Source organism: Podarcis tiliguerta (assembly GCF_965153285.1).
Source record: "Podarcis tiliguerta genome assembly, chromosome: 1".
NCBI classification, from domain to species: domain Eukaryota; kingdom Metazoa; phylum Chordata; class Lepidosauria; order Squamata; family Lacertidae; genus Podarcis; species Podarcis tiliguerta.
Window position 1 is genome coordinate 55,435,063 of NC_139534.1, and position 138,966 is coordinate 55,574,028.

Genomic DNA, 138,966 nt, shown 5'->3' on the forward strand with positions numbered 1-138,966 from the left:
AAGAATCTGTCAATTTCAGTTTCTCTCTGTTTCTCATTTTTCCAATCTTAAATTCAGTTTTCCACATTTCCACATCATCTGAATGTTTTGAAAAAAAGTCTTTATGAAAATTCAGCACCATTTTAGTGTGAATTTCTTCTAATATAAACATTTTGCAAGCAATTTTGCCTAATATGATGCATTTTCTGTATGCTGTTTTCTGTAATATATGTATTTTTATACACATTCCTTGGCTGGAGAACTGCATTGCAATATTCAGTGAAGCATGAATTCTAAAGGATGACTAGGTATAAGTTTGCATAGCAATTCACAAAGTGTGAATTACGCAGCTTCAACTTCAAATATCAACTGAAATAAAATTTCCCCCATCCCTTATTCAAATCCTCACTTGAAGCAACCATGATCCCTATGTGATACACACAAGAACTAAACTGTAGCAAAGACAGTCCTGGAACGCAAAGAAGCACTCATATTACCAATAGAAAAGTGATGTTTATTTTTCAGTGCATCCTACCTATTCAGTTACTAACAACATGTTGAAAATATCTAGGCATCCAGCACAGTGTCCTTGAAAAACACGGGGAGTATTCTAAGATAGAAAACTATTCTAATGAATTGGGGAAAGAGAGCTTGTACGCATGTGTGAGATTCAGCAGGCTAGCAAAATGGGGGCAGCCAAGTTTGCCTGTGCATGGTACTCCTGCCAATCAAAAGCGCAAATGTGTAATGCACAACTATATGATATTCACCACCATCACACCTCTTTGGGTGGCATGTGGGCATTGCTGCTGGCACAGTCCCTGTTCAGTGGGCTTTGAGAGGAGGGTGTGGTTGTTGCTCTCCTCTAGTGTGTATCTCCCTTATCTGACACAATTATTGACTAGGATTGGTTTGCCTGGGTACAAACATATACACATTTACCTTGGAGTAAATCCAAGTGGAACTTACTTCTGAATAGGCATGCATAGGATTGCACAGTAAATAACACATATCAGTGGAATATGTTTTGTGTAGATGGATATTTTTTTCAATGAGTAAATAAAATACTTGCTATTGCCAGCAGGAAAGGATACAGGATGAAGAGCCAATATTACTTAGAGGCTACTGTTTCTGATAAACTACTGTAAGCTGGCAAAAGTTGTTTGAAATGCAGTGGAGTAGAGCGATTGCCTCGCAGTTGAGGATCTGGGTGTGTTGAAGCTGTTAGGTGCATTGATGGATATTGCTGCAGAAGCATATTTCCATCGCTGCATTTCTTACAGCTTAATCCTATGCTTCTTTACCCAGGAGTCAGTCCTATTATGTTCAGTGGAACTCCCTCTCAAGTAAGAGGGCACAGGATTGCAGCCTTTGTCCCTTCAAAATCGTTTTTCCCCTTGCCCGTTTCTCATGCAAAGGCCTGAGAGAAGAAATATGCTCCCTGCGGCTTCCGGTCAGACAAAGAGTTTGTTAAAGCAGGTGTGGCAGTAGGTCTTGCCATTCTGCTCCTGGAAGATGCCATTGTGCAACTGGGTGAGGCAAAAGGCACAGACAAAGTGCTCCGGGTGGAACTTGTGCCCCATGGCACTGACACAGCGCCCAACAATGGGCTTCCCACAACCAAAGCACACTGTTCCCTGGTGGTGGTGGTAGTGAAGCTCACAATAGGGACGTCCGTTTAATTCAAAGAAGGAACCATCTTGAAAGCTGCAAAAACAGTCCTGAAAGCAGAGGAAGCCTGTGTTAGGGCATCAGAAAATAACTATTTCCGGGATTTACATAAGAACAAGCCAGTCAGCATACTGTACAGAGTCTGGATAGAGTTATCATGACCATAACCAGTCAGCTACTGTTTTGAAATAAGTTCTTCACGTTTGCGTTTTGGTTCTTGCTTTAAATCAAATTTTCAGCTTTGTAGTTCATACTTAGTGCTTTATAGAGTCCACATTTGTCAGCATTTGCAGTTTCCCCGTCAAAAATAATTCTGCTCTTTATTATTATTTTTGAAAAATGAAAATTTGAGTTTTAAAATAGAAACATTCTGTTTCCTTTTGATCTGAAACCAGATCCCCCTTCACATATGAATTGTGATAAGCAGGGAGTGGGCGTGCACTGCAGGTCCTGCTCCTGGCAATGGAGCCTAGTGGTGGCCCCACTTATGGGCATCCACAGATGCCTGCACTGAAGAAGCCTTCACATGAGCCTTCACACAAAGAAGCAGCTGCTCAGGCACAGGTTTCTGTAGTGAGGATGTCTGCACCAACACATGGAAGTCTGTGGGTGGGGCTAGAGACATGGACCAGGAATCACTTGAAGGATGCTTAGGAATCTGGCAGTTCAGGGGGTGTGTGTGGTACAGTATGCAACTAGTATTTAAATTCTGCAAATCAATTTTTTTGTTTTCACGATTTGGTTTTTAAAATCTGAACTTTGCTTTTCTTTTAGAATGTTTTTCTGTTTCTTTTGTCTTTTTTATTTTACTCTTCTCTCTTTTTCTTTCTTTCTGTTGTCCCTTTCTTCCTTTTTTTCTGTTTCTCCTTTGTTTTTCTTCTTTTTCTTCTCTCTTTAGAGAGGGCCTTTATTAAGGTCCAGAGATTGTATACTCATGGGGGTGATATACGGGTTGATGGAGGACCCTGGATGAGAGACAGGAAATGTTGGTCTCCCAGGGTGGGAGTATAGGAGGAGGAGAAAGGAAATATTCCAGGTGAGGGTGGGAATAAGCTACTGTCCTCTGTGTATGGTAAGGGGCAAGAATTACTTTTAAGAGAGAACTCTGTCTTTTACTTATTTGATTTGTATTTTCTGCAGTTGTAATTTCACTGTCTTAATCTTGAGAAAATCTTATTAAGAAAATCTTAATAAAAATTTCATGAAGAATAAAACCTGAACTTTGCGGTTCAAAGAGCTTTGACAGTTTTCTATTTGGGAAAGGGCTGTCATCCTGCACAGCAACTCTTTAAATCCATTAAAGTCATTGCTTATTTGTTTTTATTTTGTAGATTCATTGTTTTATTGATATTTTAATTTTGTTTCCTGCCCTGGAATCAAATTCAGTGAGGAGCAATATACATTTTTTCAAACAAAGGAATGAATCAAGTTTTGGGGATTTAAGCAACCTACCATAACTGCATGCAGGATTGCAGCTAAATCCTATCTGAACTCTGTCTGGACTTCATAATTCTTGGTTCTGTTAGCAACCTCCTCAATACAAGTTTCGTGGCGCATATAAGTTTTCCGCCCAGCAACCCAGAATGATCTCTAACTGGAGCAGGCTATTCTGCATTTACTTACCCCACACACAAAGCACTCAGAGTGCCAGACAGCATTCAGTGCTGACAGATACTGATTCATCACAGGCTTGTCACAGCCTTTGCACTTGGAAGAAAAAAGAGCCATGAAATCCTTTTGGCAATATGGCTTCCCATCCTTCTCTTGGAAACCTGTAGAGTAAGTATGGGGAGATAGAGCTTTTAGAGAAGAGGAACCGCATACCATGGTTTGTATTCAACGTAGCAATAAGATTATTCCATCAGCACAATCAAATCTTCTTGTCCCACTTACTGTTCTGGGGGTCTCCCATCCCACCGGTGAAGATTTGACATCACCCAACCAATGTTTATCTATGATTATCTCCTCTCTCTTTAGCAGATAAGTGTCCCTTCTCAGAACCCCTCGAGAAAATAAGCGTCCTTCCTTCACTGCAAAAAGGTGGTCAGCTGCTCTTTGATTCCCTCAGCCTTTCTCTGCCTGTCTTCTCAGTGGTCAGAATCAGCCTTGTAGGTGGCTTCCTTTCGCATGAAGAGTACAATGTGGAGCCAAGGGAGTGGAATTCAGTGTCACACTATTACAAACAATCCATCTGTGCAAGTATATCACCCTATCAGATGGAACAATCTTCCTCCCTCTGGTGCTGTTCTGGGGGTTCCCCAAGCCAATTTCAGGGGGCTGGGACAGAAGGAGAAGCCCCACTGCGCAAGTGGAAGCCCTTCCGCAAATGGGTCTGTTACATGAATTCTGCCCATGATCTTATTCTTGCCTTCGTTGGGATTTTGACCCACTACCTTCCAGTCAAATCAACATCAAAAGGCTGAATGTGATCAGCTTCTGCCGAATGGTTTTTCTGCATGGGCCCAGTAAGCAATGTCTAGTTTACCTTGGGTGTTTTACTCCCCGGGGTGCCTCCCTTGGAAACATTAAGTACTCAACAGGTCCTTGTGATCAAGATTCCTTCAACTGATCTGCCTGGTTCATGGTTTGTCTTGGGAACATATTGTTTATTTACTTAATAGACCACTCCACATTTCAGCAGAAAACTCTAAGCGGTCCACCAGGGCTCAAATATATTTTTCACAACTAAAGCATGTTAATTATTGGGAAATTAGAGTACTCAGGTTCTAGGCAGGCTGCTCTTTTCCTCCCAAAAAACAAAATACAACAACTCATCCAAGCAGATCGTGCTGTTCGTGCTGCTGGCCAGCTAAACTGCACTAATCCATACTGATTCTAAGAATAATCTGGTACAGTCATAGGCCAGTCGCAACAATAGGATCACACAGTGCTTTGCTAAACTCTTGCAGTGACAGTTCCCCTAAAATGCTTACAGCTCATCAATCCATAATTGCTCAAAGCAAGCAACGGAAGCTGAGCCATCGTCACACCAAGGATTAAGAAACTGTTGCAACGCTAGCACATTTCTCAAAGTTGCTTCTAAGAGCGTGAAGCAATAACATTGGGGTGTTTTCAGGAGAAGCCACTCCAATGGCAAAGAATGGTTGCCATGAGCTGGCAAAAGGAACCAATCCACAGAGTTCAGGGATGAGTCAGACTCTAAATTCACCCACAAAACTTTCTGCGCTCTAGTTATAATTAGCAGTCTGGGGACTTGAGCGCACCACTATGTGCTCAGTTAACCCACTTGGGGGCCAATTACTGGAGCTGGGCTCCTGGGAGCACATCAGAGCCAGTCTGTGATCAAAAGTCCCACAGTGAGCACAAGTGTGTTTACGCTATTCTGATGGTTATTCAGAGAAGGAAATAATAAGTCACAATGCACTGACTTCCTCCTAGGACACAGACACAAGCTTTCAATGAGAACTGTGATGCTGGAGTTCTTTGCTAGAATGCTGATACCATAGTGACTCCGAGTCACTATAGAATTCCCAAAACAGTCTCTTACAGATCACAACTTAGAAAGAGTGATGTGTGTTTTAGCAAACAAGTTGTCACTCAAGAATCCTGGCTGGTTCTCATGTCAGGTCAAGTTGAGCACATTATGGGTGACTTCTATGTACTGCATTGGATCCAGACTTACTTCTGACTCATTTGTCCCACTGATTTCAATAGTCTCCTCTAAGCATGCCCACGTCTTGAACCAACACAGTGTTTTTACAGCTTCAGGTCTTTTTGAAAGAGTTACAATAATTCCATAAACACTCTGGTCATCTCAACGTATTAGTTTAACACCCCTGAAGAGGTGACTGAGTTGCTTCTGCTTTTAGCCAGGCTTCCGGGGTCACACCAAGAGGCTTTAGTACTTATACTAAATACCAGGGGGATGATTCAATCAAAATTAAGCACTTAACTTGCCTCATTGGTTTCAATGGGACAGTAAAGCATACCTCTCCCATTGAGATCAATGTGAATGAAAATGTTTTAGAGTGGGGACAAACAAATCTGCCAATTTTGATTTCTCTGTTTCCCATCTTAAGTTAATTTCATCGATATTTTAGTGTGTGTTTCTTCCAATATACACATTTTTAATACAATTCTGTCAAACAAACACATTCTTCCAAGCAATTTCCCCAAATATAACATACTTTTGAATGTATGCATTGGTATGACAGGCAGCTGCAGGATGTCTTAGAATCGTCTTGGCAGCTCTGTGGAAAGAGTACTCCGGCCTCCCTGATACCAAAATGCGACACAATTCAATCCTAAGCATGTTTACTCAGAAACAAGTCCCACTGAGCTCAACGAGAATTGCTCCCTGGTGAAGAATAGTTAGGATTTTGCAGAAAACAATTGTGATTTAGCAGATTTTAGTCTGGCTGAAAGAGAAGGTGGGGTGGGAAAGGGAGGTTTCAAATGGCAGGGAGCAGCAAGTGAAGATTGAAAGGGCACAAATTGTATGGATTTTTACTGTGCAAGCAAGCACAGAATAGCTGAGGGAAGGGGCAGGGGCTGAAGGAGATGAAGAAGACATACCATCATTGCCAAACACTTTCCCACAGTGAGCGCAGAAGAAATGCTCTGGGTGCCAGGTGCGATCCATGGCTGTGAGGATTTTCTGCAAAGAAAAGGAGAAGAAAGGGTCGTGGGTTTTCAATACTGGGAAGCCCTGGTGGTTAAAAGGGCAAAAGTAGGTGGGGGCAGGGAGAGTAAGGCAGATTGGATAAACTCTCAACTTGCTCTTGATCTGAATCAGAACCTTCTCTCAAAGCAGCTGGAGGAGGAGAGAGAGGGTGAAGAAAGAGATGTGAGTGGAGGGCCCCCTATTACTACTACTACTACTACTACTACTACTACTAAAATTTTCATACTATTCTTCATCTGAGGATTCACAGTATTATAGTTTACAGTATTAAAACACAAATATGCCTAGCATAGTAGCAAACGAAAACAATAACCCCAACTCCACACACCTTTGGGGGCCATTGGGTGGTATAGAACTCTACAACTCCCCAAATCCTGTTCACTTGATCATTAAGTCCCTATTTGTATGTTCTTCATTGATGAAAGAAATCACCCCCTGGAAACTCAACAAACCTGCTGCACACCCGGAACTGGGTGTGGAAGCCTGAGGAAGTACCATCCACCTTGGGCCTGCCCAAAGAAACAAGTCTAGAGTGAGAGACTAGGGCGATGTCTGCTGTTTCCAGGAACTCTTCTTGATGTGAGACTTTTGTAGGTGGACCAAGAGTTTGTTTGGACCCTGGGTGTGGACCCAGAGGCTGAGAGGGAGGGTGTGCCAGTAGGAAAGAGAGAGAGAGAATGGTGTGTGTGCGTGTGTGTTGATGTAAAAATTTTATATGTAACTCTGTATTTTTGCAATATTTTGTTTGAGTTGTCTGTTGGTGCTTCAGTTTTTTTGTACACTGCTTAGAGATATTCTTTAATACATTAAGTGATACAGAAAGTCAATAATCGAGTCAAATCAAAGGGAGCAATAGCAGTCAGAAGGTGAGGCTAACATGACATACCTCCTTGATTGGTGCAGCACAGTAAGCGCAGTGAGGAGAGAAGAGATCGTGGTAGTCCTCGGGGCAGTAGGCTTTGCTGTCCCGCTCGTAGAAGGGGATAGAGCTCACTTCCTTTCCACAATGGGCACAGGTGAAGTGTTCAGGGTGCCACGTCTTTCCCAGCGCTGTAATTACCTAGAAACCAGCAGGAGAGTTTAGAGGCACACATCCCTTTCCAACAGGATGTCTCTCAGACGTTTGTCACGGGTCCATGTTTCTAATCAACAAGCCCCACATTGCTCAGTGCACCACAGGACCACTTTGGGTTGAGAGGGCAGGACCCTCAGCAATATGTGGCAGACATTAAATGGCCAATCTGCAGGAGAAGAAATCCCTTCCTTCTATCTGAGGCAAACCAAACACTTCACAAAGCAGATATGTGACAAACCATTGGTTGTTCATAACACACCTCTAACCCAGTGGGACTGAAAACTACCGGAGAGGTCAATTCTCTCTCTGTCTCTCTCCCTCTCCTACCTTTCCAACGATGAGTTTGTGGCAGGAAGCACAGTGGCCCTTGGCCACAGTGGCAACACCAAGGTCCTGCATATCATGTGTCAGGCCCTGCAACATGCTGTCTAGGTTGTCAATGGTATTCTGTTTGGCTGGTGATGGCTTCTCAGGACCTTCCTTCCCATCTGAGATCTGCAGAAAAGCAAATGATTTGGGCTTTCACTTTTTCATTCATTTATTTCTATTTACGTTTTTATTTAAAAAAAAACAACCCTCCACTTTTCTTATCAATAACTCAAAAGTGGTTAACAATGGAAAAAAATAAAGTGATAACACATCAAGCACAGTAAAACAAGCAAATAATACATAACAGCAAAAGAGGAGATAGATAGATATACTCAACATGGTGAACTTTAACAGTGCCCAGTGGCATAGCGTGGGGGTGCAGGGGGGGGCGGCCGCACCGGGCGCAACATCTGGGGGGGCGCGCTCGCACTCACAGCTCTCTGCCCCAACCTGGCTCACTCACTCTCTCTCACTGCAGTGCTGGCTGTGCGAATCCGATCCAAGCCGCCGGGTCGCCGCCCACTGTGGAAGGGAGGGTGCCAGGCGTGTGGTGCAGAGAGAGAGTGAGGGACTATCTGGGGGAGGGACAGTGCAGGGGGGGGCGCAAATTACTTGCCTTGCCCCAGGTTAGGGGGCGCAAATTACTTGCCTTGCCCCGGGTGCTGACAACCCACGCTACGCCACTGACAGTGCCACAAATCTTCCTCCCTATACATAAAAAATACTCTCATCTTCTGTATTACTCAAGTTTCCTCTCCCTCTTCACTTAAAACTCCTAAATCTCACTTATTCTACAAAGCTTTTCCTGGATCACCATGCATGAACCTTTTCTATCTTGTCCCACAGAAGTGTCCCCTCTCCCCGCACAACCTACACCTTCTGTTAATTTTTATTGCACCCTTAGTTTTTCTTCTGCCTAAGCTGGAGATGGGAATGTAACTTCTGCTCTTAATTTGCTATGGCTAATACAATAACCACAAAAAACATTAAGCATTCCTTAGGAACAGTCTTGGCGCTTCACTATCATTTCCCAGAAACTGCTGTTGTTTCTCCTGCAGAGGGTCAGCCGGGTCTGTGACTCACCTTGTCCTGGATTGTTCCCAAGCAAGCCAAAAGTTCATCCAACTGTTGAGCAGGTGTGGTGAATGAAGATGAAGAGAGCACTGGCTGTGGAGTTTGCACTTTGCTAGAGGGAATAGAAAGCCAAATTTATGACTGAAGGAAAGGAGGAAGGAAATTCTAAAAATTCTAAAATGAACCATGTTCCCTTTGTCCATCATGCATGTTCACACATCGGCCCCAATCCTGGCTACTCCTTAAATGCTCCCCATTCTGAAAAATAATGCTATGCTTAAATGAATCAACCTGTCCTTATTAACGTTCAAGAGTTCCCGAATAGGGACAATAGGGACATTTAAAGCTCTGGAATAAGAGTGATAAAAGGACTATATAAACAGACAGGCCTCTCTGTTTGGTTTCCCCTTTTTGTGTTAAGAACGTATATGAGATGCACAAGCTTCTGCTCAGACCCAACACAATGGGCGGAGCCAAAGTGTGCTTTCCTTCAGCTCTCAGCCCCAGGGCAACCAACAGACAGATTGTTCTTTCTGGCAGATAGTGGGGAAGCAAGCTCCTTGAAGCCATTCAACAGTTATTTTTGTATTATAAAGCTTACTTCTGGGGTTGTGGTATGGTATAGATGCATATGTATGCATATGAATGGAGATAAGCTTGCCTTTTACCAGTGACCATTTCTGGTAGCCTTTGATGCAATGCTAACTAAGCATTAAGAGAGCGAAAGTTTACATGCCATACAGTTTTGATCCATTATCTGTGGAAGGCTTCTCTCAAAAACAACAACAACAACAACAACAACAAAAAACATGCAGCACAAGTGAGCCGTGTAACCTGCCTTCCTGATTCAGTGTTCATTTACCTGTAAATATGGTCTGCATCTTCTTCATGGCGTTGAACATCATGTGCTGGTGGCACCTGGGAATATACACAAGAGAAGATATACAAAAAGGACACTGTCTCCCCTCAAATCCGCCCAATCATATGCTCCTCTCCAATACTGGCTGTTATCCTGTATCAACTAGTTCTGAAAAGCAAAGAACCAACAGAAATTGTTACTCTCCTCTGTTTCTCTTGAGCTGTTTTATAGTTAAGTTGTCATCTCCCAGTGTGAAGCCAGCTCCTATTTTAGAAGACTTTGGACCAGATCTTAAATATATTTTCTCCCATACCTATTGACTGCCCTTATCTCCTGTTACTGCTGCAAAGCATTCAATTATATTCAAAACACAGAGGAGAGAAAAGCAGACAACTGGATCATCACAGCATAGGATCGGGGCAGCCATGCTATGCAACAGTCTCCAGATTGGGAAGTCTCATGTGTAAAAGGATATATGCAGGTTGAGGAGCTGCTGTAAACTGAATCAAGCCAAAGGCTTCTCAAGACCACTATAGCTCAGTGAGCAGGTCTCCAGAACTAGGGGCAGAAGTCTTTCCCAGGCTTCTACCTGTGGTCCTTAAACCCCAGGTTGTGGAAAATGTGGCTTTCCTGATGTTGTTAGACTCCAACTCCCAACAGCCCAAGCCAGCATGGCCCATGGTCAGGGGTGATGGAGTTGTCATCCAAAAACATCTGGAAGGCCATAGGTTCCCTACCCCTGCTCTAACCAGAGTTGAAACTTGGGGACTTATATAATATATGCAAACCATGTCTAGTAGCTTTATGACTCTACCAATGTATAGTTATGTGTAGTTTCATTTCCTTTTTGACTGAAATGACCAGGATGGTTGCACCAAGAAATAAACTTTGACTTTGACTCTACAAATGTAGCTGATTTGCTGAAAGGGGTTCAGTTTTCTGAGGTCGTCAAGCAGGTCTTTAGTCTGTGTTTTGCAACTTAATGGACTTTTTATGGGTTAGCCACATTTTGCGAGGTTCTTTCTCCAACCATATATAAGACAAAGTGCTTTTACCCAAACTCTGGACTAGGTGAAAAATGGCGGCAATGTGGTGGATTAAGCCAAGAACTGGAATGGATTGTCTGCTGGGGACACAAGCTGTCATGTGGTTCCCCTGTGACCTGCAAGCCATATCCAGCCTGTTAAGCTGTGTGTGTGTGTGTGCCTCCCCAAGACTCCCTGTACTCTGGGAGTGCAGGGAAAACAAACAAACAAACAAACTGCTGAACTGATTCTCTGATGCTCCTTATGAAGTGTCATAGCCCTTCCTAGATGATTCATACAGATCACTCCCTCTCCTCCACTCACCACAATCAGATCAATTATCTGGTAAGCAGAGTGAAGGAGGATATGCATCCTCACTCTGGCCCTGGGATGAGCAGAGAAACTGAAACCTCTCCACCCATCCCAGCGCCAGGATCAGGACGGAGATTGCTCCTTCACCCTGCTGACCAGAGGATCAATCTGGTGAGGTGGGAGAGGGAGCGATCTGCATCCTTTGCACGCATCTGGGTGTGTAGGTGTGTGCATGCATCTGGATCTGGGTGTTTCTGAGTGTGTTGCTGACTGTGTGTGCTCTGGTGTGTGTGTGGTGTGCATGTCTGTTGTGGGGTGGCCATGCCTATCACTGGCATTTGGCAATTGGAGGGCTTGGAAGCTGGGGATGTCTCCCAAAGCCCCCCAAAGTGTAGTCACCCCAGTGTAATTCATCTTGAAAAGCTGATTTAACCTGCAACTTGCTAAGAAGGTAAACAGCTTAAGGAGAATACCTTCTTGGCTGGAGCAACTGGTTTCTTCTTCTGGATGACACTGGCCTCTGCTGCCGCCGCAGCTGGTTTCTCCTTGTTGTCACGTTCCAGAAGAAAGTAGCCCTTTGACGTTACTGGATCACTCACAGTTAAACTTGCGGAGGTTTGTTCCAGTTCTGCCAACAAAGCATCTGAACAAAACGATTATAGTTTAAATTTTGTCATTCCCATCGTTCATCCTCTCTTCCTGCCCCTATCATGCCCACTGCCAACATCCACACCATACATTTAAAGCATTGGTGCAGTGGTACCTTGATTCTCAAACACCTTGGTACTCAAACAACTTGGAACCCAAACACTGCAAACCCAGAAGTAAATGTTCCATTTTGCAAACCTTTTTTGGAAGCCAAATGGGCTCCATTTTGAGCGCTAAGCTTCTGATTTGAGTGTTAGGCTGAGGTCTGTCTGGTTTTGCTATTTATTTTGCATTTTTGCTTTTGTGGCTTTTTCGTTTTGTTTTTGTGACTATGTGGAACCCAGTTCAGCTATTGATTGATTGATTGATTGATTGAGTGGCTGCAGTACATTGTTTTATGGACCAATAGTCTTGTTAGATAGTAAAATCCATGTTAAATTGCTGTTTTAGAGGTTGTTTTTAAAAGTCTGGAATGGATTAATCCATTTTGCATTACTTTCTATGGGAAAGCGCGCCTTGGTTTTGGAACGCTTTGGTTTTGGAATGGATTTCCGGAACGGATTAAGTTTGAGAGCCATGGTACCACTATACAGTATAGCTTTTCAACTCATGCCTTCCCCCAAAGCATCCTGGGAGCTGTAGCTGAGTGTGCCGAGAGGAGAATGGGGGCCTTCTAACAACTTTCAGAATCCTTAATGAACTACAGTTTCCAGGATTCTTTGGGGGAAGCAATGACTGTTAATATGGTATAATAGTGCTTTAAATGTAAGGTGTGGATTTGGCCCTGGATGCCTCTTGTCTTGAACTTGTGGAACAGCTTGAAACAGAAGTTTGATAAATCAATATATGTGTTCTCTTTCTTTTTCTTGCATCTCTCTTGTGCTGACTCGCATACAGTTGTCTCACAGACACTCTTGGGCTATGCAAGTCACCTATTTATATGGTGCCCAGCCCAATTCAGTGCATCTTCTGTCCTAGGTGCACCTTCAAAGAGAGCTCTTAATACTTGCTGGCTTCCTCTACCACATACCTTTCTCTCGGGAAGCACAATTGTCTCACCTGTGGGAGGAGCTTTAAATAGCCTTTCTCCTTGCCCTAATTTCTGCTTCCTCCGTTGACCTTTAGTGTGTTGTACATGACACATAATTTCACCTTTAAAAGATGTAGTTATAATATCCGGTGGCTTTTCTCTCTCATGAAACGAAGTGTCCAAAATCAGAAAAGTGAGAGCCACAAGGTTGTTATTCAGATACCTCCTCTCGCGGAAAAGAAAAGATAGTTGTCATAATGGCCTAACAAAGACCTCAAACTTACATCCAGTTAGATTCAAATAACACAAAGGAATGTCAAATAAAGGACAAAAGTTGCCACCTTTTAAAGGCATGAACCATATTTCACAAGTTCAACAGGCAATGTATTATTGCAGAAGCCTGAATGGTTCAATTATCTCATTTTTAAGTGCATATTTTTCATTATGGCCAACTTCAGTGCAAACTGAAATTAAAAATTGTTATGATGGAAAATCAAACCTAGACAAATTACAGGCTGAGCTAAACTTGGTAGTTATGCCATTTTAAGGGTCAACAACCAAGTTTATTAAGTAACTTGTAATTGGTTGTGCTTAATTCTGTTTTATTCTTCATTACATTATGATACATCTCTCTGACCCACCACATTGATTTGTGGCTTTTATTGTATGTGCACGCACACACGCACACACACACAGGATTACCCATTTATGGCAGTAGCTCTGATGCAAAAAAGGAAGTGAGGTAGGGAAGGGAAGGGTGATAGAATTAAATGTGAGACCACAGTGAAAGAGAAAGATATCCTTTCTGCATGTATCCAGCACAATCTAGAATATTCTAGAATATTTTAGAATTTAAAACTGCTAATAATTTCTTTAAAATGTTCTCCCCTGTTTTCCATATAAATTGGTTCAGATGTCATTTGCAACCACAGGTTTCTCTAACCATTCCTCTTCTTTCTACTGCCTTACCAATCATTATCTTTCTAATGTATCACCTTTTGTAAATGCCATATATTGGAAACTAACAAGGACAAGCTTCTTCCATCTCTGTGGATAAAGTTTTCCCCTCACAGAGCTACAACTCCCAGCACCCTTAATGAACTACAGTTCCCAGGATTCTTGGGAGAAATCGTGGGTTTTAAATGTGCTTTGAATGAGATTTAAAGGTATGGTGTGGATCTTTGGATCACCTCCATTCCTCAAATTTACTCAAGTTCCTCTGTCCTAACTTGAGCTCTTCCTTCTGGAACACCAGTGACCCCAATAAGGCTGGTGCTTTTCTGTAAAAAAAGTCTTTGTGCTTTTAACAGCTGTCCGAGAGGTAGAAATTCAACATCTGCAGCTCTTTTTACTTCACCTTCTTTTTTCTTGTTATAGAAAAAGCTGTACCTGCTGAATTCTTGCCTGTCATGCAGCTGTGAATGTTAAAGGCACAAAGCCTCTCCCAGATGGAACTGTGTCATCTCAACAGTCGGTGTTCAATCTCTTCACATCTTCAATTCTCCCTGCTCTCTCGCCCCCCCCCCCCATAAAAGAAAAGTTGAAATATTGTGCAATCTTCTTGTGCTTTCTGCACCATGTCAGTCCTTACTGTTTTGGTATAATGTGAAAGAGTTACTTACCGAAATCATCCATTGCCTATATTCGCATACAGGGTCTTCTCTCTGCAAGTCAGCTCAAAGGATCCCCAACACAGAGACAGGTTTGTTGGGTCTTGGAACTGAAGGGGAAATGAACAAGATGGTGAGTGAGCGGGACTGTAATTCGTGCAGACTTTTTCAGTTCCTCTCTCTAGCTGTACTTCCTTTCTTTAGAAGCTGAACGGTTCTTTCCCCCCCTGCGAGTCACATTTTGCGCAGCTAAAAAATGTACTCAACATAGCTGAACAGGAAGAGACAGCAATCCAAGCTTATGCAAATCTGACGTGGCTGTTTTGTGAGATCTTTCCTGTAGATTTGGTGTGTGCCCTGTTGCATCAGGCAGATTGTAACATACCCCATGAATCTCTTCAGAATAGGATAATGACCAGCCTTGGAATAAGTTAATAACTGAGGTTAACACTTAACAGGTGCTGAAAAGTAGAAGGCATCAGTTATACCCTGACATTTTTCACCACATCTTTGGAAAATGCAGGGCTTGGCTGCACCTTTAAAAAGGTAAAGGACCCCTGACAGTTAAGTCCAGTCACAGACGACTCTGGGGTTGTGGCGCTCATCTTGCTTTACAGGCCGAAGGAGCCGGCGTTTGTCCACAGACAGTTTTTCCGGGTCATGCGGCCAACATGACTAAGCTGCTTCTGGCACAATGGAACACCGAAACCAGAGCAGCGCATGGAAACGCCATTTACCTTTCCACCGGAGTGGTACCTATTTATCTACTTGCACTTTTTGGCGTGCTTTCAAACTGCTAGGTTGGCAGGAACTGGGACAGAGCAACTGGAGCTCACCCCAGTGGGGATTCAAACCACCAACCTTCTGATCGGCAAGCCCAAGAGGCTCCATGATTTAGACCACAGCACCACCCGTGTCCCCGGCTGCACCTTTAGGTAGAATGAAATGGCCATCCCAAGGCAGTGGGCGCTGTTTTTCTGTTTTTATGATATTGTTTTATTGTTTTTATGTAATCTTATATATTGGCCTGAATAGATGATGCACTTTTTTCCAGATTCCGACCATGAAAATTAAAGTGCAGCTTAAATTCATGACCTTACAAAAATTGGCTTTTACGATATCTCTGCTGAAACAGACATACGGTAAAACGGAACAAAAAGTTTTATTGCTGATTTGCAAGCTTGAGACTGTTCATTTGCCATTTATGGGTGTGAGTGCCTGTGGAATTGTAGCAATTTTCAGCCTGTAACGCAATTTTAAGGGAGCAGCTTATATTTGGGTATTGTCTTTTTTTCATGCCCCCCCCTTGAATTTTAGAGGTGCGGCTTATTTGCAGGTGTGGCTTATATTTGGGCCAATACAGTAGTAAGCTGTTTAGAAATGCTTTACAATGAATGAATGAATGAATGAATGAATGAATGAATGCTGTGTGTGTGTTTGTTTAACAGTATCCCCTGCCCACTCCTCCAGAGGAACCCCACCTTCCCATCCTTCTAAGCTGGCACTCCACTGGTTTTAACGCTGGCCTGCTGCTTGTCTGTGCTAGTTGGCTGTGCTAACTAGTTGCCTTCTCCCAAAGCATCACAGACAGTGCCAGAAGGAATGACTTCTGACCAAGCAAGGTGGCAGAAAGGCAGCCAGTATAGGCCATGCATTCCAGTAGGGATTGAACGTGCTCATGCATTGTGCTGTTCACATGACACACAGTGGCACATCCAGGGATGGAGAAGGAAATTCGATTCAGTTTGTACTTCAAGCCAGTTTCATCTAATTTGCACTTTCCAAAACTAAATGAGAAAGAGTTCTCCTCTCCTTCAAAATCCAGACTTACCCAGCAGCGCTTTAAAAATGCACATTATAAAGGGGAATCTGTGCATACGAATGCATATATTAATTAAAAGAGCATACAAAAATGCATTGTGTTAAGAGAAAATGCTTGCAAAAATTTGGTGTTTGTTAGTCAAAACTGCATGCAAAAATGTGTTTACTAGGAGAGATTCGCATTAAAATGCTGGTTTTTAAAAATGTGGAAATTACTGCAGAAATGTGAAAAACTAAATTTATGGTTGGAAAAATTAGAAATAGAGAGGAATGGAATTGATGGATCTTTTGATCTCTTGTGGCACAGCTGCCACCACAGATTCATGGCAGCTTTTGTTTGTGCAGGCAGTGAGTGGGTAAAAGGGACAGTAAGGGACAAAATGAGATCCAGTGGAAACACTGCTGAACTGGAAGCACATTTACATGTGCCCAAGCATGTTCGAAAGCACCCTCAAGTGCAAGTAGATAAATAGGTACCGCTTTATAGCGGGAAGGCAAACGGCGTTTCCGTGTGCTGCGCTGGTGCCGGCTCGCCAGAGCAGCTTCGTCACGCTGGCCACGTGACCCGCAAGTGTCTCCGGACAGCGCTGGCCCCCGGCCTCTTAAGTGAGATGGGTGCACAACCCTAGAGTCGGACACGACTGGCCCGTACGGGCAGGGGTACCTTTACCTTTACTAAGCATTATGGCAGTCTTCCCCAACATGTTGCCTTCCAGATGTTGTTGGGCTAGAGCTGCCATCATCTACAACCACCAACCATGCTGGCTGGGGCTGTTGGGACTTGGCGTCCAAAAAGTACGGAAGGCATCAATCTGATCTATGGGGCTAGTGTTTGGAGGCCCTGGCACCAAATCTAACGTTGGGGGGGGGGGACTGTCCTCTGGTACACTAATTGCCAACAAATACAATAAATGACTATGCTTTGGAATGGTCAAGGAACTGTTTAGATGGGCTATCAAATTTAGCATGTATATAAGTGCAAGTTGGCCAGAGAATCCAACAAGGCCACATTTAATTTCAAAAGAGGAAACATTGCAAAACTGCAGGGATTAGTTGCAAGGAAATCGAAAAGGGTGAGTCTAGGGAGTCAAATCTCTTCAGAGTGCTTATTGAAAACCACAACAGCTGAAACTCAGCTAGAATGTATACCACAGATTTGAAAATGTTAAGTCCAAGTAGAGCAGGGGTGCCCAAACTTTTTTCAAAGAGGGCCAGATTTGATGACGTGAACATGCGTGAGGGCCGACCAAGGTGGTTGAGCTTTTTTTAAGGACATGCCTGAAGTAGAGGCTAGCATACTTGTGGAAAGAGTCGAGAAAACTAGGAAAGGCAAGAAGGCTTCTTTTAAATAAACAAGGCTTGCTCAAATGAGAACAAATAAGAACATAAATTCTAACAGTACAAATGTGTCAAATAGACAAGTTGTTTTTTTTAAAGAAGTGCTTAGCAGTATTAATATGAAAACAAATGTTTAAAAGTATATTAAAAACAGGTAATCAAAGCAGGAAAACTGGCTGGATGCTAGAAACAGACCAGTTTTCAACCTATAGGAAACAAAACCTTCATGCTTTTCTCAAAACTCAAATCACGCACACATTTATGACATCAGAAGGGAGAAAACAATCCTACAGTTTTAATAATACACAAGTGTTGAAAGCTGCAACACGGAGAAGTCACCCACCATTTCTCCTACCAGTCCTCTTTACCATTCACAAAAAGAAATACAGGCAACTCCCAACGTGGGGGTTATGTTCTGCACCTCCATGCATATAACTGAAACTGTGTATATTGGGAGCACCCTAGAGAGTCCTCCTGGCTCACGAGGGGACCCTCCCCAGGGCAAAGAGGACATCTCCAGGGTGCTCCCCATTTCTGGGATCAGCTTCTGGGATCCCACACCATGCATGTTCACAGTTGCATGCAGGGGGGGCGCACCGCGGGGCCTGCAGAGTCTGCCTTCCTCTTCCCACTCAGCCACCCTACAGCTGGGGGGGGGGGAGGCAGCAGGCAGACCGTTTGGGCAGCGCAGAGCCTGCGCGCTCACAAGCCACCATCTCTCTTTTTATTATTATTAAATAATTTTTATTAACTGACCAATCAAATCAAATCACATAAATTCCGAATTACAAAGCCAAATTTTAAATTTTTGTTGAGGGGACCCATATTTCAAGATCCGAAGGGGGATTCCGATCATCTTCTTGCTACTGCGTTCATATCCAAATCAGTCCAAATAAAGTTCATAATTCCATCCAGTCTTATCTTGCTGTTTCCACATCTCATCTTGTTCATATATTTTTTCTTTTTTCTTTAAGATCTCTTCTGATAATCTCCTTAAGCAGAAAAACACCAATTATATCCTGTGTGGATTTTTCCGTTCGTCCAATCCTCATATCGAGATGGTTTCCATATATCATCACTTTCATAAATAACATCGCTCTTTCCATCGTTAATCTCAGGATCTGTCGTTCTTAAGTCCCACTGAGGAGTCTCACCCACAATATAATAACAGCTCTTTTCCTCCTCCCAGACTCAAGTCCTCCAACAGAGCTTGCCAATATGGCTACAGTATTTTTAACTGCGTCATTCCAGAGCTCTTAAACCTTCTACGCTCTTCTTAAAACATGCTTTGGTTAGAAAATTTATCTCCACACAGTTGTAAATCCACAGCTTAAGTCATTAAAACGGCATTTCTGACTTGTGAGGGGGGGGGGGGATTCTTGTTTAATCACATAGAAGAAAGAAAGGAAAGTTTTCCCCCCTCTTGGCATATCTTCTCATGATTGATTCTTGTTCCTCCGACTCGTCTTGTTTATCAGAGAACTCTTCAGTTAGCAGTCTTTACTCCCCCTCCTTCCTTGAAATATGTGCATTCGCTTCTTCCTAATTGTTCCTTTTGAAGTTCTTGCAGCTAGCAGCGCGGATCAGAGACAGTGTCCAGGAGCACTAAGATCCACAGGAGGGCATTCTGCCTAGTGGTATAGGGCACAGCAGGCAAGGGCAGCCCCCCCCCCACAATCTTGGGGGGGGGTGTAGGGAGGCTATTTACTCCCATCACAGCCTCCTAATTACCTCCTGTGGGTCGGAGAGATGTTATTGTCAGCCATCTTCCAATGTGCCCCTAGTGGCCCCTCCACAAGCCACCATGTCTCTCCCATGGCTTGGGTGCGCTGCAGGCCCCGCAGTGAGTGCTGCTCAGCATTTTGTCACCCCCCTCAGTGGTGACACCCAAGGCGAACCGCACACCTTGCACCCCCCTTCCTCCGCCCCTGGTTGCACCTGAACAGAGCACTTGTAAATGGTGTGTTGCCTGTACACTTAAGGAAGAATAAATACTGTACTAGCCCGAATATAAGTTGTACTTTTCTTTCCAAATTCCGACCATGAAAAGTTAAAATGAGGCTTAAATTTGCTACCTTACAAAAAATGGCTTTTACAATATCACTGCTGAAGTGGTAAAATGGAACAAAAAAATGTTTTATTGCTGATTTGCAAGCTTGAGACTGTTGTGCAATTAATTCTAATGTCATTCATTGCTTTCCCCATATTTTACAGTGCAGTATTGATTTTTTTATTTGCATTTACAGTGCTACAAATGGGTGTTTAACCCACTTGGGGGTCCTCTCCAGTACCTGTAGGATTTTCTTCTACACTTGCCAGTTTCTGGTGGGAGTGCCTGCAGAATTTTAAGGGAGCGGCTTATATTCGGGTATTGTCTTTTTTTCTCCCCCCCACCCCGAATTTTAAAGGTGTGACTTATATTCAGGTGCAGCTTATATTTGGGCCAATACGGTATTTATTAGCAAAGGACACATTGTGTCCACCATCTCTCTCTCTTGATAAATATTAATTCAAAAACAAAATGCTCAAAATAACAACCATACCCTCCTCATACATACAAAAATGTGCTTTGAGCTGTTTGGAGGTGTGGCCTTCAAGGAAACATTTCCGAGCATCCTCAGCAGGCAAGGAGGTCTGCTCTTCTTCTACCTTGTCCTATACAGAAGCTGGAGCTGCTCTCATAACAGCAGGAGGGGGAACCTTCACAACAGGGGCTGAAACACTGGCAATCCTAATACTCAAATTTCACATGTGTGTGTTTTTTCTGCCCAGAGACACATGTAAGGAATCTCTTTGCCATAGCTTCACCTTTTGATTAGGACTAGCTGAGTGCTGCAGAGACCTGGTTGGCCAGAGAATAGATTGGCAGAAATGCCTCCGCAAGCCTCTGTAAGTTCATAAAAGTATAAAATGTGTGTGGGACTGAAAGTAGTGGTAGTAGTAGTAGAAGAAGGAGGAGGAGGAGGAGTTTGGGTTTGATATCCCGCTTTATCACTACCCAAAGGAGTCTCAAAGCGGCTAACATTCTCCTTTCCCTTCCTCCCCCACAACAAACACTCTGTGAGGTGAGTGGGGCTGAGAGATTTCAGAGAAGTGTGACTAGCCCAAGATCACCCAGCAGCTGCATGTGGAGGAGCGGAGATGCGAACCCGGTTCACCAGATTACGAGACTACTGCTCTTAACCACTACACTACACTGGCTCCCAATGAAATGTCACCACACATGTGACAAACAGCCCACTGAAGGTAATGTGCTAACAGCAGCGACTGCAGGTGCACAATTGGTTATTTTTACTTAATGGCTTTTCAGTGATGAGGGGAAACCCAGAATAAATGGAAAAAGAAAAAGGAAGATCTGGTGTTATGGTGGCATAAAGTGGATGCAGAACTGACTCTACAATGAACTCCCATCTGGAAACACCCTTGGTATGTAAGCATACCAGTATCTTTCAGCTTTTAGGCGCTGAGTGGACAAAACAACCTGCATTACTTGAACTGATCACTAGGTGTCAGAGACACTCCACAGGAGAGAAAAAAACATGTGGGGAGAGGGGAATGCTCCTGTATAAATCCTGACATACCCTCCAACATTTCTCCAATGAAAATAGGGACGTCCTATTCCATAATGATAATTTTACTATTTATACCCCACGCATCTTACTGGGTTGCCTCAGCCACTCTGGACAGCTTCCAACAAATATAAAATCATAATAAAACATTAAATATTAAAAAACCTCTTCCTTATACAGGATTGCTTTCAGACAGTTCAAGGGTTGGATAATTTCATAGCCTCCAACATTTCTCCAGTGAAAACAGAGACATCCTAAGGAAAAGTGAGACATTCTGGGATCTAATAAAAAACCAAGGTGGCTTCTCTAAAGCAGGGATGTCCCTGGAAATCTTGGAAATTAGGGAGACCTGGAGAACCTTTCCCGATGGAATTGTATGCTAATTTACATATAGCCCTGGAAGTATCTGTTCAAACCAAGTATCTTTCTGAATAGAATTGTTGTCTGTAAATATACATATTACCGGTGCTTTTCCCCCCTTAAAAATGTTTAGGGATACTCTCATTTGTACTCAAGAAAATCACCATTTTATAGTTCAAATCGGGGAAAATAAATACAGTAAATGGACAAAAGTACAAAGATTCACAGAACGTTTAGGGGTATGCATCCTCCTGCGTCCCCCCAGGAAAAGCACTGCATATTACTCAACACAAGTATAATCCTTCAATTCTGTCAACATTTAAAAAACAAGTCAGGTTGTACCTTAAAGACTTAGGGCCGAATTCAACCATATAGTTGTGCTAGCGCAAGAGGGTTTCACCCCCCTCCTTTTCCTGCACCCCTCCAACTCAGCCCTGGGGAGTCAGGTGAAATCCCAGAACAACTTGGGAGGCAGGTGGAGGGAGATCTGAGAAGCAGAAATGCTTGTGCTGGCAAAAGGATCGCCTCAGTGCAATGTTTAATTCCACCCTAATAACTTTGTTGCTGTTACAGACTGCCATGACTTCTCCTCTGTAACATTTTGAAAATATGATTACATTTAGCAAAAAGTATCTTATAATTGTTAATATGTAACATTTTATATAATATCTAACCATGTTTGGTGTGCTGTCTTGTGTTTCGTACCATACAGAAGTTAAAGCAGCTCAAGGTGTATACCTGAAGGCCATAGCCTGTAGAGAGTTTTCGTAACCTGGCTTTAAACTAGTCTCAGCTTCTCTCCTCTCTAACCCAATTTTAATGCCGCTTGGCTGGTTCCTTAACAGTACACTCTCACACATACACAATGTGTAGCAAGAGATTATTTTAAAATTGCATGCATATATGGAAAGTGATACAAAGGTTTTTTAAATATATCTTGGGAACAGTTGCACCATCATGTATACAACTCAAGCATGAGACTGTGTTCTTTCACAATGACAGCCTCTAGGTCAGAGTTTAGTCCTAACAGCATCATAATGCTTTGCAATAAAATTATTGTTCTTTTTGCTCATCTGAGGGGGCTCTGCTTACTTTTGTTACTGAACTGAACTCTGGATTGGATGTGTGTTAAGGCTGTTACAAAATATGAAAATGAAGGAAGCAGGCAGAAAACTCTGAGATAGGTATTCAGACTAAGAGTTTAATTTGGTTTACAATTAAAAGTTACAAAGTGTTTTGTAAATTCAATGTTACAATAAGTTACAAGAAAGCAGATTCCAACTAAACATCAGGAAGAGCTGTTTGACAGAGGAATGCACTTCTTCAAGGTGCAGATATGCATGTTGGTCGTTTGGGAGTGGTCAATGAATTATCCCAAGAGAAGCATGCATTCTGGCCCTATAATGCATTCCAGTGCAACCTTATTTAGAAATAGGTTCCATTAAATGTACTGGGTCCTGCTCCCTAGGTAAGAGAATGTGGGATTTCAGACATACAGCCCAGCTCTATGCATGTCTACTAGGAGTAAATCCTGCTGTGGCCAATGGGACTCACTCTTCCTCGGCTTGTACGCGTAACTATGTATATACTATAAACTACAATTCCCATAATGCCGGCTCGGCCGGCAGCTGCGCAGTTCTAGCCTCGAGAGCGGAAATGCGCGCGTCCTCCGCAAGTCCCGCCTCTCTTCATTGGACGCCATTTTGTCACCGACTTTCACCCGCCACACGACGGTGCTTTTTTTTTCTTAAAGGAGAAGCTACAATGTTTTTTTTTTCCCTTTTAAATCCTTCCCGAACGTGAAGCACCGAGAAACGCGGACGGCGTGAAGCTCAGGGAAACAGGTTTTCGGAAGGTACCGAATCTCTTTTCGTTTCGTTCGTCAAAACAAGAGACTGTGGGATACCAGACCGGCCCAAACTGCGGAGCGGACGGGGGGGAGGGGGCGACAACGGCAGGACTGAGGGCTTCGCGAAAACAGCGTCACTGCGCGGCACTGAGAGAGCGGCAGCTCGAGAGAGAGAGAGAGCGCGAGCGCCAAGCCTCCGCAACGATGCCCCTTCCTCAGGGTAACGAAGGACATTTGGCGCGCGAGAGATAACTGTTAAACGGCTCCGCTCTACGACGCGCGCGCCACGGTCAGGATTCCGACAGCGCGCGCGCGCCCCCGACGAATCTCGCCCGTTGATTGGAGCGTCCTGAGCCAGCCGGCCTTGGCGACGCCGATTGGTGGAGTCGGGAGAGCGGTGGGTGGGGTGTGTCCGGCACCTTCCCTTCTGACTGGCTGGCGCAGAGCGAGGGGGGAGACCTTGCGTCCGGCCTGAACTCCGAACTCGCTCTTGATTGGCCTCGCTCGGCGCGGGAGGGCGGGGGCCCGCTGTACAGAGGCGGGGGGAGCGCTTGGCGCTGCTGTCACGAGCAGGAGGGGCAGCCGCTGCCGCCGCTTGGGCCGCCCTTTGAGCCGCCGCCGCCGCCAGCTGCTCTGATGCCGGGGGCGCCCGAGCAGGCGGAGACCCAGGAGGAAGAGCCGCAGCAGGAGCCACGAGAGAGCGAAGAGGCGAGCGCTCCGCCTCCCAGCGGCCGCCGGCGTCCCCCGCCCACTCCCGCAGCCGCTGCTGGACAGGGGGAGGAGTCCGGCGGCAGTCGGGTGCTCCGAGGAGGCCGAGACCGGGGACGGGCGGCCGCCGCCGCCGCTGCTGCTGCCGCCGCTGCCGCCTCACGCCGAAGGAAGGCCGAATATCCCCGCCGGCGCCGCAGTAGCCCTGGCGCCCGGCAGAACCAGGGGCCCGAGACGCCGTCGGTGCCCGACTCCGAGGCTGAGCCGCAACCAACCGCCGCTCCGCCTGGCGCTGCCGGCAGGAAGGAGAGCCCGCGCGCCGCGTGAGTATTGGCGCTGCTCGCTGGTGAAAGAGAAAGGGGTTGCTTCTCTCTCCCCCCCCCCCCCCCGCGCTTCCCTGTCGCATCCCCACTTTGCCGCTAATGGCATTGAGAAAACGTCCATGCAGGAACTTGGCCGCGTTGCCTCACTTTGAGCGCCTCTTTGCGTTATGGCAACGACCCCATGCGAGAATGCTTCATGCGCTGTGTAATCCTGAGCATGTTTACTCTGAAGTCAGCCCCACAGAGTTCAAGTCGGCTTTCTTCTAGGTAAATATCCCCAGAATTATTTCAGGCAGTGCAAGTCTGCACTGGGAAGCACACATCATCTGTGCGTGTTCATGTTAATTAGGGACGGTTACATTACTAATTGGGGATTAAGACACACGCCCCTGACTGTTGTAGGGCCAGTTTCTATACAGGGTCAGCTTAACTTCATAGGAGAAGTGGCTAGTTAGTGGTAATAAATGCTTCCAGGGGTGGGGGCCCTGAAGTGGGGTAGCGTTGTGTGGTCCTTGCTGAAGAAATCTGGCTTACGCTCAGTACTTTTATAAGCATTGTCCAGTTTCCCCCTCCCTCTTTTTTGGTGGGGAAAAGTGTTGGGAGAAAGTATATGCTGCTTTCTGAGGACTTGGCCCTGAAAATAATGAAGAACTGTACTAAAATAAATTAAATAGCTTAGCACTTGAATGAAGTGGTTGTGTGAGAGAACTGGAAAACGAAGACTGACATATAGACATTTCTCAACATTTGTGGCAAAAAATAATAATTTCCTGGAATTTTTCCTAAACATATAGTATTAGCACTTGTGAGCACAGCTATGTACCTTTTCCTTAGTTACAAAAGGTTATCTCCTCTCTTAAGGAGCTCAAAGCAATGTATGTGATGCTTTCTCTCCCAACTTTCTCCTCACAACAGTCCTATGAAGTTGGCTAGACTAAAAGATAGTGTTTGAGTGGAATTTTGAACATGTATTTCCTAGTTCCTAGTGCAATGCTTTAACCCCTACAATCATCCTTAATGATGAAACTTCCTGAGAAGGAACATATATTTTGTTGAAGCAGATATAATGCTTAGAATAAATCTTACTTTTCATGCCGTTGTGTTAGTGGTTTCAGCAGAAATTCACCATGTATTTCATTTCGTTTCAGATGCCTGGATAAAACTGTGGTGAAAGGTAAGATTTGAATGTATCACATATAATACAATTACTCTCCTCAATTGTATTTAGCCTGGCAGTTCATTCCCAACTTGTAAACATCTGGATATCCTTGAGAGGTTCACATGAATAGTAGAAATTGTTTGTTACCAACTGTAGAATCACGGAGATGTATTGCTTCGGTCCATTGTTTTATTTTTAGCTATTATGGGTAATAACAGTTGGTTGATAGATTCTTTTCTGAACTTGACTAAACCTTTTTAAAAATGATCTTAATTCTAATGGTTATCAAAACATCTCATGTAAATGAATTCCATGAGTTGATTTCACATTGTCTGCACTACTTCAGTCTGTCCTAAACTACAGTACTGTCAAATTCACAGGCTAGAAGAGTCCCATCTGGATGTGCTGTCTTGTCACTTTTTTGCAATTATAACTTAAATTTTAATGTGATCGCTTTTATTGGTCATATGTACGTATATACATTGGTCATATATCTTGTCAATCAGGTGTGGCTGTGTCTGATGCACCTTCAGTTAAAACTTGATACCGATCATTCATTTGCCTGCTTTACACCTTTAATTACTTCAAAACCCTGTTTAATTTTTGCCATCCAACAGTTTTACAGTCTTTCTATCTGTAGCTGACATGTTTAAAGAAAATATCTCTATTTAGATATCTTTAGTATATATTTCCTCTTGGGTTTCCTGTTAATATAATTAATTAAAATGTGGGAGACCTACTTCCAGGATAGCTACATTTCATTAATAATCAAATAGTACATTATTTAATTATTTGAAACTGGCATGTCTGAAGCAGGGTATGGTAACTGCATCCTGTGTCTTCTAATATGAGTTGCAGGTCCTATTTTCTCTTTTCTACTAGCTAAGATTATGAGGGGTTGATCAGCCTTTTCTTGGAACTTGAAGGAGCTGTTTCTGCCAAATAAATGTCATTAGACATAGACATATAAACTCTCTTTCAACTCGCTGAGGACCCTCTGTCAAAGACTCAACTACTCTGTAGTAGTTTTTTCTTTCAGAAGGTTTTGGGTCCTTTGTAAAGACTCATTTGCTGTTGTTTGTACCAGTGAGAAATCCCTGTCCACTGAATTAGCAGTCTTGTTTCTTCTTAAAAGCCCAATCTTATTTTTCTCCTTCTTTAAATGTAAAAAATTAAGAGTTTACCCAGAGAGCAAAATATTGCAGGGTAGGAAAAATTGTTTCCTATTGGAGAGCTTTGTGTGCAGGTGTCTTTCTCCTTATCGCTGCTGGAGCTTTCCTATAGTCAGATTTAAATTGCCTTACATTAGATAATCGCACAGCAAGTGTCCTGCATGTCAGCATTTATTGATTTATTCTCTAATTGTTCACACAGATTCATAGGTTAGGTTGTGGAAGGTAAGAAGTATTGGGATTGTTAGAGCAAACATTTTTAGACAGTGTATAGAGTTATTGGTAGCTTCAGACAAGTGTTGATAGTTATCTTGGAAAAATGTGTCCATTTTTGGTCAACTATTTTTAAGAAATGCATTTGATCCGGAATAGGTGCAATGAACAGTATCAAAAGCAATAATTGAAAGAAAGAATGTATAAGAAGAGGTTATTTGTTTTGTGTAAAAGTGATTGCACAGAGCAGCCTATTATAAAGAGATTTGCCAATTTACTTATTACAGTTTATATTCCTCTTTGAAACTAGAAGTTGCCAAAGTAGTGTACAACTTAGGTCAGTCCATTAAAAATCAAGCACATTGACCACCTTTAGAGTATAAAAATTATATCTATATCTAAGAGAAAGTAAAACTGGTCTAACATATCAAAGGCCCAGGTGAACAGGTTCATATTTACTATTGGTGCTGACTAAATATCGAAGGGAGACCATTTCACAGGGTGGGTAGTATCACAGCAAAAGCAATATTTATAAACAAGGTTTACATAAATGTTGTGCAACTTCTCTTGAGCTATTTACTCTAAGAGTGCCCTTCTCTAGCGCTGCACCTCCCAGCTTGTGATTCTTTGTGGTCTGGAGAATGCATTGCTTTTTGTTCCATTCCAGGTATATGATTCTAAAAGCAAAGGTGTTGTTGTTGTTTTTATTCTTGATTCAGATAAACTGACCTGGTCTCTGAGTACATCATTTGAGGCCCTTCTCTGTGGGCCCTGGGAAGTCTGTAGGATTGTAACAGGAGAGCAGGCCTTTTCACTTGGTGATTTCCTGCACGTTGAATGCTCTCACCCAGGCATAGGCAAACTCGGCCCTCCAGATGTTTTGGGACTACAGCTCCCATCATCCCTGACCACTGGTCCTGTTAGCTAGGGATGGTGGGAGTTGTAGTCCCAAAACAGCTGGAGGGCCAGGTTTGCCTATGCCTGCTCTCACCCAAGAGTCTTGCCTGGTGCCATCTATATTTTTAGGCACAGGGGGGAAACTTCCCTTTTTACCTGGGCTTTTTGCCCTTGGAAGCCTTTAAAATACATCTATATTTAAAATAAGTGAGGCAAGATCTGTAATACAGGCAACTCCTCATTTGCGTGGCAGTTGCATACCAGGTTATTGCATGTGTCAGCGGTTGGGCGTCAGCCCTCCCTGCTTATTCCGGGGCCAAAAGTGGTGTGATTGTCGGTGGTCATACATCAGTTGGACACACGCAAAATGGTCGCTGCTTGTATCTTTTATTTGTAAAATTTGGGGGTTTTAAAGGTTTTTATTGATCATGTTTATTGTAATTGGTTATATTATTTCTGTTGTGTCTGTAAGTCCCTTTGCATCATTTCCATGAGTAAAGCAACTAATAAATAATAATCACCATCTGATATTTATATCACAGATCCCAAAGAAGAGACAGAAGAGGAAGAAGTCTCAAATATTCTTGCTGCTGGAACCCCAGTCGGTATAGCCAGGCCCAGTCGGGGCTGGCGTAGCAACAGGGCAGCAGCTGCTGTTCGTCAGTGTGATACAGATAATTCACGGAGCTCTAGATCCAAGACTGGGTCTTTGCAGCTCATCTGCAAATCAGAGCCAAACACAGACCAGTTAGAATTCGGTATGTGCTGCTTTCAGTCCTTGAAAAATGCAAAGCAGGACCAGTAAGGAGTGTGGCCTAGGGTATGATGTGAAGAGAGTCCTAAGCACCAGATGGAGAGGCTTGGAAGACTGCATTTGAAGTTCCCCAACCTTATTGTAAAGCATAAAATTTATAGGATTTGAAAGCCACAAATTAGTATTGTGCCTTAACGTTGACAGTTACTAAAAATAGTTTTTGCCCATGTAGTCACGTGCAACACAGACCAGGTGCAAATATAGCTTAATTGTTAAAATGCAAGCTATTAGCATTTCACACAACACATTTCATTACTATTGATGCCTGCGTGGCTTGGGTTGTAATTTTCTTACATATTATGTACTGTCCTTTTTGTGCAAAATTGGAAACAATATCTCCATACGTAACCATGATACGGATATTTGACATGTTGCATCATTTTGATGCAGCACTACAGTGATATATACAGTGGTACCTCAGGTTACATACGCTTCAGCTTACAGACTCCACTAACCCAGAAATAGTGCTTCAAGTTAAGAACTTTGCTTCAGGATAAGAACAGAAATCTGGCTCCGGCGGCGTGGCGGCAGCAGGAGGCCCCATTAGCTAAAGTGGTGCTTCAGGTTAAGAACAGTTTCAGGTTAAGAACGGACCTCAGGAACGAATTAAGTACTTAACCTGAGGTACCACTGTACATATAAGTTCTCAGATGCTGATGATTACTGCCCATACTTATTAAGATAAAAATATGCTTTTGTTTCTAACTTTTAGAGGTCACAGAAGAGCATTCATCTCCAGCTGGAATCAGGTAAGTTTTGATTACCATGTTCTTCCATAATTAGTGTATTTAGAATATTGGTTTGTGCATAAGAAACTGATTCAAACAGGGTGGTGTCAGGCTAAAATATCGCTCAAAGATGCTTGGATTATACAAATATAACAGATGTCTGGTGTCTTGAATTAATTCAGAGGCTGACTTGCTTAGATGATGACCTAAAGTTAGGGAAAGCTAACCTGTGGCCCTAATATGTTACCTGATAGAAATATAGCCAGTAGCCGGGGTTGGAGGTTTGAAGCATTGGGGATTAACTGTCTACCATATAAATAAATGCTCAGCCAGTTTTAGAACTGATGAGGGCTAAGTTTTTAACCATTGAAATTGATAGGAAAATAGAAGATATATCTAAAGAGATTGTTACAAAGAGAGAGAATGATTTAGATAATGTTAGTTCTACTTGCATTCCCACTACCCTGCAATATGATTCCTGTTATTGGATTATTTGAACTATTGCTGATGCAGCCTCCTAGCAAGTGAACAGATAGCTTGCTGTCTCTGTTGCATGTTCCAGAAAAAGTGCCTTTTGTCTAGTGTGTACTCTGTGCATAATATTGTAAGGCCCAGAAAAAGTGTATGAAGTTTATACTGTTCTCTTCTGTGTTCAGGAATATGTTGATATAAAAATTCTGTTCATCCTTTCACTTTCTTTTCTCCTCTTCACTGCATCAACAGTGATGAAGAAGAAATGCTTATCAGTGAAGAAGAGGTTCCTTTCAAAGATGATCCCAGAGATGAAACCTATAAACCACATTTAGACAGGTGTGTTCCATTTTCCAAGCAAAAAGGAATTTTATGTCGTTAATCTGATGGGCTAATGGAATAGCTGCCAGTTCCGACCCATAGTTAGAAACACACACTTAAATATTAAGTTTCCACTTTTGTGAGCAACTGGACTCTTTAAAAATTGGCAGAGACCAAGGCATGTTTACTAATTACAGGGATAGCAAACATGAAAACTTGGAAGTGCCTCAAAATCCATGTTGAAGAATTGTCTAAAAGATTCAGGTTGTTGCCAAACTGCAGATGAAAGGTTTCCTGAAGTAGAGAATATGTGATGTCTGTTTCTGCAGGGAAGCTCCAAAGCAGAAGAAAAAAACAGGGAAGGGAAAAGAAGAAAAAGAGAAACAGAAAGAGATTAAAGTGGAGGTGGAAGTCAAAGAAGAAAGTGAGTTCCGAGAAGATGAGGAACCACCTAGGAAGTGAGTAAAATTCTGTGGCTTTGTGTACAAGCCATGTAATGTGATCAAAATTAAAGGCCACGTATGTGCTTTGTACTGGATCTGGAATATTTATTTCACCCATGCTATGAAGTCTACAGTTGAGTGGTTGTGTAGATTTTTAAAGCCAAGAAGAATGTCTGGTTCATTACTTTCTGCTAGTCTACCAGCATCGAAGTTATCTGCTGACTTTGCATGGCATTACACTGAGCACAAATAAGTTATTGAGTTGAATCTAGCAAAGTCATCGCATAAGCAGAACAACTTTCATTCACCCAATGGAACTTCACTTCTCTCTCTTCTTCTTCTTCCTGCACCCTCACCCCAAATATTCTCTGGAGGGTTGAGGAGGAAATCCAGAACAGATTTAGGATGGGGAGTGTTTCATTGTACAAGCATATTAGATTCATTTGTTTTTGAAGAACCTGTGACATCTGATCATTTATAGGAGATTACCTGCACTCATGGTTTTGGGTCTTTGTTTACTAGATAAGATGTAGAAATTTGCAGCATTTCTCTTTTTGAGGGGAAGGAGTACTAGATCCTGCAGTTGTGTTGTGTACACAAATTAAATTTCATAATTTTAAGGTGTATGAAAGCATTGTGCTCTTCTAACATCCATGCTGTATTGGTGGTACTGAGGGTAGGGGCAAATGATGGTCCTGGAGTTGGCTAATTGTTTCCCTCCTAAATAGATGCTCTTGGCCAAATTTAGGACTGCATGCTAGGGCTTAGTGGGAAGGGAAAGACACCTCACTCTTCTCTTTGAGAACCTTTGTAGAGGTAATGATCAGGGATTTCTCACCCTTCCCACGGGAGTGTTCAAAGAAACAGCAACAGTGGCAAGGATGTTGCTTGCATTTTCTGTAAAAACCTATCTATATTTATTGTTATAAGTCACTAAGTTTTTGTAAGTAAATAAAAAACTAATAAGTTTAATAAATAACAATAATCTTGTGAGAGAGAGAGACTACCTTTTCTTCCCTTCACAGAGAAGGGGGGAGGGATTATATCTCTTCCCTCTGCTTTTGAAGTAGAAGGCAGCAGTGTACTTTTCACAAAACCCCATTGCAAAGATTTTACTTTGCCTGCACACATATACCTCAAGACTAGAAGGGAGGAGTTGATAAGACCTCAAGGAATTGGTTTGATTAGGAAGCCAAGCGAAAATTTTAGGTCTCTGGAGAGATCCCTTAATGAAAAGAAGTTCCTATTAGAAAAAAACATGTTGCAATACTAGAATTTATATCTTCTGAAAGTTGTACATTGGGACGCAGGTGACACTGTGGTCTAAACCACTGAGCCTCTTGGGCCTGCCCATTGGAAGGTTGGCAGTTCGAATCTGCATTGTGGGGTGAGCTCCCGTTGCTCTGTCCCAGCTTCTGAAAACCTAGCAGTTTGAAAGCATAGCACTGCAAATAGATAAATAGGTACTGCTGCTGTAGGAAGGTAAAAGGCGTTTGTGCTCTGGCACTCATCACAGTCCTCCATGCACCAGTAGTGGTTTAGTTATGCTGGCCACATGACCCCAGAAAGCTGTGGGTGAACACCGGCTCCCTTGGCCTGAAAAGCAAGATGAGTGCCCCACCTCAGTCGCCTTTGACTGGACTTAACTGTCCAGGGGTCCTTTACCTTTACCTTACATCTGCTTGCTTGGGGGTTGGTTGTGTTAGAATGAGTTCTGTGGCAGCCGGATAACAGAAATATATGTAAATAAGTTACATTTTATTGTGAATAAGCTACTTGTTCTGTTCTGTACTTGTTTTATTTTAGTGGTAGATTTTTGTCATTAATCAACTTGCCATCTGAAGAATAGTTCCCTTTGCATGTACATCAGTAAATGTGCTTTCTTTTTCTCTTTGTTTTCGCTTTTGTCCTTGTGGTCTTGTTCTAGAAGAGGAAGGAGGAGAAAAGATGACAAGAGTCCACGACTTCCCAAAAGGAGGTGAGCTTCTTTTACTTTTTCTATCTTAATATAGTGATGCAATATAAACTTGGCTAACTGGATATTGGTTATCTAAAGTTCTGCTGAGGCAGATCCTCCCCATGCATTTAGTTTTGCATATAAAAAATGAAAGACTCTTCTATGTATCATAGCAGGTTTCCCTTCTCTACAGTCTGCATGGGAACAAACTAGTACCTTCTGTGGGCTTATTTAAAGGCTTGCTTACACTAGTCTCTTTTTGAATAACCTAATCCCATTTGATACAGTATGTTTACAGGAGTGATTAAATTTTTATTCTTGATTCAGGTCCATTCTGTGCTGCTTTTTCTATACTGTATTTCATTTGCCTGCTCAGTTCTTGCATACTTTGTAAAGTGGGTTGTTTTGAAATGTTTATTATGTAACTCTAATGGAACCATTTATAATATTCATGGTTAAACAAAAGCAAGAAAACCTAAACGAAGCTTCGTAGTCCCAACTGCAAACCATCCTGTTAAGAGGATAATGACGCAGCTTGTATACATTTCTAACTTCCAAATACATTGTGATCCAAATAGTTGCTTCTGGGGATGGCTGACTTCAGTGATAAATTGTCCCTCTAAGAGTCACGCCCTAAAGGAAGGGGGTGCAGAAGTTGTGTTGAACACAACAGTGCAGATGTTTTTCTGCAAAGGATTTCAGAAACCACAATTACTCTAGAAAAATCAGTTTTTTTTAAAGTAACATTTTTATTGAGGTTTTTCAAAGAATTTTCCATGTCAAAAGACTAATTTGGCTTCTTTTACTGCTTGCAGTCCACCTCTCTGTGTTCATTAGAAAAGTATATTGTCTATAATTGTAATAGTACTCCATGTCATTCTGTCCCCATCTTCTCTCCTGTTTTTTCCTTAGGAAAAAGCCCCCAATACAATACGTACGTTGTGAGATGGAAGGATGTGGCACAGTTCTTGCACATCCTCGCTATTTGCAGGTGAGAATAATTTATTACTATATGTTTGCATCTATTTATTTTTAGTTATAAATATTTCCAAGGCCTGTGTAATCTGTGCTGTTTTCCTTAGCCCTCATACTACCATGAGTTGGTAGAAAATCCTTTAGGAGGAAAGGCAGGATGTAAACTTAATAAAGAAAATAAATGTTGCATTATTGCCCTTTATATGCATGTACTAAAGTGTCACAAATGCTGGGCTTGACTTTACCAGTGAACCTTTCTTCTGTTACTATTTTTAATATTTGTGAACCTTCTAAGTTTCGCTTGTTTTCAGCATCACATCAAATATCAGCATCTGCTGAAAAAAAAATATGTATGTCCTCATCCGTCTTGTGGGAGACTATTTCGGCTCCAGAAGCAACTTTTGCGGCATGCCAAACACCATACAGGTAATATAGGCTATAAGACAAAATTGCCACACTTTGCTAAAGAATATAGGACGAAAGCAGTAGCGGCCAGCAGGGTGGTGTGGTGTTGTTTACTTGGATTCCCAATGTGAAGGTTGTTACCGCTAATGGGGGCGGGGGGGAGGGGCCGGGAGAGCAGTGCAGTGCAGGCACAGTGACAGAGCCAGTCTGCCCCTCCCAACACTGCCCCTCCCAACACTCCATGCCACCTCTCAGTTCCTGGTGGCAACCTCTGCATTGGGAAGCTAGGTAAGCAACACGACTCCACCAGCTGCTGCTGGAGGAAAATGAATAGTTTTTCTTTTTGGGTGTGTGAAACCTCAATCCAGGTGTGACGTGCACAACAAATAGAAATTGTAGCAATTTCAGTGTTTAATAAAATGCAGAAATAAAACGTTCAGTGCAAAGGTAGAGGAGTTCTCTTTGTGTATTTGGGCCTTAAAATGCCCATTAGGTTTTTGGTCACAGCTTAAACTAGCTTTGAAAATAATCACCTGCAGGTTATGCTATATCACAAAGTTTTTATCACAAACCAGCATCAAACCAACCCAAAAATATGAACTTGATAGGGAGGGGAGGAGGTTAATCTGTATACCTAATCCTGGTGGCTTGTTCATCAGTTTCTTCCATATAGTGGATGTTGACATCCTTTTCCATATGAAAGGAGCTGCAATTACACTTCTGGCAAAGGTTAATATTAAGCTTTTACTATTTACTTATTATTACACTAATAGCCCACCTTTTCTCCAACGAGCACACTTCTCCCCCCTCTCCATTTAATTTTTGGTGCCTGAAACTTTTCAAGTGTGCCAGTGTTTAGATCTGAACAAATCCTGAAGAAATTTTGTCTGCATACATATATTCTGACATTCACAAAAAGTAAACTGAAATGTCAGTATTCAGATAAGAAAGTAGACCATCTGCTACACGTATATACTCAAAATGTTGACGATGACTAGTACAGAAGAAAGCAGTAGGCAAAATACTAGGTCCAACCTCCTCAAGTTAGTTGGGTTCTCTTGTTGTATTCTCCTCACACTGAACCTGATCTGTAGGGCAGGAGTGGGGAACCACTTTTGAAAAGTTCAGAAGGATCTGAACCCACCAGAGAGCTGTGGTGCTTGCATTCAGCAGTCAGTTTGAACAGTGGCAAATGGAAGCCCTGCTGCAAAGGAACAATCGTGAGAACAATCTAAGCTGCATGCTTCCTGTTTTCCCTTGGCAGTAGGGCTTGTATTCTGCGTTGTTTAAATTTGCCAACTTTGCCAGGTGAATGATAGATGACCATGGCTGGCCACAAAGAGCTGTGATGGCCACATTGGCTGGCCTCATTTAGCATGGTTTGGAGGTTCTCCAACTGATGTGAGGAAGAGGGGGAAACAAGTGAAATACTAGTTATTTATATATAAAAAAGAAATGACCAGCAACTGTTACTCAGATGCAAATTAAGTATTTTACATTATATCTATCAAGCTGTTTTATGTCCTTATAGAGAAATCTGGCCCTACCTCCTATTTCTGGCTACTTCCCTATGGCTCTTGTTTGTTCTTGCATGTGTTTTGATCTAACCCAGACTATTTCTTCCAAGGACAGTGTCTGTTATGGGTGAAGTTACGAAAGGGCTTTGTGCAAGTATGCACATTTATTCACTTGTATGTATTTGTATGGAAGTTGTGGCGTACAGGCACCTTAAATTGGGTAATGTGTAACTTTAATAGTCTTCAAAGAGAAATACTATTTACCTGTGATTGGCCCAGGAAAAAAAATAGTCTGGCCTGGATTCAGCTAATCCAGCACAGTAGCCAGCACAAAGGTTCCCACTAGTTCAGTGGGGCTTCACCTCCCACTCCTCCCTTAAATACACTGGGTTCAGAAGAGCTCCCAGAACAGCATGGGGGCGGGGCGGGGATTGGTCCATTGGGCAAACAGAAATGCTTGCACTGATGGAGCAACTAGAAGAGTACCTTGCAAGTCTAGTGTGGAGGTTTTCCATACCTTCCCTCTTCATTGGAGTCTTTTTGGAAAAGAAAAAGTAGGAATGCATGAAAGTAACATCTAGGAATGGCTTGGTAGTGATATACAAATGCATTTTCAGCTGAGAAATATATCCCTGCTACTTTTAGTAAAGTAATTTCGTTGTCCCCGAAGGGGGCAATGACAATAAAGATATTATTATTATTATTATTATTATTATTATTATTATTATTATTATTTATTTAAACAGTCCCCCGCACTCTTACAAGGAAAACATTTTAAAACATGAGTATTATGATTGGAGCATTAAGGTAATTTCCAGATGTACAAATAGGAATCTGATTAGGAACAAGACTTGATTATTGAATACTGTGTGCTGCTTTACAGATCAAAGGGATTATATTTGTGAATACTGTGCCCGTGCTTTCAAGAGTTCTCACAATCTGGCAGTTCACCGAATGATCCACACAGGCGAGAAGCCATTACAGTAAGTAATGTTTTATCCTGTGTCATGAGGGATTAGACCAGCTATATCTTTGGGTGCCTTTCTTAGGCTACCCTTCTGTATTCCACTCTTATTTCTTAACTTATTTCAAATTCTTCTGTCCAACTTGATAGGCCAGAGGTGCTCTAAAATATTTGTATAAAGAATCACATTCCTGTAGTATCAGCAGCAGAAATAACATCTGCATTGTGCCAGAATTCTTCAGGCAGACTTTCTCTGCCCTCACACTGGTGACACCTTTCAGCTACTTGCCTAACAGGGAACAGGTCTACTAAGGACCTCTGGGGCAAGGAAGGAGTAAGGCGGAGCAACTCATTTGGCCAATGACTGAGGCTAGGTTTCCCTTGTGTTGTAAATTACAATACTTTATTCTTGCAGCCTTATTTCATATTTCTTTTCCCACCCCACTTTTTTCTTTAGATGTGAGATCTGTGGATTCACCTGCCGACAGAAGGCCTCATTGAACTGGCACATGAAAAAGCATGACGCAGATACATTTTACCAGTTTTCATGCAATATCTGTGGAAAGAAGTTTGAGAAAAAAGACAGCGTTGTAGCACATAAGGCTAAGAGTCACCCAGAGGTGCTTATTGCTGAAGCCCTGGCAGCCAATGCAGGCGCCCTCATCACCAGCACTGAGATCCTGGGTACCAATCCAGAGTCGGTTGTCCCGCCCACTGATGGCCAGGGCCTCCCCCTTCTTCCAGATCCCCTTGGAAACACCACTCCTGGAGAATGTCTACTGCTGAACCCTGACGGGATGCCCAAGGCATATTGCAGTGGGGGTGATCGGGTCAATCTGATGGCCGACGGGAAGATCTTTGTTGGCACTGCTAGTGGCGAGAGTACGGAAGGGCTGGTCATGAACACCGAGATCCTTGGAGCGACCACTGAAGTTCTAATTGAAGATTCTGATTCTACAGGACCTTAGTAGGGAAAAGGAGCACATGGGTGTTGGGACAACTTGAACTTGTATTTAAAAAAATAAATAAATGGGAAAAGCTTATTCAGTATAGAGAAACTAAAACATTTAAATTACTAGTCAAATAACTAAAGGGCCTGCTCCCCCTCTGCCCCACCTCTCCTCCCTCCCAGAGTGGATCACTACACATTCTTTCGCAGTTCCCTTCTTGGAGAGGAATGTTGCCTTTACACAGAGACTGACAAAGCAAGGAATTCTTGTAATGCAGTGAAGGGAAGCAGCCAGAGCCTATCCCTCTCCCTGCCCTTCCACCGTAAGCAAACTTCCTGCTTCTTGACCAATGTTGCAAGATTGAAGGTGTTTGTATTCTGGATCACTATCTCATTTTCAAAACCCTACTTTGCACCTCCCAGTCACGTCATCCTTTTCTATGCATTATTAAATTCTGACCCTTTGCAGGCTCCTACTTCTCCTAGGGCTTGGGAATATAGCTTGGCACTTTAGGACCCTTCAGCAGGATGAGCTGTAAAACAGCATATATTCCCCCTTTCTCTCATCCTTCCTTCTGCCTCAGTAAGGAGAGAGAAGGGGATTCTGGCACTCGGGTGCTCACTTTTTCATAAGGGGTGCCATCCTTTTCTACAGTTGCTCTGGCTGCAAAAGCCCTGTGTAGGAGAGGCAACAAGAATGGGTGCTAGACTGGTAAAAGAAAATTTGCACTTTGAACGTGTCTTGTTTTTAAGTTGTGATAACAAATTCCTTATTTATTTTATTTTTTAAAAAAAGATCTCTTAGCTGCTGTCTAGGGAGGATTTTCTTTCAAAACCAATTCTTCTTAAGGGGTATAAAATGGAAGCAGCCTCTTCAGCAAACCATGTTAAGGAATTGTCCATCTCCCTGCTTGAAGGAAGTGCTAGTGTAGCAGAATAGGTCTTTGTGCCCTTTCTAGTGAACAGGGAGATTTCAGCATGTCTTGTTGTTTGGAGGAGGAGGATTTCTTTGTGAAGAAGTAATACCCACTTCAAAGCTTTGTCCTGCCATTAATCTCTCCCCCAGCTTTCCCAACGCTTTGCTCACTTAGGTTGCATTATTAGTTTTGCATTTCTCTAGTTTTGGTAAGATAATGCCATTAAGAAAAAGCCTGTTTATAGACTGCTGAATAGATTGACTATCCAAAGACGCTTGGACCCAGTCTTTAAAAACCTATTTAGATGTAACACTGACATTGAGTGGTGGCGGCTCCAGACCTCCTTGGCCATATATCCAGCATTTTCACATAGGTGCATATCCTCTTGTTTCTGTCATAGTTGGTGACTGGGGTATCACTAAGGAGTGCAATAGTTAGCATTTTGTGGAGAGCTTAGAAAAGCAACTGACACCTCAAAAATTTACTTGGATATAATTTGCATGAGCTTTTGACCGTTACCCGACAGCTTGTGGTGACAAAGTATTCCAGCGAACCTACTTTTCTATTTTACTGGCCTAGTGTATTCATATTCACAGGAACCGAGAATGAGGAATTATTTTAGGCATGATCCTGATTTTTTTTGTTTGGTAATGTTGCCGCCCTCTTTTAAATCAGTGGTTATAGAAATAGGTTTTTCAGTCTATACTGTAGTTCTACCTCATGTAGTTCCAAATTACTCTGGATAGCACTAGCTAGCATCATTCCCAGCCACAGTTTTAATTTATCTGGAGAGATGTGTAAATGGAGCTCCTTTATTGAGTTGGAAGCTAAGCATCAACTGGGTATTTCCATGGGGCACTAAAATGATGCAAACTGTTGCTGTCTGCCAGGGTTTTATTTACCAACTTGTGTTCCTCCCGTTTCTGCAGACTGGTTGGAGGTTTGTCAACAACCTGCTAGGCTGCAGTGTGTAGCTGGGGTGCTGCATGTGGCTTTAGGCTGTGTGTTTTACAGGCTTGACATGAAGCTACGTATCCTGTGATTAGGGTTAACACCAGAAAGGTATTTGCAGTTGAGAGCTGCTTCTGTATACTGCTGAAGGGGCTGTCCTCTTTTCTACAGTATAAGGAATTTCACTGCTGTACCAGCAAGAACACATCATAGGCTCTTTTTCTGTGTTGTTGGGGCTGTTAACTTTTGCTGTAGGTAGGTAGTTGCCAAGCTACTTGAAGTTCTTTCTCAGCTTGAGTTGCCCATCAGCTTATTACTTACCTTTCCTAGACAGCTCTGTTGATCTTTTTTCCCCTCTGTTGGTGTGTGTGTATGTGTGTCTGTGTATAATTTTGTCAAAGAAACATTGTCTTGTGTTTAACCAGGTCAGCTCCTTGCACTCTGGGGTGAATAACTTCTGGTCTAGATTTATGAACTGAAACCATTTGCCTTGACATAAACTGTTCCTGCTGCTTCCCCTTAATGTGTCTCCCACCATACGCATGCAGTTTTGCTTCAATCAATTATTATAATACTTGCAATAAACTATTTATATTTTCTTCTTATAAGCTTTTTCCCATGGGAAGGAAGCATGGTGCTGGGAGCTGAAGCTATATAATCTCCTTTCCTCTGTAATATGGGATAGTTTACAGTAACTAATTTGATACTGACCCACTCTGGAAGCAGTTTGTAGTTTTGTCCAATCTGTAAACTCACCTTGGCTGTGTAAGCATTGGATCCTCTTCCTGTCAGTGTGAGAGATGGTGTGCATCCTGCACCCCACCACCACAAAAAAAAAGAGCTAACATAAGCCTATTTCCTAATCTGATATGTATGAATTCTCTCTTTGGCATTTATATGAACGCCAATAGAAGTGATGTCAACAGGAAGCTCAGGGGTTTTTCAATGGTGGGTGAGCTTAGTATGTTAGAAATGGTCCATTTACTTCAAATAGTTTCTGAACAATGGCAATATGGTGGAGTCTTTGTAGGGTGGGGGAGAACTGCTAAATCCCTGGAGCAGCTTTCCAGGATGATAGTGAAGAACTAGAGGCAAACTGCACTAGCATTGTAAATTCCTACCAGAGAGGGAGCAGAATTTGCGATACTTAGCAGAACTACCTGAAGTAGTAGCCACTGGGTGGCAACAGAGCTGTGTTGCATTGTGGCACACCCCTATTTTTTAGTGTTAAAGGAAGGGATGGTTGAATTGACAAGTCTTTGATTGCTTAAAAGCCTTGTTTCATATAAAAATTTCCACCAAGTGATGGAGATTTGGGGCAGGGTGTCGGGGGAGGGCAGTGATAAATCCATGTTGATTAAGGGTTATGTAAACAAAAATAAATAAAACAATAAAAAGGGATACTGTTTTTCATCTCTTGTGTTTAAGATGGGTAAGCCATAACCAAAATAAATACTTAAAGGGGAAAAATAAAATATTTCATGTCTCATTGCATGCTGTCTATATGGAGAAGACAAAGGAGGCGGCTTTCCATGCACCTGCATCAGTGCAGGAGCAATCCCATGCCACTGAAATGTCTACGAATGAAGCAATTTTGATATGAATTACAGTAAGCTCTCCACCTGGTGCCAGGTTGTTTCCAACTGATGGGACGCACGCCAATCTATGTGGTTGGGTTCTACCTAAATGGTTGATTCATTCACATTCCTGAGAGATTATGGGCAGAATCCAATGAAGTAATTCAGTTAGCGCAAGGATTTCTGGTTGTGCAGTGAAACTTTCCCTCATGTGCCCTCCCCAAATCTACTTGGGAGATCTGCAGACCACAGGGGGGCATGGAGAGAGAGGGGGTACGGTAATTTCTGTTACACAACCAGCAGTCTTTAGATATAACCTTACATTATTTACACTGAAAAGATACTGGAAGAATAGATATGGTTCATTTAAAGTGTAACAATTCTGTCTGGGAGACCTTATTGTTTACTTCCACAGTAAAGTATAAGTCTGTGGGTGGGTCACCCTTAATAGAAAACAGAAAAATGAATTAATTAGCACCCATTTCAAGATTTTCTGGAAGCAATTGTGTGGGATGCAACAGATTGATGAAGGAAAAAAGTTATTGGCCTCATTTGCATTATCAGGCAAGTGCTAAGCAGGTTAGGTCGCTGAACAGAAGCAAGCCCTGTTGTATGGGGTAGATATAACCAGATTAGGATATATAGTGTCTTTAGGAAAGTTTCACAGGAGAGGAGTGGGCTAGAAGTAAATGTCAAACGAGAGGGCTGTAATCATTTCAAGCCAAGTTCCTTAGGCAGCATAATACTGATTGGTGACTTCTTCACTTTGGAATTGCTACTGTTTGTATAGCACTAGTATTAACAACAAACAGTTGAAATAAATTGTACCAATTGTATGCCATCTGAGATAGTGTGTGTGTATATAAAGGCACAGAAGGGAAGCATCCTGCCAGGCCCCAAAGCAAGCTGCTAAACAGATTTAAAAAGAAAAAAAAGAAAAACATTCAAACTCTTCCTAAAACAATGAACTGAGAAATACCATTAGAACCACATAGGAATTTTAGCTGGACCCCCTTTTGTCAATCCGTGCTGAAAGTGGTGGAAGTAATGAGAATGGAGGTACTGTAATTCCCACTGAATTTGTGGATGAAGTTCCAAGTGTCTATAAATCTCAGATTGAGGGGGGGGGGGGGCTGTCCCCATACCTTTGAAAGGAGTTAAACTGGCTTTGCAGAGACTCAAGTTGTCAAAATGCTGTGTGACAGATGGTTAGATTTATTTTTTATTTTTTACAGACAATTTAGGTAGATGTCTGAAGTTGAGAATTTCCTGCCTCCATGCAGTTTGAACTGGGGGTACCTTGTAGCTCTGTTTCTACTAAGGATTCAGTTGACTTTGTCATATCATAAAGCCTAAAGACAAACAAGAAGGCATGCAACCCTCACTGAATGTTTGCCTGTTTGGAGCCACATGACATATTCCCATACAGCGTTGTGTGATGTTAGCCTGATGGTGACTTTTCTGCTGCAAAACAAGGGGGGGGCAATTTGCAGTGGATCAGAGGAAACGCTTAATCCCCCCCCCCCCCCCGTGAAGGAGTAAATGTGCAGAGGGGCAGACCATGTCTGTGCTTTCAATGCCGGTGTAATGCTGACTCACACCCTTTCATGGATGATGTGAACAGCGTGCATCACTGAAGCAGTTTGCACATGTCCTTGTATAAAGTAGGGAGCACCATGCAGAAAGAACCAAGAGAGGAACGTGGATCAATAGCTTGTTCTCAAAAGATAAGGCACACACTTTGTGCTAGCAGTCTTCTCCAGCATTAAGTGTAGAGCTAACAGGGAAGTGTGTTGCATAGCCAGGCAAATATGTACCTAGCTGAGTCAGTCAGGTGATGGCGGGTTGTTTTGGGTGTTTTTTAAATAAAAATACGGTTCTGAGCAAAGAAACGAGCTGGAGTATACAACCAACCCTGCAGCACCAATTTTTTTAAAAAATAATATTTATTAAATTTTCCATTTTAACAATCCAATAAAAACCCCATTATCTGCAGCACCAATTGGACTAGGCCTTGCTGAAAGGATTCACATTACAAGCCCAGTCCAAATGCATAGCGATAAATGGGAATGTTTGATGTTGGGAATGAAGCAAATGCAAAACAACTCTTTGCTGTGTTGCTGGTTCCATTTGGGCTTTTAACAAGATGTAGAAGGAAGACAGTTGCTGGAGGTGAAAATTGAGAACCACACAAGGTAATAATGCCTGAGGGAATGGTTCATTGGCTTTAGACGGCTGCTGCAGAAAGTATCCAGCTAAAGGTGCTGTCAGTAGGGCGACTGGCTTTCTTTTGTGCCTTTTATCACGGATGGTTAGGCTTTGTGGCATCGAATTTACAGGGATTAGTAGGTCATTGAGCCGGCACGGGCAAATCAAAATAAAAGCGGTAAAAAATAACGCAAGGAAGGGGGAGGGCACAAGCAAGCCTCAAAAAAGGGACTAGACAACTCTGGTCTCAACATCTTGTACTGAGTGGGTTGGAGGTTCTTAACTGGGGGTGTGTGAAATGTCTGTGTTGCTCTCAGAGAGTTAAGCTCTGCTGCCAGGAATTTGCAGTTTCTCCCTAGGCCGCGGGGGATGGAAGAGGGCGGGAGAGCGGGCAGGCTATGCAACAAGTGGAGAATTCTCTATTGGCCTCTGGAATGCATGAGCTGAGCAAGGGATTCTGTGGACACCCGGCCTTATGTGAGCTGTGCCTTGGCTCTCGCTGTCCCTTCTGGGGCAGCCGAACCGGGCGATGGCTTCATCAGAGCGGCTCCCTGGGATGTCCCACCACCGCGACCTCTGCCGCCGCACCGTTCATCTGCTGAGGAAGATGCGCTCAGATGTCAGTAGCCTCCTGGAGTCCTACGTGAGTCTTTTCTTTGAAACTCTTCTTCCCACTCTCTGCGGCTCGGATGTCTTATTTGCTTAGCCTCAAAAGCTCTGGCCACCTGTTTTCTTTGAATTTTGAAAACAGGGCTTCATTTCAGAGGGAAAAAGAACCCTGTTGATCTTAAACTTCGTTGAGCTTTCTGAGGGAGCAAAATGTCTGTCGTTCCACTGTAAGGAAAAAGTGATGCTTTTGCACTGATCAGGTGTGTTGCTTAGCTGAGTGTGGAGCCAGGGGAGCCTTTCCCTTGAGAAAGCATAATGGGCTTTGTGCTCTTTCTTCTCTCACAAATTAGACCATTTTTACCAGATAAGGCATCTAAATGCTCCCAGTATGGGGTGCCTTTAATTTGGATTTCTAGTGAGATTCATAATTATAGATAAGTGGTAGTTTTTCCTAATCAGGGCTTAGTTAGAGCTTTCTGTGCATCAGGTTATTTAATTTTATTCCAGTTGAAACTGTTAAGCCCCTAATCTCTACCTGGTGTTTCGGTAAATCCAGCCCCGCAGAGGGCATCTAATCTTGATTAGGCACCGGTCAGCTCCTCCTCACTCCACTCCCTTTGAAAGCAGTCTTCGTAGTTTTATATATTTAACAATGAAGGGGGAAATGAATCACCGCGGCACAGAATCAAGTAATTAGAAAGGGCCGTATATCTTCCCGAGTCCACTCCCTGCCCACAGGCAGAACCATCCACCCACAACTCGGCTGGCGCTTTGTTACAGCAAGGGCAGAACAAATAGCTCCAGATAACTCATGCAATAATTTTAAGGCACATATTGGGGATCAAAGAAAAATAAGGAAAACAAGCTGGTTTTGACCTGGAAGGGGGTGTGGGACTCATTTCCATTGCCAAACCTTGGTGGTCCATCAAAGCACTTGTCCCAGAAGGAATATTTTGGAGCAGTCTTGTCATGGTAGGAAGTAGGTTTTCCATCCCTATCAGAAGTCAAGACAGAGTTCGAACCAGGGGCTTAATTTAATTATTTTGTAGCAGACCTGCCCTGGGACAGGGTAGGAGTGGAAATAACAGGATAGGAACCGCTCGGTTCCTATAATATAGCGCCATCTTGTGGAGGCTACATGTATAGCATCCTCTTTTTGGAGTATCTTTGGAATCCATATCTGAATGAGGTTTACACACCTCGACAGACTTTCCGCACTGTATACTGTAACTATTAGTTATTAAGTTATATACTGATTACATGCATGCCAAAATTGCCTAAGCGGTTTGCAATTATAAAGTCAATCAGTAGTTAAAATACAGTGCACAATAACTCTAAAACGTCCAGAATTAAAATATACAACAAGACAAGCAATTAAATAGCATAACTGTTAAAATACCTAAAAACTTGATAAAGCAATAAAATCGCAAGTCCACTTCAGGGGAATGCCAGGGTGAACAGTTGTGGTGTAACGATTGCCTTGAGAAAAATATGGGCAGAATTTCTGAAAACCTTTTTATTTTCCCCACCTACTTGCTCCCCTTCCGATTTCTTTTCTTCTAGGTTGAGAAACAAGGGTTGGACAAAAACTTCAACCTGGACTCGATTGACGGCGTGCCAACAGCTGGCACTGAACAGTGGAGTGAGATTTCAGATGCCGAGCGCCTAGGAGACAACCTGAAAGCTTACTGGGCATTTCAGATATTACTGGATGAAATCCTGGAAGAGCAGAGGTCCAACTTGAGCCCGGACGACACAGCTTTCCACGAGTCTATCCAGTCCGTTGTGCTCCAGGTCTCGGGTCTCGCTTACCAACTGGAAGAACTGATGGCGATGCTGGAGCACAATGTACCAGCCAAAGAGTTGGGAAGTATCAGAGATGCTGCTGGAAAGAGCTCATTTGAGAAGAAAATGAGGGGCATGAAAGTACTGCAGGAGCTTGCCCAATGGACTGTCCGGTCTGTCCGGGACCTCCACCATATCTCCAAGTCTGTTCCGACAGGCGCCATCCCACGTTCGAGTCGCCGCCTGGCTCAAGCCCAGAAGAAATGAGGCTGCTCTTCTCTGTCGAGGGTCTTTCCTTTCCAAAGGCCGTACTCCCTCTCAGCTGTGGTGTATTGGGTTGGTACAGTATGGTCAGAGTGAGCCCTCTGATGAGAGAGTAGGAGTGACTAGCGCTTTCCAAATGTTAGTATTTATTTCCTTTTGAGAAATCCTCAAATTCAAGCCACATACCAACATTAATTTTGGTGTGGATTCACACAACCTTTGACGTGGAGACTTCAGCGACCACATGCCAGTTGGGGTTGACTTGCACGCACTTTATTCCGAGTATTCAGGGTGGGTTGCAGTATTTGTAGCTTTAGAGAAACCTCGGAATTTAATCTGGGGAAGGTCAGCCAGGATGAACCAGAGATTTCAGCCTCTCCCCTTCCCACAACATTCTGAACCCTGCAGTCTTATTTGCTGTTTCTGTTTGTTTGAAGTTCTCATCAAAATCCTTTTTTGACTTCCACACACTGGGAGGGGGAGAAAACTGTTACTTGAGTTTGCCTTGACAGTAAGTCATCTGAATCCGCCCCTGATGAATTTCCCTTGGGCAAATTCAACTAAAGTGATTGTGTAAGCTGGATCCAATGAAGCATTGCAGGGGGGTTGGACTAGATGACCCTTGTGGTTCCTTTCAATTCTACAATTCTGTGATTCTATGACATGGTATATAACAAAGCCCTGCTCAGATCTGGGAACTCACATCTTGTCACAGGCATCTATTTGGCTGTAGTCACTGGTGTCCCTCTGCTGAAGGAAGGCTGTCCGAGTTAACATTTGAAGTGATTTTCACTTATTACACCTTCCCTCTGCAGCCTTATGTTGCCCCCAGATCTGCTCAAAAATGTCGGACCTTTTAGAAAAGTGTGATAAGGTAGCACAGGAGACTACAGTAGAAAAAGTGAATTTGCAAAATCAGCTCCCCACCCCCTTTCAGCTCACAGAATCCTCCGCCGGAATAAAGATTCTTCCATTCAGAGGAGGGACACAGTACATGTAGGGTTATATGGACCCTTTGAAATCCAGTTTGTCCCAGTTCGCCCTGGGGGTTCTAACAGTGGCGTAGCGTGGGGGGTGCAGGGGGGCCCGGCTGCACCGGGCGCAACATCTGGGGGGGGCGCTCGCACTCGCACTCGCAGCTCTCTGCCCCTACCTGGCTCACTCACTCTCTCTCACTGCAGTGCTGGCTGTGCAAATCCGATCTGAGCCGCCGGGTCGCCGCCCACTGTGGAGGGGAGGGTGCCAGGCGTGCGGTGCGGTGCGGAGAGAGAGCAAGGGACTATCTGGGGGAGGGACAGTGCAGCGGGGTGTGTGTGTGTGTGCGCGCGCAAATTACTTGCCTTGCCCCGGGTTAGGGGGCGCAAATTACTTGCCTTGCCCCGGGTGCTGACAACCCACGCAACGCCACTGGGTTCTAAAGTGGATCACAATCAGACCCAGGTCATGATCCGCCTGGATCAGATCAGGTTAAGCCTGCTTTGGAAGCCGGCTTCTGCGGATTCCTCCCCCGGCCCTGGATACACAAAGGCTAACAGTTGGGGAAAGAATATTTGTTGGCCTGGAGATCTGACAAAGCTCCGCCACTTGGAGTAAATAAAGATGAAAATGTGATGTCCAACAACTGGAAGGAATTAAAGCCACCCCTTTCAAGTTCTCAGTTTTCCCATTACCAGAAGAAGTTGTATAATCCACTTTCCAGGAATGCTTCCTTCTGCTTATGAACTGGAACAGGATGGAGGGATAAGAGCTCCTGCAAGCTGCCTTTTTTTTTTTTTAAGTGCCAGGCAAACTAATGCAAATTCATTGCTAATTCATTCACTTCAATGAGAGGATATTATGGAAGTGGTGTTTCTGTGTCTGAATAGGGTTCTAAAATTGCCTGTGCCCCTGGTGCATTCTTTGAAAAGTCTCCCAGCAGGCTCCAGAAGACCCTGTTGCTTCCCATGGAAGGCTGGCTGTCGACAGAGAATGCTGCTTGTGCGCCAGAAAACTCCTGCACTCAACCTGCTTTGCTAATGTTTTGCGCAGGGACAAGTGCTTCATTTACGCAGGAAAGGGGCCCATTTAATAGTTCTAGGCTCACTGACACTGAAACTATATTTAACCATGACGTTGAAAGACTGTATACAAAAGCAGATTAGTATTTTCTGGAAATGGCTGCTTTCAAACCAAAGCAGTTGGCATTTTGTTTTTGCTAAACTAACCGGTTAGGTTTATTACATAAGGCTGCAATCCTCAGTAGACAGAGGAGTAAGTGATGTTGAACATATTGAGCTTTACTTCTCAGTAAATTTGGAAATGCGGAAATGCACAGCTTGGCAATGAGCTATGTGGCTGCAATACTTAGGAGCAAATCCTACTGAACTCCATAGGAATTATTTCTGAGTAAACATGGATAGGATTGTGGAGCTAGCCACTTAAATGAACTGCTGTTTTTTTCTCTGGGGAAGGTGCAAAATCTCTTTTTTTAAAATGGATTTAATATATAAATGTGTACAGATTGGCTAATCATTCATGTGGATCCTTTAATCTATGCCAACTGCTATTTAAAATGAGCTCAAGGAGAGGCGGGTTTTACTTTTTAATCTGCATTGGTTCTATGTTCTTGGAGCAACTGGCATGAATGAATTAACCCTTAGGGTGACTTCTCTGAATGTGTGTGTGAGAGAGAGAGAGAAAGGGGGTGGGGAGACTTCAGCGTGTCAAAAAATCCCAACAGAAAATATTAAATATTCGGTCCAGTGTGCCTAATTCAGAAGAACGAAACTAAAAGTGACTAGAATGAGTTGTTGTTTGGATCGAAGACTCTTTTAATTGGTGGGGAAGAGTTTCTGCCAGATGATCTAGGGCAATTATAAAAGAACAGAGTGTTCGTTTACTGCACAAAGGAGATGGTAAAGGGACGGGTTTTTCAATCCATCTCTCAAATTAAAACCGGTTTGGTGATGGAGAGGGTCTGCATTACATGGCTTGCACTAGCGTCCTGGGATTCTGCACCAAATTAATCCAAATTTTGCTCTCTGACTAAAAAGATGCAGGATTGTAAGTCCTATTTAGAGTAGATCCATTTAAATTAATGAACCTAAGTTGGCCGTGTCTATTAACTTCAGTGAGTCTACTCCAAGTGAGACTGGCATTGACTGCCACTCATAGATACAACTCATATATTTAACCAGCTTAACTGATAGGAGTCTTTTGTTGAATCTGGAGTACTTTGGTGACAGAAGGAAAGAGACAAATAAGGGGAAGAGCAACAGAATGTCTGTGGGAAGGGGAACGTGACTAGAGTCCTTTGCATTCTTTCTAGGGAATGATCACCATTGAAATCAGTAGGATTTACTTCTGTTTAAACATACTCAGGATTGGGCTGGGAAGGTTATGAAGGAGAGCCAGGTCACACAGAAGCTCATTCTCTGAATAAAGGTAAAGGTAAAGGGACCCCTGACCATTAGGTCCAGTCGTGACCGACTCTGGGGTTGCGGTGCTCATCTCGCTTTATTGGCCGAGGGAGCCTGCGTACAGCTTCCAGGTCATGTGGCCAGCTTGATTAAGCTGCTGCTGGCGAACCAGAGCAGCACACGGAAACACTGTTTACCTTCCCGCTGGAGTGGCACCTATTTATCTACTTGCACTTTGACGTGCTTTCGAACTGCTAGGTTGGCAGGAGCAGGGACCGAGTAACGGGAGCTCACCCCGTTTGCGGGGATTTGAACCGCCGACCTTCTGATCGGCAAGTCCTAGGCTCTGTGGTTTAACCCACAGCACCACCCACGTCCCTTCATTCTCTGAATACTGGACTTTAAAAAACCCTATCTACTTCTGCTGAATAAAGTTGGGCTTTTTTTCTTTTCCACATACAACTTCCGCTGAATAAAGGTAAAATTCCCAAGTTCTGATTCCAGATTCTGTGTAAAATTCAGCACTTGTGGCAAATGACCCCTTCTCTTTCCTGTGAAGGTGTGTTGGGTGGGGGGTGTTGCCTCTACTGCTTTTCACATATGTGGAGTGAATGTCAAGGGACAGGTAATGCTTGGAGAGGTTAGACTAGTCTTCCCCTATATGATGTCCTCCAGATGTTGCCAGATTTAGCCGCCAGCATCCCTGACCATTGGCTTGGTGGTGCTAGCAGGGAATGATGAGAACAGGAGTCCCATCACAAACATCTGGAGGGCAACAAGCTGCAGAAGGCTGGGTTAGACCAATTCATATTTCCATAATCCATATTTTGAAGGGGCTCCTCTGAAGGCTATGACCTATTTTATATAGAGAGAAAATAGTGCTCTTTCATTGACTAGGATTCAGACTTAGCATTCTACGTATGAATAGATGGGCACTTTCTGTTCCTAAAAGTGACTTGATCTAGCAAGGGGAGTGATTTTTGTTAATTTCCCTATTCCCCAGTGCAAGTTCCCGTGCTGTTCTAGAGAGTCCCCCCAGCCTCTGGATCAGATCTAGCAGGGATTGCATGGAAAGAGGAAATTAGTGAAATATATATGAAAGGCACAATTCAATTTCCCACTAAAGGTCACCTTTATCTATTGTGCTGCTTCTAACTTGAATATTTATATTTATGCTATATTTTAAAATGTGAAATGTTTCTTCTAGCAAGTTTTTTTTAAAAAATACCTTTAGAAATGTATGAAATCTATAATTATCGGAGGTGCTTCCTTATTTTATATTGTGAGTTTTGAAGAAATGCCTCCCATAATAAAATTTTGAGTTTTCTAACTTGGAAGCAGAGTGAAAATATCACAGTTGCTTCCCAGTTGTGATCTCACTTGTTGCAAGAAGGCTTTTCTGCATCTAGAAAAAGAATATAACATGATTAAGAGGGTTGCAATATGTAATTGGTTGAAAATTTTGGTCAACTAAACATGTCCCACAGTTACTTGCAGTGGCGTAGCGTGGGTTGTCAGCGCCCGGGGCAAGGCAAGTAATTTGCGCCCCCTAACCCGTGGATTTGCGCCCCCCAACCCGTGGATTTGCGCCCCCTAACCCTAACCCCCAGATGTTGCGCCCAGTGCGGCCGGCCCCCCCTGCACCCCCCACGCTACGCCACTGGTTACTTGGGCAGATTTTATAGAGCATACATTTTAATATAAGTAATTAGAAAAACTTTTGATGGCAAGTGCAGTCTTAGGAGAAGCATTTCCCTCCCCATCTCTCCCACATTGGAGAGAATGTGTCTCCTAAGAACATGGTGTCTAAAGCACATGCTTCGTCTAAAAGGTGGCTGGGGGAACCTGTAGCTCTCCAGATGATTTTTGACTCCATCTCCCATCAGCCCCAGCCAGCATGGCCAATGGTCAGGGAGAATGGGAGTTGTAGTTCAGCACATTTGGAAAGCCACAGGCTCCCTACCCTAATCTGTAAACAAAGTATGCTTACTATATGCTACCCATTTGTAAATTTAACCAATTCATGGATTACTCACCAAACTGATGTGATTAAAGATTTGTTTAATTGTGTGAGAGCCCTAATTATTGATTGCACCAAAGTGTGTTAAAATAATTTGATTAAATAAAGTTGATTTATTTTTTAACAGGATATTGTTCTGGTCTTGCTCTTTGTATTTGGGGTGATTATTCAAATAGTCTGCATTTTAAAGTTGTGCCACTATTTCAGGATGAATATTCTGTGGGCGTTGAGTCGAGAAATTAGTGGAGCCGGTCTTCTTGCTGCCAGCAGAGTGCAGCTATAGGAAAATGCACAAATTAGCCTCTTCTGCCTGTGGAATTTTGCCCATCATAAAACAGCGGTACTTTGGGCCAGTGTTTCCTGGGTGCTTTGTTCCAATCTCAAGCATAATCAAGGAATCTCATTGCTCAGGATTTTATCTCCAGTCACAACTCCTGCTCCCAATTATCAACATTTCTGAATCAGCTTGGTTGCCCTCATAGTGAGTCATAGGATGGAAGAGAAGAGAAGATCACATGTCCTATAGTGCAGTTTCTCATGTGGGCATTCTTTTTGGAGGCTGGGCAGGTAGATTTGGGGACTGAGAGCTTGCAGTACAAGTTATTCCTTCCAGTTGTTGTTGGCTAAATAAGGGGAGTCAACTGGAAGCTAAACCCTGTGGATAAATAACAGTACAGTGGTACCTTGGTTCTCAAACGCCTTGGTACTCAAACAACTTGGAACCCAAACACTGCAAACCCAGAAGTAAGTATTCTGGTTTGCAAACTTTTTTGGAAGCTGAATGTGCTCTGTTTTGAGTGTTACGCTTCTGATTTGAGTGCCACACTTCCGTTTTGAGTGCTGAGGTCTATCTGTTTTTGCTATTTATTTTGTGTGTTTGTTTTTGCAGCTTTTTTGTTTTGTTTTTGTGACTGTGTGGAACCCAGTTCAGCTACTGATTGATTGATTGATTGATTGATTGTGTGACTGCAGTACATTGTTTATTGCTTTCATTTTATGGATCAATGGTCTCATTAGATAGTAAAATTCATGTTAAATTGCTGTTTTAGGGGTTGTTTTTAAAAGCCTGCAATGGATTCATCCATTTTGCATTCCTTTCTATGGGAAAGCACGCCTTGGTTTGGAATGCTTTGGTTTTGGAATGGACTTCCAGAGCGGATTAAGTCTGTGAGCCAAGGTACCACTGTATATGAATGACGGTGATAATACACTCCTAAACACTTCTTAGTGTCATACTAGGTCTTGGGAGAGCAGCTTTGAAATCTCCAAGTCGCTGTGATGACTGCGATGATAAAATGAAGAGGGGGAGAAGCATTACACCACTTTGAGCTGTAGTAATAATAAACCAAATCACCTGTGAGATTTTCACCACCTTTCCATTCTGAAAACTGACGGCTCAAGGCAGTGAACATCAGGGGATCCACACCATGGAGGTGTGGGAATAAAATGTGAAGGGTGAGTATTTAATAATAATAATAATAATATCTTTATTGTCATTGCCCCCTTCAGGGACAACGAAATTACTTGATTGCTCCATAAAAACACTAATTAAACAATACAGTATAATACAGCAAGGGAGATTATAACATCTTGCTGTGGGGCACATGCATTGTACGAGGCCAAGGGAAGGGAGGAGGAAGAAATGTTTTAAAGCTGCACCCTGTCATTGTTCTTAGGCATGGGTAGGCAAACTAAGGCCCGGGGGCTGGATCCGGCCCAATCGCCGTCTAAATCTGGCCTGCAGATGGTCTGGGAATCAGTGTGTTTTTACATGAGTCAAATGTGTCCTTTTATTTAAAATGCATCTCTGGGTTATTTGTGGGGCTTTTATGGCGTTTTTACATGAGTAGAATGTGTGCTTTTTGTGGGGCATAGGAATTTGTTAATTTCCCCCCCAAAAAAATATAGTCTGGCCCCCCACAAGGTCTGAGGGACAGTGGACCGGCCCCCTGCTGGAAAAGTTTGCTGACCCCTGTTCTTAGGGGTTAGGAGTTCAGGGAAGTATGGGGGGGGGGGACGACAACCTGCCGTATACTGTGAACTTTTCTCCAGTCAACTTTCTGTGGGGCAGCATAATGCCTCAAAACCAGCCCCTTGAGTCAGAGCCGACAATGCACAGCGAAACTTGAGAGCCTGTGGTTTATGTATTGACTCCTGGTCACGCTGTAAGTGACACTGTCTCCTTCCCTCTCTCTTTAGTAACCAGAGTATGAAACCCATGACTGATTTGAAACTGAGCGGAAATAAACACTGAGGCTGAACCAAGTGTTCAATGAAGCTTTTCCTGAGACTTGCAGTAAACCAATGAAAGAAATCTCCCATTGGTGAACTTGGCAATTTTCGAAAATGACATAGCATTAGTTCAGACCTGATTAGCTTGGGAATGTTCCCATGGTAAGAGTCTGACTTAATTAAACTGGCTCTTTTCTATTCATCTTGGTGCTTGAATCCTGCTTACCGGATGACCTTCAAAACATCACTCTCAGTTGCCTTTCATTGCTCCCTCTGATGGCGCTGGTGCCTGCCTGGCCAAACAACACGCCCCTTTGGGTAGCAGTTGCGGGAAATCACAGGTAGACAGAGAGCTGCTGTGCTCATGTCCTGCTTGCAGACTTCTTCCCACAGGTGCTGTGAGGACAGGAAGCTGGACCATTGGCCTCATCCTGCTGGCTCATCTTGCCTCATGTTCTTAACACAACCATTAAGTGAGACACAGCTCTCTTGTCTGATGTACAAGAAATAGGTTATTTTTTCTTTTTGATGGTTGATTACAGATTACCAATTTAGTCACCAACTCCCCATTTTATGAATAGGCAAACCTAGGTGCCCACAGAGGTATCAAAACTAGCAGACCAGTCTTGGGCACCAAAGCCCCCGTTAGGGAGAGCAGTTAAGCATGGTTTTGCTTCTGGTCTTCATGTAGAATTTGGAAAAAGGACCAGTGTGGAGTTAAAATATTTTACACTACATTCCTTCCATACTTGTCCCTTTTCCTGCAGTTGCCATGCCTGGCGGTTTGCTCAGTGTTTAATGGGAAACTCTCATATTGTTGTCAAGCTGTATTCTGATGTTTTGTGTTGTCCTGTGTTTCTATAAAATGGGCTCTGGCCATTCCCCCTAAAGTACTTTGAGTGTAAATAATATAATATAAATAATATATAATAATATATATAATGTACACCATATTTTAAAATTTTAAATAGTTCAGCTGGAATACCATCACTTCCACTGGCCTTGTTATTTGCAATGCTTTCTAAGGCCCATTTGACTTCCTGGAGAGTGAAGTCAAATGGGCCTTAGAAAGCATTGCAAATAACAAGGCCAGTGGAAGTGATGGTATTCCAGCTGAACTATTTAAAATTTTAAAAGATGATGCTGTTAAGGTGCTGCACTCAATATGCCAGCAAGTTTGGAAAACTCAGCAGTGGCCAGAAGATTGGAGAAGGTCAGTCTACATCCCAATCCCAAAGAAGGGCAGTGCTAAAGAATGCTCCAACTACCGCACAATTGCACTCATTTCACACGCTAGCAAGGTTATGCTTAAAATTCTTCAAGGAAGGCTCAAGCAGTATGTGGACCGAGAACTCCCAGAAGTGCAAGCTGGATTTAGAAGAGGCAGGGGAACCAGAGACCAAATTGCAAACATGCGCTGGATTATGGAGAAAGCTAGAGAGTTCCAGAAAGACATCTACTTCTGCTTCATTGACTATGCAAAAGCCTTTGACTGTGTCGATCACAGCAAACTATGGCAAGTTCTTAAAGAAATGGGAGTGCCTGATCACCTCATCTGTCTCCTGAGAAATCTCTATGTGGGACAAGAAGCTACAGTTAGAACTGGATATGGAACAACCGATTGGTTCAAAATTGGGAAAGGAGTACGACAAGGCTGTATTTTGTCTCCCTGCTTATTTAACTTATATGCAGAATTCATCATGCGAAAGGCTGGGCTGGATGAATCCCTAGCCGGAATTAAGATTGCTGGAAGAAATGTCAACAACCTCAGATATGCAGATGACACAACCTTGATGGCAGAAAGTGAGGAGGAATTAAAAAACCTTTTATTGAGGGTGAAAGAGGAGAGGACAAAATATGGTCTGAAGCTCAACATCAAAAAAACGAAGATCATGGCCACTGGTCCCATCACCTCCTGGCAAATAGAAGGGGAGGAAATGGAGGCAGTGAGAGATTTTACTTTCTTGGGCTCCATGATCACTGCAGACGGTGACAGCAGCCACGAAATTAAGAGACGCCTGCTTCTTGGGAGGAAAGCAATGGCAAACCTAGATAGCATTTTAAAAAGTAGAGACATCACCTTGCCAACAAAGGTCCGTATAGTAAAAGCTATGGTTTTCCCAGTAGTGATGTATGGAAGTGAGAGCTGGACCATAAAGAAGGCTGATCGCCGAAGAATTGACGCTTTTGAATTATGGTGCTGGAGGAGACTCTTGAGAGTCCCATGGACTGCAAGAAGATCAAACGCATCCATTCTTAAGGAAATCAGCCCTGAGTGCTCACTGGAAGGACAGATCGTGAAGCTGAGGCTCCAATACTTTGGCCACCTCATGAGAAGAGAAGACTCACTGGAAAAGCACAAGGAGAAGGGGACGACAGAGGATGAGATGGTTAGACAGTGTTCTCGAAGCTACAAACATGAATCTGACCAAACTGCGGGTGGCAGTGGAAGACAGAAGTGCCTGGCGTGCTCTGGTCCATGGGGTCACGAAGAGTCGGACACGACTGAACGACTAAACAACAACAACAATATACAGTGGTACCTCTGGTTGCATACGTTTCAGGTTACTTACGCTTCAGGTTACAGACTCTGCTAACCCAGAAACAGTACCTCGGGTTAAGAACTTTGCTTCAGGATGAGAACAAAAATCGTGTTCTGGTGGTGCAGCGGCAGCGGGAGGCCCCATTAGCTAAAGTGGTGCTTCAGGTTAAGAACGGGCCTCTGGAACGGATCCCGTTTGCAACCAGAGGTACCGCTGTACAGCTGTATCTTGGATCCCAAATGCCCTGGAACTTGGACATTTTGGCTCCCGAAGGCCGCAAACCTGGAAGTGATTGTTTCAGTTTGCGAACGTTCTTTTGGAACCCGAACGTCCGACGGGGCTTCCGCAGCTCCTGATCGGCTGCAGGAATCAGAAGCCACAAGTTGGTTTTTGAATGTTTTGGAAGTCGAAAGGACTTCCAGAATGGATTCCATTCGACTTCCAAGGTATGGCTGTACATGGTTCTTCCCCCCTCAAGGACCCTGGGACCTGTATTTTACCCCTCACAGAACTACAATTCCCAGCACCCTTAAACTACAGTTCACAGGATTTGCAGGAGCTGAAAAGGAGTAATGTGCTTTAAATATGTGGTGAATAATGTGGATCTGCCCTTTGGGAAAACACTTTTAAAAATATGAGGCATAAGTATTTATTTCAGACAATTCTCCAGGAAGGTGCCCAGCACTTCAAGTGAAGGCTGGCTGAGTTCACAGTGGTTTTCTAATACACACTGGGGTACAATCACATGGTCCCTTTTTGATCTTGGGTATTAACTCAATAAGAACATTAGAGATTATTGTTTAGTTGGTGTCATTAGTGTGGATGGTGCTTAACGGAGTTATATGGGCAAAAAAGACACATCTCTGCCCCCAAAGAGTGTAGATTCCAGGATGGGGAGAGAAAAGGAGGGGGCACTGCAGTTTTGTCCATGATGCAGTGCTTGGCAGCGCGACACAGGAAGATCAGATTGCAAACAAATGTGTTTTGAACTGAATTCTTCAAAGTTCCCATTGGAAGCCCCGCCCACCCGTGACTTTGGCTCCTGGTGAAGGCAGCAAGCAGCTGCTTCATCTGGAGCAAGAGCAGCTGCCGCGAGGAGTGACTCGGCGTGTGCTGACTCGCCAAAAGGGTCATGTGCCTGTACATTGTCTGCTCCGCCGTTGTGCAATCTTCCTATCCTCTAATAGGATGAGAGGGCAGCTCATGCATCCTTACACTGCAGTCTGAGTAGGACAGGCGCGGGTTTATTCTTAGCAGTGTACGAAACTGCAAGCTTGTCTGTACAAGTACGATTTCCAGCCCAATCCCGAGGCAGGAGAAAGGGCTGCAGCGCAGTAGCTGAGGTTTTGCATGCAGAAGAAGGTCGCTGGTTCCATCCCTGGCACCTTCAGTGGCAGCTGAGAGCCATAGCTGTCAACTTTTCTCGCGAGGAATCCTATTCGGAATAAGGGAATTTCCCTTTAAAAAAGGGAAACATTGACAGCTATGATGAGAGCGCCCTGAAAATTCTGGGCAGCCATTGTCAGTCAGTGTAGGCGGCACCGCAATGGGCCAATGATCTGGCTCCCTATGAGGCAGCTTTCTGTGTTCCTGCTGTGATGCCACATTTATTCAGATACAAGTCCCACTGGGTTCGATGCATTTTACTCCCAGGTGTGTATGCATAGGATTGTAGCCTCGGACTCTTTTTTTGGTTGCTCCAAAATATTCGAGGAGGAGAGGGTGCGATGCAGTGGGCAGGCTATTGGACAGCACCAGCAATGCCTGTGTTGAAATCTCTGCTGGGCTATAGAATTTAGTGGGTGGCCTTGGCCTTCAGCAGAGCAGGGAAGAGGCAGCCATTGGCCTCCATCCACGTGTTGGAATGGAAACCTCTCCGAATGAGGGTCACTTCTCTACCTGTGTTAAGGTCGCTGTGTAATTTAGAACCCTGAAAGATCAGGATTTTGCATTGCACAGGGAGTCGTATGATTTGATGACACAAGTACAGTATTTAATTCACCGATTGAATTTATATACTACCTTTTCCTCCAAGGAACTCAAGGTGATGCACATGATTCTCCCCTGCAAGGCAGGTTAGGCTCAGAGGCAGTGACTTGGCCCAAGGTAGCCCAGCGAGCTTCATGGCTGAGTGGGGATTCGAACCTAGGTCATAGTCCAATATGTTAGCCAATACACCACGCTGGCTCTTTCAATAGGATCCCCTTTGCAGAAGTCCCCCTCCCAGGCCCTAGAAAGTGTTGAAGCTAGTGACAGGGGTGGGGTGGGGTGGAAGAGGGGACATGGATGACATGACAGAGCAAGCAGGGTTAATACACTCATTGCTGTTGTCTAGCTCATGTGGTGATGGGGGGGGGGTAGGAGAAGAACTACGAAAGAGGGCTGTTCTCTCAGGCTAATCTACCAAATGAGGTGTCCTGAGGATAAGCGATGACACCATGTTTGCTTACCTGAATTCCTTGGATAAGGGTTGGATATAGAAGTAATGACTCCTGAAAGTCCAGCTCCTTGCGGAGGGGTATTCTATAATGCACTCCAGCATATTTGTCTTGAAGCTCCCAAGAATTAATTTCAGCATCCCTAATATAGGTTGGGGCTTGTGGCACCTTAAAGACTAATTCTACATGGGTGGCATTCTGCTTGAGCATCAGAATGTCCCCATTCTCTCTTCGCATGCCCCCCAAAATTTGCTCCAGGTGGCCCCTCCCCCCTCCCCCCCAACCCTCAACCAGATTTTGGGGCTGCAGGGGAGTAAAGAGGAGCATGAGCATAGCCGGGGGGCTGGGGGCAGCTGCCCCCCTATCAAGTAAAACAATAGAAATACTTAACCAACTGACCAATCACATCGGTTCTCCCCACCTAACGAAAGTCCTGTCCCCCCTAACAAACTCCAGCACCCCCAACAAAAATCCCGGCTACGCCCATGAAGAGGAGTGGGAAGGTCCATTGCGCAAGTGGAACAGCTGCATTGGATTGAGCCCAAATGGGTTTATTGTGGAATAATTTTTCATGGATTAGAATGCAGATGTATCCGATGAAGTGGGCTTTAGGCAACAAAAATGCTTAAGCTGTGATAAATCTGTTAGTCTTTAAGGCACCACAAAACGCTGTTTTTTGCCATGATATAGGATTGCCCATCTGGAACAAGCAGGGGTGTTGAGCAATGCAATCTCCTCTTCCAAATCAATAGCCCCCTCCTCCCAACACCACGAATTAGCACAAAGATAGGAATACGCTAATAAAACAAGCAGTCACACAAGTTGTAAAAGTCTTTTTTTAAAACCTTGGAATGTATTTCATTAGGAAAAGAAGCTTTGGGTGGCTGCCCGAGGGGCGTTTTCTGTGCATTTGTTACATTACTTCATAACAGAGTACTAGGAGACGATGAACTGCTTGGTTTAAAAACTGAGGCGAAGCGCTATAGAATTATATGAACAAATCCAGTATAAAACCCCCACATCAACCAGAGAGTGAAGCAGCATAAGCACGGTCAAACAACCTGATATATAAAAGGCTCAGTAACCTGACAAGGCCCTTATAATGTTGTTTCTGCTCAGGGCTTTGCCTTGCCCATTCTTCACAGAGGGATGGCAGAGCCTGTGACGTCCCTGTTTGGTGTTTTTTCTCTTCTTTTCCACCCCGTGTGCCCATTGGTCCTGCTGCCTGGCTCTGATGGAAGTTGGGAGTCCAGCAATGTTTAGAGGTTCCCTTGCTGCTCTTTGTAATATCAAATGTATCTTTGCAATCCACACAAAGCAATGTGCTTTCAGGTAGGTGTTTATTGTGGGATGAGGGCTCCACATCCATGCTAATGCTTGCTTTCACCCACCAGTCATGATTCTGCCCCTGTTACCTGTGCACCTACTCCCCAATGAAAGCGTGTGTCTTATTTCTGGAGCCCAGGTAAAATGCTGCCTCAGGCAGCACTGAGTTCTGGAGTAGTTTCTGTGGCTCCGTAGTTTACTTCATCCTGTACTAGACGTTCATTTGACAGCTCTTGGTATCCTCTGCTTTTAAAGTGCCGGATTTTGTAAACTGCAATAGCCATGGTAATGGCCAAAGCAGCAATGAGTGTTATTGTGATTACAGCGATGGAGCCCCCTGAGAGTTTCGAATGATCCTGCCCATCCAAAAGCAGAGCTATCTCTTTCTTATCAGTGGCATTGGCCAGCCTCCAGCTCCCACTGTCATGTGTTTTCACCCAGGCTTGGCTACCGTCAGACTGCACCAGGATGGTGTCGGGAAGGCTGGAATTTGTGGAGGGAGAACGCAAGAAGGGTGGGAGCTTGAGGGGGGCTAGCTGCTGGGCAAAAAGGGTCCCGGCCTGCAAGCAATAGAGGATTTGGCAGCCATCGCTCAAGTAGGCCTTGTGTTGGCTATGCCCAGCTGGGCATTTCATGGGGTATTTGGTAGGGGAGTCCTGGTAGAAAAAATCCTGGAGGACCCCAGGGCTCTGCCCCTTCAGTAATCCAGCCAAAGGATTGCCAGACTGGCAGCTAAAGAAGCCCCCAAAGGGCACCGCAAACCGAGATCCCATCTCATAGTCGCTGCTGACACACACCTTCAGATTATCAAACAGCACCAGGGGGAAGAAGTAGGCCGGGCAGGCACAGGTCTTGGTAACCGGGTTCTCGTTCCCAGTAGTGTACAGTCCTCCAAAGAGAAAACCTGAGTTTTGGGGGACGGGGCCCGTGGCAGCACACCAGTAGGCATTAAACTTCACCGTGCTGGGATAGTAGCGGATGCCGCAAACGGTATCGCAGCAGGAGAGGAAAAGGTAGCAGGTGTGGCACTGCTTGTGGCACTCCGTCTTGGGCTTGCTGGCGGTGCGTTGCTCGCCGTGCAGAAGGGCAGCAGAGAAGTTAGCTGGGCAAGAAGAGCTGCCTGTCAGCGGGTTCTTTATCCGGTAGGTCTGGCAGAGCTCCTCGGCGTCCCTGCCAGACACGCCGTGGCATTCCTGGAAGACTCCCCCAAAGGTGAAGTTCGTGTTGGGGTTTTGGCACGACCCGTCGTCTACGTTGGCCTGGAAGTTGAAGTTACTGGACGCGGGCTTGAGGCAGCCTGGGTGGGTGTTGACAGCATAGTAGAGGAGGATGGCCTTTTCCACCACAGTGGCTACTCGCCGAACGGTAGGCTCGGGCAGTTCTGGCAAAGCTTCGGGAGTGATGAAGAATGGCAGAGGCCTCCCAGACTTGCCTATAGCCACTAAGCTGTTAGGGATGCCTTCCTGCCACTTCTGGAGGGTGATGCCAGGGTAGAAGGGCACACTGCCCCAGCCCTCCATCTTGGAATCCACCGTGTTGTCGATGTAGCTCTTAGTCAGATTATCCCAGACCTGTGAGGAGAAGCCCATTCCAATGTTCACCTTGCTGAAAAAAGTCACTGATGCTGAGGCAGTGATGCCTGCTTTCTCTGAGGCGTTTTCCAACAGAAATTTGCGTTTCACCTGGTCCTCCTGTATCAGGCTGGCTCCAGCTTCCAAATCCGTGAGGACGTGTGTGCCGTAGTTGAGCACCAGCAGCTCTGCGAGGTACTCGGCAGAGCGTCTCTGCTTGTTCTCTAGGTGGTTGCCTATGTTCACAAGCTGGCGGCGAAACTCCTTGTGGAAAGCCATGGACGGGAGAGCTTTGACGGAGTAGATGTGGTACCGGGCCTGCACCCGTGTGGTGACTGTCTCGTCATAGACGTTGTGCACCTTGGTCTCCTGGGAGCCATCCGAGAACTTTCCGTTAAGCACCGGAAGGAAGGAAATGTCAGTGTTGACAGACTGGGCAAAGGCATCCGTGTAGTTTTGCCAGTCCTGAATGATCTCAGAGTGCAGTTCCACCGTGCTCTTCTTGAGGGGCAGCACAAAGACATCGTTGGGAATGAGGTATTCGCCATCTTCTGTGGTCCGGCACTGGGAGTAGTTGAGACTCATCACCATTCCCATCTCTCTGTTGCGCAAGTTGTCCCAGCCACCCCCTGGCAGCACCTCCAGCACTTTCTCGCCAGGGTCCCTCTTACAGGCCTTGAAGCTGACTGGATCCTGGGCTCCTGCATCTTCTGCCCTCAGGAAAATCAGGAGAGGCCAAAGCCAAAGTGCCATGCTGGAGAAAGGGAAAGGCCACTTACATGCACAGCCCTGAAAAACAACACACATGTCATGTCGCCTCTAATAAACAAAACACATTTATAAAGTTTTTGTGGACTTCAGTTCACCTCAAGAAAATTGCCTCGTGTTTCTTTGTTGCCCACTTCTATGCTAAAATGTCAATGTAGGTTTTTAAAAGAGGTCTTTATGCTTGTGGGCTTCCTGTTGGCATTTGGTTGGCCACTGTGAGAAGAGGATGCTGGACTATTCTGCCTTGGATGAGAGACTATTTTGCACTCTGTTCTGCCTTGGCCAGATCACATCTGGAATATGGTGTCCTGTTCTGGGCGCCACAATTTAAGAAGGGTGTTGACAAGCTGGAACGTGTACAGAGGAGGGCAACAAGATGATCAAAAGTCTGGAAACAAACTTTATGAGGAACGGTTGAAGGAGCTGGGTATGTTTAGCCTGGAAAAGAGGAGACTGAGAGGAGATCTGATAGCTATCTTCAAATAACTTAACGGCTGTCATATGGAGGATGGAACAAACTTGTTTTCTCCTGCTCTGGAGGGTAGGACTCGAACCAGTGGATTTAAATTACAAGAAAGGAGATTTCAACTAAACATCAGAAAATATTTTCTGGCAATGGAACGGTCTCCCTCAGGAGATTGTGGAGTCTCCTTTCTTAGAGGATTTTAAGCAGCAGTTGGATGGCCTTCTGTCATGGATACTTTAATTGAGATTTCTGCATTGCAGGGGGTTGGACTAGATGGCACTCAGGGTCCCTTTCAATGCTACAATTCTATATATTCTATGACAAGAGTGGCCTATGGCCTGACCCAGCAGGATTCTTCCTATGTTCTTATTATATTACAATATATCTAAGGTTTTCATTAGATAACATTTCTTATGGTAAATATGTCTGGTTCTTTAAGTTTGTTTTGTGTGTAATTTCTTCTTTCTTTTCTAATAAAGTATTTATTTTTTTAAAACCTGAAATGTATTTGTCTCACAAGATTTATATACAGTGGTACCTCTGGTTTCAGATGCTTCAGGCTACAGACTCTGCTAACCCAGAACTAGTACCTTGGGTTAAGAACTTTGCTTCAGGATGAGAACAGAAATCGTGTTGTGGTGGTGCAGAGGCAGTGGGAGGCCCCATTAGCTAAAGTGGTGTTTCAGGTTAAGAAAAGTTTCAGTTTAAGAACTGACCTCCAGTACGAATTAAGTTCTAAACCCGAGGTACCACTGTACTGTTTAATGAACAAAAACTTCCAGAATAAAAAAATCATTAAAATAGCAATAAAATCAAAAGTTAAAAGCCTATTGACATCATATTTATCAAAATATAAATAAAATGCATGCAAAATATTCACAACAGCAGTGGGACATGGAACACCCATATACTGTATATGGTATTGTTTTTGTTGCAAAATCCTAATGGTCAAGCTACAAATGAGGTATGTTCACCCGACCACTTTCATTTTCGAGAGAAAAACAGCCTGGGTGCCTAATATGGAGCCTGTTTCCAATTAGGATTGAGGGCCTGTGACATTTTTCTCTTGAAAAACCAGCTGGTCCCTGGTGCTATTTGCCCTGTGTTAATCATTGAATTGGAAGGGACCAAGAGGGTCAAATAGTTCAAACCTGAGCAAGGCAGGAACCTTTTTCACAATATGGGATGATCCTGAGATTAAGAGTCTCATGCTCTACCGACTGAGCTATCCAGGTACTATTTATGACAAGCAGCACTTGGTGAGGGGTAAAGGTAAAGGGACCCCTGACCATTAGGTCCAGTCGTGGCCGACTTTCGGGTTGCGGCGCTCATCTCGCTTTACTGGCCAAGGGAGCCGGTGTACAGCTTCCGGGTCATGTGGCCGGCATGGCTAAGCCGCTTCTGGCGAACCAGAGCAGCGCACGGAAACGCCGTTTACCTTCCCGCCGGAGCGGTACCTATTTATCTACTTGCACTTTGACGTGCTTTCGAACTGCTAGGTTGGCAGGAGCAGGGGTTGAGCAACGGGAGATCACCCCGTCGCAGGGATTTGAACCGCTGACCTTCTGATCGGCAAGTCCTAGGCTCTGTGGTTTAACCCACAGCACCACCCGTGTCCCTGGTGAGGGGTAGGTGTGTCAAATAAAAGTCAAGGATGGGACCATTTCTGACAGAAAACTGGTATGGGCCCTGAGCTTTCTCCAAAGGTTGCTTCCAAATGACCCGTTCTTTGAGCATTTATTCTGATTTGTTTGCGTGAAGGTTATATATCCTGTATAGCAATGGTTGCCTCACACTTCCCCCCGCCCCCCGCACAATTTCTTATAGAGTTCATACAGGAAAAGAGTCCTCTTTTTTTCTGACGGGGGGAATGTGTTTACTGCACAAGAGACCAAATCCATTTCAGCTGCACAAGATGAATTTGCCAGGAGAGGACCAAACTGCACCCACGAAAAAGCAAAACAGCGATGATATGAGAGCCTACCTAAGAGATGCCCCTCTAGAGGTCCCAAAAAGTTGTGCCTTACCTGATTTGTGTCTTCCCAGCTCCTCTGCTTGCTTCTCTCTTTCTCAATTCCTTTTCTTTTCTGGAGGTTTTCAAAGAGGGCAGGCAAAGCAGGGGAGGGGGCAGCAAAAAAAAAAGAAAAGAGGAACTTCAATTGCCCAATCCCATTGGTGGAGGGAAAACCTCTTGAGGGTGTGCTCACCTCTCTGGGGGCTGTAGTGAGATGAGTCATGGGTCATCTGATGTTGCTAAGGGAAAGCGAAACCTGTCCTGTAAAGTCCCTTCTGCAGCCTGTTTCATATTGTTTGCATTAGCCTGAATTGGCTCCTACCATACTCTGGACTTTCCAGGCTTTGCTGGATACAAGAATCTGTCTCCAGGCCTTATTGAAAGGTAAACAACTTGTAGCCAGGGCATAATTCTGCCATCTCTGTCTCAAAAACAGAATTGAGGGGGTGGAATCCCAGCCTTCTAATCTTGAGATTCTGAAACAGGGTTGGCTAATTTGTAGCCCTTCACCCTTGCTGGATTACAGCTTCTATTGTCCCCGGCTGGCTGGCGTGGATGGGAGTCAGATTCTAGAAGGCCACAGTGTCCCTGTCTCTATTCCATGCCAAAGAATTCTCTTACTTTCCCAATTTGTTGGGCACATTTAGTTCTCTCGTCTACCCGCAATTCACTCCCTTTACCCAGGAAGTCGTAAGAACATGTTATAATAATTTTAAGGTCTCAAATATAGAATAAATATTCATAAATACACACAAATATTTGATCCATGTGTCTGAAATAGTATGGGGGAGCAATCCTGAAGCCATTTTTACTCTCCCAATGACTTCAAATATTCCTCTGCAGTAAGGGAGGCAAATGGGGAAATCCTTCCCCTTGTCTTTTTGCTTGCAAATCCTGTCTTAAGGGCGTATTTGTGTATAAATAGGGTGAGTCTGTGACCTGGATTCAGGAACTGAAGAATTGACCATCACAAAAGAATGGCCAGACTGCCCAGGCAATGCATCAGTAACCATGAACAGGTATCCTGGCAGGCAGGATTTCTGCTGTAGACCACCTCCTTCTGTGATGTATGTATGATGTTTTGGGAGGTGGTCTTGGACTACAGGGTGGGCAATTTCAAAAGTCTATATATGGGCTTGCGCACCATTGTTCAGGGTTCTCCTCCCTCCTGCGTGTGGTGAGTGGGGACCCTGTATCAACAGTTCCTTTAATAAAGACCAGGCTTACTAGCCGCTTTGCTTCTCAATATACCCTGGCTGGCCTCTGTTTTCTCCTACCAATAGGGAGCCCACTTAAGGACTCTATATGGCAGGCTTCCTCAACCTCAGCCCTCCAGATGGTTTTGGCCTACAACTCCCATGATCCCTAGCTAGCAGGACCAGTGGTCAGGGATGCTGGGCATTGTAGTCTCAAAACATCTGGAGGGCCGAGGTTGAAGAAGCCTGCTATATAGGCTCTGGAATACCCCATAAGGGAAAGGGAGCAGTTTTTCTTATAACCTGCTGGATCAGGCCAATGGTCCATCTAGTCCAACATCCTGTTATCACCATGTCCAGCCAGATAACGGGAAACTTGCAAACAGGTCCAAAAGCACCCCACCACCCCCGGCATTCGGAAACATTACTGCCTCCATCTGTGGGAAAGTCACGGTGCAAAGAGATGCGCAAAACAAGGGCAAGGATGGAGCAGATGATCTTAAAGCAGGGCTGAGATCCCCACTTCAGGGAGAGGGAAGAGCTGGCCTTTTAGATTTTGCCATCGCATGAAAAGGCCGTTGAAGGCTTGCCCAGAGGGGAAATGCCTCCAAGGACAGACGCTGCCAAGGAGATGTGTGACCAACAGGGTTGTGCTTGTGTGTGAGAGAGGTACTCAGCCTGCAAGCTGATGCACATGACAGCATTTCCTCAGTGGAAATCTGAAAGAGTCCCTCAGTGGAGCCTGGAAGCAAGCACTTAAGTGACTCATTTAGCATTTCCCTTCAGATGCAGCAATCAGCCGGCATCCTTCTGAGCAGCAGCGACAGAGCCGCTACCAACTCAGGGATTCCCAGTCCTCCCAGCTAGCTATGATTAAGTAACAAACCCATGGGCAGCAGGCCTGGAGGGCCTGCCAAGCCTTTGGCTGTGGTTTTCAAACTGTGTTCCAGGGAGCCCTGGAGTTCCTTGGAAGTTGATCTGGGGATCCCTGAAGTGGACTGGCTTCCCTGGGAGAGCACCTACAGATGCCCAAATGGGGAATCTCGCTCACTCCTGGGTAGCAGAGGTTATCTATATATCATCAGCCTGTAGAGCAAGCCTGATTTTGTCATATTGCTGTGTGTGAAGAGGGTACCTGCAATGCCAAGTGGGAGCTGCAACAAAAGGTTGCAGCATGGAGGGCTCTTTTTCAAGGCATTCTGTTCTATCCTTCCTCCAACCTGGTTTCCGCCCCCCTTTCTTTTGCCCCAGTAGTCAACAACATTTTTTTTTATTGATCAACCAAATACAGGTTATAGCCAAAAAGGAAAGAGTTAATTAAACAACCTCAAAAGCATATTAAAACATAGGTGATAAAATCCTTATAACACATAGGACATGTATACGCAGGTGACACTTATCTCAGTGCACAAGGTTGGACTCAGGGGCTTTGGGGAGGCTTTTATTGCAAACTTTGCTGTATTGAGCATGACTGGTTCAACCGAGCAAGACAGCAGCTATTGGATTTTGTCAGTGTCACTGAGGGTTCAGTCATTCTCACTGAGCATGCTCTATATTAATGGGACTGCTTTTGGGAGAGTTCCCCCTGTTGGTTTTTCCCCCCTCCCCCCTCCATCTTGTGGACAGATGATGTAGTGTTGACTTTGAAAGGACCAGAACCCGTAGAATTAGGAACCTGGGAAGCTGCCTATTTAGCTCACTGATTGGCAGCAGCTTTCCAGGAGGGTCTCAGACAGGCAGTGGCGGAGGAAGGGGGTGCGGTGGGGGCAGTCCAACCTGGGTGTCATCCTGAGGGAGGGGTGCCGGCCAGCTGGCCTATCTCCTCCAGCCGGGAGCACGGGGCAACGGTTCTCCACCCGCCTGCGACTCCCAACCTTCCAAGCCTACTCCAAGCTGTCAGGGTAAGGGGGTGAGCTGCGCCACTTTGCCGGCGGCCTTTGGCAAAGCGGCACAGCTCCCCCCTTCCTTCGAAGGGGAGAGGATGGTAAGGAGGCAGGCGAGCAGACAATGGAGGGGGTGGGAAGGGGAGAGGAAGGAAGCAAGATTGGTGGGTGCACCTTTCATTCTGGCTGGAAGACCAGTGCTAACAGCTGGACTATCAAGTGAATTTAAAGGGTCGGTGCTGCAAACGTGGAAGAGATCTTGGCAGGTGCTTAAAAAGGGAATAAAAAGTTGCTGTCTTTCCCTCTATCTGAGCTGGCTCCCTGCCTGTTACGTGATGTGTGGGGAAACCACATGGGGTTCCTCTCTGTGTAAAGTCTTCAAGCTCTGCCCACACGTGCCTGACAAATCTGCCCCATTGCCTTTCCCTTGTCAAAATTCATATTTTTCCCCACCTCCAGTCTCCTTTGTGTGTCCTGGCTGAGGGGGAAAACAAGCAAGCAAGCAATCAAGCGTGCACACACACACACACACACAAAATACCACACAAAACCGGAAGCGTCATGCTGGTTGCTGCTAGACTTGGGTTTGACAGTAAGGTCTGCCTCTGCAGCTAAAGAACTTTACCATACGCCCCACCTCCTGCCAGTCCTAGGCTAGATTATCTGGTGGGTGGTGTCTCCTATGTTCTCTCCAGGCAGGCTTCTCCTCCTTTCACGGTCACACCTGATTGCTGTCAGTTCAAAGTGCCTGCAGCCTTGGGCATCCCTTTGCTATGGGAAGGGAGGTCCTGGAGGGCACGGAGGCGATGCGATGACGGCATGTGGAAGGAGGGGGCTGTGGGTTAAGGTTGGGGAGGGGCAGCTGCTGCCATTGGACAACACCCCCTGCCCTTGCCCTTGCCTCCTTGGCTTTTCTAGCAGCTAGGGAGCTCGCTTTCCCCTCCAGAACAAGGGGAACTCCCAAGGTCCGCCACCGCAGCTGTTGCTCACTTGACCGGACATTGCTGGCAAGGCACAAAGGTGCCTTTGGTGACAGGGGGGTGACAAAAAAAAATCTGCACCAGGTACCACTTGACCGTGGTATGCCTCTGCAGACAGGGGACATTCCCAGCCCTACTCTGAGCTCCTATGGGACCATCAGCATGCAAAGCAGATGTTTTACAGCTTTTCCACTTCCCCAAACTGAGAACATTAGTAGTGTGTATGACTCAGCTTGCCCATTACTACCAGTCTTTCTCTGCAAGGTGCAGCCACAGTAGAGTGGTTGTGTTTTTAAGTGCACTCTTGATTGACAGCCACCATAGCCAAAGCCCAAGTATTGTTGTTCAGCAACATCTGGAGGGCCAGAGGTTTCCCACGCCAGACATATATAAGATAGTGTTGTGGAAGACTAGTTTTCTGCATGCTAAACTGACTAGGCACTTGGGAGTTTGCCCCCAGATTGTCCTGCAAGGCCGAGGGGTTCTGAAGCGGATGAAAATAATATTTAAAATTTTTAAAATTGAATAATGATGCCTTCTGCAACCTGGTGCCTTCTGGAGGTTTTGGACTACAACTCGAATAATCTTTGAGCATTGGCTGGGCTGCCTCAGGCTGGTGGGAGTTAGAGTCCAACAATATCTGGAGGAGGCTGGTGTAGCATTGCAAAGGGTACAAAGCATTTTGTGTGCATGATCTAGTTGTAACCGAATGCAATAGATGAGGAAGTTCTTTCTCACACTAGACTTATATAAGTTATGGGATTCCTTGCCACAAGATGTAGTGACTGTCAGCTGCCCAGGAAACTCTTTAAGCTGATAAAACAAATTCACATTAGAAATTTGGACAAATTGTTTTAGGGGTGCTTTGTAAAGACATGCAACAGCAGTGCCTTCTGCTCATCCATTCACCTGAGCTGCATATTTAAGCTGTCACATTCAGCCCTCATCTGTGTTCTGCAAGTGTCTAATGGACTGAATTGGTGTACAGATATTCTTATGTACACCTGTGGTATAAAAGCCGATGGGAAGTCAAGGTGCAGAATCTCAGCCAGCTAACCCCTCTGGCATTAACTTATTACTTGGATTACAGTCCCTGCTGCTATTCCAGCCCCAGCGGCCTGTATTCCATTGAAGCAGATATCTTCTTTCCTGCACTATGCTGTTTAATGGTGACTCAGCTTTTTATTTCTAGGCTGGAATCTGCAAACTGTGCAGTCATTGTGCAAGTTGGAATTCTTGACAAAATGCCCTGGCACAACATTTTTGCTTGGAATTCTAGGATCCAAATCCTGCAACTGTTCTACTTAGATTTAACACTGGGCCCATCATGGTGATCTGTATATAAATATATGTGAGTGTTCTCATGACCGCCAAAAGGGAAACTTTACAGTGCAATATTATGCATGCCTACTCATAAGTAAGCCCCACTGAGTTCAACAGTACTTACTCCCACATAAATATAGGATTGCACCTGAGCCTCTTTTTTATTGTGCCTGCTGATCCAGATTTTCACCACTATGGTTATCTAAATGATAACTGTAGGTCCCTTCCAAATCTGTGAGGTGAGAATCTATAAGATGAAACCGGATGAACTGGTCAGACCAGTTTCTTCATAAACTAAAGTAAGGTTACCAGATTTTTTTTTCAATGAATCCGGGGACACTTTTCAACTTTAACGGATTTTGTATGGGGACTGATTTGTAAATCCAGGGACTGTCCCTGGGAAACGGGGATGTCTGGTAACCTTAAGCTAAAGGCCTTAGCTGACCAGTTACATACTGCCATTTGCAGTACATGTTCAAAGAGGTTGCCCTAGAGACAATTGACTAAGCTTTTCCCCACCTCACCTGGCTGGATGCCACCTCATCCTAGGATGGAAAACCACAGACCAAGGGCAGCTGTATGAATTTTTGGCTGCTGTTGGAGGTTGGAGATACAGAGGCTTGTCTTGCTCTGTGCTAGACTCACAGTTAAGGCCTGGGATCTCCCTGAAAATCTACTGGGGAGGAAGATCTGTGGAGTGTTAATGATGTGAGCTCCTCCATCCTATCCTCAGATGGCATATGTGTGTAAATAAAGCCATATAGCCTAAAGACACCACAGTCCCCAACGACCTTCATTCCATGGAAACCAGACTCTGTACCCCTGGAGTCTCTCACCCTGTGGAGCTCATGTTATGTGCAACAGTATTTACATCAAACTGGGTTGCAAAAGGCATCCCATACGCCCTACACAGGGCAGAATTTGAGTTGGAGTCTGTGGCGGAAAACAACGTCTATAACTCAGCTTGACCTTCTCAGCATGGCATGACCGCAGACTTGGCTCCTGTCTCGTGTTCTAGCACATTATCACCGGGGGAAGGGGGAGTTGTGTGGCTGTTATATTACATTTTTAAGTGCTTCCCACAAGTCCACAAAACAATCAAACTGTTGTATGGCATCTAGCTTGTATTTTGGAGCAGATAGGTTGTTTGGGTGAAAAATAACTCCCATGGCCTGACAGCATTTCGTTTCAGTGCTGAGCATAAGTTTTGTCTAAAGAGCCAATCTGGAAACAAATGCCTAATAGCTTGCCAGCATGGAACACAAAGGCAATTTGTTTCTGCCTTGTATAACCCATTAAAGCATTGGCTACATAAACCATGCCATTAGCCAGCTTTTTCCTACTGGAAAAATGGCATGTGTTTGGGTGTGTGTATTTTCATTTTCATGTAAAGACAAGGGATGCAACCCACCCAACCCCTTTGCGGTGTGATGCATCTTTTTGTGTATTAGATGACAACCAGTACTTGGGGTCAGCAGCACACTCTGGCAACTAGCTCAGCTGGTGCAGAATCAAATTTTATGCCCTGACCGCAGTTCCCCCTCAAGCAAGCAGAAAGCTGCATTCTACAGTAGCTGAAGCTTCCAGATCATCTCTGTAGGCAACCCCATGCAGAAGACATTACAATAGGCTAGTCTGGATGTAATTGTAGCATGAATGCCTGGGGCAAGATCTGCTTTCCCCAGATGGGGCACAGCTGGTGAATCAGACAAAACAAATTTCAAAAATGCTCCTGGTCACCAATGTCACCTGCACCTTAGGCTGATAGTGCTGAGACCAGGAGAAGGTAAAGGACTCCTGGATGGCTAAGTCCAGTCAAAGGTGACTATGGGGTGCGGTGCTCATCTCGCTTCAGGTGTTTGTCCGGGTCACGTGGCCAGCATGACTAAACTGCTTCTGGCACAACGGAACACTGTGACAGGAACCAGAGCACACGGAAACGCCATTTACCTTCCCGCCTGGCTTTCAAACTGCTAGGTTGCCAGGAGCTGGAACAGAGGAACGAGGGCTCACCCCCATTCGTGCAGATTTGAACCTCCGACCTCCTAATCGGCAAGCCCAAGAGGCTCAGTGGTGTAGACCACAGCGCCACCCACATCCTAAGACCAGGAGAAACCCCAGGCAGCACAACAAATCCTCCCAGAGAAGTGCAATACCATCCAGTACCAGTTTTACCTCTCCACCAGCTGTTTTCCTCATCCACAGTACCTCCATCTTATCAAAAACTACCTGTAGCCTCTCTGGAAATAGTAGGTTGAGGGAGAGAGGTGTTTGAGATGTTTGGATGTTAGCTCAACCCTCTGGAATAATTCTTCCAATGGCTTTATATAGATGTTATTTTATATAAATCTTGCTGTATTTTACTATATTTTTTAATTAGTGTTTTTATGGAGCAGCCAAGTAATTTCGTTGTCCCCGAAGGGGGCAATGACAATAAAGATATTATTATTATTATTATTATTATTATTATTATTATTATTATTATTTTAAAGAGCATGGGGAGACAAAATGGAACAGGAGGCATCTCACATAGGCCAAAGGCCATGGGTGGAACAGAAGCTCCCCAGCACTACCTTCCGGGTTCATCCCTCCATGAGGGACTGGAGCCATCATAACACTGTACCATTCCAGCCAGGCAACCCAGAAAGGTACATAAGCCAAAGATACCAAAGGGACCAAGAGTCCAGGAGAACAAGGTTGAACTGCCTGCTTTTCTAATCAGTGTATGGCAAGGCTTCACTAATGGAATGAGCAGACTCTTCTGAAACTGCTTTCAGCAAGGAGACTTTTTGAAATACACTAGTCTGTAGAGGTAATGCTCCGCTTTGCGAAGGCAAACCTCGCACCAGACATGCAACAGTGTGTCAAGGAGCGTTATGCTTGCTTTCCCTAATCTTTTGACTTCTTGGCTAGAAAACAGGGGTTTTCCCCTGACCTTTTTGTCCTTTCACAAATTGTTTGCTAGACATAACGCTTGGCTGGAGCAGGGCAGGGAACGTAATCAAGTATCGGGGGGAACATTCAAGGGAAGCACCTGCTGACACGTGTATTTGCTAACGCTGGTAATGTGCTTAGATGGAAATATGCTAAAGTTCAAAGTGGTTTCACTACTGCTTTCCAACTGTTGATTTTTGCCAATAAAAGAGGCTCTGCAAAGCTTGCTCCTGCACAGCTCACTCGCATCCAACCTTGTGTAGTCTCCGTTATTCCTACACTAGTCTCTCTCACTTTATCCCCATCTGCACAACTGCAGCTGTATGGGTTAGATGTTCTTGCTGCGAAAGATCCAAGCCAGCAGTGTCACCAAAAGGAATACAATAACCTCAGCAGAATAATGTATGAATCCTAATCGATGAGTTCATAGGACATCAGCAACACTTTTAAAAAAAGTATTTTGTTGATTTTCAGTTACGAATGAATTTGATATAAAAAGGAGAAAATAAAATAAATGATATCAGCAATAACAACAACAGGTTGGAGTACAGAGCCCATGATGCCACTGCTCAGGTGGCTCCACAACTCTGCCCCACCACGTGCCCCACTCTTGCCCCAAAGGCAATAGCTACCATCTCACCTGTTGGAGGCAGTATGCCCCTGTACACCTGTTGCTGGGAACCAGGAATGGGGAGAGTGCTATTATACTCAAGTCCTCCTTCTGGGTTCCCACTAGTTGGCCACTGTCAGAACAGGAGGATGGACTAGAAGGTCCTTTGACCCAGCAGGGCTCTTGTTATGTTCTCAAGCACAGCTGTCCTGGTTTCGCACCACTTCTAGTATCAATAAGATAGGGTTTAATTGATTTCTCTTAATTCCTCTGCCCCTGAACAAAGACTTTTTTGTCTGAATTTCAGATTTATTTACAGGATAGCAAAGAGAGGAAAACAAGCAAACAAAACAAATGCAGAACAGCGAATAGATGTTTTACAACATCATCTACAGGCAGAAGTCGTGAAAAGCAAGCAACTTGCGTGTTTCATATTCAACAAAACAGCTTTCTAGGGAATTGTTTGAGTAATAAATCCATTGCTGCTTCCACTGTCCCTCAGGTTTGTGAAGATAAGATTCTCCTACTTTATGTATAGCAGGTGATATCTAATGTTAGTAACAGAGCTGGTCCATTGGTTTCAATGGGTCTACTCTGGGCATGACTTTGTTGGGTGTCACCAAATGTCCTAAGTTCATGGAGGAAAGGTGTCATTTTAATGTGGTTAGCTTGTTCTTTCCTTAATTCTGTTCTATAAGAGTATTAACAAACAGGTTTGTTTCCTTCAACAATACATGAAATATCTCCCTCCCATTAGCACTTGGATTTTCTTCTTCATATTTGACTTATGCTTTTGTAGGACAGAGAATTAGAAGTGGGATCAGATGCTACAACAGCTCCAGGATCTGGAGCGCGGTATCCAATGACATCCAAAAAGCAGGTTCTTTGGGGGAATCGCTCATCTCCTCGGTCCCTTCTTCTGCTGCGACCCGCGAAAGGCGGCGAGGTAACGGCAAACACTCCTTCCATTTAGCTGCGTTACAAGCGTAGACAAATCTCGCCCGATTTAGCACGGTCGCCTATGGCAAGGCGGGCTTAGGCAAATAGTAAAACGAGGACTTTTTGATTCGTTTTTCGGGATGACGACGCTCTTCCCCTTTTCTTGGCATCGCAGCGTCTTCTTACCTTGCATTCCGCGTTTTATCTTTTCCCCTCGGCTCACTGCCGTCTGTTACTATGTACAATTCCAGCTTGGCTGGAAACCTCTAGCATCGTACGAACCCGCCCCCCTCACGGCATTGAGCGAAACGCACTGGGCGGGTTATGGGAAATCAAATGACGTGTTTCGAATAGAACAGGGATCGCGCCCTGTAATCCAATAGGAACCTGCGATGCCCCAGTAACTCCCGCCCCTCTTCGACCTCCAGCTGCTTCCTGGAAGTTCTTGCCGCCAAATTTGAAACGGGGAGAAAAAGGGCGCCGGCGGCTTCTTTCCCGCTCCTTTTGGGTCCGGGATATCCCTTTGACGTGAAAGGCGCGGTCTCTCCTACACTCCCCTTGCCAGCGCGCGGTGGGTGGACTGGGAAGCTCGGGTAAGTGCCGGTAATTCCCTGCTGCTACAAGTGAGGCTTGGAGTCGCACCCCTCCCCCATCCCACTTTCTGGCCAAATCCCAGGAATCTGCTTGGATTGCGCTGAGGGCCGGATTTAGGTTTGATGAGGTCCTAAGAGCTACTGAAGGTAATGGGGCCCTCTGTATGTCCAGCTGTCCTTTGTCAACAACAAATTGTCGCTGTTTTTTGTGTTGAATATGTCAGTGTTTGTAAAAAGCAAAAAAAAGAAGGAAAGGGTTCTGACCTCCCTTTGTCTCTTCAGCCTGGTCCTCGGACCCTTGTCTGCATAAAAGAGTCCACGAGAATATCCTTGCAGAGTTTTATTCTTAAAAGTCTTTGTGCAAAACACAACTGAATAACTATACACACCAGCACTAACCAACCAACCCAAACACCAGCCTCAGCACAAACTAACATTTCTCACTTTATATATACAACTTGCCGCAGGCCGCTGAATCATGCTGACCCAGCTGTATTCGCATTAAAGAAACAGCGGCCATTTTAGCCGTGACAGAATATATGCTGTATGGTAATTTATGGACCTAATAGGTATCTAAAGCCATTTACACATGCAGAATGTAGGCACCCTATATATAGAAAGGAGCAAAGCAGTGCTATTTTAGGGAGCAGGCTAGCAGGTGGGGCCCATTACTTACATCATAGGAGCCTACACAAAACAAAACACTGTTGCTGTATGTAGGTTTTATTTTATTTGTTTTTTATCTTATATTTCGGAAATGTATATCCAGTTGTTCTTTTCCTTTTAATTTTTTGGGGGGCCACTACCAAGAAGGCCCTCTGCCTGGTTCCCTGTAACCTCATTTCTCGCAGTGCGGGAACTGCCAGAAGGCCCTCGGAGCAGGACCACTGGCGGAGGAAGAGGCGGGGAGTGCACTGCCCCCCCCCGCAACACGATCCCAGTGGGGTGCCATCGCGACTGCACCCCCCCCCCCGTGCTGGGCGCCACGCCCCCGCATGCAGCACATCACGCCCCCAGGATGCGCGACACACCCTGTGGGTGGCGCACCACGCCCCCAGTTCGCACGCCAGCCATGCCCCCGCCTGCTCTCGCCCCCCCCCCAGTGCTGGAGCACTCAGTGTCCAGGCTGAACGATGGGGGTGGAGACGTTCCTTCAGGTATACTGGGCTGAGGCCGTTTAGGGCTTTAAAGGTCAGCACCAACACTTTGAATTGTGCTTGGAAACCTACTGGGAGCCAATGTAGGTCTTTCAGGGCTGGTGTTATATGGTCTCGGCGGTCACTCGCAGTCACCAGTCTAGCTGCCGCATTCTGGATTAGTTGTAGTTTCTGGGTCACGCTGGAAGTATTATATGGTAAACATCTGAGCAGTATGACCCAAACAGTTCTTTTTTTGTTGCTGCGGTTGCAGCTGTTGTTCATTGTTATGGTGCATGTATCATCCATTTATTTAAAAAAATTAAATAAAGTGTTAAAAAGAACAAATAACTGCCAATTCACTGATCTCTGAATCTGACAACTTCCCCCCTTAGCTGTATCTGCTTGAGTAAACATGGAGTCTCATATCAGGAAGAGTTCTGTTAAAAGAAAGAGTGATATCCGGGATTATCTGAAGGTAAGCCTTATTCTGAAGAGGGATTACCTCAATCTTCCAAAGTACATAAGGGGTAGTTACTGAATATTTTTATTTGCTGTCTGTAGAAATTATTGCTGGTTAAATACTGCCACTGTCTACTTCTGTTTAATAGCCTTTGTGTGCACAATTGAAATATCACCTCGCTTCCATCCAGCCCTTTTATGTTGGGTCCAGGTATTAAAGCAAAGCTACACCGTTGCACTGAGGAACAAAACCACACAGGGCCTGTTAGATGCTTACTATAAATTGGGGTATTAATATCCCAAGATTGCTCTCTTTTTGCCCTGCCCTTTTCATCCTACCCTTCCTTGTGTCCATTTGAGTAATTGCCAGTGGCTGCTGGTTGCTGGACTAGTAAGCAAACGTCAGCACCCACCCTATGCATTTCACCTGCATGACTCACTAACTAGCCTAACAGTACTAACCACGGTGGATCAGAACCTGCTTCTTTTACTTTTGAAGGCGGAGCAGGGAAGGGGAACATTGTTCAGCTGAAAGGCTACATGGTTGCCATCAACTTGATTTTAATTAATTTTTATAATGAAAGGTTTTTAGAATGTTGGATTATTTTGATTGTTGTTAGCCGCCCTGAGCCCAGCTTTGGCCGGGGAGGGCGGGGTATAAATAAAATTTATTATTATTATTATTATTATTATTATTATTATTATTATTATTTTATTACATGGTGGTGGTAGGCAGGTCTGGAGCCCCAAAGTAGGCAGAACATCAAATGTAAGTTTAACCTTTGCATAGCTGGCTAGTTCCTCCACAAACTCACACACCCCTCTATCCTCCATTGAGGCAAGCAAGAAACGTCAGTAGTCAAGGGTGCAAATCAATCTAACCTGGACTTGAATAACATTTGTAATGTCCCCTGCTCTGGCACTGCTGAGGGTAGAGATAATCCCCACTCAGAGACCATCAAATGAAGATCTGTTAGCCTTTTTATTGACTGCTGCATGAATGGAAATTGCTAAGTGCTAGAAACCGAGGAAGGTTCTAGTATTGAATCTTGGTACTCCAGAGTTTGGTCAGTTGCATTAGCCAAAATACTGACTAATAATAATGATAGTAATAATTTACTTTTTGGACTCTGCCCATCTGACTGGGTTGCCCCAGCCACTCTGAGTGGCTTCCAACAGAATATAAACGAACACAACCAAACATTAAAAACTTCCCTAAACAGGGCTGCCTTCAGGTTTCTTCTAAAAGTCAGATAGTTGTTTATTTCTTTGACATCTGATGGGAGGGCATTCCACAGGGCGGGCACCACCACCGAAAAGGCCCTTTGCCTGGTTCCCTGTAACTTCACTTCTCGCAGTGAGGGAACTGCCAGAAAGCCCTCAGAGCTGGACCTCATTCCAGCCAGGCAAAAATACTAAAAGAAGATTTCAAAGCAGGCCTGGTGAGGGGATGTAGCTTGGTAAGGGCCAAACAGAAGGGCTTGGGGGACCTCATTTGATCCTTAGGCCTAAGATTCCCTATCCCTAAACTAGAGCTTAGCCATAGGTTTCCCTCCTACTGTGTGCAAGCAGAGAGGGGAAAGTCCTTGTCTGACGAGTCTTGTTACCACAGAGAAACTGTAAACTGTAAAAATCCAGGGACAGTCCTGGATTTACAGAAGCTGTCCCAGTTTCTGATTTGTTCCTGGAATGTCCCACTTTTCCTTAGGATGTCCCTATTTTCATCAGAGAAATGCTGGAGGGTATGGAGTTATGTGACCCCTGAGCCAAGGAGATAAGAAACTATACAACCTTTAGAGGCAGCCCTTTATAGGGAAGTTTTTAAAATGTTTAATGTGTGTGGTAAGCTCCAGATGTTGTTGTTTTTGTTGTTGTTGTTAAATAGGTTGTCCCTATTTTCATCAAAGAAATGTTGGAGGGTATGCTATTTGTTTTCACAGTACCCCCTTTGCCTTTCAAAGCTGCATCACAGCAGAGTAATAAGAATAGCTTTCCTCACCACAATCCTGGGCTGATATGTTTACGCCACTTGCATTGTTTGTCTAGACGTTTTCAAAGACATGAGAGCCTTGCTCTATGGCAACCCCATACATGACCCCTTTCTGTTGGTCACTTATGGAAAGCTTGCTGGCGTGGACCAGGAATGGAGTAACATTTGTTGCCTCTGGGCCAGATGAACTGTAGCATAACTGGCTGTGGACACAAAGGAAACATGGTGCTACTCATGAGTAGCAGCAAATGCAACAGAGTTATTGTGACTCATTAGGAATCAAGTCAGAGAAGGTGCCATGCCACCATATTTGTTGTTTCCGTATTCTGCCAGGAGCACGCCTGGCAGTAGTGCTGCGCCTATATTCTTCAGGCCTCAGCCTAGCTCCCCACTTTTCTCTTTGTGTGTGTTCACTGGTATTCCTGCTATGGTCTACATCAGGCATAGGCAAACTTGGCCCTCTAGATGTTTTTGGGACTACAATTCCCATCATCCCTGACCACTGGTCCTGTTAGCTATGGATGATGGGAGTTGTAGTCCCAAAACAACTGGAGGGCCAAGTTTGCCTATGCCTGGTTTACATGTAAGCAGCTACCATCTGCAAGCATGTTGTTTTTTTAAAAATAAAACCACAAAGAAAATATATTGTTTGTTGACTTCCCCCTTTTTTTACAGAGCAAAAATGAGGCAAGCCCAAGTGTCAAAAGAGTGGGATCTACAAGTGCATCCACTCTTAAGAATCATCCTAGAAGAAATACTCTTCGTAGCAGTGAGAAATCAACAGATGAAGAACGAGAATTCACTGTGAATTTAGCTGGTGATGGGAAGGATCACATGGTGAAAGGCAGTCCCCACGACAGTGTGCTTTCTGCCCTCAAGGCAACAAAAGATATTCGCACCCATATGGAGAAAAGCAAGGGCAAAGAGATCTACCTTATAGGGAAGAAGGGGATTGAGGGTTGCATTAATCTGGGGATGCCTCTGAAGTATATGCCAGACGGCTCCCATTGTGTAATGAAATGTTATAAGGTTCAGCAACTTGAGGACTCTGCTGGCTTAGGGTATCGCCAGCATGAAAACAGGGAGGAGGAATGTATTTTGTTCTTCATTGACCCCAAGCCGACACAAAACAATAAGTTGATTAGATGCAGTCAGCTTCTTAAGGAATACTGCAAGCTGTGTGTCTGTGCACCAAAAGGAGAAACCATAAAAGATGCCCTGTGCAGTGATGGTCGTTTCACGCCTGAGCTAAAGGAAAAAGACTGGAGACTGATGGAGGGTAGCAAGGCCATAGCTAACACTCATTCAGTTAACAATTTATCTGGCAAGACCTTTTATGTGGAAATGACGAAATCTGCTAAATCTGGTGGCGGTGCAAATAGCCAACAGATTCCCCAGGTGCCTCATGGGAGGCAGCTCCAAACCAGTCATTATTTTAAAATTGATCTCCTAAGCTTCTATCCTGGCTTAAAGGATCAAAAGGAGATGATGGATAACTTCTTTGCAAAAACCAAGGAGGCACAGGAGCATAAAAGGGAGGTCCTCAAAGTGTGCAGAGCAAACTATAGCAAGGAGATAAGCAATGCCATAACGGTTAAGATGTTAAAGAAGCAGGCAACTCTCAGTCAGTCAGTTGGGTACATAAAGTGGGGCATTTCCAGAAAGGAGGGTGAAGCTACTTGCTTTGTGTTGTGTAATAGCTACATACTAACTTGCCACCATGTGGTAAGATCGATCGTTGGAGAAGGGATTGAAGAAAAGGAGTGGGCATCCAAAATCAGCAAGGCAGCCCATGTAACATTCTCCTATGAAGGCGACCACCCTAAAGACAAAGACTGGTTTTCACTTGAGGAGTGGTTTGAAATATTCAATGAAGATCTTGATTTTGCCATCCTGAAACTGAAGGAAAATGGAAACAAAAGTAGACTTCCTACAGGCTTGGTAAAGTTATGCTCCCCTCCACCATTTGATGGGCTTACTTACATCATTGGTCACCCAGGTGGAGAAACAAAGTCTCTGGATGCCTGTTCTGTTGTCACTGTGTTTAAGCGTCAGAAGGAATCTCTTGATCGTTGGCAGCAGGGTAATGAGGCAGAACACAGCAACACCAACTGTGGTTATGATCCCAAGAGCTGTATCCATATGCTCAATCCAGGAGTTTTCTTTCCTGTTTTCAACAACCCTGATGTAGTCACCTATGATACATCTTTTTTCTGGGGGTCTTCAGGTTCACCTGTGTTTGATAGAGATGGCCAACTTGTTGCAATGCATGCTGCTGGCTACGTTTATGGAAACAGCTCCAAGCAGCGCAGCATAATTGAATTTGGCTATTTGATGACATCAATCCTCTCAGCAATTGAAACGAAGGATAAATCTTGGTATGACTCTGAAATTGGTCCTTTCAGACAGGCTTCTTATGCTACAGAAGAGGCTACCGTGTGTGTTGAGCCTATGGATGTGGATTAAAAGATCTATGATGATCCTTCAGTCTGAAACTTGGAAGATATATAGGGCCTATTAATTGATTAAATTGCATTTTGCATTTTTAAAGATAGTTACGCTTCATTACATACAACACTTTTAAAAACATGTATCATATATCATTTCAAAGCAGTGCCACCCACCCCAACTTGGACATCCAATTCAGAAGGATAACATGGTTGATGGTATTGAAAGCCTCTGAGAGATAAAAGAGGAAGAACAGAAAGTCAGTTTCTTCCAAGAGCACCTGGATCTGGTCCACAACCTAATGAAGAACCTTGCCTAAGAAGGGGAGATTGGCAACTTGCTGATAATTACTTAGATTTTCTGAATTCAGGGAGGGTTTCTTAAGGAATGGCCTTGCCACTTCACCTCCCTGACCCAGCCAGCTTTCTCTTCCCTGCTAGCTTTTATCAGCCAAGAGAGGCAAGGGTCTAGAGTGCAAGTGGTCACCCTGACAGATCCATGCACCTTGTACGCATCCTCAAGCCTTACCAACTGAAACTCATCCAACATAACAGGACTAGACATTGCTCTGGACACCCCTTGAGATCCATCTGCTGTAACAGTGGAATCAAGGTTCCAGCAGATTCAAGCGATATTTATCCTCAAAATACTTCACAAACAAATCGCAGCGAGCTAGTGTCAGTTCTGCTAGCTCCTTTGTGCTAGACTGTAAAAGGCCCCATACTACCTGGAAAAGCTTTGTCAGACAGCATGATGAAGATTCAATGGAGTCAGCAAAGTATCAGTCAGCTAAATGATGAGCCTTCACCAGTGTTCAATTGCATTCAAGCCGTCTTCCCACTTGTCTCAGTGCTCTAAGCTCTGGAGAATACTAGGGAGTCAAGTGGACTCCACAAATTAATATATTTGATGTAGTAGCTATTATCTGACTGGCTTTCAACCATGCCTATATCCCACAGTTACCAGGGTTGTTGATAAGTTAAGGGCGCAGAGAGTATGAGTGAGATTAAATGGTTGTGTGGATTTAGGAAAATCATTGTAGTAGAATTTGTGTTGTATTAATAAAATAAGTAAGGAAATAACCCCATTTTCCTTGCCACAAAGTGTGTTGACAAAATAAGTGAAATGAACTGAAATAAGGGGTGAATACCAGGCTACTACATGATTGCTTAGCCATGTATATTGGCCACACACTCATTAAAACCTCCCCTCACACTCTGCTTATATAGCTCTTATCCAAAGGAAATAAAAATACCATTGAATTTCTTAACACTTGGGGAATTGGAATGTGCTGTTAATTATTTTATAATTTCTATATAGTATTTAGAGTGCATACATTATTAATTTGCATATATTATGTCATAGTTTCACTTATGATTTACTGGGGTTCTTTCTGTCCTTTGCTTCAATCAATAAGACTCTGAATTCCTTGAACCAGTGTGTTCTCAATCAAGTTCAGTTGCTTTCAGTTTATTATCGGTAATAGGAACTTAAACAAGAAAACTTATTGAAGATGTACAATATGAGCAGCACAGATGCTATTAGCCCAAAGATGAAAAGAAGATAAAGTCCCTACCAGAGAAGAATGGCAAATCAAATTGTTGGACTATGTCGAAATAGCAAAATTGACCCAAAAGCTCAGGAACCAAGAAGACCAAAACTTTGACAAGGAATGGGAAAAGTTTATAATTTATCTTGGAGACCACTGTAAGCAGATGTAAACATTAGCAGGATTGCAATAGCACTTGTAATGTCTTGGGTATTATGGAGAGAATGACATTTTATTTTGGTTTTTTTTTAAATGGAGTATAAAAAAAGAGGCAGTAGGAAAAAATTTAATAACAGAACCCAGAAATTTGATATGTTATTTCTATAATTTTATACTTGTAAAATCAAATAAAAATATGTTTAAAAAAGAAGACCTACAATATGTACCCTAAGCTGTGTTCCATCTTCCTCTGGAACTGACTTTGATGTAACTAATGGTGCAGACCTGGGTCTCTAGTCCAGGAAGAGTCACTGGATGCAGGACAAGTGCAGAGAAATCCTGCACAAATAGGGGTTTAAAACATGCCACTATATCCACCACACAAGAAGCACAAACAATTGGCAGTGACTGATACCCTCCATTAATTTGCCTAATCCCATTTTGAAGTAGGTGGTCATTCCTATAACTTGTGATAACAAATTCCAATGTGTGAGGAAATATTTCCATTAGTCTGCCCTGGATCTTCCAACATTATGTTTGTATGGTTCTCACATTACTGTGGCGGGGCTGGCGTTTATGCTACCCCATCTCTTAGGGGAAAGTCTCACTGTGACTCTGGGGACGGAGAGTTATCTACATGGTCCCACACCCCATAGTGAAGTGGACTGTGCTTAGCAAAACTCCAATTCACAATAAACCAGTTCCATGGGATCCTGGCATGTGAGAAACAGGCGACTTTGCATTTTAAAAAAGTGCCACAGTGCTTTTTGAAGTCACCCAGTATGTGCACCTTGGCTTTATTCTAGAAATCGAGCTCCCGAGACTAGCCATCAGCAGTCATGGCATGAAACACGTAACATCCATTAACAGTAAATCACAGAGTTAAATGGCTGTCTTCTTTCATTAGTAGCTGCCTGAAATGACAAGTTTTTTTTTCCCTTCAGTGGTTGGCCTCAAGCCTCTCAGGAGCAGAGTGTGTTTTGAATTCATCAATAGCTCACCTGGCAACATCACCACTCACAGAGCCACACTTAGTGAAAGTAAATCAAAGAGCTTGTTTCCAGGACATTATTTCATTGCAGTGATTTTTACCGTTGGCATGTTGAATTAAAGTCCTGGCTTTGAAGTCCCCAACATGGGGTTCTGCCTGGCCTGTTTGAAGGCTCTCAGCTGTTCACATCAACTCTTGCTTTGAAGTGAACCATTGCAGCTTCTTACTGAGACCCCACCTGTGTTTTATTGACATATCCGGAGGATAATAATAGGTGGTGATATTATCTTTATAGAAAATGTTAAAGGAACTCACTCAGGGTAAAGCTGCCTTTTTATTGTAGCTTTATTCAGCTTATTTATTAAATCTGTATACCACCCTTCATCCAAAGATCACAGGGAGGTTCACAACATAAAAATACAAACATAAAAATAAAAATACAAAATGAGAACACAAAATACATAATAAAAACAAAAACCGATAACGGCCCTCCCACAAACACACATTTTTTTATTTATTAAATTTTAAGCATTTCTTATACTTTAAACCTGCAGGAATTACAGAATTGGGGTTTATCAGCTGCTTATTTACTAGTACATAAGCCCTAGGCCACAGCAAACATCAAGATACAATAACATACAACTTTCTGTAGTTAAAAATGTTTCTAGCCGATACACTCAAAACTGCATGGCCATATAAAGCAGAGAGGTAATAAGAGAGAGAAAAAGTAATGCCAAATGATGTGACACATTTCAGGTTCATTACTATATGGATGAAGGAACGGAGGTCAGCAATCCTTAGTCAATGGGAGAATTTGTGACAATCTTCAGAGAAGCACATATCTATGATGGTGAGTTTAGGGTTGGAGTAACTGTAACCTGAATGGCCTATGTTTAGAAAGAAGCATAAGAGATGTCCAAGCGTACTACAACTCTAGACTGACCTTTAAGTTGACTGGAACAGCTGCCGTGCAGAATCTTGTATGAAACAGCTGTGGTACAGCGGGAAGGCTTTCCCCACCTCGCAGCTAAAAACAAGGGGGAAACACTTCATGGTATCTCTCAACAGCTTTGATACCGGGGGGGGGGGGGGGGGCCTTCGGATGCAATGCCAAGAACCATGGAAGCTCTGGTTGCCTTACCTTTCCACCCTGAAAAGGCCTCTTGTACTGTGCTTGCATGTCAAGGGAAGCTGATCCGTTAGGGCAATGGGGGAGTGTTATAAGAATTTTAAGGTCTCAAATACAGAATAAATGTTCATAAATGCACACATATCTGAATATATGAACCATGTGCCTGAAATCCTGAAGCCATTTTGACTCACCCAATGACCTCAAATATTCCTCTGCAGAGGGAGGGCAAATGGGGAAAGCCTTCCCATTGTCTTTTTGCTTACAAATCCTGTATTAAGGGCATATTTGTGATCTGGATTCAGGAACTGAAGTATCAACCATCACAAAAGAATGGCCAGACTGCCCAGGTAATGCAATCAGTGACCATTATCATTATCCTGGCAGGCAGGATTTCTGCTGTAGACCACCACCTTCTGTGATGTATGTATGAAGTTTTTTGGGGGTGATCTTGAACTATAGGGTGGACAATTTCAAAAGTCTATATAAGGGTTTGCACACCGTTGTTCAGGGATCTTCTCCCTCCATTTTGTGGTGAGTAGGGACCCTGTTGCAACAGTTCCTTTAATAAAGATCAGGCTTACTAGCTGTTTTGCTTCTCTAACACCATCACCAGCTATCTAAATAGAGATTTTTAACCTGAAGTGCATTTGTTGAAACACCGTTAAAAATTGCATTATATAACACCAGTGTAAACTAAAATTCAGCCTTTCCCATACCTTAAGATTTCAGGGATCTAACAATCAGAACACCCACCCAGGAGAATTGGTGTGGAGGCCACAGATATACACATGTATGTGAAGAATCAATATGAACCTTGTTCAATATGTCTGGTTGTTAACCAGAAAGTTGGTGGTTCACGCCTACCCAGGGATGGCTGTGGACACAATTCCTGCATTGCAAGGGGTTGGACTAGATGACCCTTGGGGTCCCTTCCAACTCTACAATTCTACGAACAACAATAAAAGCAGGATTGCCATTCCTCCCAAAATATGTTTGTGCAATTAGATATAATTGTGCAATTAGATATAATGTACAGTGGTATCTCAGGTTACGAGCTTAATTCGTTCGGGAAGTTCATTCTTAATCTGAAGTGTTCTTAACCCGAGGTGTGCATTCCCTACATAGGCCTCCTGTGGCCCCGGAAGAGGATTGCATTTGTATCCCAGGGCAAAGTTCGCAACCCAGGACACCTACGTCCAGGTTTGTGGAGTTCGTAACCTGAAGCATTTGTAAACAGGACTGTTTGTAACCCGAGGTACCACAGTACATGAAACTCAGCAGTGGTAATGGCTGATTTTGTGCATTATGTGAAGAGTTGGCTCTGAACTCTTGGGACTGGAGGAGGATTCCTAATAAATAATTCTACTGTTTACGCTTTCTAGAGACATGCTAGCTTTTAAAACTGTTAAGTGCTTGCAATATGTTATCCAAACATTTTCAGGTAAGATGCTGGATTATGGCTGTGATGGGAAAACACTTTCCTTCTCTTGTTTTTCCCCTCCTTTCCATGTAGTTTGTGGTTTTGCCTACAACATGAAATCGTCAGATAATGAGTTCCCCTTCTCTCGTGCTCCATATTGACTACTGCTGGTGGGAAGCAGGGAAATATCTATAATAAAGAAACATGTGTTATAAGAATTCTAAGGTCCCAAATACAAAATAAACAAAGCAAACAGATACATAAGTACCGTATATAAACCACATGTCTGAAATAGTACAGGAGAGCAGTCTGAAGCCATTTTGACTCCCAAACCATTTTGACTCCCAAATTGACCTCAAATATTTCTCTGCAAGGAGGAAGGAAACAGGAAAGCCTCTCCATTGTCTTTTGCTTACCTGTCTTAAGGGCGTATTTGTGTATGAATAGAGCGAGCCTGTGACCTGGTTTCAGGAATTAAAGTTTTTACCCTCACAAAAGAATGGCCAGGCTGCTCAGGTAAAGCAATCAGTGACCATTAACAGATATCCTGGCCACATGTATATATTAGATTCAGGCATGCACTGAATTCATACTTAATGATATAGTCATACCTCAGGTTAAAGTTGCTTCAGGTTGAGCATTTCCGGGTTGTGCTCTACGGTGACCTGGAAGTAACAGAACATGTTACTTCCGGGTTTTGCCACTTGCACATGTGCAGACGCTCAAAATGACGTCACGCGCATGTGCAGAAGTGGCGAATCGCGACCCGCAAACACACACAGATGCGGGTTGCGTTCTCTTCAGGATGCGAATGGGGCTCCAGAACGGATCCCATTCGCATCAGAGGTACCACTGTACAGCCTAACTGATTTCAAACACTTGATGTGAAGTTAAAAATAGGATCTGTAAAGCACTTTGTACACAGAAAAGTGCTTTTGAAATAATTCCAAATAAAATATTTCTAGATCATACTAATATGGCCATCAGAATTTTTAGCTTCCTTGATTTGCTTTGATCCAGCCTCTAAGCAATGACCATAGGTGGTGGTGGTTGTTTTTTTTTTTTTTAAAAATGGAATTAGCTTCTACACTAGCAAGATAGATTAGAAAAAGGTAGAATTGTCATATCTAGAATGAACATTGTGGCATCCTTAAAAATTAACAAATTTATCATGGCATAAGCAAATGGACTACACTCCATTTCATCAGATGTGTGAATCCTGAGTTATAGCGTACATACATCCCTGTAACTCAGGATAACACTTTTGAAGTATTGTCACAAGGAAGGCTTATGCCGCAATGGTCTTTAAGGTGCCACAAGATTGCTTGTTCTTTTTGCCACAAAAGACTAACACAGCTATGCCCCCTGGAAAATATCAGAAAGCTGTGCTTTTTAGGAGAGAGGACTAACGTTGCATTTTAAAGTTACAAAATTATTCAACAGGGAATGACCCAAAAGAATGCTTCGTCGCCACTGCCTCCTCTGATCTCAGCTGTGAAGGAACTACTCTCACATCCAACTGCTTCACCTAATGTTCCTCTCTGCAAATGCTGGAGGGCACTAGAGGCTGCAGTGAGGAGCTGTGGCAAATCAGCGGGCCTGGCCGGAAAGCAATGGCACGGGCGATTCTGCAGACGGGCCTTTCATCGCATGCACGTTCTCTTGCTTTTCCCTTCCTCGTCTGCTTGCTCGTGGTGGCAAGTGCCACCCCCCCGTTTTGCGTGCGATGGTTCAGTCCCTCCCGCCGCTGCTTCGTTTTCTACGGTCAGCAGATGGCGCCCTGATGCTGGCCAGAGGGGTGGGCTTAGGGGCGGGGGGCCGAGCATGAGGTAATGGTGGTGAGAGGAGGAGAAGGAGGAGGGAGCTCGCGCGCTCGAGACGTCGCGTTCCCGGGGAGCTCGTGCTGCGGCTCCTACTCCAAAACCTTGCTAAGGCAGGGAAGTTGTAGCGGGAGAGGCTGCGGGTTGCAATAGGCAGGAGTGAAGTGCCCGTGCCGTGCAATGGGTGATTGTTTCTGCGCTGTGGAAAGCGGGCATCGCGTCTGGTGGAGGCTTGCATTTCTCCTGCTGTGCCGAGAAAATCCCACTCACCCGGATTCCTCGTAGAAAGGAGGCAGGCAGAAAAGCAACAGGGAGGTGGAGCTGGAGCGATTGCTGCATCTAGTGCACGGGGAGGAGGAGGAGGAGGGGGAAAACTAGAGCATGAAATTCCGAGAAGGGCTCGGTGAGAAGGATCCCCCGTGCAGCTGCAGAGAGGAAAACAGGAGGAGGAGATGCAACTGGTGTAACTGAGTCACCCTCCTTTCGCTGTAAAGATAGTGAGAAATTCCCCTCGGAGCCACTTTACAGAGCAAATGACGGAACCTGCTTTTCCAGCTCGCTGAGTGGATGGATCCTTGTTATTTTTTAAATGCATGCATTTTTATAGGCAGTGAAGCAAGAGTCTTCAAGTGGGTGGGATGAGAGCTTTAGAAGCCTTTTTTAAAAAGGTGCATGAAGCCAGCAGAATCGAGGCGCTTGTGAACCCCGCAAAGCCCAGCTCTTCGCTGCCAGGGAGAGAAAGGGAGAGATTTGACAAGAGCAAGATCTGGAACTGATCCAAGAAGCAGCCAGCCAGCTAGTGGCCGTGACGTTGCAGAGTTTAAAGGGGGTTGATGAGACCGATCGGACGCTGACCGGGCGAAAAGGGGCTCCTCCGGGCGCCGCTTGGGATCGGGAGAGCTTGCTTGCTTGCAGAAGACCGCCACCAATATGCTGCTGGCTTCGGCCGTGGTGGTTTGGGAATGGCTGAACGAGCACGGGCGCTGGAGACCCTACAGCCCCGCCGTGAGCCACCACATCGAGGCGGTGATCCGATCCGGGCCGAGAGTCGGGGGAAGCGTCGTCCTAGGCCAGGTGGACAACCGCCTGTCGCCTTATATCATCGACCTGCAGTCCATGCACCAGTTCCGCCAGGACACGGGTGAGTGTGCCCCGGCGTGGCCTGGAGCGCCCACCCCACCGCGTGGCCCGGGAGCCGGTCCTCGCCTTCCTTTCCCTTCCCCGGCCAGTCCCATCTCTCCCTCCCTTGCCTAACAAAAGGCCACACCGGGGATCGAACCCCTGGGATCGAGAGACGTGGTGTCCAAAGTAATCTAGGTGGAGATCCGTGGTGGGATCAGCCCCTCGATTGGCACGGGAGGGGAAGGCGGCGTAAGAGAGGAACCGATGGGGAGGCTGAAATATATCCCTTCCCAAACCTGGAAAAGGAGTCGCCCGAGGTGGGTGCGCGCGGTACGTGGCAGAGGTCCCTAACCCGCCCGGCGACTGCAAATGCAGAAATGAGACGAGGGAGCTCATCTAAGGGTTTCTCGGCCACCTGGATGTCTTCGGAGTTCCTCTTTAACCTGGGCAAACCTTGTACTTTGGATTAACGCGAGTGCAAGTTTGGGAACTGCCTGCTCAGCCCAGTCATCTTCACAGCCGAAAGTGCCGTTGCTAGTTGTTCTCAGGTGCCTTGCTTAGCCTTCATGAACTCCCAAGCGCTTGCATACCTGCAAAGGAAAAGCAAGTGTGCGACTGCGGGGTGGCAAGGGCTTTGTGGACCACAGGCAGTATTGGAGGGACTTTACTTGGGAGTAAACTCCATTGGGCTCAGTGGGATTTAGTCCTGCGTAAAAATGCATAGAATTGGACTGCGTGTGCCTCAGAACAGAGAAGAAACATAGTCGGATCACCTAGGTCCAGGGAGAGAAGTGTGAAGATTGGGGGAATAATATGGGATATATTGGAACTTTTTAGGTACAGTACTGGGTCAGAGCAAGTCCGACCAACAAGGAAAACTAGAATTTCATAATAGCCATTCCCCAGGAATCGTGAAGAAATATTATGTTCACTGTACTCAAAATCTTTGCACTGCATCTTAAGTGGTCTGGAGTCAGCCCCCCCCCTCTAAACTAATGCAGTTTAGAATATCCCACTTCCCCTGTAATTGTGGATTGACAGGCAGTGACAGATAGTGGTTTACTTACCCAGGGTGATTAAAAGGTTGTTAAAGAGTAGCAACAAATCCGAGTGAAATGAAACTGTGTTTGCACCCTGAGGGCTCTCTACTCCTCCTTCACCCTGGAGTCTTGCAAAAAAACCCCAGCCAACCCCATATGCCACTGAGTGGATGGATGTTTAGTATTGGTTCTGGCCAAAATAAATGTTTAGGGACATTCATCAAGGATATATGCTAACCTTTAGAACTCGTGTGTGAAAAATGGAAGTTATTTCCATTTTCTGTCAGTTGCCTGCTTTCTTTCAGTTTTCTTCTGTCAGCTAACCCATAAGGCCGGAATAGTAGTGTGATATTGAATAGCAAACCGAATAAAGTCCTGCTGATTGGCAGGGTTTCGAAACATTGGTTGAGATGTGGGTGGTGCTTCAGTGCTGCTGCTGCTGCTCTTGCTCTCCGCCTCCCCCCCCCCCCCTTATAAGCACCTTGATCAAAGGATTTACCGGAGGGGCTGAATGCCTCTAGTTAAAATGTTCTTGAAATACCTTCAGTGATGCAAATGCAGTCTCATGATTGAAGGAGGGGTTGGGAATCAATTGTAGGTGGAGAGAGAGAGAGACTGAGTGCTGTCTTTGCTGACAAGAGGAAAATACCCTGGGAAAGCCATCAGCCTCCTTGGCTGGGAATCCCGGTTTGCTACTGCCAGTGAGCTCACGTCAAGAAGAGGTAAAGCTATTGGATCAGGAGGAGAGCTGGGAGGAGATAACAGGTGAATCAGGCCACCACAGTGCATAGGGATGAGAGCCTCCCCTTCTGGTGCAGCAGACTGCATTTTGGATAGACTGAAGCTAGATGAGGGAGGAAGAGAGGTTGAAAGCAAGACAGAGGAATTGAACAGGAATATTTTAGGGGAGGATCCTCTAACTGAACAGAAGAAGGCTGAGAGAAGGAGGCTTATAGCTCATCTGAGGGCAAGGGGGACACTGCAAGAGATCTACAGTCAGTTTTCTAACTTTGGGTGCTGAGAAGCTGGGAATATTTCTAAATATTCCATTCAAGAGAGCTCTGAAAATGTAATAAATCAGCAGCCGATCCTATGGCCATTTGATCTGCTCGCTCCAGGGCTGAAGCAAACCCTGTATCTGGTCTGTCATTTTGAAGGAGTGATCTCCCCCCCCCCCATCATCTCTAAGTATATTTTACCTTCAGTTTTTTTAAAATAAAAGTGAGGTTTTTTTATTTAAAAAAATGACAGTATGAAGAGAATCAAAATCAGTGGAGTCCTCTAACACCTTAAAGCAACCTTTGCCAACCAGGTGCCCTCCAGATGTGTTGGACTGCCATCAGCTGCTAGGCATTGTAGTCCCAAACCTTTGGAGGGTGGCAGGTTGGTAAAGGCTGCCTTAACAAATGGCAAATACTGTGTATATTGTGGCCTAAGCTTTTGTAGGCAGAGGCCCAGTTCTTCGGACATACATTATTGCCTTTATCCCTCTTTCCTACCAAAAATGGTTTCTAAAGCATCTTACAGATATAAAACAGATAGGAAAATACAATAAACGAATGAAAATCAGTTTAAACACAAAAACAAGTAGCTTAAGACTTAAATAACTTCACAGTCACTCTAAAGAGCAGGTACCCAAGCTATGAAAGGAGATTATGACTAAACATCAGTTTCTGAAACTAAGAGTTGCTTGACACAGTGGCACAGACTCCCACAAGAGGTGGTAGACTCTCCTTCACATTGGAGGTTTTAAGTTGAGGCTGGATGACCACCTGTCTTGTATGCTTTGTACAATTCTGTGGTTCTATCCTTTTGAACACAGGTAAGAAGCTGACGGCCCAGGCCTCCCTAGGACCACACAGAGGGTATCATTACAAATAGATACTTGTAGTCGTAGTAGTAGGGACTCTCAAGCTGAGCTTTAATGCACTGTGGAGAATATACATCCCCAGTGCATCCATGACTGTGATAATCATTCCTACAACAGCATCTCTATCAACTATCTGAAGGACTTCCACTCTGCCCTTTCTTCCTTGGTGCCCTGTATGCTAGGAACTGCCTTCCAGAACACTTGCATGATATCACTTCTCTTACTTCATTTAGACATGTGAATCCCAGGTGGGGAACTGGAAGCCCACATCCTCACTGCAATTTGTGGGGGCCTTCCTGTCTAGCCCACAGACTACCCCCCCCCCCGCCCCAGCATCAGTTAGGCTTGAAAACAGTTTCCCAGAGAAGGTGTTCAAGGCCAAATGCAGTGTATACATTTGTGTGTGGGTTGGGGGACGGGTCTGGAGAGCTGGAGAACGAAGGGTTAACACTTCCCATCTGCAGTCTCCATGAAAATCAAAGCCCTCCCTCCTTTGCCAATTAGTCTTGGAAAAAGCTAGAATGCTTTCCCCCCCCCCAACTGCTGGGGGGGGGTGAGAGCAAAAAATTGTGTGTATATGTATGTATGTGTATGTATGTGTTTGTGTGCATATATGTATGTATGTGCAAACGGTGTGTGTGTGCTGTCCTTGTGCCAACACTGACCTAGTGTGCTTTGGGGGCACACTGGCAATGCAGCCCCCTACAAGTTTGGTCCTGAGAGAGCATAGCCTCAGGCGGAGAATGATTCCCCACCTCAGTACTAGATCAACCAATCTATTCACTTACATGGATTAAGCTTTAGTTTATTATCCCCCATTCAGCCCACTATGAACTCCAGAGACAGTTTGAAGAATCAACTGCCTTCCTGGGCTACAAAAGAAGATTACTGGAGGTCATCAGCCTCCTTCTCCCAATAGTTTGATTTTGAAAGGTGTGGCACTCCACAGGTTAATTCCCATAAGGTTGGAGCTGCAATTTCCTGTCACCCCTTCAGCTACCAGCCTATCTGTTAAAAGCAGATGCCTGTCAGGCAGTCTGGAAGGATACCATGGGAGATGGTTCTGAAAGCTGACAAAAAGTCTGCAGGGTTCAACAGGGACACCCTCCCTCCATTTGTCTCCTGCTGAAGGTTGTCAACTAGCATGACTAAAATGGTTCTAGATCTTATCTGGGCATCCTGCAAGTAACATTTCGCCTTCACACACCTTCTGTATGGCTTGTTTCAGGTGCCCACACTGCCCTGCCACAGAATTTACTGCCACAAATCCTTTCCTGCCAGGGTTTGGGAGTGCCATGTAAATCATGCTCCTCCCAGCCCACCAAACAGTTGTGACACCCCACCTACCTAAGCGTCCTCCCATTGCTATATGTACCCCCCACCCAGGGGGCAAAAATGCACCCATCCACCCAATAATGCTTTATTTCCCCTCTGGAATCATGAGAGTTGAGTATTCTGGGGCCTTTCCACAATAAGGCCTAGTTGCCTTGCTTCTGCTGTACCCTTTGAAGCCCGGCCTTGAAGGCAGGCTGTGAAGTGGAGGCATTCATCCCTGTGGCGCTGAAGTTACCTCACAACTGTGAAATGAAATTCATCTCAGAGCCTTGATGCATGCTTTATTCCTCTCTGCGTGAAATATGGGCACACATAAAGAATGTTTGGTGTGTGGATAAAGTGTTAGGAGCACAGAAGACTTATGGGACAGTTTGTGTGCTGCTTGGAGCAGTGCAATAGCTGCCTGGAATGCATATGTTAGGAACCCCAGTCTGGAAATCTAGCTCTGCTATACTAGTGGTGCAGTAGAGCGAGTTAAGAGTGTGAACTATGGAGTGGGTATTCCTGATTCATATGTCAACGTCAGCCCAAGCTGGACAGTTTTAGTCCATCCGGGGCCTTTTTAGGAATGCTGGTTGTGGAACTCCTTCCAAAAGAGCTTTGTTCCTTCAGGCTTTTAGTATTCTTTATTTAGTCTTGCTAATTAATATGGCACCTAACAGGATTGTTAGAGGGAGTGTTAATATGGCCTGCCTACGTTTACAGGGCTGGTAGAAGGATTAACAAGGTAATGAAGATGTACTGCCTTGGACACTCAGTAAAAGAGCTATTACCTGTCTTGCATGCCTACTGCTTGCTGTGGCTCCCAGCACCTCTTCAGCTGCCATTTTGATGCAACATATTCACGCATATCAGCACACATATATCATGTCATAAGGAACTATCAGTGAGCAGCAGATGGATGCTGAAGCAAAGGCAGTAGGAAAGCAAGGGAAGAGGCAAAGTCTTGATTGTGGCTTTCCACCTGTCGATTATGAAACAGAGACTTGTAAGGTTAAACTTATTGCCTGACTTATCAGATAGTCATCAACTGAAGGGATAGCTAACCTTCAGCATTGCCAGATGTTTCTGAACTACAATTCTCATCATCCCTGACTGTTGGCCATGCTGGCTGGAGCTGTTGGGAGTTGGAGTCCAGCAACATCTGGAGAGCCACAGATTAGCCACCCCTGATATCCTGGTTCAGGGGTTGCCGTGTTTGAGTGCCCAGAACCTGTAAAAATATGAGAATGGTCTGGCCTTGCAAGACAAAAAATAATCTAGCTGAGCGTTCTGTGCACTAGCCAGATGCTATGGGAAAGCTTACACTGTGAACTTGCGAGAGATTGCCTGGTCTGTCAGGGTCAGTCCTACCGTTAGGCAGAGAGAGGCAGCTGCCCAAGGCAGCTGGATTTTAGTGTCATAAAAAGGGCAGAAGCTTGTTAAGTTATTCAGTTTGAATCAACATATTCTTACTCTCAAGGAGTGGCACTGTTGGATTTTGTGTCTCTGGCACCAAAATAACATGGCAAGTATTTGATCCTATTCACGTTGACTTGAGAGAGGTGTGTGTGGTACCATTTGCCTATGGTGATTTGCCTTATCCTATCCTCCATGAATTCAACCTGCCCATTTAAAAAAGGAATTGGTATTTGGTGACCATCCGTAAACGATGTGGAAATGAACTTTGTAAGCTGAATATGCATTGCGTGAAGAGATAGGTAGAGAGAGTTTGTCCTCCAGTTGTGGCTGATCAATTTCATTGGGCACTTTAATGCCCAAGTTATAGTGTTTACACACACACACACACACACACACACTGATAGGAATTTATAGGCAGGGCTTTTGCTATCCTGATAAAGGAAAATTGTGGAGGATGCAACAATTGCACTAATATTGATGGATCACCTGCAGAATTTGGTTGTGCATATCTGTACATTTGTATAGATGTGGACAGTGCCTCTAAAACTAGTGTTCTGGCCACTCCATTCCTCAGCATGGCGGATGTGGGCCGAACATTGTGATGCAATTACTACTGAAGGAGTTAGCACTGCGGGGTGTGCTTTTGCTCCCGAGCCATTAGCATGCAGGCCACCTCTTGTCTGTGTGGTGGTGGCCTGGGCTCCCTCGCTCCCCACCCCTTCCCTGAACTCACTCCCTTCCTCTTGAATAAAAGCACTGTCCTTCTCCTCTTTGAGTGGTTGCCACGGTGATAAGAGCCATGTGTCTGCCTGTCCTTCCACCTCCCTCGCTGAATTTTGCTGAAGCAAAGTCAAACTAATTTTGAAGTCTAAGCTCGTCCCAACTTGGCGCTAGAGCCAGTGGGTCAGGAAAGAAAGTGGGCCAGGCAGGCTGCCGGCCTGTCTATGGGCCTTTGTCAGCTCTGAGACAGGCAGAGATTAATGTTTGCTTTGCTCTTGGAAAAGGAAAGGCTGAAGAAGAATACCAACAAATAAACAAAAGTTTCCTTCAAATCTAGCAGGGTCTCTGCAGTTAGGAGAGGCATTCATTTGCCTGAGGAAAGAACAGTAAAGGATTTCTGCCCATTATATTTAGAATTTTATCTAGAGACTAATTTCTTTGTCCTTATATTTCACTTTTGGTTTTCAGGGTGTTTTTTAGGACTTCAACTTGCTTGTGAATTTTTTATTCCTCCCATTTTACAGATGGGGGTTACAGTGGCCATGTCAACAGTGTGGATGCGAGGAGAATTAGTGCAGGCAGAATTTCCCTCACATGACCGATTAAATGCATTGCATGAGTGAATCCAGCTGTAAGACCATGTCCTGAGGGACATATCAAAGACTTATATCTTATTAAAGGTACCTCATTTTATTCTCACAGCAGCCTTAGGTGAAGTCACCTATTACGTTTCATGGCTGAGTGGGGACTTGAACCCACATCTCCCTGGTTAAGACAGACAAGTCTATCCACAGTGCCTTTCAGGTGTCCTATAAAGCCATGGCTGAGTTCATATTTGAACCCTGGTTGATTCAACACATTGCACTAGAAGGTCTGATGAATTATACAGTACAGTTCATCATCTAGCTTGCTTTCCAGGTCTGAATAAAGAACATAACCCCTGCATCCTATACTTCAAAAAATATTTGAATTCAAAAATATTTGAATAAGGAGGCAGCAAGAGACTTGGGTAAAACCATTAAAGAGCATGGTGGGTTTTGCTCTGCATGTGTATGAGAAAGAGACTACAAGCTTTTAAGCACCAAGAGAAGTGTTTTAGCATTTTAGTTACTTTTTCTTTCTTTCTGGTTTGCTCTTTAGCTGTTTGGGTTTAATTTGTTTTTGTTTTCCAATATTTTGCTACATTTACATGTTGGATTTAAATTGTGTGTATATGTTTTGTGTGAATTATTTTTTATTCACACTCCTGTGCTCCATCGTGGCATCTTTTGATGAAGTGTGGGTAGATAAATATTTTGAATTTTTAAAGAAAGAAATATAAATCCCATAAATTCCAGTAAGCGTGGGCTCATAAGTTTGATGAGCGTCACGTTAAGACTGCTTGAAACAATTCTTACTGTGAATGCTTGTCCAGTAAGTTGCTGCTGTAAGGTGCAGCACTAGACATGTGAAGGCTTGTGGCGGGATACAGAAAAATTGGAGGGGACCCTGGTTTCCACCTATTTTTCTATGCCCCCCCCCATTTGGGGGGAAATGAACAGGAGGAGAAAATTTCCCAGGCCTTCATATCTCTGTTAGCACTGCTCTCCCTTTCTCTGTTCCTCCTCATCTGGCGTGTCCCTGTTATAGCAGCTGCAGTACAGAATCCAGCCATGATGGGTAGTAAGTCATCATACAGAGGCCATTTCCAGCAGTCCACCTTATTCGAACTAAAGTCTTCTCAGGAGTGAGGTGGGAGCTGTAACAACTTCATGGTCTGGTCCCCATCCCAACCACCCCAGTGCTTTCTGCTCTGTACAGGGACCTTTCACAAGACCATACTTCTAACATTAAGAAGAACCAAGTTGGATCAGGCCAAAGACCTCTCTAGTTCAGCCTTTTGTTCTCGCTGTTGCCAACAAGATGCCGTTGCTTGAGAAGGGCTGTAGCCCAGTGGTAGGACATCTGCTTTGCATGCGGAAGGTCTTGTGTTTGATCCCTGGCATTTCCAGATAGCACAGGGCTAGTTGAACCAATGAACGGATTCTGTATCAAGAAGCTTCTATGGGAAACCCAAAAAGGAGGATATGAACTCAACAGCACTGTCTTGTTCATGGTCCCCAGCAGCTGAGTGTGTTACTAGAGGCAAAATTGCCACCAGGACTCATAGCCATTGATGGTTTTATCCTCCATGAATTGAATATATGTAATTACGGTACTCCAGACTTAGTCCGTTCTAAATTAATTACTGCAGAATAAATACAGTCACTAATATAAATTAGAATTACCATTCCACACTTTAGGACTACTCTTCTCTATTTTACTAAGTGTGCATGCTGCCAGGACCTGGGGTTGGTTACCACTCCCGGCATTGTGTGCATACTGCATAGAAACAGGGAGAAGAAATAAGGTTGCCTTTCACATATATTGAGGAACACTATGGGTACACACAGTATTCAGGTACAATCCTCCCCCCCCCCGGTAATGTGTGAAGTCTTCATCATTTTTTGCCATGACTAATGGAAGGCACCCTAATATTTACCTGGACTGACACTTCAAGTGGGGGGGGGGGAGGACATACTCTTTCAAGGACAAGGTGTAATTCTGTTCCCGGTGCTCTTTAAACTCCTCTGATTGAGAACAGATAGACACAAAAGTGCATTAAAAATCCATTAAATGGATTAAAAATCCATTAAAACTGGAGTAAAAATGCATGTGAACATAGGCTAGATCCCATTAAATGTGAGTGGGGTTGTTCAGATCTTTTTTAAGGTTAGGATACCAGGCCAGTTTTTGGCAGCCAAAGATCTACTGGCACCTTGAGAAAGGGGAATGCTGTCAATATCCTGTTGAGAAGCTGCCTCTGAGGAGGGTGGGCAGAAGTCCCCTCACACCCCAGACTGAATGAGCGATTGTTCTGCCTGTCTCCCCTCCTCTCCCTCTCCAGTTGCTATGAATGTTGTTGTTTGGGGTCATTAAGGAGTTCTGATGGTAGAGGGGTTGTGACCCTGGCAAGGTCTTGAATAGCTATTGTCCCTTTTCTTCCCTTGTTGAATGGGAGGCTGAAGGCCTGATTCAGAATGACCCAGGGAGTGGCGGGAGGATTTTCCCACAAGGTTGATGGATGGAGCCAGATGCTGAAATTCCAGCAACCCCCCCCCCCCCTTCCTATGCTGGTTCCTTCCCCCTCTTGTGATGGATTATAATAAATTATAGGGTTTGCACTAGCGGTACTGCGGTTTAGCTTGTAACAGGCTTTTCCATTGTATTGCCTGATTATTTCTTAAGAGTCCACCTCCCTACATAATTTCTTCAGAAAATGCCCTTTCTGCCTGAAATACCTTGTTATGGTGTGTGTGGTCTTCCCTGATCCATGGTATTTACTTCGCTCAAGCCTAAGGAGGCAAGGAATTCTTAAGAGATCAAAACGGGGAGTGGGGGGGAATATCCAGGTGTTAGCCATAGAAAGCTGGTTGCTTTTATTAATTCATGCCCACCTTCTTTCACCCCAGCAATAAATTCTTCAGACATTTTAATGGAACAAAATCCAATCACAGCAGCGCCTTTCTTTTGTGACGTGCTTGCTACAGTGCATTTGCTGCTAAATTATAAAGCATTTCATGTAATTCAGGCTTAAACTACAATCAACAGAATAAATGATCCAGGTTTATCCTTTCCTTTTCATTGTTTGATCACTTGCTAATCCAGAGTGTTCAGCCATCTGTGCCAGGCACCTGTTCCTTGTGCAACTTTGCATGGTGCTGTTACTCTCAGAAGCAATTTCTGGAACTGCTCAGGGTGGTGGAGGCTGCTTTCCATAAATTGGAACACCAAATCACCTTGGTGCCACACATCCACTTTTGTTTGGAGTTCCAGATTCTGGGAGTGATGTGGCACATCGTTTGATGATAAGTTATTCTCCATTGGCATTTTAACCATTAACAAAAGGTAGCAAATCATAGAATCATAGCAAATCTGTTTTTTATATTTGATCCGCTTTGTTTGTTGAGCTGTTCTTCTTCTTCTTTGGTATTCTTTTATATACCACAGAATCAATAAACATATATCTACGTGGTATCTATACTTGAGTTACAACCAAAACAATATGACTAATAAGATCAAAGCAAAATACATTAAAGGAATGGAAGTGAACAAAATGGATCATCTGATATGAAGGTTATAAGAATAGTAATTCATTTTCATATGAAGGCTTGCTGAGATAACGAAGCCTTACGTTGATGCCTGAAACTCATTACAGACAACTGGCGTTTGATTTCAATTGGTAGAGTTCGATAATCCTGGTGCCACTAAACAAGCACAGTTGCTTGTTGAGGACAGTCTTCTACTGCCAGGAGCAGTCAGACTTGCCTCAGTGGCTGATCGCAAGGGCAAGGGTATAGGTGATATTTTAAGTGCACTGACCTTGGGTTGTTCAGGGCTTTATTATGTACTAATAGTAAGTCCTTGAAGATAGCATTGGTTGTTTACTGGCAGTCAGTGAAAGTCCCTCATCACAGGTGTTATTGGGTGTGGGCGACTGACAATGTATAACATCCATGCTGCAGAATCTACCTCACATAGATAGAGAGAGGTATCCTCAAGGTTACCTGTGCTTTTGAACCACCATAGCTAACCTATTCCAATCCAGGAATGGTTGTGGTGGGGACACTGGCTGAAGCTGGTAAAAGGCATTCTTCAGCACTGAACCTCAAGTGACTGAGCTGGAGCCAAGAGTACTATGTACCTGCTCCTTCAAAACAAGTTCCACCCCAACTAGCTTATCTCCCTGATACGGGAACGTCTCATCCGTAGTGCTTCTGTCTTGCCAGGATTTAAATTTAGTTTATTGGCCCACATTGAGCCCAGCACTGCATCCAGGCACTGGGCCAGAATTTTCATGCACTCACTCAGCTCAGGTTCTTGCACCAATGTACCCTTACCTTTCTTTCAAGACGGCCCAGCCTCCTATTTCTGTGTGGAAGCAGGATTGGAATAAAAGAAGAAGCGAAAAGTCAGTCAGCCCTGTTTTTTGCAGGTATTTATTTGGAATCATGGGGCAAAGGTCATTTTGGCTCTGGCATTCCACACCCCCTCCGCCCTTTTGAAAACATTTGGGCAGACACATTCAGTAGTCACTGTAGTTTGTCACTGCCCTAGTTCAGACCTTGCAGTCTTCCTTATTCGCTTGGAGAAAGGCAATTGCATCTGCTTGCTTCTCTCTCTCTCTCTCTCTCTCTCTCTCTCTCTCTCTCTCTCTGCTTCTCTCTCTCTCTCTCTCTCTCTCTCTCTCTGTGTGTGTGTGTGTGTGTGTGTGTATCTGAAAATGTGAGGAGGATTGGGGAGCACCACCTACATGTTAAAGTCCTCTACCAGAAAGGAATCACCAGATAAGAAGAAATGATCTCTTTGCTGACCAGCTCAACTAAGCAGTTGAGTCTCTAGAATTATCACAGCATTTGTCTCCTGGGGTTCTTCAATATTTGATCATCCTTTTCTCACTTTGCAATGCAAAAAGATAATACTTGTTTAACAAGGAAGGAGGAGAAAAACACACTGATTTAGAAATATTTCGGGGTGCCAGCTAGCCCACCTTGAGCTTTTTTTGTTTTGATTAGCTTACTCAAGTTTAAACTAAAATCTACACAATTGCTAAATTAAGTATACAACATTTACTTCGTTATAATAATAGTTTTTATTTTTCCCAGTTCCTTGTTCTGGGCAGAGCCCTGGTAAATATAGGTTGTAGTGGTGTATAAACTAGATCTTACTCAGTGTCCTCTTCTGAACTAGGTTTTTTTCTGGGGAAATTGCCAACTTTCCAATTTTGTACCACCCATGTATAAAACAAGTTGTGAAACTTGCTTCAGTAAATAGTCACCCTCTGTTTTCTTTTAAAAGGAAGTCCCCGGTCAAAAATATTTATTTGCCTGAGACTGTAGTTATAAACAGAGATAAGTGAATTAAACACAATCCCTATATATGAATAGTTTGCATTCTTCACATAATCTCTATAGTGGCTTTATATCCTTGCCTGCAAATTACATGTATTTTAGCTAATTATCCTGCTTTCCAGTCATCTGTATCCTCAGTGAGTACAGCAGTTTTAGTGACCAATTAGCAAGCTATCCAGACCAGATCAGCACTATTGTCAATTTATGTTTCAGTTTTGTCATTCACTGTCCCATAATAAATCTTTTTGTTCTCCCCTTCCCCATACAATAGGGTTGCCATATTTCAAGAATTATAAATCTGGACACCCCTAAAGTTGTTGAGTTTTTAAAAATTGTTGAGTTATTTTATTTTTTATTTTTTAGGAAAACACACTTGCTTCTCTGCAATTGTAGGCTTAGCTTTTATACCCCTCCTTTTAGCATGTGCTGGATTAGTACAGGTGTACCTGCCAACAATTAGTTTTACCCAAATTATGTCAAAATAGTCAGATTATGCTTCTGCTAAAAGACACCAGCTGATAAAGGGCATGAGTCAGCCAGAATTATGTGTGTTTAAACCCCATTTGTTTAAATGGGAGGGTTAAGCATTTAGGGCGAGGCTTAGGCATTTAGGGTAAGTGACGAGAGAGCTGCAGCCCCAAGCGCAGCCATACTTGTTTATTCTGCCCTGTTCACATTTAAATGGCGGGAGGGTCTGATTCTTACACCAGAAGGTGTGTGCTGAGAGCTGAACCTATTCGCTCTGCCACTTTAACTCTCCACAGTCCATCCTTAAGGGCATTTTTCTCCTGGCCCAGTCCACTTCCAGTAATGATCTGGTTGGGAGAAAAGTTCCTGGGGTGGTGGACTGTGGGAAATTAAAGGGGATGAGTGGGAAGTTCTTCTCACCTGTTGTTGTTGTTTAGTTGTTTAGTCGTGTCCGACTCTTCGTGACCCCATGGACCAGAGCACGCCAGGCACTCCTGTCTTCCACTGCCTCTCACAGTTTGGTCAAGCTCATGTTGGTAGCTTCGAGAACACTGTCCAACCATCTTGTCCTCTGTCGTCCCCTTCTCCTTGTGCCCTCAATCTTTCCCAACACCAGGGTCTTTTTCAGGGAGTCTTTGAAGACAAACTGCCAATATCTGCCTGCTTCAGTGGGTACTTGGATCTCAGAGTATCACTCAACAAGCAGATTGAACTTCTGCACCAGGCCAAAAGAAAAAGAAAAGAAACAAACCCTCTTGTGCCTAGCAAGGTGGAATGTCAGGACCATGTGTCCTGGCTTATCCACAGACCTGTTGCAGGTCAACGACTCGCAGATGATGGCCATCATTGACCGTGAGCTGAAAATGCTCAATACTGACATTGCCTCTCTACAAAAAACCAGACTTGCTTCAAATAGCAGCCTCCGAGATAATAACTGCACCTTTTTCTGGCATGGAGGGCGTCCAGAAGAACCATGTATTGACAGCGTAGACTTTGCAGTGCGGAACTCTCTTTTGTCTGCTACAGAGGGCTCAAAACACTTGCTCTTTCTCTCTCTGCCTCTCAGCCACCTGCAGTCCTGGTTTAAGGTGGGCAGTAGCTGACCAGTGAGACACACAATTTGAAGACAACTCAGAGTGATCATACCTTAAGCCAGTCAGGTTGAGGTTAAGACTCGTAATTGCTGCCTCACCAAAGTTCTGCAACATATAATAAAAGCATTAATATGCGAGAATCCCTTAACACCTCTAACATTTCCTTCATAGAATAATCAACAACTGATTCTGTTCTTACACCCTTTGTTCTCTCATTTCTATCAGTGATGTTGATTATAAGTGGAAAGTCCTCATTTCTGTTCTAGTAAGTTTTACCAAAACTTTTGAATTGGGAAATTTTCCTGTGCAAATCTGGCTAACTTGTATAGAGTAATTTGCATAAGAAAAATCTCAGTTTACACTGTAGGGCCTGCACAGTGATCTAATTTAGCATATTTAATTTACTCACATTCAAATTAACAACACTAAACACTTTGAAACTGCCATGCTTGCCTAATACTGTATTTGCATTTGGCATCCATTCACTGTTACTAATAAGAACAGAAAAGTTTCCCTCAGAAAAATAAAGGAGTGGAAAACTTCTACCCCACGTCACTGCCTCCATTACAGTGGTCAGTGAATGTGGAGCCATATGCATTCTCTCCTGTTGTTGTTCTTCTACTTGCTTGCCCTGTCTTAATTCAACAGGGCTCATCATTTTTGAGCCTGGTAAACTGAATGAAAGAAGATTTGTGGCAACAGTTGGAACAGTCACAATAATTGTGGTTGATGGGTGGCTTGCAATGATCTTTCACCTGTTCTGTCAAAATAGTTTAACAATGCATGCCTTTTCCACTGCCTTTTTAAAGGACTAGTGAAAACAGCCTCTGAAGGAATTGCAATACCTTCTCTGTGCTCTTACGTTTTACAATCAGTTGCACAAGAACCTCTCATGATAATGTCCCTTACCTTGCAAATAAGTCCGCTCGCCAGAGTCACCGCTGATGATTGCCATTCTGTCACAGCATTTGATGACATAGCAGCTTTTGACCACACAACTGCTTGCTTTGGAAGACTACATGTGGGCTTGGAGGCCAGCCTGGGACGGGTGGGATTGATTGATTGATTGATTGATTATCTATATAACTTGTGTTTCCTCTGCAAGGAAATTGAGGGCAGCATACATAAGCTCTTCACACCATACATTTGTGAGGGGCACATGCCTCTCACCACTCAAGAATCCTGGGAACGTTACCCTTTACAGAGCTACAATTCCCAGCAGCCTTAACAAGCTACAGTTCCCAGAATTATTTGGGCAAGGGAAAAGTCATGTGCTTTAAATGTATGGTGTTTACACAACCATTGGTGGTCTCCCACCCAGGCACTGACCAGACTCAGACTTGCTTAATTTCAGTTGAATGATTTGCCTTCCAGCCTTTTGTTCCACCCCTGCCCCACTGCCATTCCCTCCATATCTTGCGCCACGATCCCCAGCCAGTGTGGCCATACTGGTTGGCGCTGATAGGAGTTGTAGTCCAAAACACCAGGAGGACAGTAAGGCTGCCGAAACCTGGTTATGCAGCAGAGAATTCACAAGCAGGAGAGGGGTTGAACAATACCTCGCTCTTCCTTCCTGTTCTCCCCTGCAAATGCCCCCAACACTTGCATTAGAACTATGAGGTAAAGATGGGGGTTGGTGACCCCGCGTTTTCCTCATGTACTTTGTTCAGAGTTGCACAGGAAAAACTGGTCTGTTGGTGATGTCAGGGAAGACAGGGGGCTTATATTTTCCCTCATATTTGCCTTCTGCTCCTTAGGGGGAGGCCCACCCCTCACACATGAGAACCATGGATTTAATGCTTCAGAATGTAGCTAATCAGATTATCTTTAAGCCCATTAACTCTACTGCCAAAGATGAAATAGTTCTGAAATCTTGTTAGCAAGTTCTGTGGGTGAAATAGGGCAGTATGTCAGAAATCTCCAGCTACCTCTTTGGCCTGAAATAGGGTGTGTGTTTGTTGGAGCATCCCATCAAATTGTAACCTTCCTGTTGGGATTCATACATTATCTGCAACGATAACCTGCAGTTTCATTGCTAGCAGTTCCAGCCATTATTGCAGCTCTCCCCCTCAGCATAGTTCAGAACAGAAAGAAATGGCAAGCTAGATATTTTTATATAAAGGAAACTGAAATAGTATAGAGCTAGGCCCATATATTTAGCAAAATACCACAAGGAATAGCAACAGCCAGTGCTTTTTTTTCATAATGTTTTTTTAGGGGTGCTCTCATTTTCCTACTCAGATTGAAATACTGCCTCTCAATGCGGCCAGACTTAGATTCACAAAATGTTTAGGGGTATCCGTACCCCTGCGTCACCCCAGAAAAAAAGCACTGGCAACAGCGATGCACATTTGCAGCTGCCTGTTTAAGTGCTGAATTGTTTTCTGTTTCCACATACAGTGGTACCTTGGGTTACAAGCGGTTTGGGTTACGCGTTTTCAGGTTGCGGACCATGGGAAACCTGGAAGTACCGGAAAGGGTTACTTCTGGGTTTCACCGCTTGCGCATGCACAGAAGTGCCAAATCGCATCATGCGCAGATGCGGCGCTGCAGGTTACGAATGCTGTGGGTTGCGGATTACGTCCGCAACCTGAAGTTCCACTGTATTGTGATACGGCTTTGGAGGTCTGCGGGTTAATGCCAGCTGTGGAATAAAGGTGTGGTGGTTATTAACCTCTGGTAGTTGGATAAATATTCTGTCACTGGGTATGAATCCCTTATCACCAGTCCTATAAGCTTGTGTGCCTTTTGTAGATGAAAACTGATGGGATCCTTGGTTACATCAATGGGCAGGAGATAATGATGGTGTTATAATTAGTTAACACTAATGGCATTACAAGGGACGCGGGTGGCGCTGTGGGTTAAAGCCTCAGTGCCTAGGGCTTGCCGATCGAAAGGTCGGCGGTTCGAATCCCTGCGGCGGGGTGCGCTCCCGCTGTTCGGTCCCAGCGCTTGCCAACCTAGCAGTTCGAAAGCACCCCTGAGTGCAAGTAGATAAATAGGGACCGCTTACTAGCGGGAAGGTAAACGGTGTTTCCGTGTGCGGCTCTGGCTTGCCAGAGCAGTGATGTCACGCTGGCCACGTGACCCGGAAGTGTCTTCGGACAGCGCTGGCCCTTGGCCTCTTTGAGTGAGATGGGCACACAACCCTAGAGTCTGTCAAGACTGGCCCGTACGGGCAGGGGTACCTTTACCTTTAATGGCATTACAATTATTGTGAAATAATGGTTGTGCACTTGAGGCCTCAGGTGATTTTACCCAGGAGGAGAAATATGTATTTAGAAACCGGGTCAGCAGTGAAACCGCAGAGATCAGTTTCCTTCTCCCACCAAAGTTTATTTTGTTTTATTTTTTTCCCCAGCAGTGTTGGATTGTTATTTCAGCAGCACCTAAAATTCTGATCTGTGGTAGCTTACACATGTGAAGAGACGGGAACACAAAAGCAGGGCTGTAATGCAGATTGTGTACTTGAAATACTCTTGGGAATAAGCATATATTTCTTTTCTTTTGCATAATTTATTCTGCTTCTAAAAGAGTCAAAGAAGTTGGAGGGTTTGGTTTTTTTAAAAAAGAATGTGGTGATTAAGAGAAGTGGAAAGAGCCTGGAAGATTAAGGATTGGTAGGTCACATGTGTGCAAGGGACAGGGAACTAATAAATAACAACTGGAATCTGCAACAAAATGTTGCAGCGTGGAGTGCTGCTGTTCAGAATTCAAGGCATTCCCCCTCCCACCTCTTCCCACCTCTCCCTCTGCCATGCCCAGTCAAGCAGCATGGCCAGTGAGCATACTTTTTAGTAATCAGCTTTTTTGTGGCAGCGGAGCAATTTTTTTCTTCAAAAATGTTGCTCCCCTACAGACCTTTTCTGTATGGGTGGTGGTATTTTGGCTGTGCAAGCAATGACACCCAGAGCCTGGACATAATAAATACAGTGAATTATATGGGTGGAGTGGGTGTGGGGACAAGGAGCTAAAGACTCTCGCCCTCAAGGCCACTTCAGAAGTTACTAGCTGCTATGCATATCCCAGCATTTATATCACTATGAAAACATGATACAGGGAGAAGGGAGGCATTTGCAGTTCTGAGTCGCTTCTTTTGCAGTGTACACATGGTTAAGTAAACACATCTAGCCGGCACATATATCAACAGGATCCCATAAACACACACACAAATACATGTCCTGTTTATTAATTAGTAGCATGTGAAGCAGCCCACAAATCAGTGGGAATCCTGTGTGGGCCCCCTTTCCTTCTGAAACTGCTCCAAGCACCACTCATGTCTTTCACCATTTTCACTGTAAGAATATGAATGTGGATAAATATGAACATGAATCAAAACAAAGAGTGGGGGAGGACATTAAAAAGAGATCACATTATTTTTGCAAAACCACTAGTACTTAAATCAGGAGTAATCACTGTGTTGTGGAACTGTATGGAAAGCAGTGCCTTCAAGTTCATAATGCACAGTAATTGACAGTGTATTAATAATGAATACTATGACTGATCTGTGCCAGTCTATTGGGTTGTATTCAGTTATGGTCCTTATGCAAATGGTAGCTCGCTCTTCTAGCATGGGCTTCCTTCAGAAGAATGAGTGAGAGCTGATTTTTGTTGTGGTTCCCTCCATGCATCCCCACTCCCAAATCTGCTCCAGGAGATAATGGAGGAACCTTTGGGACAATGTGAGAGATCTGGGTGGGGTGTGTGCGAAGGGGAGGGCAATTGGTGAAAATGGTCTCCCTCCCTCTGCTAGATCAAAGCACCTTCTGACAGCGTGAGGACCACCCCAGGGATTGCTTGGCATGACTGGGATTTCGGCAAAGTAGCAGTGACCCAATGGATAGATCGTACAATACGATTCAGTGCATATCCTTAGAATATGAATGAGAGAATGTCAAACTTTCGATAGTGGCCTCATAGTCTCTGAGATTCAACTGCAGTGCAGTTCTGTGGCAAAAGCCAAGCACAGAAGATGAGAGATGCCCTATAATCCACTTTGACTTTGCCTATTCAGACCGAGTTTGCTGAAAGGAAATGGAGTCAGTGAGCAAGCTGTGCATAATTTCCAGAGAAATCCATTTTGCTGATATTGCCCCCCAAACTCACCCAGCTTCCCTCACAAATAACTGACTGCCAATCAACGTCCAATTACTACCCTCCTATTATGGCATGGAACCGTATAGATCCATCCCCTGCTTCCATAATGGGGGAAAATTTGGAATTCATCAGACACGGCTTTCACAGACTGCCACACGCGAAGACGCTCCATTGCCCATTGGATTTCTGTTTAATATATATAGGTGTCCAAAGTACTTAATGTACAGCAGCTTAGCACCTTGCAGCAACCCTGTGAGGTAGGCCAATAATATCCACGTGACCCAGGGCCACTCAGTGAGTTGGTGATGGTTGCAAAATTTCAGCCAGAGACTTACAGGTTCGCCACTGTGCTACACCAGCTCTCTTGTCTACTAGTGCTTCTCAAAAAAAAAAATCAAAATCATTTTCTGAGCATCATTTTTAAGTAGGCTTGTGTGACCTTGAGTTATAATAAACTCTTGGGGCCTTTCTGTTTACCCTCTTCCTGTTGCTCTTTCCCACAGGCACCATTCGCCCCGTGCGGCGAAGCTATTACGACCCCTCCTCAGCCCCGGGAAAGGGCGTGGTGTGGGAGTGGGAGAATGACAATGGCACCTGGACCCCCTACGACATGGAGGTGGGCATCACCATCCAGCATGCCTACGAGAAGCAGCACCCCTGGATTGACCTCACTGCCATCGGCTTCTGCTACATCATTGACTTCAGCACAATGGGGCAGATCAACCGCCAGACGCAGCGCAAGCGCCGCGTCCGCCGCCGCCTCGACATGGTCTACCCATTGGTCACTGGCACCTTGCCCAAATCCCAGTCGTGGCCAGCGAGCCCTGGGGTGGCCAACACGCCTCCTGCGCCGGCCTGCACTTGCCCCCAGTGCCTCCTCGTCATGAGCATCAAGGCGGCGGTGGCAGCTGGGAGCAACGGAGGGACTGGCGTTTCGGTCAGCCAGCAGCAGCTCTTGCAGCAGCAGCAGCCGCCTGCGCAACCACCGCCGCCTCCCCGTAAAGCCGTCTCCCTTTCTGGCAGTGCCAAGCTCCCCATGCCGGCATCTATCCACAAGCCCCAAGACGGAGCAGCTACCATGCGCAGTTCCTTGAAGACCCTGGCCTCTCAGGTGAGCCGGAGGCAGGCAGCCAGCACTCCGGCCCTCACCACAGCCAGCTCCCCCGCCAGCCCTACCAGCGCCAACGGCAAGGTGACCCGCGCCAGCCTTAATACACTGAACCGTACCAACCTGCAGCGCCTAGCCATTGCGCAGTCCCGTGTGCTGATTGCCTCGGGGTAAGTACATTGCAGTTGTCTTGGACAGTGGCCTGTGTAACTGTGAGTGTTCCCAAACGGTGGTCCACGGAGCACCAGTGGTTCACAAGTCTCGTTCAGGTGTCTGTGGATTTGTGGTTGAGGATAGCAGACGGCACATCAATCAAATTGAATGGTCATACTGATTTTTATTTATTTGAGTCCTATTGATTTTTAATGGTGTTGTTATTTGCTTCTTTTATTTCTTGCATCGGACCAGATTCAACTCACTAGTGCAACAGGGCTTTCCCTTCCTCTCTTTTCCCACCCCAGATTGGCAGGGCAGCGGACTGTTGGGAGAACCCTCAGAACAGTTCACCGGGGGGTGGCGAGCATTCCGGCAAACTGAAATGTTTGCACTGACAGAGCATAATTTTAAATGTTACATTATTTTATTGTGTTACAATTTGAATTCAATGGAATACAACAAAGTGCAATAGAAAAGAACCAAAAGAAGCGATGGGAATACGGTTAAAAATCATACAGTATCTAGTGCAGCATATTACAATTGAAAAATCATTATGTGTTTCACCAAGAGCCTCAACAGTTTTCAAGTGGTCCATGAGGAGAACAGTTTGGGAACCACTGGGGTAGGAAACCTGAGTTGTGAGTGAATCGAGTACCTATGGACTGTACAGATTAGTGCCTCCTCCCCTTTTTTGCATATGGTGTCCACACTCTACAAGTAGATAAGGCTATATTGCAAACTCCCCTGTGATCTTCAGATGAAGGATGGTATAGAAATTGAATAATAATAATAATAATTCTGTCTCTGCTGATGAAGGCACTATACCTCTGTTGCTAGGATTTGGAAATGAGGAGACAGCTATTGCACTCAGGGCCTGCTTGTTCATATCCTGTGGTTGGCCACTGAGAACATGATGCTCAGTTGGATGAACCTTTGGCCTGATCTAGCAGGGCTCTTCTTAGAGGGTCACTGCTGTTTTACCATGGTGCACCCTTGGGTCATTATGTGGGAGAAGCTCTTTTGAGTCCCCCCCCCCCAAAAAATCTGTTGTCTCTGCTTGACGTGGTCTGCAGAGACAGACGCCCAACACCCATCTCAGTTAGTCGAGACAAATGATGAGTCAAACCAGATCTTGCCTCACATTGAAAATGATTACTGTTTTTCATAGCAAGCCAAGTTTCAGTGTTGTGAAAGGATTTTTCAGCAAAAAGGCTTCCTAAAGCAAGGCTGGGCCATCTGAAGCTCCAGGCCATATGCAGCCCTCGGCTCTATTTTGTAACTCAGTGGTAGAAGATCTGCTTTGTTAATGTAGAAGGTCTTCGGTTCAGTCCCCAGCATCTCCAGGGAGGGGCTAAGAGACACCTCTGCCTGAAATCCTAGAGAGCCAGTCAGTGGAGACAGTTCTGAGCTAGATAGGCCAATGGTCTGACTCTGTATAAGGCAGCTTCCTATGTTCCTACAAGTCCCTTGCAAACAACCAGGTGTGGCCTTTGGGAAGAGTAATCTGGGAAGGAAGGGGGAGAGAGAGAGAAAGAAGGGGCAGCCCCGCCCCGTTTTTGGATCTGGGCCTCCCATCCCAGTGCTGACTTTGGCCCTGAGCACAGTCTGCATGTGGCCCTAAACAAATTATCCCTATGGGAATATGGACCTGGACAGGAGAGAAAAGGTTGACATGAAATCTACGCTCGGAGGTTACAAACATTTTGGGGGGTTTTTTCAGTTGAAAAGAATCTGACTTCTTAAGTGTTGACTTGTTCGTTAATTTCACATATTTGTTACTCTTCATTGTCATGGGCAGTGCTAGAGTAGGTTACAAAACATGGGAAGCGGAACAATATGTTAAATAAATACAACAAAAATGTTGCAGTTGAGGCATCTCTAGAGATTCCAGCAGCATGAGCCAGTTGCAAGTCAGAGGGCCTGACTTGAGAATCTAGAAGAACATGATGGGGCCGAGCTGTGGTGTTGCTTAATGTATGCAGCCTGACATGCCAGCATGATAGAAAAATCCCTAATGAAGATCTAAGACGGCCTACAGCTGGCACTCCCCACCTCGGCCTCTCTCAGCTCCCGCGTTCCCCAACTTTTAGCAAATACCACAGACCCCTTTAACCATGAAAATGGGGAGGGGGGAGCCCTGCAAACCCCTTTTGAATACTAATGAGGAAGTGAAACATTCTTTTTCTCTCCCCTCCACATCTAGGGACCCTTCCTCTCAAAAGCCCTATTGAAAGCTTTTCACGCCACTGCCTGATCTGGAAGACACCCCACCCTCCCCTGACCAAAACACTCTTTCTTGGTCATCTAATTAGCGTGTTTCTCCCCTTTTGTCTGACTGCCATCGGCCTTCTGTCGCCCGGTGGCTCCCCCCCCCCTCCATCGCCCGTGACCCTTCCAAAAGACTTTCCCAAGGAAGAGAGCAAGGGAGGAAGGGGCCAAGGCGATGTTTGCTGGAACAAAAGGCCCTGTGAATAACTTGGGAGACACGACCAAGGTTTCTAAAGAGCTGGAGAAAGGCGCAGTGAGAGGAGTGCTAGGGAATGGGAGAGGGGTGGGCAAATGCCTCTGTCTTTAGATTAGAGGATTCTCTGTCTCCAGTTCAGTCTTGGTCTGTCTCTACGGCAACTATTGTCCAGCTAGAAAGGTCCTTCGCTCTGTTTGGCATTCAGGCCTTGTTGCCTTCTCATGCATACTTCATCCGTCCCTGTCCCAGATGCCTCAACTTCCCGTGTGTGTGTGTGTGTGTGTGTGTGTGTGTGGAGCAATTTGAGGATTGTTCTTTTCCAAAGGGCATACAGTTTAGAATGGCCATCAGATGGCTATTTCTGATATGTGAAGCCACTGTTAGAATTTGGCCAGACAGCTCTCTGCGTCATTCAGACATAGGCAGGATTCGTCAGGCGAGGCTGGCTTCTTTTGGCCCTGCATGGCTAACAGGACCCAGTATAGATTGTACAATGGAACCTTGGTTGTTGAATATAATCCGTTCCGGAAGACCGTTTGACTTCCAAAACGTTCAACAACCGAGGCTCAATGGGCGGTCGGAGAATTCAATTGAAAAAATAGAGAAACGCACCTCGGAAGCCGTTCAACTTCCAAGGCACATTAAAAAAATGGAAGCATTCACTTTCAGGTTTTCGGCATTCGGCTTCCAAAATGTTCGGCAGCCAAGACATTCGAAAACTGAGGTTCCACTGTACTGTCCACCTGCTGGCTTCATGACTTAGGTCAAAGGGTACCCAAATATTTGGAACATGGGGGGAGTTGCTGCTTTTGTAGGACACATCTTGCCCCACAGTGGCTAACCAGGAATGCATGAAGCAGTCATGTGGACCTGTTCTAAGAAAGTTGTGGGACTGCACTTTTTTTTCACTCCACAACCCTTTCGCTTACACTATGTCCTCAGTGGTTTTTCCTCCATTCAGACACAGCACAATGAAGAACTTTACCCTTCTCTTCATGAAGAAGAAGAAAAAATCATGTTATTTTTTAAAAACTTCAAGCTTTCAAACTTCCCTCAGTATCACTTTGCATTTTCAGACCGTCACTATTTGTGGGGTGGGAATCAGGCACATACAGGTTATTTCAGTGCTTTAGGTCAGGATGGGCAAACCCATGGCTCTGCAGCGGCTGCTGGAATCTTGACTCCCACCAGCCAACCAGCCAGCACGGCCGGTGGTTAGGGATAATGGAAGCTACAACTTCTGGAGGGCCACCGGTTCCCCACCCCGTGAATAACAGCCTATTTCAGGGTACAAGTATTTCCAGGAAGTGGTCCTGGAAAAAGCAATAATGTTTTCTCTCTGGGGAATCCATCCCCACTGTTACTATGATCACTCACTGCCCAGTCCTACATAGTGGTACCTCGGGTTAAGAACTTAATTCGTTCTGGAGGTCTGTTCTTAACCCGAAACTGTTCTTAACCTGAAGCAGCACTTTAGCTAATGGGGCCTCCTCCTGCTGCTGCTGCTTGTTTTCTGTTCTCATCCTGAAGCAAAGTTCTTAACCCGAGGTACTATTTCTGGCTTAGCGGAGTCTGGAACCTGAAGCGTATGTAACCTGAAGTGTATGTAACCCGAGGTACCACTGCAGTTGACCCTCTCTGCTATGCAGGAAGGCAGAAGATCATGGTTAGAAGACCACGGCTAGTGCACACCTGACCCTCTTCCCCAACCCCCTGCATACACACGCCTTTCAGGAGTCATGCTGATACAAAGGCTGTCACAACCACAGACTTGCCCTTTCGTCAAACCAGTCCTCCTGTCTCTGGCACACACCCTTATTTCAGATACGTACAGGTGCGCTTGCCTCTCCCAGGCCGCCTTCCTTTACTCAGCCGGGGATTGTGTTTGTGCCTCAGGCTACTAGCAGCCAAAGGCAGGGATGCAACCTGCCAGGCTAGTTTAGTGGGAACACACTGCTTTTCGTCACTTTCAGGGTCTTAACAGAAACCAGTCTGGGGATCAGAGAAACGGCAGGGAACCTGCCACCCAGTGTAGCATAGAACGCCAACACACACACACCCCGACCTCACAGAATCTCCAGTTTCATTCCTCAAAGGGATTCTAAAGCGTCCTTTGAATTCTGTGCCTCATCTCCTTCCATGTTTGCTTGGTTCTTAAGAAAAGTAAAACATCTCGCGGCACTTTAAAGACAATAAACTTGTTATAGCTTAAGCTTTCATGGCCGACAGTCCGCTTCATCAGATGCATGAAGCGTTAGCTTGAATTTCTGCAGTCTGTGAAAGTTTATATCATGATAAACTTGTTAGTCCTTTAGGGTGGCAGAAGATTCTGCTGCTGTTTTTCCTCAAGAGACTAGTGCATCTGCCTCTCTGAGAATTGGTTCTTGAGTTTTCTGCTTTTCGTAATTATTCCGAATGTGTCCACAGCCACTTGTAAGCTGTGCCTCCTTTCTTTGCAGGGTCCCTACAGTTCCTGTGAAAAACCTCAATGGCTCAAGCCCAGTCAATCCAGCACTGGCAGGTAAGAGGGTTAGGGTCACTGTAGAAACAGAGCAGTCATCAGTGATTCATGGCTGTTGCTTGGCCTAAATAAGGGATAGCTAAGGAGCTGTAATAAGTTTGATGAGGGTTTGGCGTTAGTCTGTCCAGTATGTTTATTCAGTGAATGCTGAGGATATGCAGAGTTGACATATGGGTTAAAGACAGGAGTCACGCCCAAAGAAATATTAAAAGGGAGGCAATGGTGACATTCTTTGGTGAGGTAGAAAACCTGTGGCCCTCCAGATGTTTTTGAAATGCAACTTTAATCATCACTGACCATTGGCCATGCTGGCTGAGTTGGGGGTCTAAACAATATTGGGGGTCCACAATGGAATAAACACTGCTGTGGGCAGGAAGTACAGCTTTATAGAAGTGAAGCTTTGATTTCCATGATGGACTGCAGGATAGTTCAAGCTACCTTGTTGTCACTGTTGTTAGTAATTGCAGAATAATTACCACAAGCTTTTAAGCTTTGAATTTTAATTTGCAAATAAAAAATAACAATTGCTTAGGTCTCCAAGGATTATCAGCCTTTACCTCTGACTTGCCTGTTACATTATGATATTGTAAGAGCTAGGAATGGTAGGATCTTGCCATCCCACCCTCATAGATGAAGGTGAGATCCAACACACAGGGTACCATAAGCAGAACACTTGGGGTCTCCTCTAGATAAGGGCTTGCAGAGAAAATGAATTTGCAGAGCACCATGTCCTTGCAACGTAATGCAGAGGGTGTTCCCTTTGTTAATGAATGGTTTTGGCCTAAGGAGGCAAATGGATGGAGAAATATGGAGCATTGGGGGAGCAGACAGGGATATGTTTTGGTTTTCGGGGAGCGAAGAGGAATCAACTTCTCAAATACCCCTCTGTCCCACCCAGGCATCACAGGGATCCTCATGAGTGCTGCTGGTCTGCCGGTCTGCCTCACTCGACCCCCAAAGCTGGTTTTGCATCCGCCTCCAGTCAGCAAGAGTGAAATCAAATCCATCCCTGGGATATCCAATACTTGCCGCAAGACCACCAAAAAGCAGACCAAGAAAGGTAAGAATGGATAACTCCTCTACCTTTTCTCCTCATAGGATTCTAAAGCTAGAGTACCAGGGGGCCACAGCAGGACCTTAATGGAGCCCAGAAGCCATCTGCCCTTCACTTGTCAATCTACACAGTTCAGACCACAAAGAGCGCTGCAGAAAGTAACTCCATCCAGACATCACGCCAAACCATGGTTTACAGTAACTACAGTTAAAAGTCAAACCATGGTTTGAGACTCCCATCTGCAATGGAAAATAAAGCCTTAGTTTTGCTGTGTAAAGCTCACACCACGTTCCTCGTTCAGCTCACTCTCCTCCTAACAGAGCCCCTAGGTGCAGACCCAAGCTGTTCATGTCTGATGCCCACCCCCATGTGCTGCTACATTATCACTGATTGACTCCTTCTGAAGGGTTTAGAACAGGACGGTGAGCTAGCTGAGGACTTGCCCGCTCAATAGCACTCATCTTTGCAGATCAGACAGTATGTTCCTGTCTTTACACTCATCAGTCTGTGGACCCTTCCCCTTTCTCTGATTTCTTTCCTGGCCCTTTATAGCTGCCACTCAAACCTTGTTCCAATGCAAGGATAATTAGCATAGTGCGCTCCAGATGTTGTAATACTGCAACTACCACCACCCTTGACTATTGCATGTGCCCCAGCAACATATGGAGGGCACCACATTGGTTCTAAACCATCATCCTGCTTCCCTGCACTGCTCCCCCTTCTCTGTCCCATACCAGTGTGTGGCTGCATCTGTTGATGGCCAGACAATGGCAGCTATCCAACCAGTGTTCTTCCAAAACATTATCCTGGACGGCTCCCAACTGCAGCATTACCTAACACATGTCCCCTGCTGTTGACTTGCACGCATCCTCCACCCCCTCATAATTTCCTGGCCCAGCTGTAGCAAGCATACTGTACTACACTCCCTGTCTTTCTCCAGAGTACTTCACATCTGCTTGACAGGTAATAATAATAATAATAATAATAATAATAATAATAATAAATTTTATTTATATCCCGCCCTCCCCAGCCGAAGCTGGGCTCAGGGCGGCTAACAACAATCAAAATAATCCAGCATTCTAAAAACATTCATTATAAAATTAATAACCCATGAAGGGACTCCATAAGCCTAACCAGTTTCACTGGCGCCTGTTGCACATCTGTAAAGGAGGAAGGAGCAAAGAGCTGACAACAAAGGGGGCCTTGACATCGCATCCATCACGCCTCATACAATGCTGACAAGGGCAGATAGGCTCGCAGATAGGCTCAAAGATCCAGGGCGGAGCACTGAAATCGGTTATCAGTTCTAAGGATCAACCCTGGAGCATTTTAATTAAGAATATATTAAGATGCCCCAGAGCACGTAGACTGCATTTCCCTCATCAGGTTCCTACAGAATCCCACACATCAGGGAACAGCCGGAAGGGTTTCCAGATAAGGAGGTGGTGTTCTTGGACACTCTTTGAGTTCCAGCGTCTCTTTCTCTAGAAACAGAAAGGCTCTTGCTGACAGCATGAGACTCCCTTGCTCTCTTTTCCCAGATGGCCAGCTTAAGGCTGCAGTGCTATGCACCCTTCCCCTCAAGTAAGATCAGTTGGTCGCAGTTGGGCTTGTTTCTGAGTAGGATCCAGCTGCAATTGATCTGGCCCACAGGCAGCTGTTTGGTATTTTGCAATTAAATTCCTGTGAATGCAAACCTAGTGCACTCCACCCCCTTCCCACCTTACATTTTATAAAGTCGTATGAAGACATCAAGTTCTTGGAAAGACTTGAGTTTACATTCTTAGACGCACAAAATAGAAAGAAAAAGCTTCGCTGTGAACTCAGTAGAAAGTAGGGGAAAAAACATGGCAGATGTTTAACGATTTTTTTAAAAAACTATCTGAAACAAAGAACTCTGGGAAAAAATTATCAACAGTGGATTGAACAAATGGGGCATGTAACAGAATGTTGCAGCGTGGGGTGCCCTTGTGGGGTGCTTGCAGACTGTCACTGTTTTGCCGGAGGGATTGCAGCCCTCAGCAGAGAAAAGGTTCCCTATCTCTGGTCTTGAGCATGGTTGCTCCTTTGTCAATCTGCAAAGATCCTTTCAGTGTCCAATCACATCTCGGCTTACTTACCTTTTGAGATGCTCGGGTGGAAGCAAGGGAGGCTGAAGGTGCCTCTGCCGCCACAAACAAGAGCCAGGTCTGCAGTGGACCTGGAGATAAGTTAGGAAAAGTTGCTTAGCCCGACACTGGACTGCAGCCGCAAACTGGGCAGAGTCTTTTTCAGGAACACTAAAGCACCCCCTGGGAGGGACAGACAATAGGCACATGACCTTTGCACACATGTGAGTTTGCAGGGGGGCTGTAAGAGTGGAGATGTGAATTAAGGTTTCAAATTGGAGTCTTAGCATTCTTGCTAATGTTTCTTAATTAAAAAAAATGTACTGATGTTACTGGTCCTATTTTGATTTTGCATGGTGGAAAGATCCATCATTAGCACAAACTGGGCTAGGGGCAGATCAGAGACAAAAAGTCCTAACTGTAGTACATTGATCAGGACATTGTACTAAACTCTCCACTTCAACCCATTGCTTCTGATTCTGGTTTGCCAGCTAATTGCAGACTCTGGTTGGTCAGTTTGGATATCATGCATAAACCATGATTGAGGTACAAAAACCTCAGTATAGTGGCATGTGGATTGAACAAGTATATGCAAAGTAAATAGCTCCAGGTGACGGAGGAAGGGGGCAATATAGCCAAGTTGCACAAAGCAAGGGATGGCAACTTTGATTTCTCTTGTGCAGTCCTTGCCCTCCAAATTTCTCATTCCCCCTTTGTTTCCCTGCCTTTCACCTTGCTGTTTGCCTTCAGGAACAATGCCTTCAACTTGCTGATCTTCCCTTGTTTCCTCCTCCTTGTCCAGGTAAAACCCCAGAGGAGGTGCTGAAGAAATACTTGCAGAAGGTGCGCCATCCCCCAGAAGAGGCAAGTCTGGTTTTTTACGTACAGCATGTCTGTAGTGTAGTACAGCAGCTAATGTGTTGGACCCGGGCATAGGTTTTCTTGGTGCAGGCTCCCCCCGCCCCTATGCAGAGTGTTGGTTGCCTTAACCTTAGTGCAACGAACCATTTCTCTAGTACTGAGCATGTGCTGAGCATTGTTGAGAGCAGAGCAGAGATGAAGGCTTCTCCTGAAAGCATCGTAATCTCTATCGCACCAATGACCTGGCTAGGGCAAGGGGACATGGACTGTCAAATAGTAAGTGAATGGGCATGGGCTACAGGAAGCTGCTGCTGGGCCTTCTAGCTCCACCCTATCTGCACTCATTGACTGGCAGTGGCCCTCCAAGGTTTCAAGCAGGATCCTATCCCAGCCCTGCCTGGAGGTACCAAAGATTGACCCTGGGGGCATCTGCATGTGATGCATGTGCTGATCCTGATGTAGATGTTTATTCCCCCTCATGTTCCTGATGTAGGTCTTCGCTCAAAACCTTTCTTCCCTGGCAGGGAGAGGGGCTCCATTTTGGGGTCCACCTCAGGTGCCAAAACAGGAATGATGGGAGTTGTAGTCCCAATGACTTTGGGAGGTCACAGATTCCCCATTTGTGGCATAGAGTAATGGCAGTGGCAGGAGGTGGCAGGTGAACTTCACACCGTTATCTCATTGCTGCCGAGAACGACATTAACGTGACAAGCATGCCAGCCATTAGCAGGCTGGGCTTCCTTCAGGCGAATGTTTCTATGCGTGCATATGTTCTGCTCTTGTGTTCAACGCCATTTCTCGCCCCTTTTCAGGACTGTACCATCTGCATGGAGCGCCTCTCCGCCCCTTCAGGGTACAAGGGCCCTCAGCCAGCCATCAAGCCAGACTTGGTGGGAAAGCTCTCCAAGTGCGGCCACATGTATCACCTCCACTGCCTCGTGGCCATGTACAACAACGGGAACAAGGTGCGTTCCTGGGGTGGGGAAGGCGGAGGGAGGCCTGCAGTCTCTCGAGTGGGTACCCATGAATTCTGCCCAGGACTGAACAGCTCTTTTGGTACTTGATAGTACTGACAGGCAACGATATTGCTGATATAGGAAAGTCACTGTGATGTGGCTTATATATTTATTATTTGGTTGGTTAATTTATATACTGATGGGGTGGGGAAAATTTCTCAGCTTGAGGGCCACATTCCCTTCTGGGCAACCTTCCAGGGGCCGCATGAGTCGGGCCAGGCGGGTGGGCGGGGCTGCTCACCTATCAATCATCTGATGTCATAGTGATACCAGTAGATGGAACACTTTGAAGTTCAGAAGTCAGGATTTCAAAGCACCTTGTGCAGCCAATCCAGGAGGCTTTAGCTAATGTTTCAGCTAATGCTTTCCCTTGCCAGTGCATAAGCAAGAGAGCCCTGTACAGCTCCCGACTATGCATCAGCAGTTGCATCCCTACCTGCCCCACATCTGACATCACATAGGGCATCAGGTTTGGGGCAGGTGGGCATGGTTTGGGGAAAACTGCCTCTTGGGGGCATATTGGAACCCCGGCAAACCAAGCTTGGCCTGCGCTCTGAGGCTCCCCATCTCTATCATATAACAGACCTCTTTAATGTTTCTGCCTTTAATGAGTCAGAACCAAAACTGCATGTTCTGCACTTCTGTGATGGCATGACACAAGCATCCTGAAAAGTGAGCTTTTATTAAAACAAAAAATACGTTTCTGAGCCATTTGGCTATGGAGGAAAAAACATACAGAGGAACAGGGTATAGCTAGGAAATTGCTTAGAAGCCAAACAGTGATGGGGCCTCAGTAATCTGCTAAACTCCTTGTCTTTCCTGCTTGGTTAGCAAAAAGCACTTTATGTTGTGCAAATTAAGGGCAAGCGTGTCCCACTTATTAATTGCAAACACTGACTTTCCAAGGAATGTTGCTTTTTTTTCTTTAAAAAGAATGCATGCAAAGTACACTTAGTCCCAGTTGAAGCCCATGGTTTTGAGAGATTTAATTCTGGAATTCCATACCGCATTTTAAAAAGGCTGCAATAGCCCTAGTAACGTAACAGCTCTAACATGAAAACAAATTCCTCTGTGGGCAGACTTAAAACTCTTTCCTTTTGAGCTGAGCCCAAAGCATTCCTGAACCCATCATCTTTCTGGAGATAACACTACTTCGCTCCCACATTTCTTGGCTGCTTCTGCCGCAATCTGGCTTTTTTCCACTGGGGCTTAAAAATGTTTCACACATGTACATTTTTAAAAGATGACCTAAGATGTCTCAGCCGAATACCTAAAAGCATAAAAACATGATGTGAAGGCCTTCCATTCAGTGGTGGCATGTATTTTGCACACAGATCTTTGCAGGTTCACTTGAGTAACAGTTGATGGGGAAAACCTTTCTGACCAAGACTTTGGAGATCTACTGCCAGTTGGAATAGCGACAGGCTAAATTGAGTGGGGAGCCTAGGGGCCAGTGAAGGCAAGATTCACAGGGCTTAGATGTAAGACTGGGCCTTGGAACCTAACCTTGCTTTGTGTGTTTGTGTTTCTCCACTTGGGGATGGATGAGATTGCAAAGTACTTCCTACTTTTCTGGAAGAGGAGATAATAGCCGTCTATTCTTCCACCACCACTGCTGGCTCTTTGTGGCTTTGTGATTATAATGTCAGCCTGGGGTCTTTTTATTCTGTGCTGTTCTAAAATTATTGCCCAGCATTACAGCTTGCCTACTGTGCTTTTAGGATGGGAGTTTGCAGTGTCCAACCTGCAAGACCATCTATGGAGTGAAGACTGGCACCCAACCTCCTGGGAAGATGGAATATCACCTTATTCCCCATTCCTTGCCTGGGCACCTCGACTGTAAAACCATCCGAATTATCTACAACATTCCACCAGGGGTCCAGGTGAGATTCTGGCTTCATTAGCAGAACACATGGCCCACAGATAGATCCTACTGTCTTATCTCCCTACTAGCTTCAGGCTTAGAGACTAGTGGGGCCTTTCTCATCCTGTGAACTTCCTTCAAGATATTTGAAAAGTCACATTCATTTTCATGTTCATCTCATTCTTTTTAGGGACCAGAGCATCCCAATCCTGGGAAGAGCTTCACTGCACGGGGCTTCCCTCGACACTGTTACCTCCCAGAGAGTGAAAGAGGCAGAAAGGTAAGTGGCGTCTTCGTGCTGTAGGAATTTTAAGCACAACCATTCGTTGTGGTTATACCACTTAGCTTTACTGTAGCGTGTTGGTTCTGCTCCAGGTTGGCTTTATCTTGAAGCAGGGAGGACACTCTCATTGTGCAAATTCATAACGTGTATCTCTCATCTATAATATTAAGGGGGCTGTTAGGTTATTCTGTTGTTTACTTTGGGCCACATTCAGCTACCCTGTTCCACTAGTAGAAGCCAGCACAAGGACTCCTGCTAGCACAATGATGGGGCTTCAACCCTCCTCCCTGTTTACATCCCACATAAAAGGTAAAGGTACCCCTGCCCGTACGGGCCAGTCTTGACAGACTCTAGGGTTGTGCGCCCATCTCACTCAAAGAGGCCGGGGGCCAGCGCTGTCCGAAGACACTTCCGGGTCACGTGGCCAGCGTGACATCGCTGCTCTGGTGAGCCAGAGCCGCACACGGAAATGCCGTTTACCTTCCCGCTAGTAAGCGGTCCCTATTTATCTACTTGCACCCGGTGGTGCTTTCGAACTGCTAGGTTGGCAGGCGCTGGGACCGAACAACAGGAGCGCACCCCGCAAAAGGCCCTTGCATTGGGCACATTCCCTGTGCACTTGTAGTGTTAACACACCTTTGCTGCAAGCATGAAATTGTGGAATCTTGTCTATACTTACTGAACGGATTCCTGCACCTATAGCATCAAGTGTTTGCAAGTTCATCAGACGCACATTGTGTGTATTTTAGGGAATTTTTAAATGTTTAAAGTTTTATTCTGTTTCTAGTGTTCTGTTGGGAGCCGCCCAGAGTGGCTGGGGAAACCCAGCCAGGTGAGGGAGGTATAAATAATAAAATAATAATATTAATAATTAATATTATTATTATTATTATTTCTCTGTATTGGAGACCATATGAATACAAGTAGCCAGGTATCATAAGTGGGGAGAGCAGTGGCGTAGTGTGGGTTGTCAGCACCCGGGGCAAGGCAAGTAATTTGCGCCCCCTAACCTGGGGCAAGGCAAGTAATTTGTGCCACCCCCCCGCTGCACTGTCCCTCCCCCAGATAGTCCCTCGCTCTCTCTCCGCACCGCACCGCACGCCTGGCACCCTCCCCTCCACAGTGGGCGGCGACCCGGCGGCTCGGATCGGATTCGCACAGCCAGCACTGCAGTGAGAGAGAGTGAGTGAGCCAGGTAGGGCAGAGAGCTGCGAGTGCGAGCGCCCCCCTCCCCAGATGTTGCGCCCGGTGCGGCCGGCCCCCCCTGCACCCCCCACGCTACGCCACTGGGGGAGAGTCCTGTCACACGCAGGTCCTGCTTATGTGCATCTTATGTGCATCCTGTGCGAACAGGATGTTGGATTAGATGGGCCTTTGGGCCTGATCCAGCAGGGCTTCTCTTCTGCGAAGTAGTCTCTGCTACAAGGCGCTGGGCTTTGGGCAAACTCCTCCCGGTAACCCCTTTCCCCTCTTCTCTCTGGCAGGTGCTGAAACTGCTTCTGGTAGCCTGGGACCGGCGTCTGATCTTTGCCATTGGCACCTCAAGCACCACGGGCGAGTCGGACACGGTGATCTGGAACGAGATCCACCACAAGACAGAGTTTGGCTCCAACCTGACGGGCCACGGCTACCCTGACCCCAACTACCTGGACAATGTGCTGGCTGAACTGGCTGCTCAGGGCATCACGGAGGAGAGTACGCTCCAGGAGAAGGATTGAGGGCGCGGGAGGAGGGGAGGAGAGGGAGCAGGCTTTGCCCTGCCTGGGGCGGAGCTACGAAAAAGAGCCGGCTTCCCGTGGATCAAGCTCCCTCTCCCTCGTCCACTGTGCCTGCTCTGCCCTCTCTGCCTCTTGTTGCCACAGCCACCATCTGCCTCTTAAAAGGCCTGGTTCTGCCTGCCCAGCAGTCCGCTTAGGGGCTCGCTCAGGTTGGAAGCCGTCAGTCCTACAGCATTTGGCAGCTGGGAGCAACCGAGCCTGGGAAAGTTCCCCCCACCCAGCTTGTCTTGGGCCTGGGCTGCAGTGTCCTGATGAGGCCTGAGGTTATATTAACCTCAGCACCCAAAGCTGCTTTTATACTTTGGAGCTCAGATACCTGGCCTGGCATTTGGGGGAGGGGGCAAATAAAGACCCACTTTAAATTCTGTGAAAACAAGAGAAGGTATGCCTTGGGGGCAAGCAGGCGCCAAGCAGGGTGGCAGCACTCGGGAGCCAAGAAAGGTGGCTGTCCGTCCCAAAGGCACTGAGGATTAAAATTGGCCCTGTTCTCTCTTTCTTGCCCAGCTAGGTGCCTGGTTCCATGTTGTCATGTCACTGCTTTCATGTCGTGGCTCAGTGTGAGTCAGAAATGTGCTGTTTGCTGGTCTGGTGCTCTCTGGCACTCTCATACGTTCTGAGGCTGCCTCTCCGTCCCTATTTTAAGTTAGCTAAGAAGCAGGCCCGCTTCCTGCTAGAGCCTGCCCCAGTTCCTTGAGGAAGCAGGCTGGGAATTCCTTCTCTTGGATGCTTCACCCTAGCCTATTTAATTGACAAATATGCCAAAAAATCCCGTGGGGTGCTATACGCAGCCTTTATTGATCTAAAGGCTGCCTTCGATTCAATTCCACGTGCAAGACTCTGGGACAAATTGAGCACATCAAGTATAGACAAAAGACTATTATTTCTGATCAGCTGTTTATATAAAGACACGGTGCTGCATGTAAGAACTTCGTTAAACGGCCACCTTATAGGACCAGTCCCTGTCAGCAAGGGGGTCAAGCAAGGTTGCATCCTGGCCCCAGTTCTATTCAACTTTTACATCAATGATATGGTCAACTGTTTGTCATCTCCGGACTTCCATGCCCCCAAACTGGCTGACAAATCAATATCCGTGCTTTTGTATGCTGATGATGCGATACTCCTATCTCGAACAAGAATAGGCTTAAATAGGCTCATAGGTGAATTTTCAGCATACTGTAGGAGAGAGCAACTGGCAATAAATTATCAGAAAACCAAAACCATGGTTTTTGCAAGGAAATGCAGACAGTACAGCTGGAGGATGGATGACCAGATAATTGAACAGGTTAAAGCCTTCAAATATCTGGGTATCGTTTTCCAGTCGACCGGGTCCTGGGATGCCCATCAAAAATATGCCAAAGAAAAAGCAGCTCAAAGTATTAAGATGCTGTCGCGCTTTTTCTACACGAAGGGGGGCAGATACACCCCAGCAGCCTTTGAAGTCTTCCAAGCAAAACCTCTGGCGCAGTTACTGTATGGGGCACAAATCTGGACGGGGAACCACTGCTCCAGTCTTGAAACTGTTCAGTCTAAATTTCTAAGGCAGATACTCGGCGTCCCCTCCTGTGTTCCAAACGCTGCTTTACGACTCGAGGCCTGCCTTCCATCTGTAGAAACTCAGACCTGGCAAAGAACACTCAACTATTGGCTTCGTCTTAATTTAAATCCATCTGGTCTACTGCCTCTAGTAATGCAAGACCCTCATAAAAGCATGTGGTTCAAAACTGTGCATCAAAAACTCCTTACATGCGGTCTGCATTCGCAATCCCTATTATCAATGGGCCTCATTAAAGCAAAGAGTCTAATAGGCCAGCGCCTGAAAGACATTGAACGGCAAAACAACCTGACTATCTTAAAGAAACTGTGCCCATGGTATACCTACTATCACCCTTCCCATTTTGACTCTCCAGCTTCATATTTGTTTAAATTAACCATCCCAAAATACAGACGTGCCTTTACATTGGCTAGATGGGATGTTCTTCCCTCTGCCGTACTCGAAGGTCGTTACCAAAAGACTCCATTTGAAAAACGACTCTGCCCATGTAGAGATGGTAACACGGAAACAGTGTCCCACGTCCTCCTATCCTGCCCCCTTTACAAAGACCTAAGGAATGAGATTATTACTCCACTCATTCTCCCCAACCCTGGCCGCTCACAGGACATTATACTGTTTTTTCTCTTATCTGATACGGATAGTCAGACAACAGAGAAGGTCGCGAGGTACATCGAGAGAGCTATGAAATTGAGGGCCACCATCTGAGTGAAAGACTTGTTCATCTGACGGACCTCCTTCTGTTTGTTCTTATCCTCCTTTTATTCTCAGTTTATTTTATTTTTAAATTCTTGCATAGCTGTGGCCTGTTGGCTTTGCTAATAAAGTTCTGATTCTGATTCTTCTCTTGGATGCATTCTAAACTGGGTCAGCTGTAGGCAAGCCCTTGCATCTGACTCAAAACCTGGATGAGCAGAATAACGGAATCACAGCCGGTATCTATACTGCATTAGGTGGATGCAGGAAACCCCTTGCTTCCCTGCAAGTTGGCATATTGGATCTGGGCCACACTTGCCTCTGGATAAAAGTCAGTCCATTCCAGACTGAGGCTGGGAAAGTACACATTATATACCTTTAAAGCACATTTGCAGCCCTGTCTTTGGGGCCCTGTAGTTCACCCCTCACAGAGTGAACATTCCCAGCAACCTCTGGCAAACTACAGTGCCCAGAATTCTTTGAGGGAAAGACTGTGCTTAGAATGTGCCTTGGAGGCATGCTATGCAGGCAGCCCAAGTCTTGCTCCTGTGGCTGGATCTGCCTGATCCAGCTGGGCTCCTGGACTTCACTAGGGTTTAGGTCAGGCCTCCCTGTCTCAATTGCATTTACTTCTCTCCAGACCAATACAGAGCCATGTGCCCCGATCTCTCTCTCTGTTTGTGAATTGCATCCCAGGGGGGTTGTTTTATGTCCGATCTGTTTCTGTTGTGGGTTGGAATGAGAGGCTTTACAGAAGTGGTGGCAGGCAAGACACTTTCAGGTTTTGCCTCCTCACACTCCTGAGGTGGGTTCTTTTGAACTGTTTGTATGGGGGAGTCCCCTGGATACTGATTTGAATTTATTTACCTCATGTTTGGGGGGATTGTCGTATATATGTATATATTTATATATATATTTGTAATGTATGAGAAAGGCTTTGAGGCTAGGATGTGTAATACAATGGTACCTAAGTTAGACCTGGAGGCTAAGCGCAGCTTGTGATACAGTTTGCCATGACACAGAGCAGGGGGCGTCCGTGTGGGGCCCTCCCAGAAGTGTGTTTTTTTTCTTCCTGAACTACAACTCCCATCATCCCTGACTGTTGGCCATAGCAGCTGGGGTCGATGGGAGCTGGAGTCATGCGGCACCTGCAGGGCACCACATTGGCTCTCCCAGGAAGAGTGACAGCCCTTTTCGAACGGCTGTGCCATTTGGGTCCCTGCCCTTCCCTACCCACCCCTGATATTTGAATAAAATATTCTTTTTTGTATGCGCGAAGACCTTAATAACCCATGTGAAATCTCTGTAGGGCAGGCTCGGGTGAGAAAATAAAAGAGATGGAAAGTGTGAGAGAGAGCATGTGGGAATAGGAAGGAGCACGTCTGTAGAGATGCCTGACTGCATGCTTGTCTGGTTTGGTGGCGGCAAGGTGTGTGTGAATGTGGAGGAGCCCAGAGACATCACAAGGGTTGTTAAGTGTGCTGTGATTTTTTAAAGAGGCTCTTAATAAATCATCGGTGGCTCCTGGGTACATGTCACCTGGAGAATCTCCTCTTTCTTTCTCATCAACACTCCTCTCAAGAACATGTTAGCATTCAGCTAGGTTTTACTTGGAATAGACGTATTGACATTAATGGTCCTAACTTAGTCATCGTCAACGGGTTTATTGTGTGTAAAACTTGGTTGAGTGCCAGTCTAAGCTTTTTAATTTTTAACTCAGTTACTACATCATCATAAAAAATAATAATTTAAATTTACCGTATTTTTCGCCCCATAGGACGCACTTTTTCCCCTCCAAAAATGAAGGGGAAATCTGGGTGCGTCCTATGGGGCGAATGCAGGCTTTCGCTGAAGCTTGGAGAGCGAGAGGGGTCGGTGCACACCGACTCCTCTCGCACTCAAGGCTTCAGGAAGACATCCGCAGCCTAGGCAGCTCTGCGGGAGTTCCCGCAGGGCTGTCTAGGCTGCGGATAGCAGCCTGCTTCCCGGGGCGCCAGGCGCACTGAAAGCAGAGCGCCCAGTGCTTCGGGAACACATCCACAGCTTGTTTCCCGGAGCGCCGGACGCGCTGAAATCAGAGCACCCGGCACTTCGGGAACACATCCGCAGCCTAGGCAGCCCTGCAGGAGTTCCCACAGGGCTGTCTAGGCTGCGGATAGCAGCCTGATTCCCGGAGCGCCGGGCGCGCTGAAAGCAGAGCGCCCGGTGATTCGGGAACACATCCGCAGCCTAGGCAGCCCTGCGGGAGTTCCCCACAGGGCTCCCCTCGCTGCGGATAGTAGCCTGGCGCGCGGGGCGCCCTGAAGCAGAGCACCCCTTGCGCTGGGCAGACATCCGCAGCGTGGGGAGCCCTGCAGGAGTTCCCCGCAGGGCTCCCCACACTGTGGATAGTAGCCTGCCATCTGGTGCGCAGGGCACCCTGAAGCAGAGCGCCCCGCGCGCCAGGCAGACATCGACCAGCCCCTCAAGCTCAGGGGACAGCAGGGAGGCGCAGCGCCGCCATCCCGCTGTTCTTCGACCTGGTTCAGTTTCCCCAACCTGGTTTTGGGGGGGAAATAAAGGGGAAATTTTTTCCCTTTATTTCCCCCCCAAAAAACTAGGTGCGTCCTATGGGACGGAGTGTCCTATGGGACGAAAAATACGGTATATGCCGCTCATATGGCTTGCCACCATACATTATGTAGGGATGCCATTCAGAATAAATCTTGCCAGGCATTTCCTTCTTGGATTTCCCCCTAATAGATTTGATTTGATTGAGTGGTTCAGTTGGTGGTGGTGGGGGACCTGTTTGGGAGTTTACCCAGCCTTGTTAAACTCTCTAAATGCAACCTCTCTCTGTCCCACCCTCAAATACACACACACACACCATGGCATTCCCTCAAATGTGATTTAGCCTCCAGGATAGGGGAGAGATTTTGAAGGGCAACCTTCCAGCCACGGTCATCTCCCAACTGAAGGGAGCCAGTTTGCCTTTTATTTTACTTTTGTTTTGGCTGAGTTACTTCTTCCTTGAACTCTCCAGCCGTTGATAATTTTGTACTTCGTAGGGAATGACAAGCCTGATGTGACGCTGTTGTGGAGGGCGATGGGGGGAAGAGGGTCTCTCTTTTCCACTTTTTGTCCTCTTCAAGTCCCAAAGCAGGTTGTGGTGGGGATGCTGGTAGTGGTATTGGGGATGGGGGGGGGAGGGCAGGGTGAGGGGGAAGCCATGATGTATATTGTTTGTTTGTTGTTTGTGAACGGTGCGTTTTGCCCGTCTCTAGTTTGTTGCATTGCGTCAGGATGGCACCCTTGGGGGGGCGGGTACAACAATAAAAGGAAAACTCCACTGCCAATTTTGAAGAATGTCTCGTGTCTGTGTTTTCTGAGTCTGTGAGTCTGTCCTTTGTTCATTGTTGGTGCTTCCTGAGCAGGTGAATGTGTGCCGTTTACTTAGCTGGGAGAACATTGGCTTTCAAACAGCCACAAGGGGGAAGTTGCTTCAGGGAAAGCAAATACTTCGGCTTGAGATGAGAGTTGATGGAAAACCAACTCACTACAGTTAACACAATGTTTAGATCCAGTGAAGGACTTCTAATTCTTGGATTTTGGACAGAATCAAAATCTTTCATTTGTAAGTGTCAGGAGGGAGGGAAAGAACTGAAGGAACAAAACAGGATCATCTTGCTAAACTTCTAATTTGAGTTGGATCTAATCTTGGAATCTGTTCATACTCGCTGTTCATACTTCAGATTGCCAACTTTTTTCTGAGATACTGTGCCATTAACAGCTGCATGGCCTGCAGGAATCAAACAGGTGCACCTTCTCTTTCTCCTCTCCCAATCCTTACGATGCCGCGCTGGAGAAATTTGGACATGCTGGAGAAATTGGGAATGCCTGCCTCTGATGCAGTGATGAAAGGTGCAAAGCCTGTCAGGAAGAGGGTTAGCAACCACAAGCTCATCCCTTAGGTGAGCTTGGACTGACGGGAGCTGTGGTCTAAGACATCTGGAGGCACCAGGTTGGCAAAGGCTGCCTTAAGATCACACTGGTGAAAGTAGACTGTTCTCTCATTCCAATAAAGAACGCACAGCCGTTCTTGTCATATCTTTTCTATGTGTTGCCCTGCCAAGCACAGAATTTGCCGTGTTGGTTACCATTTGCCATTTCAATATTTTGGCTTTAAACTTAAAAAAAAAAACCCAGCAGGTTTTGAGTCTCTGCCTCTGTGGTTGCCAGGAAGAACTGGAAATTTAGTGTGTGGTGTTTTATATTAAAAACTCAGAAACCAGGGTGGGGCTCGTCTAGGCCCCGAAGGTTGAGGGGGAAGCCTCTTCACACCACTGCACAGCTACATGGGACTCCCCCACTGTTTCTTTCCTGAGCCTTCTTGGCTAGCTAATTCCCATTCCTTATTATCACATGTTTCATTGCCAAATAATTCCACACTGTGACATAGCTTGCCTAATTAGCCTCTATTTTCACTATAAGTAAATCTATACCAATATATTTCACACACCTCTAATGGCACAATTTCATTTTTCTGAGTGCAGAATCCAGAAATAGTACATAAAACACTGGCGAGTTCTAGCTGTACAAATTCTTTCCCACTGATCTACTACTTGTGTGTGGTTTCCTCTCTTTGTTTACATGAGATCTAAGTGCCTACATCCTTTCTTATGTCCTTTAAAACTGATTCCCTCCACCAGCTTGGAGAAATAAGCAATAAAGCAGAACCAAATGGGAGCAACTTGCTGAAAAAACGACGATATTCATTGATGGCTCCCTTAATACAAGACATTCATTCCCTTCAGGCATGTTGCATTGCATGTTTATGAAAAAGCACTATATATATACATATATTTTGCATTCAAGAGGGTTTTTTAAAAAAATAAAATATATTGTTATATATGGATACATGCAGTTGCCTTTACTGGATCAAATAAAACCAAAAATTCAATATACTGTTAGTAACCTGCCTTGGTTTGCAGACAAATCAGTGGCTGACTCATTGGCAGAGTCTGGAAGAAGCATTTCCTGCCATCCTTTTCCGGGAGGATATATGTTAATAGAGCATAAGCTGCTGATGGAGCACAGAGGAGCTGTTCTCAATAGAATAAAATCTTGCTAATGCACCAGGCCAGTGTGTTCAAAGATGCACTTGTGGGGGGAGGAAATCCTTTTGCCGAAAGAGAAAAAACCCTTGCAGCTTCTTTGCCGCAAGTCAGTGCTTTTTATAGCTGAACAAGGGCTGAATCTTGAAGTTACTTGCATTCTCTCTTCACATCCCCCTTTTCTATTCTGCCACTGCCCCGGGCTTTGTGTGCATGTGACAATATAAGCATGCTGCCTCTCCCATCTGAACAGCTCAAAGTGTTTCCCCAAAGTAGCTACACAGCCCCTCTCTTCTACCTGAGAAGTAAAACTAGGACTTGCACAAGGTGTTACCCTGGTATTGTTTCTACAGCAGTGCTGGTAAAAAAAGTAAAGAATGCAGAGCCTGCTCTGCCTGACAGTGTGTGGTGGTGGTGGAGTGTCCTTGTTAAGCTGCACCCTTTTAAACCTAAAATCCTGTTAAGCTTTTACAACTTCTTTACACTGGGCGGGGAGCCTTTTTCAGCCTAAGGGTCTTCTCCTGTCCTGTCATCATCAACCCTTCATGACACCCCATGGGACCACCATCTTAACCTTGTTTGCAGTACAGGCAGGTATCCTCAAGGAAGGTGAATTTAGGTGCTGTGTGTGACTGTGTATCCCATGGGGGGAAAGGTTAAGCTGAGGCCCTCCAGAGGTTGCTGGACTCCAGCTCTGATCATCCCTGGCCATTGGCTGTGCCAGCTTGGGCTGATGGGATTGGGAGTCGGACAGCATCTGGAAGGCCACACCTCTGTTGTAGTCTAACCCCCAGGAAAAGGCATGTGCCCCTTATGCCCATAGATGAGGTGGGGGGGGGGGACTCCTGTCAGAAATGCAACGCCACAAATGCCCACTCACACTACCTACTCTCTGCAGTCAGAAACATCATAGCCAGACACTGGAGGAACCTGTCAAAAATAAACATGGGACGCTGGTATCAAGTACTATGGGAAACGGCCTTATTAGAAAAGCTAACCAATAGACTGAAACTGACATGGGGAGAAATAGAAGAGGATGCCTTCACCCCAGTATGGCTCCCCTTTATCACAAACACAGCCCAACAAGACAACCATAAGAATGACAGCATGTGAATCAATATGGCTAACTTAACCCAACAATGCCCCCCCACACACAAACAAATCCCACTGCAGCCAACCAAAGACAATCAGCCACACACTGTGCCACCCCCAACCTCTCTCACCACCAAGGAAACATAACAAGCGAATAGAAAGAGAACCTACCCAAGTGACGCTGACACAAAACCCCACACAGGCACTAAGGAAAATAATATAAGCTTTACCACCTCATCCCCTCTCACCCCCCTTTTCTTCCCAACTCTAAACTGCATATAACACCAATGACTCACAAAAAATGTAGAAACTGATCTGTAGAAAACACAGCCTGAAGAAAGAGACAATGTGTGTGCTTTTGTAAACAAAGAAAATGTTTAATAAAAATCATTTTAAAGCAAAAAAGAATGCTGGAGAGCTGCTGCTTGTTGGAAGAGGCACTTCTGATCTCGGTGGACCAAAGGATTCAGCTAAGTATAAGGCAGCTTCCCAATGCCCTGGACCTAATGGAAAATGCCTGTGGGAGCTGCTGAAAAGTCAGAGAAGAGGAACAAGAGACAGTAGGAGGAAGAAGCTCATAGCCATGCACTTGCAGCAAAGCACATTAACATACACTAACCTTCTTTGAACTACAGTTCCCACCAGCTCCTTCCAGTGTAGCCAACAGTCAGGACCATGGGTGTTCTAGTCCCAAACAGCTAGAGGGTAGCAGGTTGGGGGTGACTGACATACAGCAGCATTCAAGTGTCCCTCCATATGTTGCTGGACTACTACTCCCATCATGCTGGCTGGAGCTGATGGGAGCTGGAGTCCAACATCATCTTCAGGGCCACAGGTCCCCATCCTGATGTAATTGATAGTAACACACACACACACACACACACACACACACACACACACACACACACTACACTGTTTGTCTTTCCTGTTCCTGCTCAACCTCTATTTCGCCCATGAAATCACAGGCATTGTTGCTTGAGGTCAAACGCCTCTCCTCTTCCCCGATGTTTTTGTACTCCCTTTTCTTGTACCTCCTGCATCCATAGACCGACAGGCCAATCAGGATGGCCAAGCCAGTGGTGGCACCAACAGTGACCCCTGCTGTCTCTCCACCTGAGAAGCTCCCACCAGCAGCGTTTACGTTGTGCAGATCGGCAGGGCTGCCTATCTTCCACATCTGGGTCTGGGTGTCCTTGATCCAAACCTGGTCACCATGGCTGTTCATCACCAGGACGGTGTTGGTGGCAATTAAGCTCATGACAGGTTTGCGAGTGAAGGGAGGGAGCCGGGCTTGGGGTAAAGCCCCTTCTGTGAAACGCCCTGCCTGGACACAGTATTGCACTTCACAGCCATCACTGATCAGAGCCAGGTGCTGGCCAAACCCTGCTGGGCACCTCTTGGAGTAGGGGTCATCATCTGTTCCACGGTGGTGTCCCGTCAGCGGGTTTCCTACCTCGCAACTGAAGAACCCCCCAAAAGGAATAGCGTTCCTCTGTGCCCGAGCATCGTTGCTGACGCAGATTACGAGCTGGTCCAAGAGCTTCAGCTGGTAATAGTTGGAGGGACAGGACTGACTGTTGGTCATGGGGTTGGGGCTCTGGGCACTAAAGAGGCCTCCAAAAAGGAACCCTGACTGTTGAGGGACGGAGTTTCTTGCTGCACACCAATAGGAGCTGAACTGGACCATGGAAGGGGTGAAAACATCGTTGCAAACCTGTCCGCAGAATATCCACAGCGTGCAATCCTGGTGGCACTCCAAGTGGCTATAGCCTTCCTCAAGTAGCTGGGAGCGCAGTTTGATTGCGTCATAACCCTTGGGGCAAGAGAAGTCTCCAGTGAGTGGGTTCCTCTGCTCCAGGTCTTGGCAGAGCACAGCAGCATCAGGACCTTCCAGCTGAGCACACTCCTGGTAGACTCCACCAAAGGTGAAGTTGGTCATTGTCCCTTCACAGCTCCCATCATCCATGTTGGCATAGAAGTTGAAGTTGGGCGAGGCAGGGTCAATGCAGCCAGGGTAGGTGTTGAATGTGTAGTAACGGGAGATGGCAGATGCCACAGTCCTGGACAATTTCTTCACGGTGGGGGTGGGCAATCCCGGCAGATTTCCTGGGGTGATGAAGAATGGCAGAGGCAAGCCTGAACGGTCAACAGCCACCAGCTGGTTGGTGGTGCTCTCCTGCCAAGTTTTCAGGGTAATGCCAGGGTAAAATGGTACCCCGCCAATACTCTCCACCCTGGAGCTGGTGAGGTTGTCCTGATACTGCTGGGTGAAAGCGTTTTCTGTCGCCACTGAAGTGCTAATGTCAAAGTGGAGCATTTTGCGGAAAGAGGCCCCAGCCGCAGCTGTGACAGAAATTCTCGAGGACCTGCCATCTTTCACAAAGGAGGACTTCACTTGGTCCTCCTGGATGAGGCTGGCTCCAGCATCAACTCCCGTGATAACGTGAGTGCCGTAGTTTAGGACCAAGATCTCTGCCAAGTAGTCAGCCATTCGTGTGTGGTTGTTCTCCAGATAGCTAGCAATGGTGACAAGCTGCCGCTGGAAGCCTTCATCTAACATTGCACCAGGGTTGAATTTCACAGTGTACATCAAATTCCTGACCTGAACCCTGGTGGTCACAGCCTGATCTCTCACTTGGTGGGTTTTCATCCTGCGGAAGTCAGTGGAGAACTTTCCGTTGATAGAAAGAAAGGACACCTCTGCATTGATGGAAACGGAGGTGGCACACTGGTAATCCATCCAAGACTCTATGATCTCTGAGTTCATCTCCAGGGAGCTCTGTTTACGGGCGATGGCAAAAAACCCATTGGGGATGAAATAAGCCCCATCTTCCGTAGTGCTGCACAAGGAGTAGTTTAGGCTGATCACTCTTGCCATATCCAGATTCCTCAGGTTATCCCAACCACCTCCAGGAAGAACTTCCAGTGCAGGAAGATTCAAGACCTGTTTGCATGCCTGGAATCCAGTGACAGAAGGACGGCACGAGGGTGATTCCTGTGCCCGACATACCCAAGTTATGAGCGTCAAGGAGAGAACGATCCCTGTCCAAGTACTCATGGCTCGACCAGTGTAGAGGAAAAGCTAGCATCTGAATGGTCTCAATGTGCTTCTCTCTCTACTGCTGGTAAAGGCTTCCTTCTTTTTATGCTAAGGTTAATCATTTAAAGAGGAAGCAAAACTATTCTGCTTTATACGGTACTTTCTCTTTCTCAGATTGGACAAACTTTAGAGCAGCCTCTGATAGGCTTACAGCACAATAAGAAATATAACTGGGGCATATTTGCAGAAATCTGTTTCCTTGTAGCTTTACTGAGCAGGTATTATGCAGGTTCAGGAAGAGGCACCTAGAACCAGGCAGCAACAGTTTCAATACATTGGCCCCCAAACAATAGCAGCTTTGCTGGAATCCAGAGGCAGATCTACTATGAAACTAATGAAGTTTAAACTTCAGGGCCCCTAATCCCAGAGGGGCCCCAGAGCCGACTTTAGTCCACATTGCTTAAAATGTTTGCGTCTAGCAGACCAAAGCTGAGTTGTGTGACTGAAAACTACAAAGAATAGGATTTTTTTTTATTCACACCAGTGACTTTGACCTGGGAGACAATCCAGTACAGAAATTGTAATCAAAATCTGAGATGTAGTACAGTAGTTGTTGTTTTTTTTAATGTGATGGTTGAACAACCCCATTAAAGAAGATAACAGTGGTTACTCAGACCTTGTTGCTGGTTGCAAAGGGACCCCCATAACAGTTCAAACTACAGGGCCCCCAAAATGTCAGTCCACCACTGATAGAACCCACCATTTCTTATTCTCTCCAGAATTGTCTTAGCAACTTTTCTGGACAAATGGAAGCGGTTCCTTTAATAGCATAAGAAGAGCCTTGTCTGGATCAGGAAGATGGGCCACCAAGTCCACCATCCTGTTCTCTCAATAACCTAAAGCAGGACCTGAGTGAAACAGCACTCTGCCCACTTGCGATTCCCAGCAACTGGGAAACTTCCTTGGTGCCATGTCACATCACATGCTCATTCTCCACCAGCCACGTTCAGAACTTCCTCCCACACCAAAGCTGACCACCGATAATGGCCAAGGTGATCTGATGCGCTGATTCCTTGGCATCTGTTTTTAGTGCAACCAACACACAGCCGAGGAAGAATTTAAATAAAGGAAGAATTTAAATAAAAAGACAGAATGGCTCATAACTCTATGTGAGAGAATGGGCTTTGTGCCACGGGAAAAGAGAGAAAGAAGCTATGACTTTCTTTCTTTGTAGTGACAGGAAGCAGCCATTTCTTATTTCTGCCTGGTGCCTTATAGTAAGAATTGCCAGGACAATGTTCAGAAGAATGGTTGTGGTAAGGGTTAGTTGACTGTGAATGGATGCTTTCTGGTCTGATTTCCTGACTATGCACCATGATAAAACACAATACAGTATATCAGGGGTCAGCAAACTTTTTCAGTCCAATGTCCCTCAGACCTAGTGGGGGGCCGGAATATATTTTGAAAAAAAAATAATGAATGAATTCCTAAGCCCCACAAATAACTCAGAGATGCATTTTAAATAAAAGGACACGTTCTACTCATGTAAAAACACGCTGATTCCCAGACCATCCGCGGGCCAGATTGAGAAGGCGATTGGGCCGGATCTGGCCCCTGGGCCTTAGTTTGCCTACCCATGCTGTATATTATACATTCGTCTCTTTGGAATTACCCAACTGGGTTTTTGTTTCCTTGTTTGTTCTTTGTTGATGTGATACGCTTCTGGGGTGGGGCTCCAGTTCAGATTGTTGCACGTAACCTCTTCCCCACAGCCTTGTGAGTAAAAAAGTGGAACTGAATCTGTTGCCAGCAGAAATGAAAGTGCAAGTGTTCCAGTCTCAGTTTGCAGTTGAAATATGTATGGGGGTGGGGGGCAGACAACAAAAGGGGGAAGGAACAGTCTGAATGGGAGGTGAGACTTGACATAAGTTGTTTTTACTTCATAATCTAATCATGCGATAGCCTTGATTTGAAATATTGCAACAGCCCCATTCATTTAAAAATGACTTTTAATCATTGTTTCCCTGTAGCAATTTGGTGCCACAAATAAAGGACAGGGGTTTTACTCGCTCCTGTATCATTTTGTCCTATTATTTCTAACTTCCTCATTTCAGAACAGATTGGGGCTGAGAAAGATTCAAAAGCAGAAACTGAAGCATGCGGTTAGTCCTCACAGCTGGTGACTTACTCATTTCTGCTATTGTGTTCTGACCATTTCTAACAAGGTGGAAGTGAAATGATTCTTGAAATCTGAGGTAGCCAGCCTGGTGCTCTGCAGATGTTGTGGACGACACTACAACTCCCATGATCCATGCTCCTTGGTCATGCTGGCTGTGGCAGATAGGATTTCTAGTCCACCCCTGGTGGGCACCGTATGGGCTGCCGCAGCTGTAGGTCAAACAGTTAGTTCAGTTCATCCCTCTAAGTTTGATCTCGCTTGTGAGGTAAGCACAGGAGACTGGCGCATGAGGGCAAATGGAGCACTGCCCACTAACCTCAGTCTGCCCTCCATCAGCCCCCACCTGCCTGCCTTCTTACAACTGCCCATCAGCTTCCTCTACCAGTCTCAGTGTTGCTCTTATGGAGTGCCACAGCAGAGCTGTCTTTCTCATAGGGCTTAGTGGTGCATTGTGCCAGGGCGCCGGCCTCTCAGGGGCACCCCAGCAAGTGGGGGAACAGTGTGGCTTTGCTGCCGGCCTCCCCTTTCCCTGCATGCCCGTCAGCTGCGCCCCACCCAGTGGCATAGCGTGGGTTGTCAGCACCCGGGGCAAGGCAAGTAATTTGCGCCCCCGAACCCGTGGATTTTAGTAGGGGCAGAGAGCTGCAAGTGCGAGCGCCACCCCCAGATGTTGCACCCGGTGCGGCCGGCCCCCCTGCACCCCCCACGCTACGCCACTGGCCCCACCAACCATATGGCTGGCGGGCGCCCAGCTTCCCTCCCAAGCCTCCTTGGGAGGAGAGCGATCCCTGCAGAGGAGGCTTGGGAGGGAAGCTGTGGTCTCCTCCTGTGGAGGCTTGGGAGGGGTGCGACTTCACTCCCAAGCCTCTGCAAAGCTTGCTCTCCCGCAGCGGCAGGCATGGGGGAGAGTCCCCCCCCCCCCCGGATGGCGGGCAGTGCGCAGCTACGACCACCCCAACACTATCCGTGGTAATTTGGGGCACCCCGGTGCCGCATCTGCTAAAGATGGCTCTGTGCCACAGCATGTCTTCTTGGTTTCAGCAAGATCTCACGAGACGTCCACAAGATCTCGTGAGAGGTCTGTGAGATTTCACCAAAACCTAGAAGCCACAACTTCTCCTCCCTTCTCTGGCAGTGGCAGAGGTAGGGGGGCATCCCCCAGTCACGGGGAAAGGGAGGATTGGCAGCTTTTGGCAAGATCTCATGAGAGCCCCACAATATCTTGCTGGCCACAAATGTTCTCTTCAGTTTCCAGGCAGGGTGTGGGTGTGCCTACGATAGTGCTAGAGAAGCAAGGAGAAGGGGCCGCAGTTTCCCATGAGATCCCATGAGAATCTTGCAAGATATCACTGGAACCCGGATGGGCACTGCCCCTTGTATTCTGCCACCCAGGGCAGCTGCCTCCATCTGTCTCACGGACAGGCTGGCCCTACATGGGAGAACTGATTTGGTACATTGTTGGGTCAATAGAAGTAACTCTAAAACATTTCAATGAAATATTTCTCTTCCTTCCCTGACCCCCGATTCATGGTGCAAAATCATACGAAACATTGGTTTGCACAAAATGATAAAGCAAAGTCAAAGTATGGCTTGCCAGGACCGCTTGAAGATGAAGGCTCACAGAGGGATGGTCACAGATGCTTTGCTCCTCCCTAGTCCTTCTTGTTCTTGGTATAACACACATCCAAACCATACATTTAAAAGCACATTCCCCCCAAAGAATCCTGGGAACTGGGTGCTGAGAATTATAATTGTGTGGGGGATAAACAACCCTTCACAGGGTTCTTTTGGGGAAGCCGCATCCTTTGAATGTGCAACAAATGTGCTTTCAATGTAGGGTGCTCACACGCACAGCACTTTAGCGGGAATCGTTTTTTACAATGCTGATTTCACTCTTTTAGCTGCTATTGCTCCTTACTGAGGCTTGAGCACTGTGCTTGGATGCGCTGCTGGACTAAATTTTATTTTTGATGAGTTGTCAAGCAGTCATGAGAAGTTTTTAAAACTGAGGGGTAGTATAGAAAGATTTCAAATAAATGAGTCAAAATCGGTTGCTGTCGTCTTCATCAGTAGTCTCTTGGGGTACGTTTTTGCTTCCTTCAGTCATGTGGTAAAACTATTTCTG

The 138,966-nt window shown here is 45.2% G+C and overlaps 7 protein-coding genes and 1 long non-coding RNA gene across 13 annotated transcripts; 4 read left to right on the forward strand and 4 right to left on the reverse strand.

Annotated features, from left to right (window-relative positions):
- Positions 1–472: 472 nt before the first annotated feature.
- Positions 473–14,574, reverse strand: LPXN (leupaxin). Its single transcript, XM_083427024.1, has 9 exons — positions 14,310–14,574; positions 11,483–11,652; positions 9,676–9,731; positions 8,823–8,925; positions 7,698–7,865; positions 7,182–7,355; positions 6,187–6,268; positions 3,274–3,422; positions 473–1,700 (listed from the first exon to the last, which is right to left on the reverse strand). Exons 1-9 carry the CDS (start codon positions 14,320–14,322, stop codon positions 1,434–1,436), a joined length of 1,182 nt encoding a protein of 393 aa, XP_083283150.1. The 5' UTR covers positions 14,323–14,574; the 3' UTR covers positions 473–1,433.
- Positions 14,575–22,573: 7,999 nt separating this feature from the next.
- On the forward strand, positions 22,574–40,515 carry ZFP91 (ZFP91 zinc finger protein, atypical E3 ubiquitin ligase). 2 transcript variants are annotated; one of them, XM_083416226.1, is made up of 11 exons: positions 22,574–24,265; positions 25,414–25,439; positions 28,249–28,464; positions 29,233–29,269; positions 29,972–30,058; positions 30,370–30,498; positions 32,411–32,461; positions 33,353–33,431; positions 33,727–33,841; positions 36,221–36,320; positions 36,759–40,515. In XM_083416226.1, the coding sequence occupies exons 1-11, from the start codon at positions 23,871–23,873 to the stop codon at positions 37,267–37,269; spliced, it is 1,746 nt and encodes a 581-aa protein (XP_083272352.1). In that variant the 5' UTR covers positions 22,574–23,870; the 3' UTR covers positions 37,270–40,515. The 2 variants fall into 2 exon arrangements, with proteins under 2 accessions (XP_083272352.1, XP_083272353.1); XM_083416227.1 differs by having other exon boundaries at positions 32,414–32,461.
- Positions 40,516–41,029: 514 nt separating this feature from the next.
- CNTF (ciliary neurotrophic factor) lies at positions 41,030–51,108 on the forward strand. Of its 2 annotated transcripts, XM_083416281.1 has the most exons (5): positions 41,030–43,546; positions 45,076–46,618; positions 46,982–47,891; positions 47,961–50,455; positions 50,636–51,108. In XM_083416281.1, exons 1-2 carry the CDS (start codon positions 43,433–43,435, stop codon positions 45,562–45,564), a joined length of 603 nt encoding a protein of 200 aa, XP_083272407.1. In that variant the 5' UTR covers positions 41,030–43,432; the 3' UTR covers positions 45,565–46,618; positions 46,982–47,891; positions 47,961–50,455; positions 50,636–51,108. The 2 variants fall into 2 exon arrangements, with proteins under 2 accessions (XP_083272407.1, XP_083272406.1); XM_083416280.1 differs by having other exon boundaries at positions 46,982–50,455.
- An 8,405-nt stretch (positions 51,109–59,513) lies between these two features.
- Positions 59,514–64,775, reverse strand: LOC310673362 (macrophage-expressed gene 1 protein-like). The gene is made up of 2 exons (XM_083431801.1): positions 64,351–64,775; positions 59,514–61,878 (listed from the first exon to the last, which is right to left on the reverse strand). The coding sequence occupies exons 1-2, from the start codon at positions 64,558–64,560 to the stop codon at positions 59,671–59,673; spliced, it is 2,418 nt and encodes an 805-aa protein (XP_083287927.1). The 5' UTR covers positions 64,561–64,775; the 3' UTR covers positions 59,514–59,670.
- Positions 64,776–73,595: 8,820 nt separating this feature from the next.
- Positions 73,596–82,759, forward strand: FAM111A (FAM111 trypsin like peptidase A). Of its 4 annotated transcripts, XM_083431815.1 has the most exons (4): positions 73,596–73,765; positions 74,631–74,795; positions 76,327–76,409; positions 79,059–82,759. In XM_083431815.1, the coding sequence occupies exons 3-4, from the start codon at positions 76,347–76,349 to the stop codon at positions 80,847–80,849; spliced, it is 1,854 nt and encodes a 617-aa protein (XP_083287941.1). In that variant the 5' UTR covers positions 73,596–73,765; positions 74,631–74,795; positions 76,327–76,346; the 3' UTR covers positions 80,850–82,759. The 4 variants fall into 4 exon arrangements, with proteins under 4 accessions (XP_083287941.1, XP_083287944.1, XP_083287942.1 ...); XM_083431818.1 differs by lacking the exons at positions 73,596–73,765; positions 74,631–74,795 and adding an exon at positions 74,194–74,209; XM_083431816.1 differs by lacking the exon at positions 73,596–73,765 and having other exon boundaries at positions 74,625–74,942.
- Positions 82,760–83,857: 1,098 nt separating this feature from the next.
- Positions 83,858–87,394, reverse strand: LOC310665916. Its single transcript, XR_014505713.1, has 2 exons — positions 85,299–87,394; positions 83,858–85,181 (listed from the first exon to the last, which is right to left on the reverse strand). It is a non-coding gene; the product is annotated as an uncharacterized lncRNA (long non-coding RNA).
- A 377-nt stretch (positions 87,395–87,771) lies between these two features.
- DTX4 (deltex E3 ubiquitin ligase 4) lies at positions 87,772–123,915 on the forward strand. Its single transcript, XM_083416216.1, has 9 exons — positions 87,772–89,043; positions 108,483–109,257; positions 114,167–114,228; positions 115,127–115,288; positions 118,193–118,254; positions 119,064–119,216; positions 120,989–121,150; positions 121,322–121,411; positions 122,899–123,915. Exons 1-9 carry the CDS (start codon positions 88,833–88,835, stop codon positions 123,130–123,132), a joined length of 1,911 nt encoding a protein of 636 aa, XP_083272342.1. The 5' UTR covers positions 87,772–88,832; the 3' UTR covers positions 123,133–123,915.
- Positions 123,916–131,978: 8,063 nt separating this feature from the next.
- Positions 131,979–134,751, reverse strand: MPEG1 (macrophage expressed 1). Its single transcript, XM_083416206.1, has one exon. The coding sequence runs from the start codon at positions 134,678–134,680 to the stop codon at positions 132,530–132,532; it is 2,151 nt and encodes a 716-aa protein (XP_083272332.1). The 5' UTR covers positions 134,681–134,751; the 3' UTR covers positions 131,979–132,529.
- Between the last annotated feature and the right edge of the window lie 4,215 nt (positions 134,752–138,966).

Bases quoted from the DNA above. Each gene is read 5' to 3' on its own strand.
- DTX4 (XM_083416216.1), top strand. From the start codon at position 88,833: ATGCTGCTGGCTTCGGCCGTGGTGGTTTGGGAATGGCTGAACGAGCAC. The intron at 118,255-119,063 runs GCAAGTCTGGTT...GCCCCTTTTCAG, and splicing joins TGCGCCATCCCCCAGAAGAG to GACTGTACCATCTGCATGGA. The intron at 121,412-122,898 runs GTAAGTGGCGTC...TCTCTCTGGCAG, and splicing joins AGAGTGAAAGAGGCAGAAAG to GTGCTGAAACTGCTTCTGGT.
- MPEG1 (XM_083416206.1), bottom strand. From the start codon at position 134,680: ATGAGTACTTGGACAGGGATCGTTCTCTCCTTGACGCTCATAACTTGG.
- LOC310673362 (XM_083431801.1), bottom strand. From the start codon at position 64,560: ATGACTCATCTCACTACAGCCCCCAGAGAGGTGAGCACACCCTCAAGA. The intron at 61,879-64,350 runs GTAAGGCACAAC...GTTGTTTTTCAG, and splicing joins GCTGGGAAGACACAAATCAG to GGCTGTGCATGTAAGTGGCC.
- LPXN (XM_083427024.1), bottom strand. The intron at 9,732-11,482 runs GTATTCTCCTTA...GTATATTCCCAG, and splicing joins CAGTTGCTCCAGCCAAGAAG to GTGCCACCAGCACATGATGT. The intron at 7,356-7,697 runs GTAGGAGAGGGA...GCTGGTTTCTAG, and splicing joins ACAAACTCATCGTTGGAAAG to GTAATTACAGCGCTGGGAAA.
- FAM111A (XM_083431815.1), top strand. From the start codon at position 76,347: ATGGAGTCTCATATCAGGAAGAGTTCTGTTAAAAGAAAGAGTGATATC. The intron at 76,410-79,058 runs GTAAGCCTTATT...CTTTTTTTACAG, and splicing joins ATATCCGGGATTATCTGAAG to AGCAAAAATGAGGCAAGCCC.
- ZFP91 (XM_083416226.1), top strand. From the start codon at position 23,871: ATGCCGGGGGCGCCCGAGCAGGCGGAGACCCAGGAGGAAGAGCCGCAG. The intron at 24,266-25,413 runs GTGAGTATTGGC...ATTTCGTTTCAG, and splicing joins AAGGAGAGCCCGCGCGCCGC to ATGCCTGGATAAAACTGTGG. The intron at 28,465-29,232 runs GTATGTGCTGCT...TCTAACTTTTAG, and splicing joins CACAGACCAGTTAGAATTCG to AGGTCACAGAAGAGCATTCA.
- CNTF (XM_083416280.1), top strand. From the start codon at position 43,433: ATGGCTTCATCAGAGCGGCTCCCTGGGATGTCCCACCACCGCGACCTC. The intron at 43,547-45,075 runs GTGAGTCTTTTC...CTTTTCTTCTAG, and splicing joins GTAGCCTCCTGGAGTCCTAC to GTTGAGAAACAAGGGTTGGA.